Source organism: Leuresthes tenuis, unplaced genomic scaffold (assembly GCF_036924035.1).
Source record: "Leuresthes tenuis unplaced genomic scaffold, fLeuTen1.0.hap1 SCAF_17, whole genome shotgun sequence".
Classification (NCBI taxonomy): domain Eukaryota; kingdom Metazoa; phylum Chordata; class Actinopteri; order Atheriniformes; family Atherinopsidae; genus Leuresthes; species Leuresthes tenuis.
This window is the reverse complement of record NW_027325371.1, coordinates 2,246,045-2,370,150: the sequence shown is the minus strand read 5'-3', so window position 1 is coordinate 2,370,150 and position 124,106 is coordinate 2,246,045. Positions and strand designations below refer to the sequence as shown.

The 124,106-nt window shown below is 42.2% G+C and overlaps 9 protein-coding genes and 1 long non-coding RNA gene across 13 annotated transcripts; all 10 read left to right on the top strand.

The window, feature by feature from the left end:
- The first annotated feature begins 3,336 nt into the window (after positions 1-3,336).
- On the top strand, positions 3,337-10,167 carry LOC140273193 (tripartite motif-containing protein 16-like). The gene is made up of 6 exons (XM_072368707.1): positions 3,337-3,372; positions 3,717-3,784; positions 4,075-4,248; positions 4,390-4,563; positions 9,335-9,381; positions 9,499-10,167. Exons 1-6 carry the CDS (start codon positions 3,337-3,339, stop codon positions 10,065-10,067), a joined length of 1,068 nt encoding a protein of 355 aa, XP_072224808.1. The 3' UTR covers positions 10,068-10,167.
- Positions 10,168-19,687: 9,520 nt separating this feature from the next.
- LOC140272629 (NLR family CARD domain-containing protein 3-like) lies at positions 19,688-29,735 on the top strand. Its single transcript, XM_072368018.1, has 9 exons — positions 19,688-20,137; positions 20,222-20,338; positions 23,548-23,626; positions 23,789-23,996; positions 24,144-25,938; positions 26,230-26,403; positions 26,545-26,718; positions 28,619-28,665; positions 28,792-29,735. The coding sequence occupies exons 1-9, from the start codon at positions 20,070-20,072 to the stop codon at positions 29,316-29,318; spliced, it is 3,189 nt and encodes a 1,062-aa protein (XP_072224119.1). The 5' UTR covers positions 19,688-20,069; the 3' UTR covers positions 29,319-29,735.
- A 2,243-nt stretch (positions 29,736-31,978) lies between these two features.
- On the top strand, positions 31,979-33,953 carry LOC140272638 (uncharacterized). Its single transcript, XR_011907964.1, has 2 exons — positions 31,979-32,290; positions 33,464-33,953. It is a non-coding gene; the product is annotated as an uncharacterized lncRNA (long non-coding RNA).
- A 3,029-nt stretch (positions 33,954-36,982) lies between these two features.
- On the top strand, positions 36,983-44,450 carry LOC140272633 (NLR family CARD domain-containing protein 3-like). Its single transcript, XM_072368022.1, has 7 exons — positions 36,983-37,721; positions 37,806-37,922; positions 41,129-41,207; positions 41,370-41,577; positions 41,725-43,519; positions 43,811-43,984; positions 44,126-44,450. The coding sequence occupies exons 1-7, from the start codon at positions 37,654-37,656 to the stop codon at positions 44,409-44,411; spliced, it is 2,727 nt and encodes a 908-aa protein (XP_072224123.1). The 5' UTR covers positions 36,983-37,653; the 3' UTR covers positions 44,412-44,450.
- A 158-nt stretch (positions 44,451-44,608) lies between these two features.
- Positions 44,609-47,452, top strand: LOC140273190 (neoverrucotoxin subunit alpha-like). The gene is made up of 3 exons (XM_072368705.1): positions 44,609-44,646; positions 46,203-46,249; positions 46,376-47,452. Exons 1-3 carry the CDS (start codon positions 44,609-44,611, stop codon positions 46,900-46,902), a joined length of 612 nt encoding a protein of 203 aa, XP_072224806.1. The 3' UTR covers positions 46,903-47,452.
- A 5,940-nt stretch (positions 47,453-53,392) lies between these two features.
- Positions 53,393-63,158, top strand: LOC140272631 (NLR family CARD domain-containing protein 3-like). The gene is made up of 9 exons (XM_072368020.1): positions 53,393-53,664; positions 53,749-53,865; positions 55,863-55,941; positions 56,104-56,311; positions 56,459-58,274; positions 59,453-59,626; positions 59,768-59,941; positions 61,845-61,891; positions 62,018-63,158. Exons 1-9 carry the CDS (start codon positions 53,597-53,599, stop codon positions 62,545-62,547), a joined length of 3,213 nt encoding a protein of 1,070 aa, XP_072224121.1. The 5' UTR covers positions 53,393-53,596; the 3' UTR covers positions 62,548-63,158.
- Positions 63,159-68,100: 4,942 nt separating this feature from the next.
- On the top strand, positions 68,101-116,282 carry LOC140272626 (uncharacterized). 4 transcript variants are annotated; one of them, XM_072368014.1, is made up of 6 exons: positions 68,101-69,083; positions 71,028-71,138; positions 71,223-71,339; positions 71,618-71,779; positions 87,564-87,728; positions 116,105-116,282. In XM_072368014.1, the coding sequence occupies exons 2-6, from the start codon at positions 71,071-71,073 to the stop codon at positions 116,205-116,207; spliced, it is 615 nt and encodes a 204-aa protein (XP_072224115.1). In that variant the 5' UTR covers positions 68,101-69,083; positions 71,028-71,070; the 3' UTR covers positions 116,208-116,282. The 4 variants fall into 4 exon arrangements, 3 of the variants coding, with proteins under 3 accessions (XP_072224115.1, XP_072224117.1, XP_072224116.1); XM_072368016.1 differs by lacking the exons at positions 68,101-69,083; positions 71,028-71,138; positions 71,223-71,339; positions 71,618-71,779 and adding exons at positions 83,815-84,780; positions 86,970-87,080; positions 87,165-87,281 and having other exon boundaries at positions 87,561-87,728; XR_011907959.1 differs by lacking the exons at positions 68,101-69,083; positions 71,028-71,138; positions 71,223-71,339; positions 71,618-71,779 and adding exons at positions 86,318-87,080; positions 87,165-87,281.
- LOC140272632 (NLR family CARD domain-containing protein 3-like) lies at positions 72,576-78,637 on the top strand. The gene is made up of 8 exons (XM_072368021.1): positions 72,576-72,776; positions 72,924-74,221; positions 74,297-74,498; positions 74,550-74,871; positions 75,162-75,335; positions 75,477-75,650; positions 77,547-77,593; positions 77,720-78,637. Exons 1-8 carry the CDS (start codon positions 72,584-72,586, stop codon positions 78,250-78,252), a joined length of 2,943 nt encoding a protein of 980 aa, XP_072224122.1. The 5' UTR covers positions 72,576-72,583; the 3' UTR covers positions 78,253-78,637.
- Positions 90,181-93,504, top strand: LOC140273091 (NLR family CARD domain-containing protein 3-like). The gene is made up of 4 exons (XM_072368615.1): positions 90,181-90,874; positions 91,160-91,333; positions 92,777-92,909; positions 93,427-93,504. The coding sequence occupies exons 1-4, from the start codon at positions 90,303-90,305 to the stop codon at positions 93,502-93,504; spliced, it is 957 nt and encodes a 318-aa protein (XP_072224716.1). The 5' UTR covers positions 90,181-90,302.
- Positions 116,283-117,635: 1,353 nt separating the features above from the next.
- On the top strand, positions 117,636-123,746 carry LOC140273189 (protein NLRC3-like). Its single transcript, XM_072368704.1, has 5 exons — positions 117,636-119,626; positions 119,912-120,085; positions 121,529-121,657; positions 123,146-123,319; positions 123,461-123,746. The coding sequence occupies exons 1-5, from the start codon at positions 117,894-117,896 to the stop codon at positions 123,744-123,746; spliced, it is 2,496 nt and encodes an 831-aa protein (XP_072224805.1). The 5' UTR covers positions 117,636-117,893.
- The last annotated feature ends 360 nt before the right edge of the window (positions 123,747-124,106 follow it).

Here is a 124,106-nt window from a genome sequence, read left to right as displayed (position 1 = left end):
AGTTTTCTGTTGATTTATTCAAAATCAATCATTTTATTGATATGTCAGTGAGTGTGAGTGTGACTGTATTATTAATATTTTTTATTTAATATCACAACTTCATATAATTTTTACTTTTCAATGCAAACTGAATTTTACTGAACAATTTTTTTACTATTAACAATCAAGGTTAAAATCAGATTGGATCAGTTCATCACAGTTACTCAATCGGATCAGTTGGAGACTTCAACCTGAACCTGAACCCAGCTGTGTGTCCATGAGGAGCGACTCAATGGATGGTCGTGATATCAACTTTAAATCAGACCAACGTTCACGGTCTCTCAGGTGAGCTGAGTGTAAATGGTGTAACACTGTAAAATGTTCCAGAGTCAGTCTGAACAGTTCTTATTCCAACTTGTGTTTAATGTGAGCTTTTATTCACATCATTTCATGTTCACATGTGAAACTGTCAGAGTGGAAAGAATGGATGTTAAAACAGGTCTCTTTCAGTGAGGAAAATATTAAGAATGATATTTATTATAGAGGAGCTGTTTCTAAAAGAAATGTTCTGAACAATGTCAGCTGCTTTACAAACAGTCTCACATGAACAAAGTCACATGGATCAATAATAACTTTGATGGTAAAATGATGGTAAAAAATTCTTTATTAATTCCCTCATCGATTGCTGACCCAGTTTTATACGAGTCAGCAACCATCTGAAGTTTGGTGTCTTTGTGAGCTCCACACAGGATATTTACAGTCACAGATGATCTGTTCAGATGGTAAACATCATGGTTCTCAAATTCTGCTGTTTCAGCATCCAGCTCTGCATCAGTGCTCAGAGCTGATCTTTGGCTTCCTCCTTCCTCCAGCTTCAAATCTTCTGTCTGTTCACATAGTTCTGTGTTGCTGCATCAAATTCTACATTTGCTTCTGTTTTCTAAAAACAAAGAAGTTGGTCAGTGACGACTCTGAAAATCATTTCTTTGGACTCGTTTCTGTTCAATAAAACCAATGAAGTGATTCCAGATTGAAGCTCTTGTTGTATTTTAGAAACTACAGCTACAATCCAACCAACACGTCAGCTCGACTCCTCACAAACACACAAATCTTCTCTCTGTTCACACAGTTCTGTGTCCCTTCCTCCTCAAACTGCTTCATCTGACATCATCTTCCTCCCACTGTTAGAGACACACTGAGCTCTTATCTTCTGGAACACAGATGCTGCTGATGTGCAGCTTCAGAGTTAATCAGCTGCTTTATGGCTGCGTTCACTGTTCACATCCACACATCCCTCCATGGACCTTTACCTTGTGTTTGTCTCTGTGTGGACAGACACAATGTGAGCTCATTCTTCATCATTCCTCCACAGAGTGGACCAGCAGAGCTCAGAGGTTCCCAGTGGTCAGTCTGCCCAGCAGCATCAGACACAGCTGGACTCCATATTTATGGTCTGTACATGTACAACAACTACTTTTCCATCTATTGTGTTCACAGTCATCTCCAGGCTGCACTTTGCAGACCAGCGGATTGTCAGTGTGTCCAGCATGGATCTGATGTTTGGCTCCATGATTTCAGCCTGATTGGCTCATTCATATAGTATTCTGTTCCAGCTGCTGGAGGACAACATGCTCACTTTTGTGAAGGAGGAGCTGAAGAAGATCCAGAAGGTTCTGAGTCCAGATTACCCAGAATGCTTAGAGAGTCAGAGGGAGGGTGAGGATGAAGAGCAGAGGTGGAGCAGAGAGGCATTAGTGAAGATCACAGTTCACTTCCTGAGGAGAATGAAGCAGGAGGAGCTGGCTGAGCGTCTGCAGAGCAGTAAGAGGATTTCTCTAAAGATTTAACCTGCTGGATAAATGACACATTTACTGATGTCTCAGCACACAGAACAACACATATTCAAATACTCATTCTTTACAGGGTTGAAATGTCTGTTTACTGATGTTATTTCTTGTCTTCATTCAGAACTTTCTGCTGCAGTTTGTCGACGTAAAGTTAAATCTGCTCTGAAGGAGAAGTTCCAGCGTGTGTTTGAGGGGATTCCTAAAGCAGGAAACCCAACCCTTCTGAATCAGATCTACACAGAGCTCTACATCACAGAGGGAGGGACTGGAGAGGTCAATGATGAACATGAGGTCAGACAGATTGAAGCAGCATCCAGGAAAGCAGACACAGCAGAAACATCCATCAGACAAGAAGACATCTTTAAACTCCCACCTGGAAGAGATGAACCAATCAGAGCAGTGATGACAAAGGGAGTGGCTGGCATTGGGAAAACAGTCTTAACACAGAAGTTCACTCTGGACTGGGCTGAAGGCAAAGCCAACCAGGACATCCACTTCATGTTTCCATTCACTTTCAGAGAGCTGAATGTGCTGAAAGAGAAAAAGTTCAGCTTGGTGGAACTTGTTCATCACTTCTTTACTGAAACCAAAGCAGCAGGAATCTGCAGCTTTGAACAGTTCCAGGTTGTGTTCATCTTTGACGGTCTGGATGAGTGTCGACTTCCTCTGGACTTCCACAGCAAGGAGCCCCTGACTGATGCTACAGAGTCCACCTCAGTGGATGTGCTGCTGACAAACCTCATCAGGGGGAACCTGCTTCCCTCTGCTCGCCTCTGGATAACCACACGGCCTGCAGCAGCCAATCAGATCCCTCCTGGCTGTGTTGGCATGGTGACAGAGGTCAGAGGGTTCACTGACCCACAGAAGGAGGAGTACTTTAGGAAGAGATTCAGAGATAAGAAGCAGGCAAGCAGCGTCATCTCCCACATCCAGACATCACGAAGCCTCCACATCATGTGCCACATCCCAGTCTTCTGCTGGATCACTGCTACAGTTCTGGAGGATGTGTTGGAAACCAGAGAGGGAGGAGAGCTGCCCAAGACCCTGACTGAGATGTACATCCACTTCCTGGTGGTTCAGGTCAAAGTGAAGAAGGTCAAGTATGATGGAGGAGCTGAGACAGATCCACACTGGAGTCCAGAGAGCAGGAACATGATTGAGTCTCTGGGAAAACTGGCTTTTGAGCAGCTGCAGAAAGGAAACCTGATCTTCTATGAATCAGACCTGACAGAGTGTGGCATCGATATCTCAGCAGCCTCAGTGTACTCAGGAGTGTTCACACAGATCTTTAAAGAGGAGAGAGGGCTGTACCAGGAGAAGGTGTTCTGCTTCATCCATCTGAGTGTTCAGGAGTTTCTGGCTGCTCTTCATGTCCATCTGACCTTCATCAAGTCTGGAGTCAACCTGATGGAAGAACAACAAACAACCTCTGTCTGGTCAAAAATATTAAAAAAACCTAATCTAAAATTTCTCCATCAGAGTTCTGTGAACAAGGCCTTAAAGAGTCCAAATGGACACCTGGACCTGTTCCTCCGTTTCCTCCTGGGTCTCTCCCTGCAGACCAATCAGAGTCTCCTGCGAGGCCTGCTGACACAGACAGGAAGTAGCTCACAGACAGGAAGTAGCTCACAGACAGGAAGTAGCTCACAGACCAATCAGGAAACAGTTGATTACATCAAGAAGAAGATAATTGAGGATCTGTCTGCAGAGAGAAGCATCAATCTGTTCCACTGTCTGAATGAACTGAATGATCGTTCTCTGGTGGAGGAGATCCAACAGGCCCTGAGTTCAGGACATCTCTCCACAGATAAACTGTCTCCTGGTCAGTGGTCAGCTCTGGTCTTCATCTTACTGTCATCAGGAAAACATCTGGATGTGTTTGACCTGAAGAAATACTCAGCTTCAGAAGAGGCTCTTCTGAGGCTGCTGCCAGTGGTCAAAGCCTCCAACAAAGCTGTGTAAGTACAGAGATAAATATGTTTTAAATACTCTGTTTGCTTGTTAAAAGGAGAGAAAATAACTGAGTTATTTCTCAGATAATTTCAGTTTGTAGATAACACAGATTCACAGCAAACAGTTACATCAGATCAGTTTACATAAAGAGGAAAGAAACACGCTGCAAGAATGTGGCAACACTTTATAATATAGAATTAGGATAAATGTCATCATTATTTATTAATTCAACCATCTTTAATGTGGATGATTAATAATTACATAACTTAACTCTTTTCCTGTTATTCCTCCTCAGACTGAGTGACTGTAACCTCTCAGAGAGAAGCTGTGCAGCTCTGTCCTCAGCTCTCAGCTCCCAGTCCTCCAGTCTGACAGAACTGGACCTGAGTAACAACAACCTGCAGGATTCAGGGGTGAAGCAGCTGTCTGTTGGACTGCAGAGTCCAAACTGTAACCTGGAAGCTCTCAGGTCAGGATTCATTCAGCTGTTCAACTGCTGATCATTTTAATTCTGCTTTACAGTCATGGATGAACAGCTGACTTGTTCAGGATGGTGTCTGCTGTTGGTGTCTTTTCTCTCAGTATCTGCCATTTGTGTTGTTTTCTGCAGCCTGTCAGGCTGTCTGATCACAGAGGAAGGCTGTGCTTCTCTGATCTCAGCTCTGACCTCCAACCCCTCCCATCTGAGAGAGCTGGACCTGAGCTACAACCATCCAGGAGACTCAGGAGTGAAGCAGCTATCAGCTGGACTGGAGGATCCACAGTGGAGGCTGGACACTCTCAGGTATGGAGAGATCTGCTGCAGCATCACACAATGTCTGATGGAGGAGGAAGAGCTGGAAACATGTTCTCTGTCCTTCACTCAGCCCTGTCTTTTTGCTTCGTGCTGGTTCTGAGTTTTGTATGAACCTACATGTAGGGGCCTTTTTCCTTTGTTCACTCAAGCAGATCTTTACACAGAACATTTAACAGCTTTATGTTGGTCTGCAGCTCAAAAACATCACAGTTTCTACATAAAGGGTGAAAAACTGTGGAATGACTGTTTTCCTGACTTTTCCCTCTTCCAGAGACACAGCTTACATCTCACTATGTGATGATGTTCATGTTAAACGTCAGTCAGCTGACTCCCAGGTCAGAGTTCAGACCAACCTGACATGTTGTCCACAGTCCGTTCACTTTGTTAGTTCGTTCTCACTCACCAATGATCACAGTTAGGAGTTAAAAACACACAGTCAGGGTTTTAAATTAGAAATGGTTACAGATCACACATTTGACCTCTCAGTCCAGCTGCATCAGGTGAGCCGTGCAGTTTCACCACTTAATGACGTCCACATTTCTGGCCCTGATGGGCCTCTGCTGACTGGCTGCTGATGAACTGGTGCTGCTGCTGTTGACCTGCTCACATTGGCATTGGTTCAGCATCAAATTCATCCTGTTTTAAACTCACTGTCATACTCTGAATGGATGTAAATGTGATTTTCAGATTCAGAGAAATCTTCCTCGTCATTGTCTTCTTTCTCTTTGGGCTTTAACTGAGAACTTTAAACCAAGCTTTAAACCTAAGTTGTTCCAGAACCCTGTGTTTCTGTTTCCTTTGGAGAAGTTTCTTGGTGGAGTTACTGGAATGTTTTCTCTCATTGTCATGGAGCATGGTCCACCTCTGCTTCAGCAGCAGTTTTTGGACAGATGGTCTCACATTTTCCTCAAACAGCCTCTGAAATGGTGACGAATTCATGTCGGATTCTGTGATGGAGAGTTGACCGGGCCCTGCCTCAGACCCAAACCATTACATTTACAACTGTGCACAACATAAAGTAAGGGGTGGCGCCTGAAGCGTCAGCGGAAGCGTCAGCCATTCTCGTGTGAAGACATTCTTGGGTAAAGACTAGCGTGTCTACTTGCGCGTGTCCCCCGAGCTGAACAAGGCAATCCTGTCCTACTTGCCTCATCCATGTCACTCTGGCCTCACCACCTCCTTTAAAAACCCTTAAACCCATTCCTGTTGTCTCCGGCTCGCACAGAAGGTTTCACACAACCAAACGCCACCGCAACCTTAACAACCTCCGCTCTCTAAAGCCCACTTCACTCTGTGACACACCCTTGTCTGTGGGGTTGTGGAATTGCCAATCAGCGGTAAACAAAGCAGATTTCATTATGGCTTATGCCAACCACCTGTCTCTTGACATCCTGGCTTTCACTGAAACCTGGATTAAGCCTGAAAACACAGCTACCCCGGCTGCACTTTCAACCAACCACTCATTCTCCCACACCTCTCGTACATCTGGGAGAGGTGGTGGAACGGGCATGCTCATTTCCAACAAATGGAAATACACCCAACTGCTACCTGAAGCTAAATACAATACCTTTGAATACCACGCCATCTTGGTAACTGCACCGGTCAAAACCTATATGATTGTCGTATATCGCCCACCAGGACAACTCGGTGACTTTTTAAATGAACTCGACACCTTGCTCTCTTCTATCCTGGAGCATGACTGTCCCATTATTGTCCTTGGTGACATGAACATCCACCTTGACAGTCCTAACTCTTCTGATTTTCTGACACTAATGCACTCGTTTAAGCTACAACTCTTCAGCAGTCCTCCGACCCATAAAGCTGGCAAAGTGCTAGATCTCGTTTTCTCAAGAAACTGTGCCACAGAGGCCCTATCTGTCACACCTCTGCAGTTCTCTGACCACTATTTCATTCAGTTCAGAGTGAGTCTCCCGAGAAGACCATCTGCTTCTACCCCTATGGTTTCCTTCCGCCGCAATCTCCGCAACCTGTCGCCCACCCGCTTCTCCTCCGTTGTTGCCTCCGCTCTTCCAACCTCCAGCACATTCTCCTCCCTTCAGGTTAATGATGCCACGGAGTCCCTTTCCTCTACACTGAGCTTATCTCTGGATAGTCTGTGTCCTCTATCCACCAAACCCTCCCGATCCTCCCAGTCTCACCCCTGGCTTAATGATACTCTCCGAGCGTTGCGCACCAATCTCAGAGCTGCCGAAAGGTAATGGCAAAGATCAGTCAAAAGTCAAAAGATCCTGCAGATCTAGCTAAACTCCAGGCGCTACTGTCATCATTCGCATCCAGTGTTACTGATGCAAAAAAGTCTTTCTACATCAACAAGATTCATAGTACTACTGACACCCGGAAACTTTTTTCCACCTTCAAAACTCTACTAAATCTTCTGCCTCCGCCACCTGCTACCAATCTAACAGCAGACACCTTTGCCTCATTTTTTACTGACAAAGTGGCAGCTATAAGCAAACAGTTTACCGAACCTGGTACCACTGCATGCAGAATTCCTACTGCATCATTTTCCTCATTTACCCCTCTCGCTCAGAGCAGTGTGTCTGAACTTCTCACATGTAGCCGTCCTACTACATGCCCGCTGGACCCTGTCCCTACTAATCTTCTCCAATCAATTGCTCCTACTGTAACTGCAGCAGTCATGCATGTGAGTAATGCTTCACTGACATCGGGCACATTTCCTACCACATTCAAGCAAGCTCAGGTTACACCACTGCTCAAGAAACCTTCCCTCCCTCCAACTCATGTGGAGAATTATCAGCCGGTCTCTCTCCTCCCGTTTCTGTCTAAAACCATTGAAAAGGTCTTTAAGCAGGTCACCGATTACCTCTCACATAACAACCTCCTTGACCCAAACCAATCTGGGTTTAAAAGTGGACACTCCACCGAAACGGCTCTGTTAGCTGTGACAGAAGCCTTAAAAGAAGCCAGAGCGACAGCTAAGTCCTCTGTACTTATCCTGCTCGACTTATCAGCTGCATTTGACACTGTCAACCACAGTATCCTTTTGTCCATACTCTCTAGCTTGGGCATCACAGGGAGAGCACACTCCTGGTTTGAATCATGCCTCACTGGTTGGTCTTTAAAAGTATCCTGGCTCGGTCACACTTCTGCAGCGCACCACCTCGCCACAGGGGTCCCCCAAGGTTCAGTACTGGGACCTCTTCTCTTTGCCATATACACCAACGCACTAGGACAGATCATCCGATCACATGGCTTCTCATACCAATGTTATGCTGATGATACCCAGCTCTATCTGTCATTCCCACCTGACGACCACACGGTCTAAGCATGAATCTCAGACTGTCTCTCTGACATATCAACATGGATGAAAGCCCATCACCTCCAACTTAACCTCCCAAAAACTGAACTGCTGGTCTTCCCAGCCAAACCAACCATACACCACAGCATCTGCATCCAAACTGAATCCCTACCTCTTGCTCCATCAAAGGTTGCTAGAAACTTGGGTGTCATGATTGATGACCAACTAACCTTCAAAGAACACGTTACCTCGGTTGCTCGTTCGTGCCGCTTTGCGTTACTAAACATAAGAAAGATCAGACCATACCTAACCCAACATGCCACCCAACTCCTGGTGCAGGCCATGAAACCTCTGCAGATGTTCCAGAACGCAGCGGTGCGTCTGGTCTTGGATCAGCCTAAAAGAACACGTCACTCCTCTGTTCATTGAGCTCCACTGGGTACCCTTAGCTGCCCGCATCAAATTCAAGTCACTGATGTTAGCTACAAAGTGCTTAATGGAACGGCTCCATCTACTTGAATGCTCTTGCAAAGGCTTCTGTCCCAACTGGGTCCCTCCGTTGGTCCCAGGATTGTCGTCTAGCAGCTCCTACACCACGCCTAAGACAATCCAAACTCTGTTCATGTGTCGTCCCACGATGGTGGAATGACTTACCGAGCGCTACCAGAACAGGGGCGTCCCTGTCTATCTTCAAGAAGCTCCTGAAAACCCAGCTCTACAGAGAGCATCTCCTATCCTAGCACTTACCTTGTACTTACCTACCCCCTCTATCTTTGCACTTTATCTTTCTGCACTTCCTTCTATGCCTGCACCCTATCTCTACTCTGTCACCTCTGACAGAGTCAGACTCCTGGGTTTCTTCTATGTAGTTTATTGTTAGCTTTTTGTATAGCTTGTTATGTATTCATTTGTAAGTCGCTTTGGAAAAAGCTTTTGCTAAATACATAAACATAAACATAAAGAGCTTCAGGGTTCACTGTTGGTTTAAAGTTCCTCTCCTCAAATATTGCCTTTAGTTTACACCAAACAAGTTCCCTGTTACAGTGTCCAAATAATTCAGTTTTAGATCCATCCAGAATGATCCAAAGTCCAGGGACCAGATGCATAAATCCATTCATCCATTTTCTATAAATGCTTAGTTCAGTTCATGGTGGCAGGAACTGGAGCCTATCCCAGCAGCCACGGGGCGAGAGGCAGGTCCACCCTGGGTGGGTCTAGAGTCCATCTCACACACAAACCGCTCATACAGATGTTCCTGCATTAAATAAAGAGAATCTGCACACTTCACACATTCAGAGACTTTACTCATCCAGTTAAAGGGATATTTCTATTTCTTTTTTCCAAGTGGGGCTGTGTGAAGGACTCATGAGCAGTCAGCATCTTCCTCAGTGTAGAACAATGTGTGTGTGAGAGCCATGTAATGTCCATGTGTGCATGCTGAAAGAGACGGTGCTGCTCTGACCCCCCTCCTCCTTTCAGGGTGGAGCCTGCTGGAGAACGATGGCTGACACCAGGTCTGAGGAAGTGTAAGTGTGTTCTTCATCTGATTCATGACATCCAGCCATCTTCACACTGTCACATCACTCATTGAACAGATGATAGATCAATAACTGCAGCTGGATTGTGTTTGTTCTCTCCATCAGATTCCTGTCAACTCACAATCAACACAAACACAGTGAACTGGAGACTGAAACTGTCTGACAACAACAGGAAGGTGACATGTGTGAAGAAGGTTCAGTCATATCCTGATCATCCAGACAGATTTGATGACAGACCTCAGCTGCTGTGTAGAAATGTTCTGACTGGTCGCTGTTACTGGGAGGTCGAGTGGAGAGGAAGAGTTTATATATCAGTGAGTTACAGAAGAATCAGGAGGAGAGGAGACATAGACTGTGTGTTTGGATACAATTGTCAGTCCTGGAGTCTGAGCTGCTCTGATCATTCTGGTTACTCTGTCTGGCACAATGACAGAGAAACGCCCATCTCCTCCTCCTCCTCCTCCTCCTCCTCTTCCTCCTCCTCCTCCTCCTCTGTCTCTAACAGAGTAGCAGTGTATGTGGACCGTCCTGCTGGCACTCTGTCCTTCTACAGAGTCTCCTCTGACACACTGATCCACCTCCACACCTTCAACACCACATTCACTAAAGAACCTCTGCATCCTGGGTTTACAGTCTGGTTTGGGTCACCTGTTTCCTCAGTGTCTCTGTGTTGAGCATAAAGAGTTTCCTCCTGTCAGAGAATCACTGTTGAACAGATAGTTCAGTCTGTACATGTCTGCCTCTTTCTCTCAGAAACACCTTTTCAGATTCATGGATTCAGTCAGTTTCTTCTAAATGATTCCTTGGAAACTTCTTCCTCTTCCAGTCCTTTAAAGATGGAAGCTGCCATTCTTCCAGGATGTTGTTTTTCTGTGTTTCCAGTCAAAGCTTCACACTGAATATCAGTATGTTGTGTTTCTCTGCAGCTCACTTCAGCTGAGACCATTCAGTTGCAGTCAGCTGCAGTTAGTTTGCTGCACATGTGACAAACTGTGACATCAGAGAGGAATCACTGAGCTGCAATCAGCCAAGATGAATTTCCAACCTGCTGACAGATCTTCACTGATTCTGCTCCAATGAGCAGAAGTTTAGTGAGCAGCCAGGGTTCATCCTGATGATGTGCAATTATAGACTGAATTATTGATTTCGGATCGCAGACTTTTGATATTTTACATAATTATTTTTAACATTCGGTCTCACAATGTTTGACTTTGTATTTGAAATGTTGAATTTTTTAAATCTTCAATAAATATTTTAAATAATATTTTTTTATATTTTCTCTATTTTTATCTAACAACTTCACTTTATTGATGAAAATGTATCATTTTTAGAATTGGCAAATTTTTAGTTTGAAAAATACGAAAAAAGCCGGAACAAATTTTATTTTATTTTTTTTATTTTATAAATATTTTATTTCCACGTTTTCTGTTCTGCATTCTTCTTATGCACGTGTTCCTTTAAAATATATGTAGGATGATGTAAGGCATGGATTTTGTATATGATTTTGTATTATAAATACATAATAAGACACAGTAATTAAAACTTTTTTATTTTTATTTCGCAATTCCGAGCGGCGCAGGAGAGTGACGTCAGCGACCGTTCTTCTTCTGGGTTGGTTGGTCTCACCTGGTGAAGGAGCCGACAAGATGGCGGCGTGAGCAGTCTTAACCTTTCGAGCTCTCAGCACCAAACGTATTTTAAGGTTTTTTGACAGTCCGTCAACTTAAAACAGCTGGCATAATCCATCTGAGACCTTTTATAGCTATCCTGAGTGTGAAACGAAGGCTTACCCAACCAGGATGTCGAAGAAAACTGGACAAAGGCGTCATAACATGTCCAAGGAGGCTATCTCTAGCTTCTCAGCTAGCGACCACGACTATGAACACGGCGTGGTCTGCACCCTGCAGACGCACGATGAGGATGAATTCCCTCCCTTACCGGTAACTCCCTATAAACCCCCTCTCCCGATAAAACCGAACCTATTCCTCCGCATAAAGATTGAAAGAACCATCGGTTCTGATGATGCCGTTCGAACCCTGACTGACGTCATCAACAGCAGAAGCGACTCACTTGAAGAAATGATGGTGTCTGTTCAAGGTGAGATAAATGCATCGGATGAAAGAAAATTCAGGGATGCAGGCCGGAAAGCGGCCAAAAGCAGCTCATATCTCCAGTCTGAGGGCTGAGCTTCACAGAGGACTTAACTGAGGAGGACAGAGAGAACAGATCAAGCTGTGGCCTCTCATGAACAAAGCTGGAGATGAAGGGAAACTGCCTACTTTGTAGCAGGTGAAGGTTTTGTGAACGGCTCAGAAATTCTTCCTTCGGCTGTCAAAGTTAAAAAGGTTTGAATAAGTGCCTTCTTCTCAGTTCTTAATCACTCAGGGTTATTTGTGTGCCAAGGGCAACGTTACTTTTATTTGCCTTCCTGTTCTGTGGTAAAACAAATGGCTCTTTTACATATAAAGATATATATATATTTTCTATAAAGAGGTGACGCTGCACTCAGAAACTTGCCTTCCTTAAACTTCTCGGCTTAGTTCTGAAGCTAATATGGTGCTGATCTCGGCTGAAATATATTACTGAACAACACTATTTTGTAACATTTAACCGAGACACCTTTAAGCTTGGTTTTGTTCTTAATATTATATATATAGTTATTTTTGTTACGTAATAACATTAAGAGAAAAGCTTTATTTCTTTTCCCAGAACAGTTCAAATCAGACTTTTTTCTGTGAAGAATCTCTCTCTACTGTGGACGATACACATTTCTGCAGATGGCGATGGGGTGACAGTATTTGTCTCTCCCATGGAACAGAGCGCTCAGCTGGGGCAGCCACTTTAAAGGACAGATTTAAAGGAAATGTTCTGTTCACAGAATCCCATCCAAACGGCCAAGTTATCAAACATAAAGACTGAATCTCCATTATTTCCAATGTTTCTGGTTCCAACACAAGAAGAGAAAATGAAGCTCTGATGCTAGCCGTTGATCACATTAAGGATTGTTCTAAGTCATTCAATCCCAATCAAAGATGAAGCCGTCTGCTTCGGCATCACAATTACCAAGAACCAACAAACAGAACTTGTATGAACTTTAGTCCCATCATACAAAGAAGTGAAGAAATGTTCAACTTGTGGCTTTTCCGGGATCTTTCTCTTCGAGGTAGAGTTTTACTCACTGAGGCAGGAGGAATATCACGCTGAACATATGCATCTTTATCTCTGGATCTGGACAATAAAGTTATTGCTCAGACTGACGAGCTACTTCTCAACTTGTTGTGGAAAATAGAACTCCCCATGTGAGGAAACCTGTTTTAATGAATGACTGAAAATGTTGCTTAATTATCTAGATTTCTGCTCCCTAAACGACACGTTTAAGATAAACTGGCTGAAACAGTTTTTTAAAAAGCCAAATGCTATTTGGAATGTTTTTCCTTCCATATTCTGTCCAAACTGGGTGGATTAAACTTTTTCTTAATCTGTAATTATAATATTGATAAAATAGCGATAAAAATGTCAGCCTTCCACCGGCAGGCCTTCCTCTCTTGGTCCCTTATGTTCAGACATCATGTTTCAGCTCATAACTATCACATATGGAACAACAAGGACATTTAGTTGAAGCACAAATCCCTTTTTAATGAGTGCTGGTGTAATAATAACTTAGAACATGCAGCTCAACTGTTCAGCAGGGACGGTCTTCTCTGCTCTTATGACTTCTTATCTGAATATAATATCCCTGTATCACCTTTAGATTCTGCCACAGGTTTTGGAGTAATCCCATCCGCTGTTTGCATGTTATTTAGATCTCAACCAAGAGTGGAAACCCAACATTTGCCCCTGCTGTCCCTGTTAGATACCCCAGTGGGTAAAGCTTGTTTCTCTGGTAACCATGGTAACAACAACAAACGAATTAAACTCCTGTTAAAAAGTGATGTCACTGCAGTTCCACTCGTGGTCTCATATTGGAATAAATACATGGAACACACTGACTGGAAGAAGATCTGGCTCTTACCCAACCGATCCCTGTTAACCAATGAAGTGAGAGAAATTTCACTTCAAATAATTCACAGATTCTATCCTTCCAGTGACCGCATCCTTAAAAGATTCAAAGAAGACATTGATGTGAAATGCTCTTTCTGTTCTGGACGTATTGAAACAATTACTCATTTATTTTGGCCCCTTTGTCCAAAGTCTGGATGGATGTTTGGAACTTTATTGATGAAAATGTTTCCAAAGATTTGAAGTTGTTTTGGAGGGATGTTCTGTTTGGGCTCTTTGACTTCAACAAAAATAAAGAAAAATTCAACAAAACATTTATTATTAACCTCATCATACTGATGGCGAAATTTCACATTCATAAATGTAAATTTACTCAGAGAAAACCTTCTTTTGTTGCCTTTCACAGTGAGCTCAGGCAGTTTATTTTCTCCATTAAATTTTCTAACAACCATAAAGATAATATCTGAAAACAATTTCTTTAACAGTTCTTGGTGGGATGGCTCGGGAGTCTGCTGTATCTGTACAATGTTTTGTGTGCTGTGCTTTTTGCACATTTACGTAGAATAATATAAGAGATAATAATAATAAAGTTTCTTTAAAAGAATCCCAAGCGGCGCATGAGAATGACGTCAGTGACCGCTCTTCTTCTGCGTTTGTCGAGCCAACGTAGGGCGCTATGATTCATTTCAAAGAGCTGAGAACACCCGCACAGAGAATTAAACAATCGTACTGTAGCCCAAACTATTTCCCACCAAAATCCGTCTCATTCTTTTCTTTATCTTTTAACAATGTTTTAATGCGCGCGTGTCCTGACGCGATTCCACGAATCCTGTGAAGAAGCGGTGTCCAATAACACGCTGGAAGAAGTTTCCAGCCAAGAATGCGCTGAATGAATGCGGCTGTTCTCATCGTGGTGACGGGCTGACAAATCTACATGGTTGGAACTTTTAATGTTGGAGGGTTGAGATTCCCATCATGCTGTGTGAATGTCACAAGTTACAATATTTCTGTAGAAGTCACAGAGAGTTAAAAACATGTAAAAATCCGCTCTGCCACATACTGTGGGCTGGTTCAAACTGTCACAACTTGGAGGGTATAGTTCAGAAAGCTGAGAGTTATCTCCAGATTTCAGCCACATCTCATTTAAAAATATAAAATCAGGCTGAATATAAATGATAAAACCATCTGAAATCAAAGTGCTGTTGGAAAGAGCTTTTTTACATTAAAAAGAGTGAATTTAACCGAGAAAATAAAGAAGCTGAAGAACCTTTAATCAGTTCATATCAGTCAGTTATCTCTCTGCTGACTCTCATTATCAGACTGATGAACATTAGAGCCAGAATCCTGCAGTAAGAGGAGTAATGTTGGTGAGAACATCAGTATTACTGTATGTGAGGAGTTGTAGTTACTGACCGCGACCACTGGAGGGCAGTGATGATCGTAGTTTCTCTGTTACAGTCCACATGATGACAATGACGGCAGCAAGCAGCAGGGGAGTCACAATGCAACAGTTAAAGTAGTTTATACAAAACATTATGTTAGAATAAATAATGACAGAACAGCTGAAAATATATATTAAAAATATAGAACTTTATCTACAGAGTGTCCCAAGATTTAAAAGTTGTATAAATATGGCAGTGCAATAAAACTACTTATTAACAGTGGTGTCATTAGGCTGAAGCCCCCCTAAAATATAATTTTTTTTTATGAATAAATTAGAAATTTTAAAATAAAAAAATGCCGACATATTCAATATAAAATGGCCAGAATATGAGTAATAATAATATAACTTGTCATTATTCCCTTGAATATGATGATAAATCTGTCAGTTTCCCCTCACTTCATAGCGTAAGGTAGAGAGAGCCCCTTCAGGGCCTCGTTATCCAGCCCATTCCACCTGTTCATATGGAGAACTCCCACATCACTGAACATCCTGTCCACGTTTCCCTGTGACTTTGCTTGCAGTCGGTACCTGCAGCGCTGTACCTTTGAAGCACTCAGAGCCCAACAGAACAGCATCAGGAGAAGAACGGATGGATGAAGAATGGATAGAAGCAAGTTTTTCCAAAAAGTCCTTCTTCATCACTGCTGGTAGTAACAGTTAGTTAGCTCCATCCCCAGCTAACAGCAGAAAGTCTCATGGAGTCAGTCAACCAAATGCTCTGTGTTTGACAAATAAAAACCTGGCTTGCATCCTGTAGACAATCTGTGCACGTCTTTGGTGTTTTTTGCTCAGTAGTTATATCTCAGCTCTGAAAGAGACTTCAGACCTGGCAGAAGCTTTGATCTGTGAACAAGCAGTGTGTGACACTGTGATTTAGTCACGTCAGGCATCATGGAGTGGAGCCAAGGCCGTAACTACCATTGAGGCCTCAGAGGTCGTGTCCTCGGTATTCTTTATTCTTTATCCTTTTTAGGAGTTGTGACTCATGACCTCAGTATTTATTCTGCTTACGGCCCTGAGTGGAGCCACATAGTTTTTTGACCTCACTCTTTTTATTTGTATTTCTCATTTTTGTGGATGGTCATGCTGGACTGTTGCATCTTGCTTTATTTTATAAGTAAATGAAGGAAACTAACGAGAGGATCCTGTGGAGTTTTTCCTCTGAGTGTGAGGTGGATAACGAGGCTGAGAGCGTCCAGCTCATGGCTTCATTATTTAGGAACCTACACCAGAGATAACACAGCAATAAAGGCGACCTATGACCTCTGTTCAGTTTCTCTGACTGTGGGATTTAGCCACACCCATTCCTGAAGTCTCCATGATGGGCTCAGTTTTATGGAGTCACTCTGAGCTGCTCAGATAGATGAATTATTGACTCCTCAGGCTATCAAAGGTGGCTGCTGTGGGATGTGTTCTCTGCTGGTTATGGCCTGTAAAGTCTATCTGCCTGCAGAGGCCAGCAGCTGTGCTTCTGAATGTTTGTCTTTGTTGGTTTTATCCACCCTTTAAGAACATATTAAAAACCAAATCCAAGTGAAACACTTTTTCTGGATAAATCACTTGTTTCTGTGTTATTTCAACATGAATCTCCTCTGGGAGGGGAGGCGGGTGTCCTGATCGACTCCTGCCCTCCTGAACATTTACTGTCTGAGCTTCGGCCCTCAGAGGGCCCAGATTTTCATTATTTCTGCTCTTTATCCACCGTCTGAACCACCAAACATCTGAAAACCAAACAGAAAATTACAGGAAAGTGTTGTTTCCTTTAGCTTTTGTGAATCATTCCTTCCCCACATGACTGATCACATGATCAATCAGCTGTTTGAGGCAATAAACATGAGCAGCACTGATATAAAAGAAGAGTCCCTGCAGTTTAAAGGATTCCTGCAGATCTCTCTCCATGTTTCTCTGCTTTTTCTTGTGTTTTCTTCCTTCAGGTTTAGTTTCCAGTGAGCCACCGATACTCTGTTTATTTGGACAGCAGCCTTTAGCGCCCCCTGCTGACCGCAGCACGCACTACTTTATTCAGCCCAAACCAGCTGATGGAAACACAATTAGATCACAGGGGGTCAAGGAAGAGCTGAACCGCATCAGCAGCTTCAGGCTTTCTCAGCTCATCCTGCAGGCATCACTGTGGAGACACTTCTGAGTCTTTGAAGGGAACATTTCAGAATAAAAGAGCAGGAAAGTCTTTCTCTACAGTCAGCAGCATAAGAGCATAAATTCTGTCCACACCACACTACATTTGGGCTGTTTGAGGCAACAGCATGAAATATTCAGAAAGACAGCAGTGAAACACTCAAAGCTTGTTGTGGCTGAAGTGTTGATGATGAAGCTCTGAGGCTCACTGTGCTGCTGTTTAATGTTTAAATCCTGCTTCTGCTGGGAGAAACAGAGAAATACACCTTTAGTTTGAAGCTTTGACGCAGGACAAAAGCAGCAGTCAAACACACCTAAAACTCTGGGGAAATGTTCCACCCAGTTTGCTAAAAACACCTTTGTCTTAGACTTAAAATCCATCTTTTTTTATTCTACTGAGATCAAAACTGGTCATCAGCAGGAAAATCAGAGCAAAATATCGACTGAGATTAAAGCCTGACTCAAAGCCAACCCTGGATCCAGTTCAGCCCATCCTCTGCTCCCTGACTGCCAGGATGAGTGGTCTGTTCACCCAGAGTTCATTTCACTGTTGATCCTGAGCTGGTGAACATCAGTCACACCTGAACACACCTGTTCTGATGCAGAGACAGCCCTACAGGAAGCAGAGACATGTTCATGAGGGGAAGTTAGAGGCTGAATCTCAGAGAGAACTGCAGAACAAAGTTCAGAGTTTGTTGTTCAGGAGCTTGGAGGCGTGTTTTAACATGAACTCCACTGGTCAGACAGCTTCTATCTGTCCCGCCTCCATCACAGGTGGACTCTGCTCTGACTGGTTCCAGGAAGCAGCTCACCTGTGTCTCAGTCTGTCGAGTGGAGAGTCTTCTTCTTCTGCAGCTCTGAACAATCTGTGAGTTTCCTGTTTGTTTCTGCTCTGTAATGTTGGAGAACATGTTCGCTTCTTATTTCAGAACAAACTTTGATCACTTTGTGTTTGAAGACAAATCTACATGATGATCAGGTTATTGATGAACTGGAATCAATCAGCATGATGATCAGCTGATGTTTCTGTTTGTTTCCTTCTCAAACAAACTGCTTCGTGTTTTATTTCTGGAATCAAAGTGTCGTCTCCAGCTTTAAAGTCAGAAAGAGCAGCTTCCTGTGAAAAAAAACACCGTAACAGATATTTTACAGTTTTCCATTTTACAGACGCCTTGTCCTCCCCCAGCAGGCGAGTATCACATGTAATAAATGAGATTCTGCCTCCTCCAGAGATAACACAGGAATAAAGGCGACCTATGACCTCTGACACTGTTTAGTTTATCTGACTGTGGGACTTAGATCAGATTAGATTCAACTTTATTGTCATTGTGCAGAGTACAGGTACAGAGCCAAAGAAATGCAGTTAGCATCTAACCAGAAGGGCAAAATACAGAATTATTTACAGAAAGTGCAGTGGAAATCTTCTAGGAATAAATATCTATTATAAATATATGTACATTGTGAAGAGAGTGCATTCATATGAGGTGTGCACATTCAGTGAGTGGAGAGGGCAGCTTACATGTGCTAAGAGCTGCATGCAGACAGTGTTGTAGAATGAATAATATGTACAAAGGCGTGAGGCCTGAGTGAGACACATAAGCTGTGCAGAAGGTGCAAGGCTGCAGTGAAGTGACGATGGTAGAAGTTAAAGTGACGGTGCAGAACTCAGCAGGGTCACAGCCTCAGAAAGAAGCTCTTCCTGAGGCTCCTGTAACGTCTGCCAGATGGGAGAAGGGTGGAAAGACCGTGGCTGGGATGAGACACGTCCTTGATGATGTTCCTCACCCTGCCCAGGCAGCATCTGTGCTAAATGTCCTGGATGGAGGGTAACTGGGCGCCTGTGATGCGTTGGGCGGTCTTTACCACCCGCTGGAGTGCTCTGCGGTGTTATGAAATGCATCCCCTGCTGGTCCTGCTTTAAAGAGAGTCTGGGATGGAATGATGGGACTTCATCATAATCTGTTTACCTGATGAAGCATTAAAATAATCAGGTTTCACAGTTTTAGGTTCATTTTTAGATGATTTCATTGGGCTACACTGAGTAAAGATTGTTGATAGAAAATGTCTCCAGCCGTGTTTCGGGCTGACTGCAGAAGTGTTGCTCAGGGCCTTACTTTGGAGGATTTCTACAATAATATAATAACAGGTGAAACAGATGCTCTAAACTGTACAATTTTTGGATTAACATAAGTGTGCATGTATTATTCATCCATGAAGAAATGAGAAAAAAGATGAAGGAATGAAACACCGTTGTCAGCTCAGTGTTATCACTGTAACTTTATTGGATAAATGTAATAATCCACACCTGAACCGGCTCCCGCGCGCTCCCGCGAGCTTCCGCGCATATGGATGCATTTCTGTGCATAACAGCTGTCAGCTGCAGAGGAACTGCGGTACCTGGAATCAAAGTGTCGTCTCCAGCTTTAAAGTCAGAAAGAGCAGCTTCCTGTCAGACCTTTCAGAATAAAATGAGCTGAACGTCAGTGATGAAGCTGTGATGCAGCATATATTTAACTTGTTTAGTCTGATGATGATGAGGATGTTCAGAGTTCATTGTGCTTCAGTCAGACTTTACATTCAGACTAAAATAATTCTTTAACATCATCCTTTAGTTTCTGCTGTTGACCTGTTTCCTGTTTTCAAATGTTTCATTTGATCTAATTTCAGCTCCTTTTTCTCAGTATTTAGACTTTTGATCAGCTTTATTAAAGCCTCACACAGCTAAGATCTGACATCTGTCTCTGTTTGTATTTGCTGTTAAAAAGTCCTCTGAAAACTAAACTAAAGAATCCTTCATCATGGTCATCGGGATCATGAGGTGTGTGCTGGGCTGTAGCTCCATGCCTCCACCTAGTGGACAGGTAGTGGAAGTACAGCAGCTGATGGCAGCTTCCTCTGCCTCAACACTCCTGTCTGACTGCATTCAGAGACACTGATATGAAACAGAGAATCAGAGCCAATCAGTGGAGGAGCAGCTGATCTGTTTACAGCTCAGATGATGGAAAAGAGGATTTGAGTTGATGTGCAGATGAATGATCTGTGTTTCCTCTGCAGATGAAGGTAGAAAGTGTGTGTGAGCTGATGTGAATCCAGCAGCATGGATCAGTGTGAGGACACTAAAACCACTCTGTGTGGGGAACATGAGAGCCAGAGCAAAGCTCAGAGGTGAGACCACCATCTCTAACTGTCCATGACTCTTCTCCATGTCAGAGCTCAGCGCTCACATCACCAAACCACCTTTATTCACAGGAACCAAGCTGGATCTGCAGCTGAATCTGGACCTGAACCCAGCTGTGTGTCCTTTAAGAGCAACAGGTCCAAGGAAGATGTTATTAATTTCCAACATGATGTTCCATCAGACAAACAGTGAGTAGCTGTCAGTATTCAGTGGAGGCTGCATCATGGTTCAGATGAATTATTTCAGACTTGGATCAGTTCTTGATGTCTCTGATGAGATTAATCAGCTGCATTATGTGTGTAATGTGATGTTTACTTCAGTCTTTCTGCTGACCAGTCTATCGGGCTGGCTGCTGCGTGAATGGGGGCCTCTGAGTGAGTTGTGTTCATGTTGTCTTTTGTTGATAGATTAGATGAGTTTATTCCTTCTGCTGATAATCAGTTTGGTTGTAAAGCTCAGCATGGCGCTGATTTGTGCTCATATGCCCTTAAAGTAATTGTAAATAACTATAGAGGCGAGAGCTCGTCGGTTTTTATGTTCTATTGATGCTTCTCTGCTTTTGATTGTGTTAATAATAGAAAGTCATGAGTAAAGTTCAGTCAAAGAGGGAAACCTAAATATATTATCAGACTCTTGGCCAGCTGCTCTGCCCATCAGACGATGCAAAGGAGGGGCAGTAGAGTGGCTCTGCCCCATTTGAGGTTAGCACTGGTGTCAGACGGGGGGAGTTCATCCCTGGTTCTTTTTAGATGGACGATCTGTGCAGACCAATGAGAGCTTGTTAAACTGGGAGCCTGGTTGGTAATCTGCAGCTGAATCATATCATGTTTATAGATGATCTTGTGGTTTTCAGTCCGAGTAGCGCCGGCCTTCAGCTGCTTTGTTCTACTGGTTCTGCAAATGGAGTTGAACATCATATTAAATACAATGACTGAAAGAGGGTCGTCATGATTTCCAGAAGCAAAGAGGACAAAGTGTCTTAAAGTGTTTGTTTTTCTACTGGGATCCATCAGAGACTCAGAGCTGAACCTGAACCCAGCTGTGTGTCCACGAAGAGCGACGATTCAAAGAATTTTCTGATTCACTTTAAATCATCTGAACGTTCATCGTTTCAGAGTAAAAAACTATGTGAAATGTTTCACCATGTGTTTAATGTGAGCTCAGATCTGTTTCATCCATTTCTGTGTTCAACTGTGAAGGGTCAAAGTGGAAAAATGTTAAAACTGGTCTTTTTACTGAGTCAAAGTTAGTAGTTAATAATAATGATATAGTTTTAGAGAGGATCTGAAATAACTTCAGACTCAGAGTGTCTGAGTTCAGTGGCACAGATTAGGGATGGGAATCCATAAGAATGTCAGTTTTTATTGATGTGAGTAATTTAGTGCATCAAGTTCTTTATTTAATCTCACAGTTAAATATCTTAAAACCAAAACTGTCATTTTTACTTTTTAATCCAAACTGAATTTTATTTAACATGTAAATTTGACAAATGTTTGTTTTCCCTATCAGCAGCTTTCAGAGACCTGAACCTGAAACTGAACCTGAACCTGAACCGGAATCTGAATCTGAATATGAATCTGCATCTGAAACTGAACCTGAACCCAGCTGTGTGTCCATGAGGAGCGACAGGTCAAACCGTCGTCTTATTGACTTTAAATCAGTCCAACGTTCACGGTCTCTGAGGTGAGCTGAGTGTAAATGGTGTAACACTGTAAAATGTTCCAGAGTCAGTCTGAACAGTTCTTATTCCAACTTGTGTTTAATGTGAGCTTTTATTCACATCATTTCATGTTCACATGTGAAACTGTCAGAGTGGAAAGAATGGATGTTAAAACAGGTCTCTTTCAGTGAGGAAAATATTAAGAATGATATTTATTATAGAGGAGCTGTTTCTAAAATAAATGTTCTGAACAATGTCAGCTGCTTTACAAACAGTCTCACATGAACAGAGTCACATGGATCAATAATAACTTTGATTGTAAAATGTCTGAACAGATTTTCAAAGGTTTTCACAAAGAGGAAAGTTTTTAGAAGGATCTGAAATGATTTCAGACTCAGAGTTTGAGTTCAGGGGCACAGATTAGGGATGGGAATCCATAAGAACTGATCAATACAAAGTCATCATCGATGCTTCTTATGGATCCAGTTCTTCATGGATTCTATGAGGCAACAACTTCAGGTTTTCAGCATCAACACAACTGCTCACATCTGAAATAATGCTGATCATTCACCCGTTCATCACTCATCACTTTATCTTTAGCAGATGTGAAGGAAGCAGTTTTTCCCAGAAGCAGCTGAAACGTGGACTCATCTGCCCACAGAACACGTGTCCACTGTCTTTCTGTCCCTCTGAGATGAGCTGGAGTCCAGAGAACTGGGCCGTGGTTCTGCTCAGAGCTGATATATGGCTTCCTCCTGGTGTGATGCAGCTTCAGCTCACATTTCTGGATGCAGCCGTGGACTGTGTTGAGTGGAAATGCTTTTCCCAGCTCCTCCTGAGCCCATGTGGCTGTATGGATCATGGTGGCCTGACGGTTTCTCCTGCAGTGCTGCCTGAGGGCTCCGAGCTCATCCAACAGGGCTTTCTGTCCTTGGCCTTTCCACACTGAGGTTTCCCCAGACTCCCTGAATCTGTTCCCAATATTCTGCTCTGTAGATGCTGAAAGACCAAAGTTCTTTCCAGTCTGACTCTGAGGAATATTTCCTGAACTTATTGATGATTCTCTGATGGAGTTTGGCCCAAAGCGGTGAGCCACGACCCATCCTTGTTGGAGAGACTGAACCTTTGGTGGAAGCTGCTTTTATACCCAATCCTGACACCCTCACCTGTCAGCAGGTAACCTGCTGCTTGGAGAAGCTCCAGAAGCTGTTCCTTTAGATTCTATAAACCTCTTTGTCTTTCTTTGGCTCCAGAACAACTTTTACTGAGTGTTGCTGCATCAGATTCTACATTTGCTTCTTTTTTCTAAATATAAAGAAGTTGGTCAGTGAAGACTCTGAAAATAATTTCTTTGGACTCGTTTCTGTTCAATAAAACCAATGAAGTGATTCCAGATTGAAGCTCTTGTTGTATTCTAGAAACTACAGCTACAATCCAACCAACACGTCAGCTCGACTCCTCACAAACACACAAATCTTCTGTCTGTTCACACAGTTCTGTGTCCCTTCCTCCTCAAACTGCTTCATCTGACATCAGCTTCCTCCCACTGTTAGAGACACACTGAGCTCTTATCTTCTGGAACACAGATGCTGCTGATGTGCAGCTTCAGAGTTAATCAGCTGCTTTATGGCTGCGTTCACTGTTCACATCCACACATCCCTTCATGGACCTTTACCTTGTGTTTGTCTCTGTGTGGACAGACACAATGTGAGCTCATTCTTCATCATTCCTCCACAGAGTGGACCAGCAGAGCTCAGAGGTTCCCAGTGGTCAGTCTGCCCAGCAGCATCAGACACAGCTGGACTCCATATTTATGGTCTGTACATGTACAACAGCTACCTTTCCATCTATTGTGTTCACAGTCATCTCCAGGCTGCACTTTGCAGACCAGCGGATTGTCAGTGTGTCCAACATGGATCTGATGTTTGGCTCCATGATTTCAGCCTGATTGGCTCATTCTTATAGTATTCTGTTCCAGCTGCTGGAGGACAACATGCTCACTTTTGTGAAGGAGGAGCTGAAGAAGATCCAGAAGGTTCTGAGTCCAGATTACCCAGAATGCTTAGAGAGTCAGAGGGAGGGTGAGGATGAAGAGCAGAGGAGCAGCAGAGAGGCATTAGTGAAGATCACAGTTCACTTCCTGAGGAGAATGAAGCAGGAGGAGCTGGCTGAGCGTCTGCAGAGCAGTAAGAGGATTTCTCTAAAGATTTAACCTGCTGGATAAATGACACATTTACTGATGTCTCAGCTCACAGAACAACACATGTTCAAATACTCATTCTTTACAGGGTGGAAATGTCTGTTTACTGATGTTATTTCTTGTCTTCATTCAGAACTTTTTGCTCCAGTGTGTCGACGTAAACTTAAATCTGCTCTGAAGAAGAAGTTCCAGTGTGTGTTTGAGGGGATTCCTAAAGCAGGAAACCCAACCCTTCTGAATCAGATCTACACAGAGCTCTACATCACAGAGGGAGGGACTGGAGAGGTCAATGATGAACATGAGGTCAGACAGATTGAAGCAGCATCCAGGAAAGTAGGCAGACCAGAAACATCCATCAGACAAGAAGACATCTTTAAACTCCCACCTGGAAGAGACGAACCAATCAGAGCAGTGATGACAAAGGGAGTGGCTGGCATTGGGAAAACAGTCTTAACACAGAAGTTCACTCTGGACTGGGCTGAAGGCAAAGCCAACCAGGACATCCACTTCATGTTTCCATTCACTTTCAGAGAGCTGAATGTGCTGAAAGAGAAAAAGTTCAGCTTGGTGGAACTTGTTCATCACTTCTTTACTGAAACCAAAGAAGCAGGAATCTGCAGCTTTGAACTTTTCCAAATTGTGTTCATCTTTGACGGTCTGGATGAGTGTCGACTTCCTCTGGACTTCCACAGCAAGGAGCCCCTGACTGATGCTACAGAGTCCACCTCAGTGGATGTGCTGCTGACAAACCTCATCAGGGGGAACCTGCTTCCCTCTGCTCGCCTCTGGATAACCACACGGCCTGCAGCAGCCAGTCAGATCCCTCCTGGCTGTGTTGGCATGGTGACAGAGGTCAGAGGGTTCACTGACCCACAGAAGGAGGAGTACTTCAGGAAGAGATTCAGAGATGAGAAGCAGGCCAGCAGGATCATCTCCCACATCCAGACATCACGAAGCCTCCACATCATGTGCCACATCCCAGTCTTCTGCTGGATCACTGCTACAGTTCTGGAGGATGTGTTGGAAACCAGAGAGGGAGGAGAGCTGCCCAAGACCCTGACTGAGATGTACATCCACTTCCTGGTGGTTCAGGCCAAAGTGAAGAAGGTCAAGTATGATGGAGGAGCTGAGACAGATCCACACTGGAGTCCAGAGAGCAGGAACATGATTGAGTCTCTGGGAAAACTGGCTTTTGAGCAGCTGCAGAAAGGAAACCTGATCTTCTATGAATCAGACCTGACAGAGTGTGGCATCGATATCTCAGCAGCCTCAGTGTACTCAGGAGTGTTCACACAGATCTTTAAAGAGGAGAGAGGGCTGTACCAGGAGAAGGTGTTCTGCTTCATCCATCTGAGTGTTCAGGAGTTTCTGGCTGCTCTTCATGTCCATCTGACCTTCATCATCTCTGGAGTCAATCTGATGGGAGAACAACAAAAGACGTTTAAATCATTCAAAGACAAAAAGAAACTAAAATATCTCCATCAGAGTTCTGTGAACCAGGCCTTACAGAGTCCAAATGGACACCTGGACCTGTTCCTCCGCTTCCTCCTGGGTCTTTCCCTGCAGACCAATCAGAGGCTCCTACGAGGCCTGCTGACAAAGATAGGAAGTAGCTCACAGACCAATCAGGAAACAGTCGATTACATCAAGGAGAAGATCAGTGAGGATCTGACTGCAGAGAGAAGCATCAATCTGTTCCACTGTCTGAATGAACTGAATGATCGTTCTCTGGTGGAGGAGATCCAACAGGCCCTGAGTTCAGGACATCTCTCAACAGATGAACTGTCTCCTGCTCAGTGGTCAGCTCTGGTCTTCATCTTACTGTCATCAGGAAAACATCTGGATGTGTTTGACCTGAAGAAATACTCTGCTTCAGAGGAGGCTCTTCTGAGGCTGCTGCCAGTGGTCAAAGCCTCCAACAAAGGTGTGTAAGTACAGAGATAAATATGTTTTAAATACTCTGTTTACTTGTTAAAAGGAGAGAAAATAACTGAGTTATTTCTCAGATCATTTCAGTTTGTAAATAACACAGATTCACAGCAAACAGTTACATCAGATCAGTTCACATAAAGAGGAAAGAAAACCCGCTGCAAGAATGTGGCAACACTTTATAATATAGAATTAGGATAAATGTCATCATTATTTATTAATTCAACCATCTTTAATGTGGATAATTAATAATTACATAACTCAACTCTTTTCCTGTTATTCCTCCTCAGACTGAGTGGCTGTAACCTCTCAGAGAGAAGCTGTGCAGCTCTGTCCTCAGCTCTCAGCTCCCAGTCCTCCAGTCTGACAGAACTGGACCTGAGTAACAACAACCTGCAGGATTCAGGGGTGAAGCAGCTGTCTGTTGGACTGCAGAGTCCAAACTGTAACCTGGAAGCTCTCAGGTCAGGATTCATTCAGCTGTTGAACTGCTGATCATTTTAATTCTGTTTTACAGTCATGGATGAACGGCTGACCTGTTCAGGATGGTGTCTGCTGTTGGTGTCTTTTCTCTCAGTATCTGCCATTTGTGTTGTTTTCTGCAGCCTGTCAGGCTGTCTGATCACAGAGGAAGGCTGTGCTTCTCTGAGCTCAGCTCTGACCTCCAACCCCTCCCATCTGAGAGAGCTGGACCTGAGCTACAACCATCCAGGAGACTCAGGAGTGAAGCAGCTATCAGCTGGACTGGAGGATCCACAGTGGAGACTGGACACTCTCAGGTATGGAGAGGTCTGCTGCAGCATCACACAATGTCTGATGGAGGAGGAAGAGCTGGAAACATGTTCTCTGTCCTTCACTCAGCCCTGTCTTTTTGCTTCATGCTGGTTCTGAGTTTTATATGAACCTACATGTAGGAGCCTTTTTCCTTTGTTCACTCAAGCAGATCTTTACACAGAACATTTAACAGCTTTATGTTGGTCTGCAGCTCAAAAACATCACAGTTTCTACATAAATGGTGAAAAACTGTGGAATGACTGTTTTCCTGACTTTTCCCTCTTCCAGAGATACAGCTTACATCTCACTATGTGATGATGTTCATGTTAAACGTCAGTCAGCTGACTCCCAGGTCAGAGTTCAGACCAACCTGACATGTTGTCCACAGTCCGTTCACTTTGTTAGTTTGTTCTCACTCACCAATGATCACAGTTAGGAGTTAAAAACACACAGTCAGGGTTTTAAATTAGAAATGGTTACAGATCACACATTTGACCTCTCAGTCCAGCTGCATCAGGTGATCCGTGCAGTTTCACCACTTAATGACGTCCACATTTCTGGCCCTGATGGGCCTCTGCTGACTGGCTGCTGATGAACTGGTGCTGCTGCTGTTGACCTGCTCACTTTGGCATCGGTTCAGCATCAAATTCATCCTGTTTTAAACTCACTGTCATACTCTGAATGGACATAAATATGATTTTCAGATTCAGAGAAATCTTCCTCGTCATTTTCTTCCCAATCTTCTTTCTCTTTGGGCTTTGACTGAGCTGTTCCAGAACCCTGTGTTTCTGTTCCCTTTGGAGAAGTTTCTTGGTGGATTTACTGGAATGTTTTCTCTCATTGTCATGTAGCATGGTCCACCTCTGCTTCAGCTGCAGTTTCTGGACAGATGATCTCACATTTTCCTCAAACAGCCTCTGAAATGGTGACGAATTCATGTTGGATTCTGTGATGGAGAGTTGACCGGGCCCTGCCTCAGACCCAAACCATTACATTTACAGCTTCATGCTTTACTGTTGGTTTAAAGTTATTCTGCTCAAATATTGACTTTAGTTTACAACAAACAAGTTCCCTGTTACAGTGTCCAAATAATTCAGTTTTAGATCCATCCAGAATTATCCAAAGTCCAGGGACCAGATGCATAAATCCATTCATCCATTTTCTCTACCTGTTTAGTTCAGTTCATGGTGGCAGGAACTGGAGCCTATCCCAGCAGCCACAGGGCGAGAGGCAGGTCCACCCTGGGTGGGTCTAGAGTCCATCTCACACACAAACACACAAACCGCTCATACAGATGTTCCTGCATTAAATAAAGAGAATCTGCACACTTCACACATTCCTCAGACCGTGCGTACAGATGTTTTCAGTGTAATTTAAGTCTGATCCGAAGTGGAGATGAAACTTCTGAAACATCCCATACTGTCCTCATACTTTCATAACTTATTTCCATAACTTCAGACACAGTCGGCTCCTTTTCCTTTCACCGGCTCATGAGCTGGTTAGAAGTGATGAGGAGCAGCGAGGGAGGAGCAAACCTCTGTCAGGAGGAGGAGGAAATGTCTGCCAGCATTAGCCGGTGTCCCCTTAAAACAGCATGGATCTGTCAGAATGATGGAGGTTTATCAGGTCATTTCTGAGATAAATGGGCCACAAAGAAAACATACATACCAGCAATCATCTGCTGGTTAATGCACAGCCTGTAAGGAAACATATTCAGCAGATTCAGAGACTTTATTCATCCAGTTAAAGGGATATTTCTGTGTTTTCCAAGTGGGGCTGTGTGAAGGACTCATGAGCAGTCAGCATCTTCCTCAGTGTAGAACAATGTGTGTGTGAGAGCCATGTAATGTCCATGTGTGCATGCTGAAAGAGACGGTGCTGCTCTGACCCCCCTCCTCCTTTCAGGGTGGAGCCTGCTGGAGAACGATGGCTGACACCAGGTCTGAGGAAGTGTAAGTGTGTTCTTCATCTGATTCATGACATCCAGCCATCTTCACACTGTCACATCACTCACTGATCAAAGTGAACAGATGATAGATCAATAACTGCAGCTGGATTGTGTTTGTTCTCTCCATCAGATTCCTGTCGACTCACCATCGACACAAACACAGTGAACAGGAGACTGAAACTGTCTGACAACAACAGGAAGGTGACACAAGTGAAGGAGGTTCAGTCATATCCTGATCATCCAGACAGATTTAATATCTGTCCTCAGCTGCTGTGTAGAAATGTTCTGACTGGTCGCTGTTACTGGGAGGTCGAGTGGAGAGGAGAGGTTTATTTATCAGTGAGTTACAGAAGAATTAGCAGGAGAGGCAGAGACTGTGTGTTTGGATTCAACGATCAGTCCTGGAGTCTGTTCTGCTCTGATCATCGCTCTGGTTACTCTGTCTGGCACAATGACAGAGAAACACGCATCTCCTCCTCCTCTGTCTCTGACAGAGCAGCAGTGTATGTGGACCGTCCTGCTGGCACTCTGTCCTTCTACAGAGTCTCCTCTGACACACTGATCCACCTCCACACCTTCAACACCACATTCACTGAAGAACCTCTGCATCCTGGGTTTAGAGTCTGGTTTCCTGGTTCCTCAGTGTCTCTGTGTTGAGCATAAAGAGTTTCCTCCTGTCAGAGAATCACTGTTGAACAGATAGTTCAGTCTGTACATGTCTGTCTCTTTCACTCAGAAACACCTTTTCAGATTCAAGGATTCAGTCAGTTTCTGTTTGAAACTCTTTTAAATGATTCCTTGGAAACTTCTTCCTCTTCCAGTCCTTTAAAGATGGAAGCTGCCATTCTTCCAGGATGTTGTTTTTCTGTGTTTCCAGTCAAAGCTTCACACTGAATATCAGTATGTTGTGTTTCTCTGCAGCTCACTGCAGCTGAGACCATTCAGCTGCTGTCAGCTGCAGTTAGTTTGCTGCACATGTGACAAACTGTGACATCAGAGAGGAATCACTGAGCTGCAATCAGCCGAGATGAATTTCCAACCTGCTGACAGATCTTCTCTGGTTCTGCTCCAATGAGCAGAAGGTTGGTGAGCAGCCAGGGTTCATCCTGATGATGTGCAGTTATAGACTGAATTATTGATTTCTGATCGCAGACTTTTGATATTTTACATCATTTTACATCATTATTTTAACATTCAGTCTCACAATGTTTGACTTTGTGTTTGAAATGTTGAATTTTTAAAATCTTCAACAAATGTTTTCAAAAATAATTTTGATATTTTCTCTTTTACATTTTATTTGTATTTAGTATCTGAACATTTAGACTTTTTAATGATTTTAGACTTTTTGATAAAACGTTTAATTATTTAGCTAAAAACTTTACTTCATTGATGAAAATGTATAATTTTTACAAATAGCAGCTTTTTAGTTTGAAAGATACGAAAAAAGCCAGAGCAAATTTTATTTTATAAAGACTTTATTTCCACATTTTTCTGTTCTGCATTCTTCATACGCATGTTCCTTTAAAATATATGTAGGATGATGTAAGCATGACATTAATATGCATCTCTATTAATGTCCTCACTGCTTTAACACCTGTCATTTGTTCCAGTTACTGGAAACTTAACTGCTCTATGCTACAAAATAGTGAAACTAAAAAAGGATGCAAACAATGAAAACTCTTTTGGGACTAATTGGGAACTCCTTAAATATGAGTTGGGAACATTTTTAGGAAAGTGTGGAGATCAAGCTGTCAAAGCGAGAAAAGCAGAAGAGTTGAAGACTGTGTGGAGCAGAACTAACTTATCCAGCAAAAACCCGACTCCTCAACAGAGGAAGAAACAGAAGAACTCCTTCTCCTGCAAATCAAACTCCATGACTTATATTTCCAGAAAGCAAAGGGTGCCTTTATCAGGTCTCGCTCCAAATGGTGAGAAGAAGGAGAACAAAACACTCATTACTTCTTTAATCTTTAATGCCACCAACAATAATATTAGTAGGTTCAGTATTAACGGAGCTGTTACTGAAGATCATCGTAAAATAGCAGGTTTTTGTTCTCATTGTTCTAAAGACCTGTACAGTTCCAAATGTTGTCAATCGGCAGCTGATAGCTTTTAAATTCCCTGTCGGTTAAGACAACAGGTGAAGCAGATAAAGTATCCTGTGACAGGCCTTTATCTGCTGTAGAAGTGCAGCAAGCCATCAATCAGCTCAGAAACAATAAATCTCCAGGGTCTGATGGACTAACAGCTGAATTTTAGAAATCTTTCATTGCTGAACTGACTCCCTTTTTACACAAAGTCTTTATAGAATATAGAAATAACCAATGCTTCTCTCTCTCCCCCCCCCCCCCCCCCCCCCCCCCCACACACACACACACACACACACACCTTGACTCAAGTCTTAATTCCCAAAGCGAAAAAGGAAAATCTACTTTTAGACAATTGGCGAGCGACCTGCTACTAAAGAACGATTCCAACATATTAGCTCACTTATTGGCAACAAGATTCAGATCAGAGCTGGACTCTGTTACCATGGAAACACAGTCAGGCTTTATGAAGAAGAGGCATGTTGCAGATAATGTGAGGCTCGTCCGAGACATGTTGGATTATCCAGAAATGGTGGAGGATGATGGGTTCATTGTGTTTCTGGATTCCTACAAAGCCTTTGATACAGTCCAACATGCGTTCATTTTACAATCCCTTAAGAAATTTGGCTTTGGCAACTATTTTTTCTCAGCTGTCAAAAGTCTACATCACAGAAGTAACAGCTCAGTTAAACTAATGGGTGGAATGTCTCCTGGATTTAATGTCTCCAGAGGCATTAGACATCGGTGCCCTGCTTCACCTGTTCTTACTTGCAGCTCAGCTCAGAACATCAGAGGGATGTTCAGTTTGGGCTCTTTGACTTCAACGAAAATAAAGAAAAATTCAACCAAACATTTATTATTAACCTCATCATACTGATGGCGAAATTTCACATTCATAAATGTAAATTTACTCAGAGAAAACCTTCTTTTGTTGCCTTTCACAGTGAGCTCAGGCAGTTTATTTTCTCCATTAAATGTTCAAACAACCGTAAAGATAATATCTGAAAACAATTTCTTTAACAGTTCTTGGTGGGATGACTCGGGAGTCTGCTGAATCTGTCCAATGTTTTGTGTGCTTTGCTTTTTGCACATTTACGTAGAATAATATAAGTAAAAATAATAATAAAGTTTCTTTAAAAGAATCCCAAGCGGCGCAGGAGAGTGACGTCATCAACCGCTCTTCTTCTGCGTTTGTCGGGCTCACCTGCACACAACATGGCGCCCTCTGACACCGTCGCACAATCCTGGTGAGAATTCGCTTCCCATGTGGAGTTAAACACAGTTTCTGAGTCGGATTCCCGTGACAGATTTGAGCAGATTATAGAGAACTTGGCTGCATACTCTGCCGTCACAGATACGATGTCAGCGAAGCTGCCCGAGCTAACTGGCTCTCAGTCCTTCAGCGACTCGACGCCGCGGTGCCTGAGAGGGGACGACCGGTGTCGTGCCGAAGTAGTTCTCCCCGACAGAAGCTATAGGAGAGCTGGCTCCTCCTAACTATACCCGATTGCACCCATGTCCAGAGGAAAGAACAGTCTGCAGGTCCCTGAAGTTATTGTTTGATGGCTGCTGCTGTCAGTGAGGTTTTGCTAAGTCTCTCATTATTTGCAGCACAACACCTGCTTGGATTTGTCTGCAGCCAACGTAGGGCGCTATGATTCATTTCAAAGAGCTGAGAACACCCGCACAGAGAACTAAACAATCGTACTGTAGCCCAAACTATTTCCCACCAAAATCCGTCTCTTTCTTTTCTTTATCTTTTAACAATGTTTTAATGTGCGCGTGTCCTGACGCGATTCCACGAATACTGTGAAGAAGCGGTGTCCAATAACACGCTGGAAGAAGTTTCCAGCCAAGAATGCGCTGAATGAATGCGGCTGTTCTCATCGTGGTGACGGGCTGACAAATCTACATGGTTGGAACTTTTAATGTTGGAGGGTTGAGATTCCCATCATGCTGTGTGAATGTCACAAGTTACAATATTTCTGTAGAAGTCACAGAGTTAAAAACATGTAAAAATCCGCTCTGCCACATACTGTGGGCTGGTTCAAACTGTCACAACTTGGAGGGTATAGTTCAGAAAGCTGAGAATTATCTCCAGATTTCAGCCACATCTCATTTAAAAATATAAAATCGGGCTGAATATAAATGATAAAACCATCTGAAATCAAAGTGCTGTTGGAAAGAGCTTTTTTACATTAAAAAGAGTGAATTTAACCGAGAAAATAAAGCAGCTGAAGGGTGTAGAAGAACTTTGAATCAGTTCAGTGGCACAGCAGATCTTTCTGGCTTTGCTATCATGTTCCTGTAGATTATTTTCACCTGAATATGAGAAACTGAGGGTCAAAGTGCAGCGAAGCCGGCTCTGCTGTTTCAGACGACAGGAGATCAGTATCAGGGAGGAATCAGGTTTTGGTCGACTGGTTGTGAAGCTTTTAACAATAATATGGACGGCCGTCAGGTTTGGTGGAGCAGCAGTGATGAATGCCATGAAGTAAGTTTACAGGGAGAATTGAGAGCCTAGATTTGGGATCAAATAAGAGAAGAAGCTGAAGCATCTTTAGCTTTTAAATAGAGTTTAATTCAAGTGTCAGCGGCTCAAACCAAACTCCATTCAAATTTTGTCTAATTTAATGTTTCCTCAGTTTTCAGCTTGAACATTCACCTCAAACTGTGTGTGTGTGTGTTTCTGTGTGTGTGTGTGTGTGTGTGCAGCTGGGTTTCTTTAGGCGAACTCCACCCCCCCACTGATGATGATGATGATGATGAAGAGTAGCAACTGGCTGAGGAGAGTCTAATGACTGAATAACACAAAGTGACATGAGGCTAACCGTGACTGTTGTTTTCTTCCTGATATTTTCTGTTTGCTTGAAATAGCTGAATTATAAATAACTCAAACATCTGCAATGAGTGAAGAAGGAAGGAAAGATGAAGGGATAGAAAGAAGGATTAAAGGAGGGGAAAGGATGGAGAGAAGATAGGTGAACAGAAGGAAGAATCCACTGAAAGAAGGGAAGAAGGAAGGATTTGTTGTTCTGATGTTGTTAACATTCGTTTGCTTTATCAGAAAAAACTGTTGGATTGTGATTTGATTATTAATTGTTGTTCTTATTGATTATTGGACAGCTTTAGTAAACTTGTGCACTGCAACATGTTGTTTGACGATGACTTTAACATATTAAACATTTTGATGTCTAACTCTGAACAGCTGTTGTCTCAACTAACAGATGTTCTGAGTTCTTGGAACCACATCTGCATCTGAGTGTGATGTCAGACTTTTTCTCTCTGTCAGTTCATATCAGTCAGTTATCTCTCTGCTGACTCTCTCATTATCAGACTGATGAACATTAGAGCCAGAATGCTGCAGTAAGAGGAGTAATGTTGGTGAGAACATCAGTATTACTGTATATGAGGAGTTGTAGTTACTGACCGTGACCACTGGAGGGCAGTGATGATCGTAGTTTCTCTGTTACAGTCCACATGATGACAATGACGTCAGCAAGCAGCAGGGGAGTCACAATGCAACAGTTAAAGTAGTTTATACAAAACATTATGTTAGAATAAATAATGACAGAACAGCTGAAAATATAGATTAAAAATATAGAACTTTATCTACAGAGTGTCCCAAGATTTAAAAGTTGTATAAATATGGCAGTGCAATAAAACTACTTATTAACAGTGGCGTCATTAGGCTGAAGCCCCCCTAAAATATTAGTTTTTTAATAAAATAAATTATATTTTTTTAAATAAAAAAACGCCGACATATTCAATATAAAATGGCCATAATATGAGATTGAATAAATAATAATATAACTTGTCATTATTCCCTTGAATATGATGATAAATCTGTCAGTTTCCCCTCACTTCATAGCGTAAGGTAGAGAGAGCCCCTTCAGGGCCTCGTTATCCAGCCCATTCCACCTGTTCATATGGAGAACTCCCACATCACTGAACATCCTGTCCACGTTTCCCTGTGACTTTGCTTGCAGTCGGTACCTGCAGCGCTGTACCTTTGAAGCACTCAGAGCCCAACAGAACAGCATCGGGAGAAGAACGGATGGATGAAGAATGGATGCTGCTGTTTAATGTTTAAATCCTGCTTCTGCTGGGAGAAACAGAGAAATACACCTTTAGTTTGAAGCTTTGACGCAGGACAAAAGCAGCAGTCAAACACACCTAAAACTCTGGGGAAATGTTCCACCCAGTTTGCTAAAAACACCTTTGTCTTAGACTTAAAATCCATCTTTTTTTATTCTACTGAGATCAAAACTGGTCATCAGCAGGAAAATCAGAGCAAAATATCGACTGAGATTAAAGCCTGACTCAAAGCCAACCCTGGATCCAGTTCAGCCCATCCTCTGCTCCCTGACTGCCAGGATGAGTGGTCTGTTCACCCAGAGTTCATTTCACTGTTGATCCTGAGCTGGTGAACATCAGTCACACCTGAACACACCTGTTCTGATGCAGAGACAGCCCTACAGGAAGCAGAGACATGTTCATGAGGGGAAGTTAGAGGCTGAATCTCAGAGAGAACTGCAGAACAAAGTTCAGAGTTTGATGTTCAGGAGCTTGGAGGCGTGTTTTAACATGAACTCCACTGGTCAGACAGCTTCTATCTGTCCCGCCTCCATCACAGGTGGACTCTGCTCTGACTGGTTCCAGGAAGCAGCTCACCTGTGTCTCAGTCTGTCGAGTGGAGAGTCTTCTTCTTCTGCAGCTCTGAACAATCTGTGAGTTTCCTGTTTGTTTCTGCTCTGTAATGTTGGAGAACATGTTCGCTTCTTATTTCAGAACAAACTTTGATCACTTTGTGTTTGAAGACAAATCTACATGATGATCAGATTATTGATTAACTGGAATCAATCAGCATGATGATCAGCTGATGTTTCTGTTTGTTTCCTTCTCAAACAAACTGCTTCATGTTTTATTTCTGGAATCAAAGTGTCGTCTCCAGCTTTAAAGTCAGAAAGAGCAGCTTCCTGTGAAAAAAAACACCGTAACAGATATTTTACAGTTTTCCATTTTACAGACGCCTTGTCCTCCCCCAGCAGGCGAGTATCACATGTAATAAATGAGATTCTGCCTCCTCCAGAGATAACACAGGAATAAAGGCGACCTATGACCTCTGACAGCGTTTAGTTTATCTGACTGTGGGACTTAGATCAGATTAGATTCAACTTTATTGTCATTGTGCAGAGTACAGGTACAGAGCCAAAGAAATGCAGTTAGCATCTAACCAGAAGGGCAAAATACAGAATTATTTACAGAAAGTGCAGTGGAAATCTTCTAGGAATAAATATCTATTATAAATATATGTACATTGTGAAGAGAGTGCATACAGATGAGGTGTGCACATTCAGTGAGTGGAGAGGGCAGCTTACATGTGCTAAGAGCTGCATGCAGACAGTGTTGTAGAATGAATAATATGTACAAAGGCGTGAGGCCTGAGTGAGACACATAAGCTGTGCAGAAGGTGCAAGGCTGCAGTGAAGTGACGATGGTAGAAGTTAAAGTGACGGTGCAGAACTCAGCTGGGTCACAGCCTCAGAAAGAAGCTCTTCCTGAGGCTCCTGTAACGTCTGCCAGATGGGAGAAGGGTGGAAAGACCGTGGCTGGGATGAGACACGTCCTTGATGATGTTCCTCACCCTGCCCAGGCAGCATCTGTGCTAAATGTCCTGGATGGAGGGTAACTGGGCGCCTGTGATGCGTTGGGCGGTCTTTACCACCCGCTGGAGTGCTCTGCGGTGTTATGAAATGTATCCCCTGCTGGTCCTGCTTTAAAGAGAGTCTGGGATGGAATGATGGGACTTCATCATAATCTGTTTACCTGAAGAAGCATTAAAATAATCAGGTTTCACAGTTTTAGGTTCATTTTTAGATGATTTCATTGGGCTACACTGAGTAAAGATTGTTCATAGAAAATGTCTGCAGAAGTGTTGCTCAGGGCCTTACTTTGGAGGATTTCTACAATAATATAATAACAGGTGAAACAGATGCTCTAAACTGTACAATTGTTGGATTAACATAAGTGTGCATGTATTATTCATCCATGAAGAAATGAGAGAAAAGATGAAGGAATGAAACACTTACACTAACTTTATTGGATAAATGTAATAATCCACACCTGAAACGGCTCCCGCGCGCTCCCGCGCATATGGATGCATTTCTGTGCATAACAGCTGTCAGCTGCAGAGGAACTGCGGTCCCTGGAATCAAAGTGTCGTTTCCAGCTTTAAAGTCAGAAAGAGCAGCTTCCTGTCAGACCTTTCAGAATAAAATGAGCTGAACGTCAGTGATGAAGCTGTGATGCAGCATATATTTAACTTGTTTAGTCTGATGATGAGGATGTTCAGAGTTCATTGTGCTTCAGTCAGACTTTACATTCAGACTAAAATAATTCTTTAACATCATCCTTTAGTTTCTGCTGTTGACCTGTTTCCTGTTTTCAAATGTTTCATTTGATCTAATTTCAGCTCCTTTTTCTCAGTATTTAGACTTTTGATCAGCTTTATTAAAGCCTCACACAGCTAAGATCTAACATCTGTCTCTGTTTGTATTTGCTGTTAAAAAGTCCTCTGAAAACTAAACTAAAGAATCCTTCATCATGGTCATCGGGATCATGAGGTGTGTGCTGGGCTGTAGCTCCATGCCTCCACCTAGTGGACAGGTAGTGGAAGTACAGCAGCTGATGGCAGCTTCCTCTGCCTCAACACTCCTGTCTGACTGCATTCAGAGACACTGATATGAAACAGAGAATCAGAGCCAATCAGTGGAGGAGCAGCTGATCTGTTTACAGCTCAGATGATGGAAAAGAGGATTTGAGTTGATGTGCAGATGAATGATCTGTGTTTCCTCTGCAGATGAAGGTAGAAAGTGTGTGTGAGCTGATGGGAATCCAGCAGCATGGATCAGTGTGAGGACACTAAAACCACTCTGTGTGGGGAACATGAGAGCCAGAGCAAAGCTCAGAGGTGAGACCACCATCTCTAACTGTCCATGACTCTTCTCCATGTCAGAGCTCAGCGCTCACATCACCAAACCACCTTTATTCACAGGAACCAAGCTGGATCTGCAGCTGAATCTGGACCTGAACCCAGCTGTGTGTCCTTTAAGAGCAACAGGTCCAAGGAAGATGTTATTAATTTCCAACATGATGTTCCATCAGACAAACAGTGAGTAGCTGTCAGTATTCAGTGGAGGCTGCATCATGGTTCAGATGAATTATTTCAGACTTGGATCAGTTCTTGATGTCTCTGATGAGATTAATCAGCTGCATCATGTGTGTAATGTGATGTTTACTTCAGTCTTTCTGCTGACCAGTCTATCGGGCTGGCTGCTGCGTGAATGGGGGCCTCTGAGTGAGTTGTGTTCATGTTGTCTTTTGTTGATAGATTAGATGAGTTTATTCCTTCTGCTGATAATCAGTTTGGTTGTAAAGCTCAGCATGGCGCTGATTTGTGCTCATATGCCCTTAAAGTAATTGTAAATAACTATAGAGGCGAGAGCTCGTCGGTTTTTATGTTCTATTGATGCTTCTCTGCTTTTGATTGTTAATAATAGAAAGTCATGAGTAAAGTTCAGTCAAAGAGGGGAACCTAAATATATTATCAGACTCTTGGCCAGCTGCTCTGCCCATCAGACGATGCAAAGGAGGGGCAGTAGAGTGGCTCTGCCCCATTTGAGGTTAGCACTGGTGTCAGACGGGGGGAGTTCATCCCTGGTTCTTTTTAGATGGACGATCTGTGCAGACCAATGAGAGCTTGTTAAACTGGGAGCCTGGTTGGTAATCTGCAGCTGAATCATATCATGTTTATAGATGATCTTGTGGTTTTCAGTCCGAGTAGCGCCGGCCTTCAGCTGCTTTGTTCTACTGGTTCTGCAAATGGAGTTGAACATCATATTAAATACAATGACTGAAAGAGGGTCGTCATGATTTCCAGAAGCAAAGAGGACAAAGTGTCTTAAAGTGTTTGTTTTTCTACTGGGATCCATCAGAGACTCAGAGCTGAACCTGAACCCAGCTGTGTGTCCACGAAGAGCGACGATTCAAAGCATTTTCTGATTCACTTTAAATCATCTGAACGTTCATCGTTTCAGAGTAAAAAACTATGTGAAATGTTTCACCATGTGTTTAATGTGAGCTCAGATCTGTTTCATCCATTTCTGTGTTCAACTGTGAAGGGTCAAAGTGGAAAAATGTTAAAACTGGTCTTTTTACTGAGTCAAAGTTAGTAGTTAATAATAATGATATAGTTTTAGAGAGGATCTGAAATAACTTCAGACTCAGAGTGTCTGAGTTCAGTGGCACAGATTAGGGATGGGAATCCATAAGAATGTCAGTTTTTATTGATGTGAGTAATTTAGTGCATCAAGTTCTTTATTTAATCTCACAGTTAAATATCTTAAAACCAAAACTGTCATTTTTACTTTTTAATCCAAACTGAATTTTATTTAACATGTAAATTTGACAAGTGTTTTTTTTCCTATCAGCAGCTTTCAGAGACCTGAACCTGAACCTGAACCTGAACCTGAACCGGAATCTGAATCTGAATATGAATCTGCATCTGAAACTGAACCTGAACCCAGCTGTGTGTCCATGAGGAGCGACAGGTCAAACCATCGTCTTATTGACTTTAAATCAGTCCAACGTTCACGGTCTCTGAGGTGAGCTGAGTGTAAATGGTGTAACACTGTAAAATGTTCCAGAGTCAGTCTGAACAGTTCTTATTCCAACTTGTGTTTAATGTGAGCTCTTATTCACATCATTTCATGTTCACATGTGAAACTGTCAGAGTGGAAAGAATGGATGTTAAAACAGGTCTCTTTCAGTGAGGAAAATATTAAGAATGATATTTATTATAGAGGAGCTGTTTCTAAAATAAATGTTCTGAACAATGTCAGCTGCTTTACAAACAGTCTCACATGAACAGAGTCACATGGATCAATAATAACTTTGATTGTAAAATGTCTGAACAGATTTTCAAAGGTTTTCACAAAGAGGAAAGTTTTTAGAAGGATCTGAAATGATTTCAGACTCAGAGTTTGAGTTCAGGGGCACAGATTAGGGATGGGAATCCATAAGAACTGATCAATACAAAGTCATCATCGATGCTTCTTATGGATCCAGTTCTTCATGGATTCTATGAGGCAACAACTTCAGGTTTTCAGCATCAACACAACTGCTCACATCTGAAATGATGCTGATCATTCACCCGTTCATCACTCATCACTTTATCTTTAGCAGATGTGAAGGAAGCAGTTTTTCCCAGAAGCAGCTGAAACGTGGACTCATCTGCCCACAGAACACCTGTCCACTGTCTTTCTGTCCCTCTGAGATGAGCTGGAGTCCAGAGAACTGGGCCGTGGTTCTGCTCAGAGCTGATATATGGCTTCCTCCTGGTGTGATGCAGCTTCAGCTCACATTTCTGGATGCAGCCGTGGACTGTGTTGAGTGGAAATGCTTTTCCCAGCTCCTCCTGAGCCCATGTGGCTGTATGGATCATGGTGGCCTGACGGTTTCTCCTGCAGTGCTGCCTGAGGGCTCCGAGCTCATCCAACAGGGCTTTCTGTCCTTGGCCTTTCCACACTGAGGTTTCCCCAGACTCCCTGAATCTGTTCCCAATATTCTGCTCTGTAGATGCTGAAAGACCAAAGTTCTTTCCAGTCTGACTCTGAGGAATATTTCCTGAACTTATTGATGATTCTCTGATGGAGTTTGGCACAAAGCGGTGAGCCACGACCCATCCTTGTTGGAGAGGCTGAACCTTTGGTGGAAGCTGCTTTTATACCCAATCCTGACACCCTCACCTGTCAGCAGGTAACCTGCTGCTTGGAGAAGCTCCAGAAGCTGTTCCTTTAGATTCTATAAACCTCTTTGTCTTTCTTTGGCTCCAGAACAACTTTTACTGAGTGTTGCTGCATCAGATTCTACATTTGCTTCTTTTTTCTAAATATAAAGAAGTTGGTCAGTGAAGACTCTGAAAATAATTTCTTTGGACTCGTTTCTGTTCAATAAAACCAATGAAGTGATTCCAGATTGAAGCTCTTGTTGTATTCTAGAAACTACAGCTACAATCCAACCAACACGTCAGCTCGACTCCTCACAAACACACAAATCTTCTGTCTGTTCACACAGTTCTGTGTCCCTTCCTCCTCAAACTGCTTCATCTGACATCAGCTTCCTCCCACTGTTAGAGACACACTGAGCTCTTATCTTCTGGAACACAGATGCTGCTGATGTGCAGCTTCAGAGTTAATCAGCTGCTTTATGGCTGCGTTCACTGTTCACATCCACACATCCCTTCATGGACCTTTACCTTGTGTTTGTCTCTGTGTGGACAGACACAATGTGAGCTCATTCTTCATCATTCCTCCACAGAGTGGACCAGCAGAGCTCAGAGGTTCCCAGTGGTCAGTCTGCCCAGCAGCATCAGACACAGCTGGACTCCATATTTATGGTCTGTACATGTACAACAGCTACCTTTCCATCTATTGTGTTCACAGTCATCTCCAGGCTGCACTTTGCAGACCAGCGGATTGTCAGTGTGTCCAACATGGATCTGATGTTTGGCTCCATGATTTCAGCCTGATTGGCTCATTCATATAGTATTCTGTTCCAGCTGCTGGAGGACAACATGCTCACTTTTGTGAAGGAGGAGCTGAAGAAGATCCAGAAGGTTCTGAGTCCAGATTACCCAGAATGCTTAGAGAGTCAGAGGGAGGGTGAGGATGAAGAGCAGAGGAGCAGCAGAGAGGCATTAGTGAAGATCACAGTTCACTTCCTGAGGAGAATGAAGCAGGAGGAGCTGGCTGAGCGTCTGCAGAGCAGTAAGAGGATTTCTCTAAAGATTTAACCTGCTGGATAAATGACACATTTACTGATGTCTCAGCTCACAGAACAACACATGTTCAAATACTCATTCTTTACAGGGTGGAAATGTCTGTTTACTGATGTTATTTCTTGTCTTCATTCAGAACTTTTTGCTCCAGTGTGTCGACGTAAACTTAAATCTGCTCTGAAGAAGAAGTTCCAGTGTGTGTTTGAGGGGATTCCTAAAGCAGGAAACCCAACCCTTCTGAATCAGATCTACACAGAGCTCTACATCACAGAGGGAGGGACTGGAGAGGTCAATGATGAACATGAGGTCAGACAGATTGAAGCAGCATCCAGGAAAGCAGACAGAGCAGAAACATCCATCAGACAAGAAGACATCTTTAAACTCCCACCTGGAAGAGACGAATCAATCAGAGCAGTGATGACAAAGGGAGTGGCTGGCATTGGGAAAACAGTCTTAACACAGAAGTTCACTCTGGACTGGGCTGAAGGCAAAGCCAACCAGGACATCCACTTCATGTTTCCATTCACTTTCAGAGAGCTGAATGTGCTGAAAGAGAAAAAGTTCAGCTTGGTGGAACTTGTTCATCACTTCTTTACTGAAACCAAAGAAGCAGGAATCTGCAGCTTTGAACTTTTCCAAATTGTGTTCATCTTTGACGGTCTGGATGAGTGTCGACTTCCTCTGGACTTCCACAGCAAGGAGCCCCTGACTGATGCTACAGAGTCCACCTCAGTGGATGTGCTGCTGACAAACCTCATCAGGGGGAACCTGCTTCCCTCTGCTCGCCTCTGGATAACCACACGGCCTGCAGCAGCCAATCAGATCCCTCCTGGCTGTGTTGGCATGGTGACAGAGGTCAGAGGGTTCACTGACCCACAGAAGGAGGAGTACTTCAGGAAGAGATTCAGAGATGATGAGCAGGCCAGCAGGATCATCTCCCACATCCAGACATCACGAAGCCTCCACATCATGTGCCACATCCCAGTCTTCTGCTGGATCACTGCTACAGTTCTGGAGGATGTGTTGGAAACCAGAGAGGGAGGAGAGCTGCCCAAGACCCTGACTGAGATGTACATCCACTTCCTGGTGGTTCAGGCCAAAGTGAAGAAGGTCAAGTATGATGGAGGAGCTGAGACAGATCCACACTGGAGTCCAGAGAGCAGGAACATGATTGAGTCTCTGGGAAAACTGGCTTTTGAGCAGCTGCAGAAAGGAAACCTGATCTTCTATGAATCAGACCTGACAGAGTGTGGCATCGATATCTCAGCAGCCTCAGTGTACTCAGGAGTGTTCACACAGATCTTTAAAGAGGAGAGAGGGCTGTACCAGGAGAAGGTGTTCTGCTTCATCCATCTGAGTGTTCAGGAGTTTCTGGCTGCTCTTCATGTCCATCTGACCTTCATCATCTCTGGAGTCAATCTGATGGGAGAACAACAAAAGACGTTTAAATCATTCAAAGACAAAAAGAAACTAAAATATCTCCATCAGAGTTCTGTGAACCAGGCCTTACAGAGTCCAAATGGACACCTGGACCTGTTCCTCCGCTTCCTCCTGGGTCTTTCCCTGCAGACCAATCAGAGGCTCCTACGAGGCCTGCTGACAAAGACAGGAAGTAGCTCACAGACCAATCAGGAAACAGTCGATTACATCAAGGAGAAGATCAGTGAGGATCTGACTGCAGAGAGAAGCATCAATCTGTTCCACTGTCTGAATGAACTGAATGATCGTTCTCTGGTGGAGGAGATCCAACAGGCCCTGAGTTCAGGACGTCTCTCCACAGATAAACTGTCTCCTGCTCAGTGGTCAGCTCTGGTCTTCATCTTACTGTCATCAGGAAAACATCTGGATGTGTTTGACCTGAAGAAATACTCTGCTTCAGAGGAGGCTCTTCTGAGGCTGCTGCCAGTGGTCAAAGCCTCCAACAAAGGTGTGTAAGTACAGAGATAAATATGTTTTAAATACTCTGTTTACTTGTTAAAAGGAGAGAAAATAACTGAGTTATTTCTCAGATCATTTCAGTTTGTAAATAACACAGATTCACAGCAAACAGTTACATCAGATCAGTTCACATAAAGAGGAAAGAAAACCCGCTGCAAGAATGTGGCAACACTTTATAATATAGAATTAGGATAAATGTCATCATTATTTATTAATTCAACCATCTTTAATGTGGATAATTAATAATTACATAACTCAACTCTTTTCCTGTTATTCCTCCTCAGACTGAGTGGCTGTAACCTCTCAGAGAGAAGCTGTGCAGCTCTGTCCTCAGCTCTCAGCTCCCAGTCCTGCAGTCTGACAGAACTGGACCTGAGTAACAACAACCTGCAGGATTCAGGGGTGAAGCAGCTGTCTGTTGGACTGCAGAGTCCAAACTGTAACCTGGAAGCTCTCAGGTCAGGATTCATTCAGCTGTTGAACTGCTGATCATTTTAATTCTGTTTTACAGTCATGGATGAACGGCTGACCTGTTCAGGATGGTGTCTGCTGTTGGTGTCTTTTCTCTCAGTATCTGCCATTTGTGTTGTTTTCTGCAGCCTGTCAGGCTGTCTGATCACAGAGGAAGGCTGTGCTTCTCTGAGCTCAGCTCTGACCTCCAACCCCTCCCATCTGAGAGAGCTGGACCTGAGCTACAACCATCCAGGAGACTCAGGAGTGAAGCAGCTATCAGCTGGACTGGAGGATCCACAGTGGAGACTGGACACTCTCAGGTATGGAGAGGTCTGCTGCAGCATCACACAATGTCTGATGGAGGAGGAAGAGCTGGAAACATGTTCTCTGTCCTTCACTCAGCCCTGTCTTTTTGCTTCATGCTGGTTCTGAGTTTTATATGAACCTACATGTAGGAGCCTTTTTCCTTTGTTCACTCAAGCAGATCTTTACACAGAACATTTAACAGCTTTATGTTGGTCTGCAGCTCAAAAACATCACAGTTTCTACATAAATGGTGAAAAACTGTGGAATGACTGTTTTCCTGACTTTTCCCTCTTCCAGAGATACAGCTTACATCTCACTATGTGATGATGTTCATGTTAAACGTCAGTCAGCTGACTCCCAGGTCAGAGTTCAGACCAACCTGACATGTTGTCCACAGTCCGTTCACTTTGTTAGTTTGTTCTCACTCACCAATGATCACAGTTAGGAGTTAAAAACACACAGTCAGGGTTTTAAATTAGAAATGGTTACAGATCACACATTTGACCTCTCAGTCCAGCTGCATCAGGTGATCCGTGCAGTTTCACCACTTAATGACGTCCACATTTCTGGCCCTGATGGGCCTCTGCTGACTGGCTGCTGATGAACTGGTGCTGCTGCTGTTGACCTGCTCACTTTGGCATCGGTTCAGCATCAAATTCATCCTGTTTTAAACTCACTGTCATACTCTGAATGGACATAAATATGATTTTCAGATTCAGAGAAATCTTCCTCGTCATTTTCTTCCCAATCTTCTTTCTCTTTGGGCTTTGACTGAGCTGTTCCAGAACCCTGTGTTTCTGTTCCCTTTGGAGAAGTTTCTTGGTGGATTTACTGGAATGTTTTCTCTCATTGTCATGTAGCATGGTCCACCTCTGCTTCAGCTGCAGTTTCTGGACAGATGATCTCACATTTTCCTCAAACAGCCTCTGAAATGGTGACGAATTCATGTTGGATTCTGTGATGGAGAGTTGACCGGGCCCTGCCTCAGACCCAAACCATTACATTTACAGCTTCATGCTTTACTGTTGGTTTAAAGTTATTCTGCTCAAATATTGACTTTAGTTTACAACAAACAAGTTCCCTGTTACAGTGTCCAAATAATTCAGTTTTAGATCCATCCAGAATTATCCAAAGTCCAGGGACCAGATGCATAAATCCATTCATCCATTTTCTCTACCTGTTTAGTTCAGTTCATGGTGGCAGGAACTGGAGCCTATCCCAGCAGCCACAGGGCGAGAGGCAGGTCCACCCTGGGTGGGTCTAGAGTCCATCTCACACACAAACACACAAACCGCTCATACAGATGTTCCTGCATTAAATAAAGAGAATCTGCACACTTCACACATTCCTCAGACCGTGCGTACAGATGTTTTCAGTGTAATTTAAGTCTGATCCGAAGTGGAGATGAAACTTCTGAAACATCCCATACTGTCCTCATACTTTCATAACTTATTTCCATAACTTCAGACACAGTCGGCTCCTTTTCCTTTCACCGGCTCATGAGCTGGTTAGAAGTGATGAGGAGCAGCGAGGGAGGAGCAAACCTCTGTCAGGAGGAGGAGGAGGAAATGTCTGCCAGCATTAGCCGGTGTCCCCTTAAAACAGCATGGATCTGTCAGAATGATGGAGGTTTATCAGGTCATTTCTGAGATAAATGGGCCACAAAGAAAACATACATACCAGCAATCATCTGCTGGTTAATGCACAGCCTGTAAGGAAACATATTCAGCAGATTCAGAGACTTTATTCATCCAGTTAAAGGGATATTTCTGTGTTTTCCAAGTGGGGCTGTGTGAAGGACTCATGAGCAGTCAGCATCTTCCTCGGTGTAGAACAATGTGTGTGTGAGAGCCATGTAATGTCCATGTGTGCATGCTGAAAGAGACGGTGCTGCTCTGACCCCCCTCCTCCTTTCAGGGTGGAGCCTGCTGGAGAACGATGGCTGACACCAGGTCTGAGGAAGTGTAAGTGTGTTCTTCATCTGAGTCATGACATCCAGCCATCTTCACACTGTCACATCACTCACTGATCAAAGTGAACAGATGATAGATCAATAACTGCAGCTGGATTGTGTTTGTTCTCTCCATCAGATTCCTGTCGACTCACCATCGACACAAACACAGTGAACAGGAGACTGAAACTGTCTGACAACAACAGGAAGGTGACACAAGTGAAGGAGGTTCAGTCATATCCTGATCATCCAGACAGATTTAATATCTGTCCTCAGCTGCTGTGTAGAAATGTTCTGACTGGTCGCTGTTACTGGGAGGTCGAGTGGAGAGGAGAGGTTTATTTATCAGTGAGTTACAGAAGAATTAGCAGGAGAGGCAGAGACTGTGTGTTTGGATTCAACGATCAGTCCTGGAGTCTGTTCTGCTCTGATCATCGCTCTGGTTACTCTGTCTGGCACAATGACAGAGAAACACGCATCTCCTCCTCCTCTGTCTCTAACAGAGCAGCAGTGTATGTGGACCGTCCTGCTGGCACTCTGTCCTTCTACAGAGTCTCCTCTGACACACTGATCCACCTCCACACCTTCAACACCACATTCACTGAAGAACCTCTGCATCCTGGGTTTAGAGTCTGGTTTCCTGGTTCCTCAGTGTCTCTGTGTTGAGCACAAAGAGTTTCCTTCTGTCAGAGAATCACTGTTGAACAGATAGTTCAGTCTGTACATGTCTGTCTCTTTCACTCAGAAACACCTTTTCAGATTCATGGATTCAGTCAGTTTCTGTTTGAAACTCTTTTAAATGATTCCTTGGAAACTTCTTCCTCTTCCAGTCCTTTAAAGATGGAAGCTGCCATTCTTCCAGGATGTTGTTTTTCTGTGTTTCCAGTCAAAGCTTCACACTGAATATCAGTATGTTGTGTTTCTCTGCAGCTCACTGCAGCTGAGACCATTCAGTTGCTGTCAGCTGCAGTTAGTTTGCTGCACATGTGACAAACTGTGACATCAGAGAGGAATCACTGAGCTGCAATCAGCCCAGATGAATTTCCAACCTGCTGACAGATCTTCACTGGTTCTGCTCCAATGAGCAGAAGGTTGGTGAGCAGCCAGGGTTCATCCTGATGATGTGCAGTTATAGACTGAATTATTGATTTCTGATCGCAGACGTTTGATATTTTACATAATTTTACATCATTATTTTTAACATTCAGTCTCACAATGTTTGACTTTGTGTTTGAAATGTTGAATTTTTAAAATCTTCAACAAATGTTTTCAAAAATAATTTTGATATTTTCTCTTTTACATTAAATTTGTATTTAGTATCTGAACATTTAGACTTTTTAATGATTTTAGACTTTTTGATAAAACGTTTAATTATTTATCTAAAAACTTTACTTCATCGATGAAAATGTATAATTTTTACAAACTGCAGCTTTTTAGTTTGAAAGATACGAAAAAAGCCAGAACAAATTTTATTTTATAAAGATTTTATTTCCACATTTTTCTGTTCTGCATTCTTCATATGCGTTTTCCTTTCAAATGTATGTAGGATGATGTAAGCATGACATTAATATGCATCTCTATTAATGTCCTCACTGCTTTAACACCTGTCGTTTGTTCCAGTTACTGGAAACTTAACTGCTCTATGCTACAAAATAGTGAAACTAAAAAAGGATGAGGGATATGATCTCATTTTATTGCTCCAAAGCAAACAATGAAAACTCTTTTGGGACTAATTGGGAACTCCTTAAATATGAGTTGGGAACATTTTTAGGAAAGTGTGGAGCTCAAGCTGTCAAAGCGAGAAAAGCAGAAGAGTTGAAGCCTGTGTGGAGCAGAACTAACTTATCCAGCAAAAACCCGACTCCTCAACAGAGGAAGAAACAGAAGAACTCCTTCTCCTGCAAATATAGCTCCATGACTTATATTTCCAGAAAGCAAAGGGTGCCTTTATCAGGTCTCGCTCCAAATGGTGAGAAGAAGGAGAACAAAACACTCATTACTTCTTTAATCTTTAATTCCGCCAACAATAATATTAGTAGGTTCAGTATTAACGGAGCTGTTACTGAAGATCATCGTAAAATAGCAGGTTTTTGTTCTCATTGTTCTAAAGACCTGTACAGTTCCAAATGTTGTCAATCGGCAGCTGATAGTTTTTAAATTCCCTGTGGGTTAAGACAACAGGTGAAGCAGATAAAGTATCCTGTGACAGGCCTTTATCTGCTGTAGAAGTGCAGCAAGCCATCAATCAGCTCAGAAACAATAAATCTCCAGGGTCTGATGGACTAACAGCTGAATTTTAGAAATCTTTCATTGCTGAACTGACTCCCTTTTTACAGAAAGTCTTTATAGAATATAGAATTAACCAATGCCCCCACGCACTTTGACTCAAGTCTTAATTCCCAAAGCAAAAAAGGAAAATCTACTTTTAGACAATTGGCGAGCGACCTGCTACTAAAGAACGATTCCAACATATTAGCTCACTTATTGGCAACAAGATTCAGATCAGAGCTGGACTCTGTTACCGAGGAAACACAGTCAGGCTTTATGAAGAAGAGGCATGTTGCAGATAATGTGAGGCTCGTCCGAGACATGTTGGATTATCCAGAAATGGTGGAGGATGATGGGTTCATTGTGTTTCTGGATTCCTACAAAGCCTTTGATACAGTCCAACATCAGTTCATTTTACAATCCCTTAAGAAATTTGGCTTTGGCAACTATTTTTTCTCAGCTGTCAAAAGTCTACATCACAGAAGTAACAGCTCAGTTAAACTAATGGGTGGAATGTCTCCTGGATTTAAGGTCTCCAGAGGCATTAGACATCGGTGCCCTGCTTCACCTGTTCTTACTTGCAGCTCAGCTCAGAACATCAGAGGGATGTTCTGTTTGGGCTCTTTGACTTCAACAAAAATAAAGAAAAATTCAACAAAACATTTATTATTAACCTCATCATACTGATGGCGAAATTTCACATTCCTAAATGTAAATTTACTCAGAGAAAACCTTCTTTTGTTGCCTTTCACAGTGAGCTCAGGCAGTTTATTTTCTCCATTAAATTTTCTAACAACCGTAAAGATAATATCTGAAAACAATTTCTTTAACAGTTCTTGGTGGGATGGCTCGGGAGTCTGCTGTATCTGTACAATGTTTTGTGTGCTTTGCTTTTTGCACATTTACGTAGAATAATATAAGTAATAATAATAATATAGTTTCTTTCAAAGAATTCCAAGCGGCGCAGGAGAGTGACGTCATCAACCGCTCTTCTTCTGCGTTTGTCGGGCTCAGCTGCACACAACATGGCGCCTTCTGACACCGTCGCACAATCCTGGTGAAAATTCGCTTCCCATGTGGAGTTAAACACAGTTTCTGAGTCGGATTCCCGTGACAGACTTGAGCAGATTATAGAGAACTTGGCTGCATACTCTGCCGTCACAGATACGATGTCAGCGAAGCTGCCCGAGCTAACTGGCTCTCAGTCCTTCAGCGACTCGACGCCGCGGTGCTTGAGAGGGGACGACCGGTGTCGTGCCGAAGTAGTTCTCCCCGACAGAAGCTGTAGGAGAGCTGGCTCTGTGTTGAGATTCCCATCATGCTGTGTGAATGTCACAAGTTACAATATTTCTGTAGAAGTCACAGAGAGTTAAAAACATGTAAAAATCCGCTCTGCCACATACTGTGGGCTGGTTCAAACTGTCACAACTTGGAGGGTATAGTTCAGAAAGCTGAGAATTATCTCCAGATTTCAGCCACATCTCATTTAAAAATATAAAATCAGGCTGAATATAAATGATAAAACCATCTGAAATCAAAGTGCTGTTGGAAAGAGCTTTTTTACATTAAAAAGAGTGAATTTAACCGAGAAAATAAAGAAGCTGAAGAACCTTTAATCAGTTCATATCAGTCAGTTATCTCTCTGCTGACTCTCATTATCAGACTGATGAACATTAGAGCCAGAATCCTGCAGTAAGAGGAGTAATGTTGGTCAGAACATCAGTATTACTGTATGTGGCCATTTTCCTGTGAAATTGAGACAGAATCTGATGGTTAATGATGTTGAAGTGTTATGGCTGCAGGTAGAACTCCTTAAAACGAATACTTGTTGGCTGTTGTTACAGGCCACCAAGTGCCAGGATAGATTATTTAAATATATGCTATAATATGTTGGACAAAGCGACAGGAAAACAGAGAGCTATACCGGCTGGGAGATTTAAATATTGATTGGCTGTCTGAGAACTGTCCTCTGAAGAATAAGCTTAAATCTATTACTGACACCTGTGGTTTGTCTGAATTAATGCATCAACCTACAAGAATTTCTCCTCACAGTAAAGGATCTTTAACATCAAAATGTATTGATCACATTTACTGTAGTATTCCTGATATGTGCTCTACACCTGTTTCTGTACCAGTTGGCTTCAGAAATCATGACTGTGTTGCTTTTTCCAGGAAAACAAAGCCATCTACAGCCTGTCCCAAAATTATAATGAAAAGAACTGATAGAACATTTAATGTGGAGAATTTTCTCAGTGAACATTCAATGGGGTGATAAACCGTTAATGATGTGGATACCTCTTAATTTATTTATGGATATTTGGATTAAAATTGTTAACAAAATTTTAAAGAAATTTACAGTTAAAGCCACAAGTGCTCCTTGGACTGATACTGAATTAAAGAGTTTGATGTTTAAAAGGGATGAGGCTAAAAAGGCTGCTGTGCTTTCTGCTTCTACTGTAGACAGAAAACTTTATTGTACGCTAAAGAAACAAGTGACAAAATATATTAACAAAAGAGAATCTCAGACAGTGGTGAGGATGGTAAAAAAAGATGGAATGGATGTGGAATCATGTGGAAAACATCGACCTGTAGCGCTTTTATCGAATTGAATAATTAATTGCTTTGAGTTGAGCTCTTTCTGTTCAGCGGTTGACTCTAAACCTGATTAGATATTATATGTTTAGTTCATGGTTTCATGTGGTTATCAACTGTCATTATTACAACTTTAATAACTACACTGAAGTATTTAAGTGTTTAAAAACACATAATTTAATCTGTTCATTGAACTGACATCATGAGGTTCATCTTTTCACCACCAGAGGGAGATAAATCCAGATCAATGAAGAGTCCACTTTGTTCATCAGAGCTTCAACAGCCAAACAGTGAAACATGGAAACAGAAACAGAGTGTTTGTTTGTTCCCTCTGAGCATCATGAGAAGGGTTAATGTCTTCAGGCGTCAGCATCTGACTTTAACCGAGTCTGACCGGTCCGACGACATATTTTCACCTTGAAGAGATGAAGGTGTGGCTGTCTGAAATATCTCATAGTTGGATAAACTATGTTTCCTCTATTTCCTGTTAAATGAAACTAGCTGCTGAATTCCAGCTCAAACTAACCTATAAGGCAGATTAGCTGAAAGCTCTCAGCATGACATCATGTAATGATGTGATGCTGATCAGATCAACTCCAGCTGTAACATTAACTAATGAAAATGAATCAGCCTGCTTTCTTTTTGGCCTTTTTTTCTCACACTGAAACCAAACTTGACTCTGTTAGTTTCTTCATCTCTTTACTCTTATTTTCTAATGAACACACATGATTTTTTCAGTTTACCTACATCTGGTGCATCTGCAGCAGCACTAAAACTACAGAGCTGCTGCACAGAACAGATCCCAGTTCAAAGCCTGGTTTTAATGTTTCTGACGGCGATTCTGGAGAATCTCAGAGAACATTCAGAGAGAACGGCTGAATAAATGTTTTCAGATCAGAGTTTGTTGTTCAGGAACTTGGAGGCGTGTTTTAACATGAACTCCACTGGTCAGACAGCTTCTATCTGTCCCGCCTCCATCACAGGTGGACTCTGCTCTGACTGGTTCCAGGAAGCAGCTCACCTGTGTCTCAGTCTGTCGAGTGGAGAGTCTTCTTCTTCTGCAGCTCTGAACAATCTGTGAGTTTCCTGTTTGTTTCTGCTCTGTAATGTTGGAGAACATGTTCGCTTCTTATTTCAGAACAAACTTTGATCACTTTGTGTTTGAAGACAAATCTACATGATGATCAGGTTATTGATTAACTGGAATCAATCAACATGATGATCAGCTGATGTTTCTGTTTGTTTCCTTCACAAACAAACTGTTTTATTTTATTTAAGTTAAAATCTATTTATTATAATACATTCATGACCAGAAAAATAGCCGTAAAATCTCAAACACCCCTGAGGTGGATCGTACCATTTTCTAACAGGTTTGGTGATTATTATATTAAAGGAGATGCGTCGTGTACAGACATGTTGGGTTATAGTCATACTGTAATGGGAGCAGACAAGTCTGATCTTATCTAATTAATGCAGCTGTATGTATGACATACAGAGAACTGAAATAGCGTTCCATCTTATCTGGTGCAAACAGCAATAAACATTAAATAAAATATAAAGTAGAAGAGAAAAACTATATTAAATATACATAAATATTAAAAATATATATACAAGCTAAAAGATATGAGAAAAGGCCAACTTGTATAAATATGACACATGAGGGGAAGGGGGGGGGGGGTTCTGGGCTCCCAGTAACCTGTGGACTTCCCTCGTCAGCCATGGTCTCGGTGTCCGTTACATCATCAATGCATTTCCTGATGTAACAGTTTATGATGAATACTTCTGGATGTGGATCTGGTTGTAGGCTTAAACATGTCCCAGCCTGTGGTGTTAAAGCAGCCCTGAGTGATGTCGTTGAAGTGCTGAAGAGACACTCATCTGTATCTTTCCACCTTTAAAGTCAGAAAGAGCAGCTTCCTGTCTGACCTTTCCAAATAAAATGAGCTTAAATGACCTTCCGTTCTGAAGCTGTGATGCAGTGTATGTATGAGGAAGTTCAGTGTTCATTGTGGTTCAGTCTCTTCACTTCCTGCATTGTGCTGCAGGATCCAGTTGGACGATTCAGAACCTGCAGTGTGGGATTCTGTTGCTCTTTCAGTCAGACTTCACATTCAGACTGAAATCATTCTTTAACATCATCCTTCAGTTTCTGTTGTTGATATTTATTCATTACATTCAGAGTACAGATGCTGAGGTTTTTCAGCTGTCAGCAGGAAAAGAAACTCTGAAGTGTCTAAAAGTTAATTTAGAGGAGATGTTAAAGATCGGGGGCTGCATTCATAAAAACTCTGTAAAGAGCTGCTCCTGCTGATGAAAATCTAACCAGATTCTTAGAATGGTTGAGAATGAAAGAGTAGATCCTACTAAAGATAAAAGTTATTCAGCAACATGTTAACCCTTAAAAGGAAGGAGGATTTGAGTTGATGTGCAGATGAATGATCTGTGTTTCCTCTGCAGATGAAGGTAGAAAGTGTGTGTGAGCTGATGTGAATCCAGCAGCATGGATCAGTGTGAGGACACTAAAACCACTCTGTGTGGGGAACATGAGAGCCAGAGCAAAGCTCAGAGGTGAGACCACCATCTCTAACTGTCCATGACTCTTCTCCATGTCAGAGCTCAGCGCTCACATCACCAAACCACCTTTATTCACAGGAACCAAGCTGGATCTGCAGCTGAATCTGGACCTGAACCCAGCTGTGTGTCCTTTAAGAGCGACATGTCCAAGGATCAGTTTATTGTTTTCCAACATGATGTTCCATCAGACAAACAGTGAGTAGCTGTCAGTATTCAGTGGAGGCTGCATCATGGTTCAGATGAATTATTTCAGACTTGGATCAGTTCTTGATGTCTCTGATGAGATTAATCAGCTGCATCATGTGTGTAATGTGATGTTTACTTTAGTCTTTCTGCTCTTTATTAAAACAAAGTGAAGTTTTCTGTTGATTTATTCAAAATGTATATTTTTTTGATATGTCAGTGAGTAATAATTTGTCTGTAATAATAATAATATTTTTTATTTAATATCACAGCTTCATATCATTTTTACTTTTCAATGCAAGCTGAATTTTACTGAACATTTCAATTTAAAATGTCTTCTTTTTTATTAACAATCAAAGTTAAAATCACATCCGATTAGGCAGTTACTCAATCGGATCAAAAGGCGGAGATGCACACTTCAAGCAGAACCTGAACCTGAACCTGAACCCAGCTGTGTGTCCATGAGGAGCGACTGGTCAAAGGGTCGTCTTATTGACTTTAAATCAGTCCAACGTTCACGGTCTCAGAGGTGAGCTGAGTGTAAATGGTGTAACACTGTAAAATGTTCCAGAGTCAGTCTGAACAGTTCTTATTCCAACTTGTGTTTAATGTGAGCTCTTATTCACATCATTTCATGTTCACATGTGAAACTGTCAGAGTGGAAAGAATGGATGTTAAAACAGGTCTCTTTCAGTGAGGAAAATATTAAGAATGATATGAGGGCTGCACGGTGGTGGTTAGCACCGTCACCTCACAGCAAGAGGGTTCCAGGTTCGAGCCTGGGCCCTTTCTGTGTGGAGAATTGGTGTCTCTAAATTGTCCATAGGAGTGAGTGTGTCTCATTTGTCTCTATGTGGCAACCTGTCCAGGGTGTACCCCGCCTTTCGCCCCAATGACTGCTGGGATAGGCTCCAGCCCACCCGCTACCTGATTAACGGACTGTCGGTATAGAAAATGGATGGATGGATATTTATTATAGAGGAGCTTTTTCTAAAATAAATGTTCTGAACAATGTCAGCTGCTTTACAAACAGTCTCACATGAACAAAGTCACATGGATCAATAATAACTTTGATGGTAAAATGTCTGAACAGATTTTCAAAGGTTTTCACAAAGAATAAAGTTTTTAGAAGGATCTGAAATGATTTCAGACTCAGAGAGTTTGAGTTCAGGGGCACAGATTAGGGATGGGAATCCATAAGAACTGATCAATATAAAGTCATTATCGATGCTTCTTATGGATCCAGTTCTTTCTGATGCTTTTCCAAGCTCCTCCTGAGCTGTATCCATCATGGTTATTACTGATTATTATTATTATAACTTATTGATGATTCTCTGATGGAGTTTGGCACAAAGCGCTGAGCCACGACCCATCCTTGTTGGAGAGACTGAACCTTTGGTGGAAGCTGCTTTTATACCCAATCCTGACACCCTCACCTGTCAGCAGGTAACCTGCTGGTTGGAGAAGCTCCAGAAGCTGTTGCTGTAGATTCTATAAACTTTCTAAAGTCTTTCTTTGACTCCAGAACAGCTTTTACTGAGTGTTTCTGCATCAGATTCTACATTTGCTTCTGTTTTCTAAAGACAAAGAAGTTGGTCAGTGAAGACTCTGAAAATCATTTCTTTGGACTCGTTTCTGTTCAATAAAACCAATGACCTGATTCCAGATTGAAGCTCTTGTTGTATTTTAGAAACTACAGCTACAATCCAACCAACACGTCAGCTCGACTCCTCACAAACACACAAATCTTCTGTCTGTTCACACAGTTCTGTGTCCCTTCCTCCTCAAACTGCTTCATCTGACATCAGCTTCCTCCCACTGTTAGAGACACACTGAGCTCTTATCTTCTGGAACACAGATGCTGCTGATGTGCAGCTTCAGAGTTAATCAGCTGCTTTATGGCTGCGTTCACTGTTCACATCCACACATCCCTTCATGGACCTTTACCTTGTGTTTGTCTCTGTGTGGACAGACACAATGTGAGCTCATTCTTCATCATTCCTCCACAGAGTGGACCAGCAGAGCTCAGAGGTTCCCAGTGGTCAGTCTGCCCAGCAGCATCAGACACAGCTGGACTCCATATTTATGGTCTGTACATGTACAACAGCTACTTTTCCATCTATTGTGTTCACAGTCATCTCCAGGCTGCACTTTGCAGACCAGCGGATTGTCAGTGTGTCCAACATGGATCTGATGTTTGGCTCCATGATTTCAGCCTGATTGGCTCATTCATATAGTATTCTGTTCCAGCTGCTGGAGGACAACATGCTCACTTTTGTGAAGGAGGAGCTGAAGAAGATCCAGAAGGCTCTGAGCCCAGATTACCCAGAATGCTTAGAGAGTCAGAGGGAGGGTGAGGATGAAGAGCAGAGGTGGAGCAGAGAGGCATTAGTGAAGATCACGGTTCACTTCCTGAGGAGAATGAAGCAGGAGGAGCTGGCTGAGCGTCTGCAGAGCAGTAAGAGGATTTCTCTAAAGATTTAACCTGCTGGATAAATGACACATTTACTGATGTCTCAGCTCACAGAACAACACATGTTCAAATACTCATTCTTTACAGGGTGGAAATGTCTGTTTACTGATGTTATTTCTTGTCTTCATTCAGAACTTTTTGCTGCAGTTTGTGGAGGTAAAGTTAAATCTGCTCTGAAGAAGAAGTTCCAGTGTGTGTTTGAGGGGATTCCTAAAGCAGGAAACCCAACCCTTCTGAATCAGATCTACACAGAGCTCTACATCACAGAGGGGGGGACTGGAGAGGTCAATGATGAACATGAGGTCAGACAGATTGAAGCAGCATCCAGGAAAGCAGGCAGAGCAGAAACATCCATCAGACAAGAAGACATCTTTAAACTCCCACCTGGAAGAGACGAACCAATCAGAGCAGTGATGACAAAGGGAGTGGCTGGCATTGGGAAAACAGTCTTAACACAGAAGTTCACTCTGGACTGGGCTGAAGGCAAAGCCAACCAGGACATACAGTTCATGTTTCCATTCACTTTCAGAGAGCTGAATGTGCTGAAAGAGAAAAAGTTCAGCTTGGTGGAACTTGTTCATCACTTCTTTACTGAAACCAAAGCAGCAGGAATCTGCAGCTTTGAACAGTTCCAGGTTGTGTTCATCTTTGACGGTCTGGATGAGTGTCGACTTCCTCTGGACTTCCACAGCAAGGAGCCCCTGACTGATGCTACAGAGTCCACCTCAGTGGATGTGCTGCTGACAAACCTCATCAGGGGGAACCTGCTTCCCTCTGCTCGCCTCTGGATAACCACACGGCCTGCAGCAGCCAATCAGATCCCTCCTGGCTGTGTTGGCATGGTGACAGAGGTCAGAGGGTTCACTGACCCACAGAAGGAGGAGTACTTCAGGAAGAGATTCAGAGATGATGAGCAGGCCAGCAGCATCATCTCCCACATCCAGACATCACGAAGCCTCCACATCATGTGCCACATCCCAGTCTTCTGCTGGATCACTGCTACAGTTCTGGAGGATGTGTTGGAAACCAGAGAGGGAGGAGAGCTGCCCAAGACCCTGACTGAGATGTACATCCACTTCCTGGTGGTTCAGGCCAAAGTGAAGAAGGTCAAGTATGATGGAGGAGCTGAGACAGATCCACACTGGAGTCCAGAGAGCAGGAAGATGATTGAGTCTCTGGGAAAACTGGCTTTTGAGCAGCTGCAGAAAGGAAACCTGATCTTCTATGAATCAGACCTGACAGAGTGTGGCATCGATATCTCAGCAGCCTCAGTGTGCTCAGGAGTGTTCACACAGATCTTTAAAGAGGAGAGAGGGCTGTACCAGGAGAAGGTGTTCTGCTTCATCCATCTGAGTGTTCAGGAGTTTCTGGCTGCTCTTCATGTCCATCTGACCTTCATCAACTCTGGAGTTAATCTGATGGAACAACAAACAACTTCTGTGTGGTCAAAAATATTTTACAAACCTAATCTAAAATATCTCCATCAGAGTTCTGTGGACAAGGCCTTAAAGAGTCCAAATGGACACCTGGACCTGTTCCTCCGCTTCCTCCTGGGTCTTTCCCTGCAGACCAATCAGAGGCTCCTACGAGGCCTGCTGACACAGACAGGAAGTAGCTCACAGACAGGAAGTAGCTCACAGACCAATCACGAAACAGTTGATTACATCAAGAAGAAGATCAGTGAGGATCTGTCTGCAGAGAGAAGCATCAATCTGTTCCACTGTCTGAATGAACTGAATGATCGTTCTCTGGTGGAGGAGATCCAACAGGCCCTGAGTTCAGGACGTCTCTCCACAGATGAACTGTCTCCTGCTCAGTGGTCAGCTCTGGTCTTCATCTTACTGTCATCAGGAAAACATCTGGATGTGTTTGACCTGAAGAAATACTCTGCTTCAGAGGAGGCTCTTCTGAGGCTGCTGCCAGTGGTCAAAGCCTCCAACAAAGCTATGTAAGTACAGAGATAAATATGTTTTAAATACTCTTTTTACTTGTTAACAGGAGAGAAAATAACTGAGTTATTTCTCAGATAATTTCAGTTTGTAGATAACACAGATTCACAGCAAACAGTTACATCAGATCAGTTCACAAAAAGAGGAAAGAAACACGCTGCAAGAATGTGGCAACACTTTATAATGTAGAATTAGGATAAATTTCATCATTATTTATTAATTCAACCATCTTTAATGTGGATCATTAATAATTATATAACTTAACTCTTTTCCTGTTATTCCTCCTCAGACTGAGTGGTTGTAATATCTCAGAGAGAAGCTGTGCAGCACTGTCCTCAGCTCTCAGCTCCCAGTCCTCCAGTCTGACAGAACTGGACCTGAGTAACAACAACCTGCAGGATTCAGGGGTGAAGCAGCTGTCTGTTGGACTGCAGAGTCCAAACTGTAACCTGGAAGCTCTCAGGTCAGGATTCATTCAACTGTTCAACTGCTAATCATTTTAATTCTGCTTTACAGTCATGGATGAACAGCTGATCTGTTCAGGATGGTGTCTGCTGTTGGCGTCTTTTCTCTTTTCTTCACAGAATCTGTGACCAAAGTTCACCAGAAGCACCAGAAGCAGATCTCACCACATTCCAACATTTCTTGGGATCATTTAGATTTTTGGAGGTTTCAGATTAATAAAATTCAGATTTATTCTTCTTAATTAAGGAGGAACACTCTTTGCAGAGGATGAAAATGATCCAATCAGCCTCTAATTTGGGTTTTCGTGCCTTGGTCCAGGCAGGATCTCTTTCTTTATGGAGGTTTCCAGTTTCAGTGGAAAATAAGGGATTATTTCACTCTTTTATCCTAAATTTATGCGAGGGAGCATGTTTATTGATAAGCTTCAAGAGTTCATCATGAAGGAATTTCCAGGCCAACTCAACATCATCAAGGAGGGAGACTCGTTTCCACTCAAAATTAGACAGATGGAGCAAGAAAGCCTGCTCATGAGAATGTTTCAAATCTCTTCTGAGGAGAATTTGTGGATTAGTTTTGGGGAGTTTGGCATTTCTGACCACTGCAATGGCACAATGGTCACTCAGATGGTTCCAGAAACAACCAGTTTAACCATCTTTAATGTGAATAATTAATAATTACATAACTTAACTCTTTTCCTGTTATTCCTCCTCAGACTGAGTGACTGTAACCTCTCAGAGAGAAGCTGTGCAACTCTGTCCTCAGCTCTCAGCTCCCAGTCCTCCACTCTGACAGAACTGGACCTGAGTAACAACAACCTGCAGGATTCAGGGGTGAAGCAGCTGTCTGTTGGACTGCAGAGTCCAAACTGTAACCTGGAAGCTCTCAGGTCAGGATTCATTCAGCTGTTCAACTGCTGATCATTATAATTCTGCTTTACAGTCATGGATGAACAGCTGATCTGTTCAGGATGGTGTCTGCTGTTGGTGTCTTTTCTCTCAGTATCTGCCATTTGTGTTGTTTTCTTCAGCCTGTCAGGCTGTCTGATCACAGAGGAAGGCTGTGCTTCTCTCATCTCAGCTCTGACCTCCAACCCCTCCCATCTGAGAGAGCTGGACCTGAGCTACAACCATCCAGGAGACTCAGGAGTGAAGCAGCTATCAGCTGGACTGGAGGATCCACAGTGGAGGCTGGACACTCTCAGGTATGGAGAGGTCTGCTGCAGCATCACACAATGTCTGATGGAGGAGGAAGAGCTGGAAACGTGTTCTCTGTCCTTCACTCAGCCCTGTCTTTTTGCTTCATGCTGGTTCTGAGTTTTATATGAACCTACATGTAGGAGCCTTTTTCCTTTGTTCACTCAAGCAGATCTTTACACAGAACATTTAACAGCTTTATGTTGGTCTGCAGCTCAAAAACATCACAGTTTCTACATAAAGGGTGAAAAACTGTGGAATGACTGTTTTCCTGACTTTTCCCTCTTCCAGAGACACAGCTTACATCTCACTATGTGATCATGTTCATGTTAAACGTCAGTCAGCTGACTCCCAGGTCAGAGTTCAGACCAACCTGACATGTTGTCCACAGTCCGTTCACTTTGTTAGTTCGTTCTCACTCACCAATGATCACAGTTAGGAGTTAAAAACACACAGTCAGGGTTTTAAATTAGAAATGGTCACAGATCACACATTTGACCTCTCAGTCCAGCTGCATCAGGTGATCTGTGCAGTTTCACCACTTAATGACGTCCACATTTCTGGCCCTGATGGGCCTCTGCTGACTGGCTGCTGATGAACTGGTGCTGCTGCTGTTGACCTGCTCACTTTGGCATTGGTTCAGCATAAAATTCATCCTGTTTTAAACTCACTGTCATACTCTGAATGGACGTAAATGTGATTTTCAGATTCAGAGAAATCTTCCTCGTCATTGTCTTCCCAATCTTCATTGTCTTTGGGCTTTGACTGAGCTGTTCCAGAACCCTGTGTTTCTGTTTCCTTTGGAGAAGGTTCTTGGTGGATTTACTCAAATTTTTTCTCTCATTATCATGTTGCATGGTCCACCTCTGCTTCAGCTGCAGTTTCTGGACAGATGGTCTCACATTTTCCTCAAACAGCCTCTGAAATGGTGAAGAATTCATGTTGGATTCTGTGATGGAGAGTTGACCGGGCCCTGCCTCAGACCCAAACCATTACATTTACAGCTTCAGGCTTCACTGTTGGTTTAAAGTTCTTCTGCTCAAATATTGTCTTTAGTTCACACCAAACAAGTTCCCTGTTACAGTGTCCAAATAATTCAGTTTTAGATCCATCCAAAATGATCCAAAGTCCAGGGACCAGATGCATAAATCCATTCATCCATTTTCTCTACCTACTTAATTCAGTTCATGGTGGCAGGAACTGGAGCCTATCCCAGCAGCCACAGGGCGAGAGGCAGGTCCACCCTGGGTGGGTCTAGAGTCCATCTCACACACAAACACACAAACCGCTCATACAGATGTTCCTGCATTAAATAAAGAGAATCTGCACACTTCACACATTCCTCAGACTGTGCGTACAGATGTTTTCAGTGTAATTTTAGTCTGATCTGAAGTGGAGATGAAACTTCTGAAACATCCCATACTGTCCACGTACTTTCATTATTTCTTATTTCCATAACTTCAGACACAGTCCGCTCCTTTTCCTTTCACCGGCTCATGAGCTGGTTAGAAGTGATGAGGAGCAGCGAGGGAGGAGCAAACCTCTGTCAGGAGGAGGAGGAAATGTCTGCCAGCATTAGCCGGTGTTCCCTTAAAAAAGCATGGATCTGTCAGAATGATGGATGTTTATCAGGTCATTTCTGAGATAAATGGGCCACAAAGAAAACATACATAGCAGCAATCATCTGCTGGTTAATGCACAGCCTGTAAGGAAACATATTCAGCAGATTCAGAGGCTTTATTCATCCAGTTAAAGGGATATTTCTGTGTTTTTCAAGTGGGGCTGTGTGAAGGAGTCATGAGCAGTCAGCATCTTCCTCGGTGTAGAACAATGTGTGTGTGAGAGCCATGTAATGTCCATGTGTGCATGCTGAAAGAGACGGTGCTGCTCTGACCCCCCTCCTCCTTTCAGGGTGGAACCTGCTGGAGAACGATGGCTGACACCAGGTCTGAGGAAGTGTAAGTGTGTTCTTCATCTGATTCATGACATCCAGCCATCTTCACACTGTCACATCACTCACTGATCAAAGTGAACAGATGATAGATCAATAACTGCAGCTGGATTGTGTTTGTTCTCTCCATCAGATTCCTGTCGACTCACCATCGACACAAACACAGTGAACAGATACCTGAAACTGTCTGACAACAACAGGAAGGTGACACGTGTGGAGGAGGTTCAGTCATATCCTGATCATCCTGACAGATTTGATCGCTGGCCTCAGCTGCTGTGTAGAAATGTTCTGACTGGTCGCTGTTTCTGGGAGGTCGAGTGGAGAGGAGAGGTTTATATATCAGTGAGTTACAGAAGAATCAGCAGGAGAGGATACAGAGACTGTTTGTTTGGATACAACGATCAGTCCTGGAGTCTGAGCTGCTCTGATGGTTCTGGTTACTCTGTCTGGCACAATAACAGACAAACACAGATCTCCTCCTCCTCCTCTGTCTCTAACAGAGCCACAGTGTATGTGGACCGTCCTGCTGGCACTCTGTCCTTCTACAGAGTCTCCTCTGACACACTGATCCACCTCCACACCTTCAACACCACATTCACTGAAGAACCTCTGATTCCTGGGTTTGGGTTCGGGTCACCTGGTTCCTCAGTGTCTCTGTGTTGAGCACAAAGAGTTTCCTCCTGTCAGAGAATCACTGTTGAACAGATAGTTCAGTCTGTACATGTCTGTCTCTTTCACTCAGAAACACCTTTTCAGATTCATGGATTCAGTCAGTTTCTGGTTGAAACTCTTCTGAATGATTCCTTGGAAACTTCTTCCTCTTCCAGTCCTTTAAAGATGGAAGCTGCCATTCTTCCAGGATGTTGTTTTTCTGTGTTTCCAGTCAAAGCTTCACACTGAATATCAGTATGTTGTGTTTCTCTGCAGCTCACTGCAGCTGAGACCATTCAGTTGCTGTCAGCTGCAGTTAGTTTGCTGCACATGTGACAAACTGTGACATCAGAGAGGAATCACTGAGCTGCAATCAGCCCAGATGAATTTCCAACCTGCTGACAGATCTTCACTGGTTCTGCTCCAATGAGCAGAAGGTTGGTGAGCAGCCAGGGTTCATCCTGATGATGTGCAATTATAGACTGAATTATTGATTTCTGATCGCAGACGTTTGATATTTTACATAATTTTACATCATTATTTTTAACATTCAGTCTCACAATGTTTGACTTTGTGTTTGAAATGTTGAATTTTTAAAATCTTCAACAAATGTTTTCAAAAATAATTTTGATATTTTCTCTTTTACATTAAATTTGTATTTAGTATCTGAACATTTAGACTTTTTAATGATTTTAGACTTTTTGATAAAAAATTATCAAAATTATTTATCTAAAAACTTTACTTCATTGATGAAAATTAATCATTTTTACAAATTGCAGTTTTTTAGTTTGAAAAATACGAAAAACGCCGGAGCAAATTTTATTTTATAGAGATTTTATTTCCACATTTTTCTGTTCTGCATTCTTCATATGCGTGTTCCTTTAAAATATTTGTAGGATTATGTAAGCATGACATTAATATGCATCTCTATTAATGTCCTCACTGCTTTAACACCTGTCATTTGTTCCAGTTACTGGAAACTTAACTGCTCTATGCTACAAAATAGTGAAACTAAAAAAGGATGAGGGATATGATCTCATTTTACGGCTCCAAAGCAAACAATGAAAACTCTTTTGGGACTAATTGGGAACTCCTTAAATATGAGTTGGGAACATTTTTAGGAAAGTGTGGAGCTCAAGCTGTCAAAGCGAGAAAAGCAGAAGAGTTGAAGCCTGTGTGGAGCAGAACTAACTTATCCAGCAAAAACCCGACTCCTCAACAGAGGAAGAAACAGAAGAACTCCTTCTCCTGCAAATCAAACTCCATGACTTATATTTCCAGAAAGCAAAGGGTGCCTTTATCAGGTCTCGCTCCAAATGGTGAGAAGAAGGAGAACAAAACACTCATTACTTCTTTAATCTTTAATGCCGCCAACAATAATATTAGTAGGTTTCACCTTTAGATTCTGCCACAGGTTTTGGAGCAATCCCATCCGCTGTTTGCATGTTATTTAGATCTCAACCAAGAGTGGAAACCCAACATTTGCCCCTGCTGTCCCTGTTAGATACCCCAGTGGGTAAAGCTTGTTTCTCTGGTAACCATGGTAACAACAACAAACAAATTAAACTCCTGTTAAAAAGTGATGTCACTGCAGCTCCACTCGTGGTCTCATATTGGAATAAATACATGGAACACACTGACTGGAAGAAGATCTGGCTCTTACCCAACCGATCCCTATTAACCAATGAAGTGAGAGAAATTTCACTTCAAGTAATTCACAGATTCTATCCTTCCAGTGACCGCATCCTTAAAAGATTCAAAGAAGACATTGATGTGAAATGCTCTTTCTGCTCTGGACGTATTGAATCAATTACTCATTTATTTTGGCCCCTTTGTCCAAAGTCTGGATGGATGTTTGGAACTTTATTGATGAAAATGTTTCCAAAGATTTGAAGTTGTTTTGGAGGGATGTTCTGTTTGGGCTCTTTGACTTCAACAAAAATAAAGAAAAATTCAACAAAACATTTATTATTAACCTCATCATACTGATGGCGAAATTTCACATTCATAAATGTAAATTTACTCAGAGAAAACCTTCTTTTGTTGCCTTTCACAGTGAGCTCAGGCAGTTTATTTTCTCCATTAAATTTTCTAACAACCGTAAAGATAATATCTGAAAACAATTTATTTCACAGTTCTTGGTGGGATGGCTCGGGAGTCTGCTGTATCTGTACAATGTTTTGTGTGCTGTGCTTTTTGCACATTTACGTAGAATAATATAAGTAATAATAATAATATAGTTTCTTTAAAAGAATCCCAAGCGGCGCAGGAGAGTGACGTCAGTGACAGCTCTTCTTCTGCGTTTGTCGGGCTCAGCTGCACACAACATGGCGCCCTCTGACACCGTCGCACAATCCTGGTGAGAATTAGCTTCCCATGTGGAGTTAAACACAGTTTCTGAGTCGGATTCCCGTGACAGACTTGAGCAGATTATAGAGAACTTGGCTGCATACTCTGCCGTCACAGATACGATGTCAGCGAAGCTGCCCGAGCTAACTGGCTCTCAGTCCTTCAGCGACTCGACGCCGCGGTGCCTGAGAGGGGACGACCGGTGTCGTGCCGAAGTAGTTCTCCCCGACAGAAGCTGTAGGAGAGCTGGCTCCTCCTAACTATACCCGATTGCACCCATGTCCAGAGGAAAGAACAGTCTGCAGGTCCCTGAAGTTATTGTTTGATGGCTGCTGCTGTCAGTGAGGTTTTGCTAAGTCTCTCATTATTTGCAGCACAACACCTGCTTGGATTTGTCTGCAGCCAACGTAGGGCGCTATGATTCATTTCAAAGAGCTGAGAACACCCGCACAGAGAACTAAACAATCGTACTGTAGCCCAAACTATTTCCCACCAAAATCCGTCTCATTCTTTTCTTTATCTTTTAACAATGTTTTAATGCGCGCGTGTCCTGACGCGATTCCACGAATAATGTGAAGAAGCGGTGTCCAATAACACGCTGGAAGAAGTTTCCAGCCAAGAATGCGCTGAATGAATGCGGCTGTTCTCATCGTGGTGACGGGCTGACAAATCTACATGGTTGGAACTTTTAATGTTGGAGGGTTGAGATTCCCATCATGCTGTGTGAATGTCACAAGTTACAATATTTCTGTAGAAGTCACAGAGAGTTAAAAACATGTAAAAATCCGCTCTGCCGCATACTGTGGGCTGGTTCAAACTGTCACAACTTGGAGGGTATCTCCCAGATTTCAGCCACATCTCATTTAAAAATATAAAATCAGGCTGAATATAAATGATAAAACCATCTGAAATCAAAGTGCTGTTGGAAAGAGCTTTTTTACATTAAAAAGAGTGAATTTAACCGAGAAAATAAAGAAGCTGAAGAACCTTTAATCAGTTCATATCAGTCAGTTATCTCTCTGCTGACTCTCTCATTATCAGACTGATGAACATTAGAGCCAGAATCCTGCAGTAAGAGGAGTAATGTTGGTGAGAACATCAGTATTACTGTATGTGAGGAGTTGTAGTTACTGACCGTGACCACTGGAGGGCAGTGATGATCGTAGTTTCTCTGTTACAGTCCACATGATGACAATGACGGCAGCAAGCAGCAGGGAGTCACAATGCAACAGTTAAAGTAGTTTATACAAAACATTATGTTAGAATAACCAATAAGAATAAATAATGACAGAACAGCTGAAAATATATATTAAAAATATAGAACTTTATCTACAGACTGTCCCAAGATTTAAAAGTTGTATAAATATGGCAGTGCAATAAAACTACTTATTAACAGTGGCGTCATTAGGCTGAAGCCCCCCTAAAATATTAGTTTTTTAATGAAATAAATTATAATAATTTTTTTTAGATAATAATTAGACATATTCAATATAAAATATCCAGAATATGAGTTTGAATAAATAATGATATAACTTGTTTGTATTCCCTTGAATATGATGATAAATCTGTCAGTTTCCCCTCACTTCATAGCGTAAGGTAGAGAGAGCCCCTTCAGGGCCTCGTTATCCAGCCCATTCCACCTGTTCATATGGAGAACTCCCACATCACTGAACATCCTGTCCACGTTTCCCTGTGACTTTGCTTGCAGTCGGTACCTGCAGCGCTGTACCTTTGAAGCACTCAGAGCCCAACAGAACAGCATCAGGAGAAGAACGGATGGATGAAGAATGGATAGAAGCAAGTTCTTCCAAAAAGTCCTTCTTCATCACTGCTGGTAGTAACAGTTAGTTAGCTCCATCCCCAGCTAACAGCAGAAAGTCTCATGGAGTCAGTAAACCAAATGCTCTGTGTTTGACAAATAAAAACCTGGCTTGCATCCTGTAGACAATCTGTGCCCGTCTTTGGTGTTTTTTGCTCAGTAGTTATATCTCAGCTCTGAAAGAGACTTCAGACCTGGCAGAAGCTTTGATCTGTGAACAAGCAGTGTGTGACACTGTGATTTAGTCACGTCAGGCATCATGGAGTGGAGCCAAGGCCGTAACTACCATTGAGGCCTCAGAGGTCGTGTCCTCGATATTCTTTATTCTTTATCCTTTTTAGGAGTTGTGACTCATGACCTCAGTATTTATTCTGCTTACGGCCCTGAGTGGAGCCACACAGTTTTTTGACCTCACTCTTTTTATTTGTATTTCTCATTTTTGTGGATGGTCATGCTGGACTGTTGCATCTTGCTTTATTTTATAAGTAAATGAAGGAAACTAACGAGAGGATCCTGTGGAGTTTTTCCTTTGAGTGTGAGGTGGATAACGAGGCTGAGAGCGTCCAGCTCATGGCTTCATTATTTAGGAACCTACACCAGAGATAACACAGGAATAAAGGCGACCTATGACCTCTGTTCAGTTTCTCTGACTGTGGGATTTAGCCACACCCATTCCTGAAGTCTCCATGATGGGCTCAGTTTTATGGAGTCACTCTGAGCTGCTCAGATAGATGAATTATTGACTCCTCAGGCTATCAAAGGTGGCTGCTGTGGGATGTGTTCTCTGCTGGTTATGGCCTGTAAAGTCTATCTGCCTGCAGAGGCCAGCAGCTGTGCTTCTGAATGTTTGTCTTTGTTGGTTTTATCCACCCTTTAAGAACATATTAAAAACCAAATCCAAGTGAAACACTTTTTCTGGATAAATCACTTGTTTCTGTGTTATTTCAACATGAATCTCCTCTGGGAGAGGAGGCGGGTGTCCTGATCGACTCCTGCCCTCCTGAACATTTACTGTCTGAGCTTCGGCCCTCAGAGGGCCCAGATTTTCATTATTTCTGCTCTTTATCCACCGTCTGAACCACCAAACATCTGAAAACCAAACAGAAAATTACAGGAAAGTGTTGTTTCCTTTAGCTTTTGTGAATCATTCCTAAACACCTTCCCCACATGACTGATCACATGATCAATCAGCTGTTTGAGGCAATAAACATGAGCAGCACTGATATAAAAGAAGAGTCCCAGCAGTTTAAAGGATTCCTGCAGATCTCTCTCCATGTTTCTCTGCTTTTTCTTGTGTTTTCTTCCTTCAGGTTTAGTTTCCAGTGAGCCACCGATACTCTGTTTATTTGGACAGCAGCCTTTAGCGCCCCCTGCTGACCGCAGCACGCACTACTTTATTCAGCCCAAACCAGCTGATGGAAACACAATTAGATCACAGGGGGTCAAGGAAGAGCTGAACCGCATCAGCAGCTTCAGGCTTTCTCAGCTCATCCTGCAGGCATCACTGTGGAGACACTTCTGAGTCTTTGAAGGGAACATTTCAGAATAAAAGAGCAGGAAAGTCTTTCTCTACAGTCAGCAGCATAAGAGCATAAATTCTGTCCACACCACACTACATTTGGGCTGTTTGAGGCAACAGCATGAAATATTCAGAAAGACAGAAGTGAAACACTCAAAGCTTGTTGTGGCTGAAGTGTTGATGATGAAGCTCTGAGGCTCACTGTGCTGCTGTTTAATGTTTAAATCCTGCTTCTGCTGGGAGAAACAGAGAAATACACCTTTAGTTTGAAGCTTTGACGCAGGACAAAAGCAGCAGTCAAACACACCTAAAACTCTGGGGAAATGTTCCACCCAGTTTGCTAAAAACACCTTTGTCTTAGACTTAAAATCCATCTTTTTTTATTCTACTGAGATCAAAACTGGTCATCAGCAGGAAAATCAGAGCAAAATATCGACTGAGATTAAAGCCTGACTCAAAGCCAACCCTGGATCCAGTTCAGCCCATCCTCTGCTCCCTGACTGCCAGGATGAGTGGTCTGTTCACCCAGAGTTCATTTCACTGTTGATCCTGAGCTGGTGAACATCAGTCACACCTGAACACACCTGTTCTGATGCAGAGACAGCCCTACAGGAAGCAGAGACATGTTCATGAGGGGAAGTTAGAGGCTGAATCTCAGAGAGAACTGCAGAACAAAGTTCAGAGTTTGTTGTTCAGGAGCTTGGAGGCGTGTTTTAACATGAACTCCACTGGTCAGACAGCTTCTATCTGTCCCGCCTCCATCACAGGTGGACTCTGCTCTGACTGGTTCCAGGAAGCAGCTCACCTGTGTCTCAGTCTGTCGAGTGGAGAGTCTTCTTCTTCTGCAGCTCTGAACAATCTGTGAGTTTCCTGTTTGTTTCTGCTCTGTAATGTTGGAGAACATGTTCGCTTCTTATTTCAGAACAAACTTTGATCACTTTGTGTTTGAAGACAAATCTACATGATGTTCAGGTTATTGATGAACTGGAATCAATCAGCATGATGATCAGCTGATGTTTCTGTTTGTTTCCTTCTCAAACAAACTGCTTTGTGTTTTATTTCTGGAATCAAAGTGTCGTCTCCAGCTTTAAAGTCAGAAAGAGCAGCTTCCTGTGAAAAAAAACACCGTAACAGATATTTTACAGTTTTCCATTTTACAGACGCCTTGTCCTCCCCCAGCAGGCGAGTATCACATGTAATAAATGAGATTCTGCCTCCTCCAGAGATAACACAGGAATAAAGGCGACCTATGACCTCTGACACTGTTTAGTTTATCTGACTGTGGGACTTAGATTAGATTAGATTCAACTTTATTGTCATTGTGCAGAGTACAGGTACAGAGCCAAAGAAATGCAGTTAGCATCTAACCAGAAGTGCAAAATACAGAATTATTTACAGAAAGTGCAGTGGAAATCTTCTAGGAATAAATATCTATTATAAATATATGTACATTGTGAAGAGAGTGCATACTAAGATCTGAGATCTTGGTAATAGCTGAATGTCTTGTGACCCGTTTAAAGTTTGAATGGTGTCTCTAACTGGAAGTATGCAGAAGTATGGGTTGAAAAGAGGATGAAGGGTTTGAAGCGTTTCCAACTCATTTAAAAGACGGGAAAATTCATATAAAAGTTTAATATTTTGAAAAGTATAAAAGCTAGAAATACCAAAAGTCACAGCAGCCATCTCCTGTACCTGCTGAACGTTTTGAGACCAAATTTGTTGAAATCAGTGAAAGTATACAGGAGTAGTTAAGTGACAGAAGAACTGGGAATATGGAGAAAAAAAACAGGAACACTGTAGTGAGAATGCTTAATCAGCATTCTCACAACTAACCAACACACCGTCACATGGTTCATGCAGCCCTGAACAGTGCTGTAAAAGCAGAGAGGCGACACTCCCTCAGACTTCTACAGAAAGAAAGTAATGCAGAAGTCATGTGGATCATGGAGCTGCACATAGTTCCAAACCGCAGCAGTTCCACCATTGAACGCTGTTTATTTTTGGTGTTTCTAAAGTATTTTCTCTGGTAAGTTGATGAAATTACAAGATTCTTTGGCATTGGGAGGTATTAGCTGACTGCTCTTTAACTAATTAAGTCAACAGCGTTATTTCATGTAGCCAGTTTTAGTTAATTAATTATTGTTATTATTAAATATCTGTAGGTCTTTTTACACCAATCTGAGTCTGTCGAGTGGAGAGTCTTCTTCTTTCAGAATAAAATGAGCTGAATGTCAGTGATGAAGCTGTGATGCAGCATATATTTAACTTGTTTAGTCTGATGATGATGAGGATGTTCAGAGTTCATTGTGCTTCAGTCAGACTTTACATTCAGACTAAAATAATTCTTTAACATCATCCTTTAGTTTCTGCTGTTGACCTGTTTCCTGTTTTCAAATGTTTCATTTGATCTAATTTCAGCTCCTTTTTCTCAGTATTTAGACTTTTGATCAGCTTTATTAAAGCCTCACACAGCTAAGATCTAACATCTGTCTCTGTTTGTATTTGCTGTTAAAAAGTCCTCTGAAAACTAAACTAAAGAATCCTTCATCATGGTCATCGGGATCATGAGGTGTGTGCTGGGCTGTAGCTCCATGCCTCCACCTAGTGGACAGGTAGTGGAAGTACAGCAGCTGATGGCAGCTTCCTCTGCCTCAACACTCCTGTCTGACTGCATTCAGAGACACTGATATGAAACAGAGAATCAGAGCCAATCAGTGGAGGAGCAGCTGATCTGTTTACAGCTCAGATGATGGAAAAGAGGATTTGAGTTGATGTGCAGATGAATGATCTGTGTTTCCTCTGCAGATGAAGGTAGAAAGTGTGTGTGAGCTGATGTGAATCCAGCAGCATGGATCAGTGTGAGGACACTAAAACCACTCTGTGTGGGGAACATGAGAGCCAGAGCAAAGCTCAGAGGTGAGACCACCATCTCTAACTGTCCATGACTCTTCTCCATGTCAGAGCTCAGCGCTCACATCACCAAACCACCTTTATTCACAGGAACCAAGCTGGATCTGCAGCTGAATCTGGACCTGAACCCAGCTGTGTGTCCTTTAAGAGCAACAGGTCCAAGGATCGGTTCATTCATTTCCAACATGATGTTCCATCAGACAAACAGTGAGTATCTGTCAGTATTCAGTGGAGGCTGCATCATGGTTCAGATGAATTATTTCAGACTTGGATCAGTTCTTGATGTCTCTGATGAGATTAATCAGCTGCATCATGTGTGTAATGTGATGTTTGCTTTAGTCTTTCTGCTCTTTATTAAAACAAAGTGAAGTTTTCTGTTGATTTATTCAAAATCAATCATTTTCTGTCACATTTTTACTTTTAATCCAAACTGAATTTTACTGAACATGTAAATTTAAATTAAACAAGTGTTTTTTTCCTATCAGCAGCTTTCAGAGACCTGAATCTGAACCTGAACCTGAATCTGAATCTGAATATGAATCTGCATCTGAAACTGAACCTGAACCCAGCTGTGTGTCCATGAGGAGCGACAGGTCAAAAGGTCATTTAATCAACTTTAAATCAGACCAACGTTCACGGTCTCTGAGGTGAGCTGAGTGTAAATGGTGTAACACTGTAAAATGTTCCAGAGTCAGTCTGAACAGTTCTTATTCCAACTTGTGTTTAATGTGAGCTCTTATTCACATCATTTCATGTTCACATGTGAAACTGTCAGAGTGGAAAGAATGGATGTTAAAACAGGTCTCTTTCAGTGAGGAAAATATTAAGAATGATATTTATTATAGAGGAGCTGTTTCTAAAAGAAATGTTCTGAACAATGTCAGCTGCTTTACAAACAGTCTCACATGAACAAAGTCACATGGATCAATAATATGAAGCTGAACCTCAGTATATAGGAACTAACTAACCCTCAAACTGCTTCATCTGACATCAGCTTCCTCCCACTGTTAGAGACACACTGAGCTCTTATCTTCTGGAACACAGATGCTGCTGATGTGCAGCTTCAGAGTTAATCAGCTGCTTTATGGCTGCGTTCACTGTTCACATCCACACATCCCTTCATGGACCTTTACCTTGTGTTTGTCTCTGTGTGGACAGACACAATGTGAGCTCATTCTTCATCATTCCTCCACAGAGTGGACCAGCAGAGCTCAGAGGTTCCCAGTGGTCAGTCTGCTCAGCAGCATCAGACACAGCTGGACTCCATATTTATGGTCTGTACATGTACAACAGCTACTTTTCCATCTATTGTGTTCACAGTCATCTCCAGGCTGCACTTTGCAGACCAGCGGATTGTCAGTGTGTCCAACATGGATCTGATGTTTGGCTCCATGATTTCAGCCTGATTGGCTCATTCATATAGTATTCTGTTCCAGCTGCTGGAGGACAACATGCTCACTTTTGTGAAGGAGGAGCTGAAGAAGATCCAGAAGGGTCTGAGTCCAGATTACCCAGAATGCTTAGAGAGTCAGAGGGAGGGTGAGGATGAAGAGCAGAGGAGCAGCAGAGAGGCATTAGGGAAGATCACAGTTCACTTCCTGAGGAGAATGAAGCAGGAGGAGCTGGCTGAGCGTCTGCAGAGCAGTAAGAGGATTTCTCTAAAGATTTAACCTGCTGGATAAATGACACATTTACTGATGTCTCAGCTCACAGAACAACACATGTTCAAATACTCATTCTTTACAGGGTGGAAATGTCTGTTTACTGATGTTATTTCTTGTCTTCATTCAGAACTTTGTGTACGTAAAGTTAAATCTGCTCTGAAGAAGAAGTTCCAGTGTGTGTTTGAGGGGATTCCTAAAGCAGGAAACCCAACCCTTCTGAATCAGATCTACACAGAGCTCTACATCACAGAGGGGGGGACTGGAGAGGTCAATGATGAACATGAGGTCAGACAGATTGAAGCAGCATCCAGGAAAGCAGGCAGAGCAGAAACATCCATCAGACAAGAAGACATCTTTAAACTCCCACCTGGAAGAGATGAACCAATCAGAGCAGTGATGACAAAGGGAGTGGCTGGCATTGGGAAAACAGTCTTAACACAGAAGTTCACTCTGGACTGGGCTGAAGGCAAAGCCAACCAGGACATCCACTTCATGTTTCCATTCACTTTCAGAGAGCTGAATGTGCTGAAAGAGAAAAAGTTCAGCTTGGTGGAACTTGTTCATCACTTCTTTACTGAAACCAAAGCAGCAGGAATCTGCAGCTTTGAAGAGTTCCAGGTTGTGTTCATCTTTGACGGTCTGGATGAGTGTCGACTTCCTCTGGACTTCCACAGCAAGGAGCCCCTGACTGATGCTACAGAGTCCACCTCAGTGGATGTGCTGCTGACAAACCTCATCAGGGGGAACCTGCTTCCCTCGGCTCGCCTCTGGATAACCACACGGCCTGCAGCAGCCAATCAGATCCCTCCTGGCTGTGTTGGCATGGTGACAGAGGTCAGAGGGTTCACTGACCCACAGAAGGAGGAGTACTTCAGGAAGAGATTCAGAGATGAGGAGCAGGCCAGCAGCATCATCTCCCACATCCAGACATCACGAAGCCTCCACATCATGTGCCACATCCCAGTCTTCTGCTGGATCACTGCTACAGTTCTGGAGGATGTGTTGGAAACCAGAGAGGGAGGAGAGCTGCCCAAGACCCTGACTGAGATGTACATCCACTTCCTGGTGGTTCAGGCCAAAGTGAAGAAGGTCAAGTATGATGGAGGAGCTGAGACAGATCCACACTGGAGTCCAGAGAGCAGGAAGATGATTGAGTCTCTGGGAAAACTGGCTTTTGAGCAGCTGCAGAAAGGAAACCTGATCTTCTATGAATCAGACCTGACAGAGTGTGGCATCGATATCTCAGCAGCCTCAGTGTACTCAGGAGTGTTCACACAGATCTTTAAAGAGGAGAGAGGGCTGTACCAGGAGAAGGTGTTCTGCTTCATCCATCTGAGTGTTCAGGAGTTTCTGGCTGCTCTTCATGTCCATCTGACCTTCATCAGCTCTGGAGTTAATCTGATGGGAGAACAACAATCATCATCAGCTCCTATCGGGGCTCAAACATCTCTTTTTTTGTCTTTTATAAATATGTTCGGTTTTCGCTCTGGTGTCAATCAGCAGAAAGAACAACAAACATCCTCCAAGATGAAAACAACTGAAGATCAATCTGCAGATTCTCTTCGACTCTTCCATCAGAGTTCTGTGAACAAGGCCTTACAGAGTCCAAATGGACACCTGGACCTGTTCCTCCGCTTCCTCCTGGGTCTTTCCCTGCAAACCAATCAGAGGCTCCTACGAGGCCTGCTGACACAGACAGGAAGTAGCTCACAGACAGGAAGTAGCTCACAGACAGGAAGTAGCTCACAGACAGGAAGTAGCTCACAGACCAATCAGGAAACAGTTGATTACATCAAGGAGAAGATCAGTGAGGATCTGTCTGCAGAGAGAGGCATCAATCTGTTCCACTGTCTGAATGAACTGAATGATCGTTCTCTGGTGGAGGAGATCCAACAGGCCCTGAGTTCAGGACGTCTCTCCACAGATAAACTGTCTCCTGCTCAGTGGTCAGCTCTGGGCTTCATCTTACTGTCATCAGGAAAACATCTGGATGTGTTTGACCTGAAGAAATACTCTGCTTCAGAGGAGGCTCTTCTGAGGCTGCTGCCAGTGGTCAAAGCCTCCAACAAAGCTGTGTAAGTACAGGGATAAATATGTTTTAAATACTCTGTTTACTTGTTAAAAGGAGAGAAAATAACGGAGTTATTTCTCAGATAATTTCAGTTTGTAGATAACACAGATTCACAGCAAACAGTTCCATCAGATCAGTTCACATAAAGAGGAAAGAAACACGCTGCAAGAATGTGGCAACACTTTATAATATAGAATTAGGATAAATGTCATCATTATTTATTAATTCAACCATCTTTAATGTGAATAATTAATAATTACATAACTTAACTCTTTTCCTGTTATTCCTCCTCAGACTGAGTGGCTGTAACCTCTCAGAGAGAAGCTGTGCAGCTCTGTCCTCAGCTCTCAGCTCCCAGTCCTCCAGTCTGACAGAACTGGACCTGAGTAACAACAACCTGCAGGATTCAGGGGTGAAGCAGCTGTCTGTTGGACTGCAGAGTCCAAACTGTAACCTGGAAGCTCTCAGGTCAGGATTCATTCAGCTGTTCAACTCCTGATCATTATAATTCTGCTTTACAGTCATGGATGAACAGCTGACCTGTTCAGGATGGTGTCTGCTGTTGGTGTCTTTTCTCTCAGTATCTGCCATTTGTGTTGTTTTCTGCAGCCTGTCAGGCTGTCTGATCACAGAGGAAGGCTGTGCTTCTCTGATCTCAGCTCTGACCTCCAACCCCTCCCATCTGAGAGAGCTGGACCTGAGCTACAACCATCCAGGAGACTCAGGAGTGAAGCAGCTATCAGCTGGACTGGAGGATCCACAGTGGAGGCTGGGCACTCTCAGGTATGGAGAGGTCTGCTGCAGCATCACACAATGTCTGATGGAGGAGGAAGAGCTGGAAACATGTTCTCTGTCCTTCACTCAGCCCTGTCTTTTTGCTTCATGCTGGTTCTGAGTTTTATATGAACCTACATGTAGGAGCCTTTTTCCTTTGTTCACTCAAGCAGATCTTTACACAGAACATTTAACAGCTTTATGTTGGTCTGCAGCTCAAAAACATCACAGTTTCTACATAAAGGCTGAAAAACTGTGGAATGACTGTGTTCCTGACTTTTCCCTCCTCCAGAGATACAGCTTACATCTCACTATGTGATGATGTTCATGTTAAACGTCAGTCAGCTGACTCCCAGGTCAGAGTTCAGACCAACCTGACATGTTGTCCACAGTCCGTTCACTTTGTTAGTTCGTTCTCACTCACCAATGATCACAGTTAGGAGTTAAAAACACACAGTCAGGGTTTAAATTAGAAATGGTTACAGATCACACATTTGACCTCTCAGTCCAGCTGCATCAGGTGATCCGTGCAGTTTCACCACTTAATGACGTCCACATTTCTGGCCCTGATGGGCCTCTGCTGACTGGCTGCTGATGAGCTGGTGCTGCTGTTGACCTGCTCACTTTGGCATCGGTTCAGCATCAAATTCATCCTGTTTAAAACTCACTGTCATACTCTGAATGGACGTAAATGTGATTTTCAGATTCAGAGAAACCTTCCTCGTCATTGTCTTCCCAATCTTCTTTGTCTTTGGGCTTTGACTGAGCTGTTCCAGAACCCTGTGTTTCTGTTTCCTTTGGAGAAGTTTCTTGGTGGATTTACTGGAATGTTTTCTCTCATTATCATGTAGCATGGTCCACCTCTGCTTCAGCTGCAGTTTCTGGACAGATGGTTTCACATTTTCCTCAAACAGCCTCTGAAATGGTGAAGAATTCATGTTGGATTCTGTGATGGAGAGTTGACCGGGCCCTGCCTCAGACCCAAACCATTACATTTACAGCTTCAGGCTTCACTGTTGGTTTAAAGTTCTTCTGCTCAAATATTGCCTTTAGTTTACACCAAACAAGTTCCCTGTTACAGTGTCCAAATAATTCAGTTTTAGATCCATCCAAAATGATCCAAAGTCCAGGGACCAGATGCATAAATCCATTCATCCATTTTCTCTACCTGCTTAATTCAGTTCATGGTGGCAGGAACTGGAGCCTATCCCAGCAGCCACAGGGCGAGAGGCAGGTCCACCCTGGGTGGGTCTAGAGTCCATCTCACACACAAACACACAAACCGCTCATACAGATGTTCCTGCATTAAATAAAGAGAATCTGCACACTTCACACATTCCTCAGACCGTGCGTACAGATGTTTTCAGTGTAATTTAAGTCTGATCCGAAGTGGAGATGAAACTTCTGAAACATCCCATACTGTCCACGTACTTTCATAACTTATTTCCATAACTTCAGACACAGTCGGTTCCTTTTCCTTTCACAGGCTCATGAGCTGGTTAGAAGTGATGAGGAGCAGCGAGGGAGGAGCAAACCTCTGTCAGGAGGAGGAGGAAATGTCTGCCAGCATTAGCCGGTGTCCCCTTAAAACAGCATGGATCTGTCAGAATGATGGAGGTTTATCAGGTCATTTCTGAGATAAATGGGCCACAAAGAAAACATACATACCAGCAATCATCTGCTGGTTAATGCACAGCCTGTAAGGAAACATATTCAGCAGATTCAGAGACTTTACTCATCCAGTTAAAGGGATATTTCTGTGTTTTCCAAGTGGGGCTGTGTGAAGGACTCATGAGCAGTCAGCATCTTCCTCGGTGTAGAACAATGTGTGTGTGAGAGCCATGTAATGTCCATGTGTGCATGCTGAAAGAGACGGTGCTGCTCTGACCCCCCTCCTCCTTTCAGGGTGGAGCCTGCTGGAGAACGATGGCTGACACCAGGTCTGAGGAAGTGTAAGTGTGTTCTTCATCTGATTCATGACATCCAGCCATCTTCACACTGTCACATCACTCACTGATCAAAGTGAACAGATGATAGATCAATAACTGCAGCTGGATTGTGTTTGTTCTCTCCATCAGATTCCTGTCGACTCACCATCGACACAAACACAGTGAACAGGAGACTGAAACTGTCTGACAACAACAGGAAGGTGACACATGTGGAGGAGGTTCAGTCATATCCTGATCATCCACACAGATTTGATGTCTGGCCTCAGCTGCTGTGTAGAAATGTTCTGACTGGTCGCTGTTTCTGGGAGGTCGAGTGGAGCGGAGAGGTTTCTATATCAGTGAGTTACAGAAGAATCAGCAGGAGTGGATACATAGACTGTTTGTTTGGATACAACGATCAGTCCTGGAGTCTGAGATGCTCTGATGGTTCTGGTTACTCTGTCAGGCACAATAACAGAGAAACATCCATCTCCTCCTCCTCTGTCTCTAACAGAGCAGCAGTGTATGTGGACCGTCCTGCTGGCACTCTGTCCTTCTACAGAGTCTCCTCTGACACACTGATCCACCTCCACACCTTCAACACCACATTCACTGAAGAACCTCTGCATCCTGGGTTTGGGTTCTGGTTCAGTTCACCTGGTTCCTCAGTGTCTCTGTGTTGAGCATAAAGAGTTTCCTCCTGTCAGAGAATCACTGTTGAACAGATAGTTCAGTCTGTACATGTCTGTCTCTTTCACTCAGAAACACCTTTTCAGATTCATGGATTCAGTCAGTTTCTGGTTGAAACTCTTCTAAATGATTCCTTGGAAACTTCTTCCTCTTCCAGTCCTTTAAAGATGGAAGCTGCCATTCTTCCAGGATGTTGTTTTTCTGTGTTTCCAGTCAAAGCTTCACACTGAATATCAGTATGTTGTGTTTCTCTGCAGCTCACTGCAGCTGAGACCATTCAGTTGCTGTCAGCTGCAGTTAGTTTGCTGCACATGTGACAAACTGTGACATCAGAGAGGAATCACTGAGCTGCAATCAGCCCAGATGAATTTCCAACCTGCTGACAGATCTTCTCTGGTTCTGCTCCAATGAGCAGAAGGTTGGTGAGCAGCCAGGGTTCATCCTGATGATGTGCAATTATAGACTGAATTATTGAGTTCTGATCGCAGACTTTTGATATTTTACATCATTTTACATCATTATTTTTAACATTCAGTCTCACAATGTTTGACTTTGTGTTTGAAATGTTGAATTTTTAAAATCTTCAACAAATGTTTTCAAAAATCATTTTGATATTTTCTCTTTTACATTAAATTTGTTTTTAGTATCTGAACATTTAGACTTTTTAATGATTTTAGACTTTTTGATAAAACGTTTAATTATTTATCTAAAAACTTTACTTCATCGATGAAAATGTATCATTTTTACAAACTGTAAAAAGGATGATGTAAGCATGACATTAATATGCATCTCTATTAATGTCCTCACTGCTTTAACACCTGTCATTTGTTCCAGTTACTGGAAACTTAACTGCTCTATGCTACAAAATAGTGAAACTAAAAAATTATGAGGGATATGATCTCATTTTACTGGTCCAAAGCAAACAATGAAAACTCTTTTGGGACTAATTGGGAACTCCTTAAATATGAGTTGGGAACATTTTTAGGAAAGTGTGGAGCTCAAGCTGTCAAAGCGAGAAAAGCAGAAGAGTTGAAGCCTGTGTGGAGCAGAACTAACTTATCCAGCAAAAACCCGACTCCTCAACAGAGGAAGAAACAGAAGAACTCCTTCTCCTGCAAATCAAACTCCATGACTTATATTTCCAGAAAGCAAAGGGTGCCTTTATCAGGTCTCGCTCCAAATGGTGAGAAGAAGGAGAACAAAACACTCATTACTTCTTTAATCTTTAATGCCGCCAACAATAATGTTAGTAGGTTCAGTATTAACGGAGCTGTTACTGAAGATCATCGTAAAATAGCAGGTTTTTGTTCTCATTGTTCTAAAGACCTGTACAGTTCCAAATGTTGTCAATCGGCAGCTGATAGTTTTTAAATTCCCTGTGGGTTAAGACAACAGGTGAAGCAGATAAAGTATCCTGTGACAGGCCTTTATCTGCTGTAGAAGTGCAGCAAGCCATCAATCAGCTCAGAAACAATAAATCTCCAGGGTCTGATGGACTAACAGCTGAATTTTAGAAATCTTTCATTGCTGAACTGACTCCCTTTTTACAGAAAGTCTTTATAGAATATAGAAATAACCAATGCCCCCCCAACACATTTACTCTCACTCTTAATTCCCAAAGCGAAAAAGGAAAATCTACTTTTAGACAATAGGCGAGCGACCTGCTACTAAAGAACGATTCCAACATATTAGCTCACTTATTAGCAACAAGATTCAGATCAGAGCTGGACTCTGTTACCATGGAAACACAGTCAGGCTTTATGAAGAAGAGGCATGTTGCAGATAATGTGAGACTCGTCCGAGACATGTTGGATTATCCAGAAATGGTGGAGGATGATGGGTTCATTGTGTTTCTGGATTCCTACAAAGCCTTTGATACAGTCCAACATCCGTTCATTTTACGATCCCTTAAGAAATTTGGCTTTGGCAACTATTTTTTCTCAGCTGTCAAAAGTCTACATCACAGAAGTAACAGCTCAGTTAAACTAATGGGTGGAATGTCTCCTGGATTTAATGTCTCCAGAGGCATTAGGCATCGGTGCCCTGCTTCACCTGTTCTTACTTGCAGCTCAGCTCAGAACATCAGAGGGAACTTTAACAGTTCTTGGTGGGATGGCTCGGGAGTCTGCTGTATCTGTACAATGTTTTGTGTGCTGTGCTTTTTGCACATTCACGTAGAATAATATAAGTAATAATAATAATAAAGTTTCTTTAAAAGAATCCCAAGCGGCGCATGAGAGTGACGTCATGAACCGCTCTTCTTCTGCGTTTGTCGGGCTCAGCTGCACACAACATGGCGCTCTCTGACACCATCGCACAATCCCGGTGAGAATTCGCTTCCCATGTGGAGTTAAACACAGTTTCTGAGTCGGATTCCCGTGACAGACTTGAGCAGATTATAGAGAACTTGGCTGCATACTCTGCCGTCACAGATACGATGTCAGCGAAGCTGCCCGAGCTAACTGGCTCTCAGTCCTTCAGCGACTCGACGCCGCGGTGCCTGAGAGGGGACGACCGGTGTCGTGCCGAAGTAGTTCTCCCCGACAGAAGCTGTAGGAGAGCTGGCTCCTCCTAACTATACCCGATTGCACCCATGTCCAGAGGAAAGAACAGTCTGCAGGTCCCTGAAGTTATTGTTTGATGGCTGCTGCTGTCAGTGAGGTTTAGCTAATTCTCTCATTATTTGCAGCACAACACCTGCTTGGATTTGTCTGCAGCCAACGTAGGGCGCTATGATTCATTTCAAAGAGCTGAGAACACCCGCACAGAGAACTAAATAATCGCACTGTAGCCCAAACTATTTCCCACCAAAATCCGTCTCATTCTTTTCTTTATCTTTTAACAATGTTTTAATGCGCGCGTGTCCTGACGCGAGTCCACGAATCCTGTGAAGAAGCGGTGTCCAATAACACGCTGGAAGAAGTTTCCAGCCAAGAATGCGCTGAATGAATGCGGCTGTTCTCATCGTGGTGACGGGCTGACAAATCTACATGGTTGGAACTTTTAATGTTGGAGGGTTGAGATTCCCATCATGCTGTGTGAATGTCACAAGTTACAATATTTCTGTAGAAGTCACAGAGAGTTAAAAACATGTAAAAATCCGCTCTGCCGCATACTGTGGGCTGGTTCAAACTGTCACAACTTGGAGGGTATAGTTCAGAAAGCTGAGAATTATCTCCAGATTTCAGCCACATCTCATTTAAAAATATAAAATCAGGCTGAATATAAATGATAAAACCATCTGAAATCAAAGTGCTGTTGGAAAGAGCTTTTTTTTACTTTAAAAAGAGTGAATTTAACCGAGAAAATAAAGAAGCTGAAGAACCTTTAATCAGTTCATATCAGTCAGTTATCTCTCTGCTGACTCTCTCATTATCAGACTGATGAACATTAGAGCCAGAATCCTGCAGTAAGAGGAGTAATGTTGGTGAGAACATCAGTATTACTGTATGTGAGGAGTTGTAGTTACTGACCGTGACCACTGGAGGGCAGTGATGATCGTAGTTTCTCTGTTACAGTCCACATGATGACAATGACGGCAGCAAGCAGCAGGGAGTCACAATGCAACAGTTAAAATAGTTTATACAAAACATTATGTTAGAATAAATAATGACAGAACAGCTGAAAATATATATTAAAAATATAGAACTTTATCTACAGAGTGTCCCAAGATTTAAAAGTTGTATAAATATGGCAGTGCAATAAAACTACTTATTAACAGTGGCATCATTAGGCTGAAGCCCCCCTAAAATATTATTTTTTAAATAAAATTAATTATAATCATATTTTTTTAAATAAAAAAATGCCGACATATTCAATATAAAATGGCCAGAATATGAGTAATAATAATATAACTTGTCATTATTCCCTTGAATATGATGATAAATCTGTCAGTTTCCCCTCACTTCATAGCGTAAGGTAGAGAGAGCCCCTTCAGGGCCTCGTTATCCAGCCCATTCCACCTGTTCATATGGAGAACTCCCACATCACTGAACATCCTGTCCACGTTTCCCTGTGACTTTGCTTGCAGTCGGTACCTGCAGCGCTGTACCTTTGAAGCACTCAGAGCCCAACAGAACAGCATCAGGAGAAGAACGGATGGATGAAGAATGGATAGAAGCACGTTCTTCCAAAAAGTCCTTCTTCATCACTGCTGGTAGTAACAGTTAGTTAGCTCCATCCCCAGCTAACAGCAGAAAGTCTCATGGAGTCAGTAAACCAAATGCTCTGTGTTTGACAAATAAAAACCTGGCTTGCATCCTGTAGACAATCTGTGCACGTCTTTGGTGTTTTTTGCTCAGTAGTTATATCTCAGCTCTGAAAGAGACTTCAGACCTGGCAGAAGCTTTGATCTGTGAACAAGCAGTGTGTGACACTGTGATTTAGTCACGTCAGGCATCATGGAGTGGAGCCAAGGCCGTAACTACCATTGAGGCCTCAGAGGTCGTGTCCTCGGTATTCTTTATTCTTTATCCTTTTTAGGAGTTGTGACTCATGACCTCAGTATTTATTCTGCTTACGGCCCTGAGTGGAGCCACATAGTTTTTTGACCTCACTCTTTTTATTTGTATTTCTCATTTTTGTGGATGGTCATGCTGGACTGTTGCATCTTGCTTTATTTTATAAGTAAATGAAGGAAACTAACGAGAGGATCCTGTGGAGTTTTTCCTTTGAGTGTGAGGTGGATAACGAGGCTGAGAGCGTCCAGCTCATGGCTTCATTATTTAGGAACCTACACCAGAGATAACACAGGAATAAAGGCGACCTATGACCTCTGTTCAGTTTCTCTGACTGTGGGATTTAGCCACACCCATTCCTGAAGTCTCCATGATGGGCTCAGTTTTATGGAGTCACTCTGAGCTGCTCGGATAGATGAATTATTGACTCCTCAGGCTATCAAAGGTGGCTGCTGTGGGATGTGTTCTCTGCTGGTTATGGCCTGTAAAGTCTATCTGCCTGCAGAGGCCAGCAGCTGTGCTTCTGAATGTTTGTCTTTGTTGGTTTTATCCACCCTTTAAGAACATATTAAAAACCAAATCCAAGTGAAACACTTTTTCTGGATAAATCCCTTGTTTCTGTGTTATTTCAACATGAATCTCCTCTGGGAGGGGAGGCGGGTGTCCTGATCGACTCCTGCCCTCCTGAACATTTACTGTCTGAGCTTCGGCCCTCAGAGGGCCCAGATTTTCATTATTTCTGCTCTTTATCCACCGTCTGAACCACCAAAGATCTGAAAACCAAACAGAAAATTACAGGAAAGTGTTGTTTCCTTTAGCTTTTGTGAATCATTCCTAAACACCTTCCCCACATGACTGATCACATGATCAATCAGCTGTTTGAGGCAATAAACATGAGCAGCACTGATATAAAAGAAGAATCCCAGCAGTTTAAAGGATTCTTGCAGATCTCTCTCCATGTTTCTCTGCTTTTTCTTGTGTTTTCTTCCTTCAGGTTTAGTTTCCAGTGAGCCACCGATACTCTGTTTATTTGGACAGCAGCCTTTAGCGCCCCCTGCTGACCGCAGCACGCACTACTTTATTCAGCCCAAACCAGCTGATGGAAACACAATTAGATCACAGGGGGTCAAGGAAGAGCTGAACCGCATCAGCAGCTTCAGGCTTTCTCAGCTCATCCTGCAGGCATCACTGTGGAGACACTTCTGAGTCTTTGAAGGGAACATTTCAGAATAAAAGAGCAGGAAAGTCTTTCTCTACAGTCAGCAGCATAAGAGCATAAATTCTGTCCACACCACACTACATTTGGGCTGTTTGAGGCAACAGCATGAAATATTCAGAAAGACAGAAGTGAAACACTCAAAGCTTGTTGTGGCTGAAGTGTTGATGATGAAGCTCTGAGGCTCACTGTGCTGCTGTTTAATGTTTAAATCCTGCTTCTGCTGGGAGAAACAGAGAAATACACCTTTAGTTTGAAGCTTTGACGCAGGACAAAAGCAGCAGTCAAACACACCTAAAACTCTGGGGAAATGTTCCACCCAGTTTGCTAAAAACACCTTTGTCTTAGACTTAAAATCCATCTTTTTTTATTCTACTGAGATCAAAACTGGTCATCAGCAGGAAAATCAGAGCAAAATATCGACTGAGATTAAAGCCTGACTCAAAGCCAACCCTGGATCCAGTTCAGCCCATCCTCTGCTCCCTGACTGCCAGGATGAGTGGTCTGTTCACCCAGAGTTCATTTCACTGTTGATCCTGAGCTGGTGAACATCAGTCACACCTGAACACACCTGTTCTGATGCAGAGACAGCCCTACAGGAAGCAGAGACATGTTCATGAGGGGAAGTTAGAGGCTGAATCTCAGAGAGAACTGCAGAACAAAGTTCAGAGTTTGTTGTTCAGGAGCTTGGAGGCGTGTTTTAACATGAACTCCACTGGTCAGACAGCTTCTATCTGTCCCGCCTCCATCACAGGTGGACTCTGCTCTGACTGGTTCCAGGAAGCAGCTCACCTGTGTCTCAGTCTGTCGAGTGGAGAGTCTTCTTCTTCTGCAGCTCTGAACAATCTGTGAGTTTCCTGTTTGTTTCTGCTCTGTAATGTTGGAGAACATGTTCGCTTCTTATTTCAGAACAAACTTTGATCACTTTGTGTTTGAAGACAAATCTACATGATGATCAGGTTATTGATTAACTGGAATCAATCAGCATGATGATCAGCTGATGTTTCTGTTTGTTTCCTTCTCAAACAAACTGCTTTGTGTTTTATTTCTGGAATCAAAGTGTCGTCTCCAGCTTTAAAGTCAGAAAGAGCAGCTTCCTGTGAAAAAAAACACCGTAACAGATATTTTACAGTTTTCCATTTTACAGACGCCTTGTCCTCCCCCAGCAGGCGAGTATCACATGTAATAAATGAGATTCTGCCTCCTCCAGAGATAACACAGGAATAAAGGCGACCTATGACCTCTGACAGCGTTTAGTTTATCTGACTGTGGGACTTAGATCAGATTAGATTCAACTTTATTGTCATTGTGCAGAGTACAGGTACAGAGCCAAAGAAATGCAGTTAGCATCTAACCAGAAGGGCAAAATACAGAATTATTTACAGAAAGTGCAGTGGAAATCTTCTAGGAATAAATATCTATTATAAATATATGTACATTGTGAAGAGAGTGCATACATATGAGGTGTGCACATTCAGTGAGTGGAGAGGGCAGCTTACTGTGCTAAGAGCTGCATGCAGACAGTGTTGTAGAATGAATAATATGTACAAAGGCGTGAGGCCTGAGTGAGACACATAAGCTGTGCAGAAGGTGCAAGGCTGCAGTGAAGTGACGATGGTAGAAGTTAAAGTGACGGTGCAGAACTCAGCAGGGTCACAGCCTCAGAAAGAAGCTCTTCCTGAGGCTCCTGTAACGTCTGCCAGATGGGAGAAGGGTGGAAAGACCGTGGCTGGGATGAGACACGTCCTTGATGATGTTCCTCACCCTGCCCAGGCAGCATCTGTGCTAAATGTCCTGGATGGAGGGTAACTGGGCGCCTGTGATGCGTTGGGCGGTCTTTACCACCCGCTGGAGTGCTCTGCGGTGTTATGAAATGCATCCCCTGCTGGTCCTGCTTTAAAGAGAGTCTGGGATGGAATGATGGGACTTCATCATAATCTGTTTACCTGAAGAAGCATTAAAATAATCAGGTTTCACAGTTTTAGGTTAATTTTTAGATGATTTCATTGGGCTACACTGAGTAAAGATTGTTGATAGAAAATGTCTCCAGCCGTGTTTCGGGCTGACTGCAGAAGTGTTGCTCAGGGCCTTACTTTGGAGGATTTCTACAATAATATAATAACAGGTGAAACAGATGCTCTAAACTGTACAATTGATGGATTAACATAAGTGTGCATGTATTATTCATCCATGAAGAAATGAGAAAAAAGATGAAGGAATGAAACACCGTTGTCAGCTCAGTGTTATCACTGTAACTTTATTGGATAAATGTAATAATCCACACCTGAAACGGCTCCCGCGAGCGAGCTCCCGCGCGCTCCCGCGCATATGGATGCATTTCTGTGCATAACAGCTGTCAGCTGCAGAGGAACTGCGGTCCCTGGAATCAAAGTGTCGTCTCCAGCTTTAAAGTCAGAAAGAGCAGCTTCCTGTCAGACCTTTCAGAATAAAATGAGCTGAATGTCAGTGATGAAGCTGTGATGCAGCATATATTTAACTTGTTTAGTCTGATGATGAGGAGGATGTTCAGAGTTCATTGTGCTTCAGTCAGACTTTACATTCAGACTAAAATAATTCTTTAACATCATCCTTTAGTTTCTGCTGTTGACCTGTTTCCTGTTTTCAAATGTTTCATTTGATCTAATTTCAGCTCCTTTTTCTCAGTATTTAGACTTTTGATCAGCTTTATTAAAGCCTCACACAGCTAAGATCTAACATCTGTCTCTGTTTGTATTTGCTGTTAAAAAGTCCTCTGAAAACTAAACTAAAGAATCCTTCATCATGGTCATCGGGATCATGAGGTGTGTGCTGGGCTGTAGCTCCATGCCTCCACCTAGTGGACAGGTAGTGGAAGTACAGCAGCTGATGGCAGCTTCCTCTGCCTCAACACTCCTGTCTGACTGCATTCAGAGACACTGATATGAAACAGAGAATCAGAGCCAATCAGTGGAGGAGCAGCTGATCTGTTTACAGCTCAGATGATGGAAAAGAGGATTTGAGTTGATGTGCAGATGAATGATCTGTGTTTCCTCTGCAGATGAAGGTAGAAAGTGTGTGTGAGCTGATGTGAATCCAGCAGCATGGATCAGTGTGAGGACACTAAAACCACTCTGTGTGGGGAACATGAGAGCCAGAGCAAAGCTCAGAGGTGAGACCACCATCTCTAACTGTCCATGACTCTTCTCCATGTCAGAGCTCAGCGCTCACATCACCAAACCACCTTTATTCACAGGAACCAAGCTGGATCTGCAGCTGAATCTGGACCTGAACCCAGCTGTGTGTCCTTTAAGAGCAACAGGTCCAAGGATCAGTTCATTCATTTCCAACATGATGTTCCATCAGACAAACAGTGAGTAGCTGTCAGTATTCAGTGGAGGCTGCATCATGGTTCAGATGAATTATTTCAGACTTGGATCAGTTCTTGATGTCTCTGATGAGATGAATCAGCTGCATCATGTGTGTAATGTGATGTTTGCTTTAGTCTTTCTGCTCTTTATTAAAACAAAGTGAAGTTTTCTGTTGATTTATTCAAAATCAATCATTTTCTGTCACATTTTTACTTTTTAATCCAAACTGAATTTTACTGAACATGTAAATTTAAATTAAACACGTGTTTTTTTCCTATCAGCAGCTTTCAGAGACCTGAACCTGAACCTGAACCTGAACCTGAATCTGAATCTGAATATGAATCTGCATCTGAACCTGAACCTGAACCCAGCTGTGTGTCCATGAGGAGCGACAGGTCAAAAGGTCATTTAATCAACTTTAAATCAGACCAACGTTCACAGTCTCTGAGGTGAGCTGAGTGTAAATGGTGTAACACTGTAAAATGTTCCAGAGTCAGTCTGAACAGTTCTTATTCCAACTTGTGTTTAATGTGAGCTCTTATTCACATCATTTCATGTTCACATGTGAAACTGTCAGAGTGGAAAGAATGGATGTTAAAACAGGTCTCTTTCAGTGAGGAAAATATTAAGAATGATATTTATTATAGAGGAGCTGTTTCTAAAAGAAATGTTCTGAACAATGTCAGCTGCTTTACAAACAGTCTCACATGAACAGAGTCACATGGATCAATAATATGAAGCTGAACCTCAGTATATAGGAACTAACTAACCCTCAAACTGCTTCATCTGACATCAGCTTCCTCCCACTGTTAGAGACACACTGAGCTCTTATCTTCTGGAACACAGATGCTGCTGATGTGCAGCTTCAGAATTAATCAGCTGCTTTATGGCTGCGTTCACTATTCACATCCACACATCCCTTCATGGACCTTTACCTTGTGTTTGTCTCTGTGTGGACAGACACAATATGAGCTCATTCTTCATCATTCCTCCACAGAGTGGACCAGCAGAGCCCAGAGGTTCCCAGTGGTCAGTCTGCCCAGCAGCATCAGACACAGCTGGACTCCATATTTATGGTCTGTACATGTACAACAGCTACTTTTCCATCTATTGTGTTCACAGTCATCTCCAGGCTGCACTTTGCAGACCAGCGGATTGTCAGTGTGTCCAACATGGATCTGATGTTTGGCTCCATGATTTCAGCCTGATTGGCTCATTCATATAGTATTCTGTTCCAGCTGCTGGAGGACAACATGCTCACTTTTGTGAAGGAGGAGCTGAAGAAGATCCAGAAGGTTCTGAGCCCAGATTACCCAGAATGCTTAGAGAGTCAGAGGGAGGGTGAGGCTGAAGAGCAGAGGAGCAGCAGAGAGGCATTAGTGAAGATCACAGTTCACTTCCTGAGGAGAATGAAGCAGGAGGAGCTGGCTGAGCGTCTGCAGAGCAGTAAGAGGATTTCTCTAAAGATTTAACCTGCTGGATAAATGACACATTTACTGATGTCTCAGCTCACAGAACAACACATGTTCAAATACTCATTCTTTACAGGGTGGAAATGTCTGTTTACTGATGTTATTTCTTGTCTTCATTCAGAACTTTGTGTACGTAAAGTTAAATCTGCTCTGAAGAAGAAGTTCCAGTGTGTGTTTGAGGGGATTCCTAAAGCAGGAAACCCAACCCTTCTGAATCAGATCTACACAGAGCTCTACATCACAGAGGGGGGGACTGGAGAGGTCAATGATGAACATGAGGTCAGACAGATTGAAGCAGCATCCAGGAAAGCAGGCAGAGCAGAAACATCCATCAGACAAGAAGACATCTTTAAACTCCCACCTGGAAGAGATGAACCAATCAGAGCAGTGATGACAAAGGGAGTGGCTGGCATTGGGAAAACAGTCTTAACACAGAAGTTCACTCTGGACTGGGCTGAAGGCAAAGCCAACCAGGACATCCACTTCATGTTTCCATTCACTTTCAGAGAGCTGAATGTGCTGAAAGAGAAAAAGTTCAGCTTGGTGGAACTTGTTCATCACTTCTTTACTGAAATCAAAGCAGCAGGAATCTGCAGCTTTGAACAGTTCCAGGTTGTGTTCATCTTTGACGGTCTGGATGAGTGTCGACTTCCTCTGGACTTCCACAGCAAGGAGCCCCTGACTGATGCTACAGAGTCCACCTCAGTGGATGTGCTGCTGACAAACCTCATCAGGGGGAACCTGCTTCCCTCTGCTCGCCTCTGGATAACCACACGGCCTGCAGCAGCCAGTCAGATCCCTCCTGGCTGTGTTGGCATGGTGACAGAGGTCAGAGGGTTCACTGACCCACAGAAGGAGGAGTACTTCAGGAAGAGATTCAGAGATTCAGAGCAGGCCAGCAGCATCATCTCCCACATCCAGACATCACAAAGCCTCCGCATCATGTGCCACATCCCAGTCTTCTGCTGGATCACTGCTACAGTTCTGGAGGATGTGTTGGAAACCAGAGAGGGAGGAGAGCTGCCCAAGACCCTGACTGAGATGTACATCCACTTCCTGGTGGTCCAGGCCAAAGTGAAGAAGGTCAAGTATGATGGAGGAGCTGAGACAGATCCACACTGGAGTCCAGAGAGCAGGAAGATGATTGAGTCTCTGGGAAAACTGGCTTTTGAGCAGCTGCAGAAAGGAAACCTGATCTTCTATGAATCAGACCTGACAGAGTGTGGCATCGATATCTCAGCAGCCTCAGTGTACTCAGGAGTGTTCACACAGATCTTTAAAGAGGAGAGAGGGCTGTACCAGGAGAAGGTGTTCTGCTTCATCCATCTGAGTGTTCAGGAGTTTCTGGCTGCTCTTCATGTCCATCTGACCTTCATCAGCTCTGGAGTTAATCTGATGGAAGAACAACCATCATCATCATCATCATCATTATCCCAGATACCTAAAGATTCAAAAAAGAGTCTTGAGAGAAGTTACAGTCAAACAGAAATAAGTGCACAAGCTCCTATCGCAAAGGCACAAATATCTTTTCCTTTAAAGTCTTTGAGAAAAATGTTCGGTTTTCGCTCTGGTGTCAATCAGCAGAATGAACAACAAACATCCTCCCAGACATCTGAAACAACAGAAGATCAATCTGCAGATTCTCTTCGACTCTTCCATCAGAGTTCTGTGAACAAGGCCTTACAGAGTCCAAATGGACACCTGGACCTGTTCCTCCGCTTCCTCCTGGGTCTTTCCCTGCAGACCAATCAGAGTCTCCTACGAGGCCTGCTGACACAGACAGGAAGTAGCTCACAGACAGGAAGTAGCTCACAGACCAATCAGGAAACAGTTGATTACATCAAGAAGAAGATCAGTGAGAATCTGTCTGCAGAGAGAAGCATCAATCTGTTCCACTGTCTGAATGAACTGAATGATCGTTCTCTGGTGGAGGAGATCCAACAGGCCCTGAGTTCAGGAAGTCTCTCCACAGATGAACTGTCTCCTGCTCAGTGGTCAGCTCTGGTCTTCATCTTACTGTCATCAGGAAAACATCTGGATGTGTTTGACCTGAAGAAATACTCTGCTTCAGAGGAGGCTCTTCTGAGGCTGCTGCCAGTGGTCAAAGCCTCCAACAAAGCTGTGTAAGTACAGAGATAAATATGTTTTAAATACTCTGTTTGCTTGTTAAAAGGAGAGAAAATAACAGTTATTTCTCAGATAATTTCAGTTTGTAGATAACACAGATTCACAGCAAACAGTTACATCAGATCAGTTCACATAAAGAGGAAAGAAACACACTGCAAGAATGTGGCAACACTTTATAATATAGAATTAAGATAAATGTCATTATTTATTAATTCAGCCATCTTTAATGTGAATAATTAATAATTACATAACTTAACTCTTTTCCGGTTATTCCTCCTCAGACTGAGTGGCTGTAAGCTCTCAGAGAGAAGCTGTGCAGCTCTGTCCTCAGCTCTCAGCTCCCAGTCCTCCAGTCTGACAGAACTGGACCTGAGTAACAACAACCTGCAGGATTCAGGGGTGAAGCAGCTGTCTGTTGGACTGCAGAGTCCAAACTGTAACCTGGAAGCTCTCAGGTCAGGATTCATTCAGCTGTTCAACTGCTGATCATTTTAATTCTGCTTTACAGTGATGGATGAACAGCTGACCTGTTCAGGATGGTTTTATTATTTATATTTTTATTAAACCTTTATTTAAACAGATAAAAGAACAATTGAGATCAAGACCTCTTTAACAAGGGTGACCTGGCCAAGAAAGGCAGCAGCACACATCATGGTGAACAAGACAGATGGACAACAATTACATCCACAAACATTAAAGATATAAACCTGTTTTTAATCCAATGCCTCAAACACATCATTAAAGCTTTTAGGGCAGCAGTAGCAGTGCTGTGCTGCTTCCTAAAACCTGACTGAAAGGGCTTTAGATTGTTGTTTGACTCTAAAAACTCCTTCAGTTGGTCACAGACCAGTTTTTCAAATACTTTCACCAGAGAGCATCTTTTTGAGATCGGCCTGTAATCATTCACCGTTGAGCTTTCGCCTCCTTTTAGCAGCGGAAGGACAAATGTGGAGTTCCAAACTTTGGGAAGTTTGTTTGTGCTGAGGCTTAGATTAAAGATACAAGCTAAAGGCTCAGCAATTAAGTCAGCAGACAGCTTCAGGAAAAATGGGTCCAAACTATCAGGACCAGCTGATTCTTTGGAGTCCAACTTTTTTAGCGCACTACGGAGCACAGAAACAGACTCAGGTTCAAAATGAAAAGAACAGTCAACAGGGGACAGTTTACAGCAGCAGGCTCATTATTTAAAGAGAGTTTTTAAAGTTACTGTTAAAGGAGTCAAACAAGTGCCCTGCTGTGATGAAACGTTCATTAAAATAGTTTAACAGCACATTTATCAGCCAAGTTCACAGAATCTGTGACCAAAGTTCACCAGAAGCACCAGAAGCAGATCTCACCACATTCCAACATTTCTTGGGATCATTTAGATTTTTGGTGGTTTCAGATGAATAAAATTCAGATTTATTCTTCTTAATTAAGGAGGAACACTTGTTGCAGAGGACGAAAATGATCCAATCAGCCTCTAATTTGGGTTTTCGTGCCTTGGTCCAGGCAGGATCTCTTTCTTTAAGGAGGTTTCCAGTTTCAGTGGAAAATCAGGGATTATTTCACTCTTTTATCCTAAATGTATGCAAGGGAGCATGTTTATTGATAAGCTTCAAGAGTTCATCATGAAGGAATTTCCAGGCCAACTCAACATCATCAAGGAGGGAGATTTGTTTCCACTCAAAATTAGTTATTTCTCAGATAATTTCAGTTTGTAGATAACACAGATTCACAGCAAACAGTTACATCAGATCAGTTCACATAAAGAGGAAAGAAACATGCTGCAAGAATGTGGCAACACTTTATAATGTAGAATTAGGATAAATGTCATCATTATTTATTAATCCAACCATCTTTAATGTGAATAATTAATAATTACATAACTTAACTCTTTTCCTGTTATTCCTCCTCAGACTGAGTGGCTGTAACCTCTCAGAGAGAAGCTGTGCAGCTCTGTCCTCAGCTCTCAGCTCCCAGTCCTCCAGTCTGACAGAACTGAACCTGAGTAACAACAACCTGCAGGATTCAGGGGTGAAGCAGCTGTCTGTTGGACTGCAGAGTCCAAACTGTAACCTGGAAGCTCTCAGGTCAGGATTCATTCAGCTGTTCAACTGCTGATCATTTTAATTCTGCTTTACAGTCATGGATGAACAGCTGACCTGTTCAGGATGGTTTTATTATTTATATTTTTATTAAACCTTTATTTAACCAGATAAAAGAACAATTGAGATCAAGACCTCTTTAACAAGGGTGACCTGGCCAAGAAAGGCAGCAGCACACGTCATGGTGGACAAGACAGATGGACAACAATTACATCCACAAACATTAAAGATATAAACCTGTTTTTAATCCAATGCCTCAAACACATCATTAAAGCTTTTAGGGCAGCAGTAGCAGTGCTGTGCTGCTTCCTAAAACCTGGCCGAAAGGGCTTTAGATTGTTGTTTGATTCTAAAAACTCCTTCAGTTGGTCACAGGCCAGTTTTTCAAATACTTTCACCAGAGAGCATCATTTTGAGATCTGCCTGTAATTATTCACCGTTGAGCTTTCGCCTCCTTTTAGCAGCGGAAGGACAAATGTGGAGTTCCAAACTTTGGGAAGTTTGTTTGTGCTGAGGCTGAGATTAAAGATACAAGCTAAAGGCTCAGCAATTAAGTCAGCAGCCAGCTTCAGGAAAAATGGGTCCAAACTATCAGGACCAGCTGATCCTTTGGAGTCCAACTTTTTTAGCGCACTACGGAGCACAGAAACAGACTCAGGTTCAAAATGAAAAGAACAGTCAACAGGGGACAGTTTACAGCAGCAGGCTCATTATTTAAAGAGAGTTTTTAAAGTTACTGTTAAAGGAGTCAAACAAGTGCCCTGCTGTGATGAAAAGTTCATTAAAATAGTTTAACAGCACATTTATCAGCCAAGTTCACAGAATCTGTGACCAAAGTTCACCAGAAGCACCAGAAGCAGATCTCACCACATTCCAACATTTCTTGGGATCATTTAGATTTTTGGTGGTTTCAGATGAATAAAATTCAGATTTATTCTTCTTAATTAAGGAGGAACACTTGTTGCAGAGGACGAAAATGATCCAATCAGCCTCTAATTTGGGTTTTCGTGCCTTGGTCCAGGCAGGATCTCTTTTTTTAAGGAGGTTTCCAGTTTCAGTGGAAAATCAGGGATTATTTCACTCTTTTATCCTAAATGTATGCAAGGGAGCATGTTTATTGATAAGCTTCAAGAGTTCATCATGAAGGAATTTCCAGGCCAACTCAACATCATCAAGGAGGGAGATTTGTTTCCACTCAAAATTAGTTATTTCTCAGATAATTTCAGTTTGTAGATAACACAGATTCACAGCAAACAGTTACATCAGATCAGTTCACATAAAGAGGAAAGAAACATGCTGCAAGAATGTGGCAACACTTTATAATGTAGAATTAGGATAAATGTCATCATTATTTATTAATCCAACCATCTTTAATGTGAATAATTAATAATTACATAACTTAACTCTTTTCCTGTTATTCCTCCTCAGACTGAGTGGCTGTAACCTCTCAGAGAGAAGCTGTGCAGCTCTGTCCTCAGCTCTCAGCTCCCAGTCCTCCAGTCTGACAGAACTGGACCTGAGTAACAACAACCTGCAGGATTCAGGGGTGAAGCAGCTGTCTGTTGGACTGCAGAGTCCAAACTGTAACCTGGAAGCTCTCAGGTCAGGATTCATTCAGCTGTTCAACTGCTGATCATTTTAATTCTGCTTTACAGTCATGGATGAACAGCTGACCTGTTCAGGATGGTGTCTGCTGTTGGTGTCTTTTCTCTCAGTATCTGCCATTTGTGTTGTTTTCTGCAGCCTGTCAGGCTGTCTGATCACAGAGGAAGGCTGTGCTTCTCTGATCTCAGCTCTGACCTCCAACCCCTCCCATCTGAGAGAGCTGGACCTGAGCTACAACCATCCAGGAGACTCAGGAGTGAAGCAGCTATCAGCTGGACTGGATGATCCACAGTGGAGGCTGGACACTCTCAGGTATGGAGAGGTCTGCTGCAGCATCACACAATGTCTGATGGAGGAGGAAGAGCTGGAAACATGTTCTCTGTCCTTCACTCAGCCCTGTCTTTTTGCTTCATGCTGGTTCTGAGTTTTATATGAACCTACATTGTTAGAAAAATTCTCTGTAAAATTAGGCTCAGAGTCGCTGGATACGATTAATTAACACAAAACATTTATTTCTTGCAAGAAAGAGACAAGTCCGCACAAATCCACACAACCTGTCGGGAAGACCGCTCAGAGTTGTCTCCCGACCAAATGGTGCTCCAGCTATTTATGTTGTTTATGCTTGCTGATCACACAATGTTATGAGAAAAGGCGCTTTTCTCACCATTCATTATTATGGGAAGGAATATTCAATGTTATGGGGAAAGGTGCTTCTCTCCCCATTCCTTGTTATGGGAAGGAACATAAGAGGTGCTTCTCACCAGTTAATATTATGGGAAAGACTAGTACCAGAGTCAAAACTCTTTTGCTTGAATCATAGAAGGTGAACAGATGGAGGGACTCTTCTGTCATAGTATAACTATATAATTTTTCCAACATTCCCTCCTGTTTATGCTATGAAGTATTAAAACTGTACAATTAACATTGAATGTATTTCTATCGTTCGCAGTGCATAGGAGCGAAAAACCCATTTGCTTTATTTACGGGAAAATTCTCCTATGGCCCCATTCTCTCCTTGGCGACCGACCGCTTAGTCACTTTCTCAGTATCAAAGGTCGCACTCCGAACCGTTAATTTCAATGAATGGTGATGGACCTCGGTGTGACCAGCAAACACAAAACGGATACAACCAAAAATACATGGAAATAAGGACAAAAATCAATAAAACTATGACTAAATGATTAATGGACAAAATTAATACAATGGAATAATAAAAATGGAAATATGACACAAACAAAAATTAATGAAATGAAAATAATAAAATAAATGAAAATATGATTATATGCAATTAATAAATAATATGAAATTGATATTAAATGGAAAAATTAATAAAATGAAAAATAATAATAAATGAAAATCAAGAACAGTCAAACAATAATAATAATAATAATACAATGCAGTTTATTCAGTCCACTCTGCAATCGTCTGCTTCTGGCCGAACATCAGTCCGGCTGGGTCTGGAACTGCTAAGCTATCTTGGAAGGAGAGGTTACTAGCACTTCACTTCCCGGAAGAGGTCTTTACCACCTCTTATTCCCTAACTAATCCTCTTTTAGGACACTTCAGGATATAATTCAGCCATACAGTGGTTGGAGGCTGTAAATTGTTAGACGTTACTTGGTGGAATGAACTCTTCAAATCAGCTTTTCATTCAGTTGGGGTGGAGCGCTTAGCTTCACCGTCCACCCTTTTGTACACATGTGGATAAAAATTTGTGATTGTTCCGCCATCATCTTGGCATGATGGGAATTCCAGAAACCTGTTCAGTTACCTGACTTTGAGTCCTGTAGTGGTTCTGCTGCTGATGCAGTTAATTTAACCTGTGGACAAATGTTAGCAGGAAGAAGCAACATATCATCTTTACAATGCTCTACATTCAGGAATTGCCTTTTATTAGGTCCAATTCCCATGTTCATTGGTCTTTCATATGAACGCAAAAATAATCATTAAAGAAATCATTTAGAATTCACTCGGGGTCATTCAAAGTACTTTGAACTTTAAAGGTTATCATCGTCTCCATCGTCCACGTGTAGCTCGTTGTCATCATCTCCCTCTATCTGTTGATACATTATGCAGGTAAGGGTGGTTTCAATCAGTCTTTGGGACAGTCCTCTCAAGCATGTGATACAACATCAAGCACAGGTGGCTACTATGGCTGTTACAACAGACAGAGACCAAACCACTTCTCCATCATGTCAGTGAAGGGGTCGTTGATTTTCTATCAGCTCTGCAGAGAGTGAGGCGAGTCCCTCTTTGTGATTCTGCCATCTGAGGAAGTATTGTTAGGAATAAAGGAGCAGGATAAAGTTCCAAACATTTTAATTGTTCAGCAATGCCTCGTAGATGTAATTTATCCAATAAACATTTTTATTTATTGTTGCCCACCAGAAAAGAAAAGATTCAAAGTCTGTAGTTACTTGATTTCTAGCTTTAAATTCATCTGGGACTCAGAACTCCAATGCTATCCAGGTACACTCTGTTGTCAAATGAACCTCCAGACGCAGTTGAACGCTTGAGACATTGCAGCTTCTCACCCAAGGCCTTAAAGTCCCCCACAGGGAACAGATGGAGAGGCATCAGTAGTTGGGCTATTGTGCAGCTGCCAGTTAGGCAGAAGGACGGACCTCAGTTTCATATCCCCACACAGCCACCAGAGGTCTGTTCTCATGGAAGTTTGGTTCCGAAACCAAGATGCTGAGTAGTTACCTGCATCCTGAGTGACATTGATGGATTTTTTACAATAATCTGACATGAGTGTACCCACATTCTTACCTGTACCCCTGTGGATGAAACATATATAATTACCCTTATAAGCCAACGCTGAGGGCAGTACATCTCTTTTCTTAACTGCTGGGAACAACAAAGAGAGAGTTTTACATTGCTCTGTGTTAGGTACAAAAGATTCATTATGCAATTGTAATGCCATTGTAATGCTTCATTTCTAGATTTATATTCTGGCTTTAGCACATTCAATACAATTAGATTGGTTATTTTGTCATGCTGTATACATTCTAACAAAATTCCAACTGATACACTGATGATTCTTCAGAAATCTTGTATTAACATACGTTTCACATATGTACTTTTCAGAATACACATGGGCTTTTTGGTTGTCTTTACATAAAATAATTGAGCATAAGTCAATGTCAGCCACCCCATATATTCCTGCAACATAAAATAGGTTGACAAGTTGTCTGTTGGACCTGAGGGACCTCCTATCTCTGTGGTCAGTCTGGGTCTGAGGGTGATTCATTGTAGTGCATTATCTTTTAGTTTTTTATTAATCTGTGCTTAATCCCATAGAATTAGCAATACGATAATAAGAATAATGATTAACAATACACAGCTGGTTCCTTTTAACCTACAAAATCCTGGTAATCTGAATGGATGCCACGGCTGCTGTCTGTCTATCCCTGTCTTATTTTAGCCACACCCTATGTTCTCATTTTAGCCGTCGTTTTCTTCACTGAGGTTGAGACGAACCCCCTCCTGTTGAGAGAATTCCCCTTTGTAGTCAGACTTATGCCTCAGAGAACGGTGGTGGGTAACTAATCTTTCCCTACTTCTGCAGGTCGTGGCCTTACTGGTTTATAGTGTGATGAGGATCCAGGATATATTAGTTTAGCTGCTGTGGGTGCTGTAAGCAGTACCTGCTATGAACCTTCCCACCTTGGGCTGGAGCAGTTATCTTTCTTTATCACTTTGATGAGGATCCAGTCTCCAGGTTTTAGAGATTCCTCCACAGGGTCACCTGGAACAGACACTAGACAGAATAGATCTCTCTACTTGTTAACATTTTAACCATGTATCCTGCTAAGGTTTCTTCTCTTTCTTCATCATGTCTGGTGAATAGTTCTGTGGTAGTAAAAATGGTCATACATTTTACATCCTCTCAAATAGAGTTAATTCTGTGCTAGTTAGAGTAATATGTATGTTTAGGACTACTAGTGGTAAACAGTAACCCAATTCTTCCCAGTTTCTTCAGTCTTGCACAGTGGTTTCTGAGATCCTTTTTTGTTTTAAAGTTCTTCGCCATTTGTTTACAAAGTGCGTCCCTGTTATCACTGTAGATTTTTTCAGGAATTCCAAATCTAGGTACTATTTAATTCACCAGTGTTGAGGGTACATCTGCCTGTGCATCTGGAAATACTTCACTTCATTTGGTAAAACATCCCTAATCACCAGGGAGACACCTTTATTTAATTCAATGAAATCCATACAAACGTGTTGAAAAAGGTCCTCCGGCCTCGGGAACTGTCCTCGTCCCGGTCCTAGGCCATATGTATGGATCATATTTTGCACATATTTGACATGTTAGACAAAAATTCTTTATTATCATATTATGATATTATGATTTTTAATTAAAACCATACACTGCAAAAACCTTGTTCATTGTTGCTACCAGCCCTCCTGTAGAGACATGCCGTGCTCCATGGCTCGATACTGAAGCATATTTAAACAAACTCTTTGGCAGTATAAGTTCTACATTTCATAGTAAATGGCACCTTTATTCTTCCATATCTGTCCTTGTAAGTGTACATTTGGTTTTGCATGTGTGGTCCAATTTAATGGACTAGTATATGCATCCAGTTTCCCAGAATACTCTATTCCTGGCTCCACCTTCTCCCAATCTGAGGCTTCTTCACATGCAGTCCCAAACACACCTAAACGCCTCCAGTGGTCATCTGTGGGTTTGGAGAGTGACACATGAGGCGCATTCCATGATCTTAAAAACTTTCTCATGCTGTGGGAGAGTGAGCAGCTGACTGCACAACAACCCTCTTTATTCCAGTATAAGTGTTCTAACTTTAACATGTTTTAACTTTCTCATTTGTTTAAAAAATAAAATATGTCCTCCCCTTGAGTATATTTGTAATACACAGTACAGTGTACTTCATGTGGTGACCTGAGGGTGAGCTTTCCTGAGGCGTGTTCTTTTGCCTTCTGAAGGAGAGGAAGCGTGATAGAGCTGGGGCCTGTAGACACAAGATCCAAACTATACCAGTATGAAGGTGGTCTCGCGTCATGCTGAATCATTGTTTGAGCGGACTTCATTCAAACTACAGTTAACCCTTTTTCTTCTGGAACTATTCTTAGCTGGAATAAATGGAGTAAATCCCTTCCCAGTAAATTACAGGGACACAGAGTGGACAAGACAACCTGACAATCAGCACTTACCCCACTCCGTGTATCAGTTACTGTCAAGAGTTTTGATAAACGCTCAGGATGGCTCTTACCATTTGCTGATTTGACCCAAATAATTTCTTTGGATTCCTCAACTCCCGGTATGTCATCAGGATGGATTACAGTTCGTGTTGCACCTGTGTCGCATAGAAAAGTTACCTCCGTCCCGGAAACATTCAATGTAATCTCAGGTTTGATGTCATACTATAAGATAAGTTCAATTCCCTCTAAGTTTAACACTTTTTCTGGCTTTTCTGCTTCTATCCTGGTTACAGCTCCTGTTTTTTTTTTCTTATCTAGTCATAACTGACTCCCAAACTCTTCCTCTATCTTACTCTTGCTCCTGCAGTCCCTCGCCCAATGCCCCCTCCTTCCACACAGCCTCCTGCTCTGTCTCTCCTTCTCTGTCACTGCTCCTGTTGTGATCTGTGTTTTTGCTTTCCCTCATCACCTAAATAGTTGCTTCTCTCCCTTCCAACAAAAAGTTTAGTCCTTTCTTCCTTTTCTTTTTGTTGTCAGAGTGCTCCTCTGCATGTCCTCTTTATTCCATTGCTGTGCAAACACATTAAGATGACTGTTTATTGTCATGTTACAAGTCACACAAAATTACTCTCTGCATTTGACCCATCTAGTTTGGCACCTGTTGAACACACATGCACACACCTTTCTGTTTAATTTAATTAATATTTATCTGCAGGCTTAGAAACTGCTTATAGTATTAATATATTACTCCATATATTACGCTGATTTATTGCAGCTGTCTTTAAATTTCTCTTTAAGAAAACTATTGTTTGATATTTGACTCACATAGCATATTTCATTGCTGTGTTGGTTTTTTTAAAAATATATTTTATATATAAAATATATAAATATATTTATATATCTATATATATATACTAATACTCACTTTAACCCATTCTGTGAGATAAATGCTTTAATCTCTGATGAATATGATGTCAGTTCATAAGTTTTAGGGAAGTTAGTCAATCAGAAGTAATGAAGCATTACTTAACTTAACATCAATATGTTAAATTCTCTATTTCCGGCTCATGTTTCTGATACACTTATAATTTTGTCTAAGAAAAGCTAATCTCAAATTTAGAAAATGTTTCAGTTTGGCTTGAAAACCATCTGCACCTGAAAGGTTTGACTGTCTGGTCTCAGACCTGCTTCAGGTGGAAAGTATTTCATTTTTAATGCCTTGAAATTTGTCAACTTCATTACCCTTATATGTAGAAATGAGTTCTAAATGCAACCTGGAGGGTTTGTTAATCTGTTTACTGTAGCAAGCAAGACATGAGAGTTGTTACTGCAGTTTTTTTTATGATTTCAGAAAATAACTCTCTCTTCATCTATGCAAAGTCACACACTGAGTTAGACCAAACATTTCAAAGACAGCAGTGAGTTCTTTAGCTTGCTTATTATGGGCTACATCTATGTGCACCTTCAAGTCCCCTGTTATGATTAAACAGTCAACAGCAGTGCACACAATTTAAAGAAATTCCAGTAAAATCATCAATAAAATCATTCTGCGGTGAGACAAAGTATTTAAGATAATTTTATCTCCCTTTTTAAATGACACATGCTCGAATTAAAGACAAAAATAAATGTTTTATCTTGTGAGTGGGTATATTGGCCCTGAATATGGCACAAAGACCCTCTCCACTCTCGGTCTTGTTGTTTCATCTCTCAGTTAAACACATAAAATCAAGACTGTGAGAGGAAAGTATCAAAAGCATTGTTAGACAGGAAAAAGTCAGAAAGCTGTTGGTATACAACTTTTTCTAGGACTTTGCCTAAGAATGGCAGGTTTGATATGGAAATGATAAAAATCACAGGTTGTAAAACATCTTTTGCTCAGATAGTTTTTCCTGTGAAAGGAGTAATGATTTGAAATGATCTGTTTGTTTGTCTGAGATCTTCTGAACTTTAACTATTTAAGAGAGCTGCTAAATCTTAATACACAAACTTGTACAAATGTCTAGCTCTAATCCTTGTTGTTCTTTTTTTTTTTTTTTTTTGTGTTTTTTTAAACTAGATTTACTTTGTACATTACTTTTGTCTTCCCCTTCTCTAGGATTGGACAATTTTACCATGTTCAATTCTCCCTCAAACCCAAATTTATTTTCTCATCTCTCTAAGTATTCAATATTATCGGGTTTTTTCTGAAACATGATTTTAGCACTCCCACTTAACTCCCGGTTAGCTTTAAAACAGGTATTTCCCATACTGTCCTTTTGCAGCTAATCAATTTTCAGTGGAGTTATTTTGAGTACTACCGAATGAAACACTACTTCTGTCGTTATGTCACGAGCAACAACCAGATTCCAATGTTCACTTCAACTCAATTAGTCAGTAATACATTTTTTCTGTCGTCACCATCAACAACATCACACACCAGCAGCTGTTTCACTCTTATACATACATAGCAAATAAACCAACACTGTAGCAAAGAAGGAAAAAATCACAATTTAACAAACAAATAATTCAGCAACCAGCCCTTTTAGCAAACCAACAATTCTATCACAAAGCAACAGTTCAACAATGACCTATACCTTCAGCAACAATACACACACACACACACACAGCTGTTTTACTCCCATACATGCATAGCAAATAAAACAACACTGCAGCAAAGACTTTAACAAACAATTCGACAAACAAACAATTTAACAACCAGCCCCTTTTTACAAACAAGCAAATTAATTTCACAAACTAACGATTCAACAATCAGGCCATTTAACAAACAAACGATTAGACGTATAACACTAACAAAAACTAACATGGATTTAAAACTTGCGACCTTTCATCGCAAACTCTCTTAAGAAAGATTCTGTTTCTAACGCGCGGTGCGGAGTTATTTATTCCTGTAGTCTTCTCACACAGACTATGGACTAACCTTTTCTGACTGCATTTTTGTTGTCCTTGGTTAATCCCACCACTACACACGGTTACCAGTTAAAAGGTTGACCTTTTCTGATCGTTTCATATGTGGGTTAATCCAACACAACATACAGTTACCAGTTAAAAGGCTTTTTTCCTTTGCCTCACCTTTTCTGACTGCTATTATGTTTTCATGGGTTAATCCTATACACAGTTACCAGTTAAAAAGCTGACCTTTTCTGACTGCTTCTTTTATGGCTAATCCAACACAACCTACACACAGTTACCAGTTAAAAGGCTGACCTTTTCTGACTGCTATTATGTTTTCATGGGTTAATCCTATACACAGTTACCAGTTAAAAAGCTGACCTTTTCTGACTGCTTCTTTTATGGCTAATCCAACACAACCTACACACAGTTACCAGTTAAAAGGCTGACCTTTTCTGACTGCTATTAGGTTTTCATGGGTTAATCCTATACACAGTTACCAGTTAAAAGGCTGACCTTTTCTGACTGCTATTAGGTTTTCATGGGTTAATCCTATACACAGTTACCAGTTAAAAGGCTGACCTTTTCTGACTGCTATTATGTTTTCATGGGTTAATCCTATACACAGTTACCAGTTAAAAAGCTGACCTTTTCTGACTGCTTCTTTTATGGCTAATCCAACACAACCTACACACAGTTACCAGTTAAAAGGCTGACCTTTTCTGACTGCTATTAGGTTTTCATGGGTTAATCCTATACACAGTTACCAGTTAAAAGGCTGACCTTTTCTGACTGCTATTATGTTTTCATGGGTTAATCCTATACACAGTTACCAGTTAAAAAGCTGACCTTTTCTGACTGCTTCTTTTATGGCTAATCCAACACAACCTACACACAGTTACCAGTTAAAAGGCTGACCTTTTCTGACTGCTATTATGTTTTCATGGGTTAATCCTATACACAGTTACCAGTTAAAAGGCTGACCTTTTCTGACTGCTATTAGGTTTTCATGGGTTAATCCTATACACAGTTACCAGTTAAAAAGCTGACTTTTTCTGACTGCTTCTTTTATGGGTTAATCCAGCACAATTTACACACAGTTACCAGTTAAAAAGATGACCTTTTCTGACCGCTAATTAGGTTTTTATGGGTTAATCCTATACACAGTTACCAGTTAAAAGGATGACCTTTTCTGACTGCTTCTTTTATGGGTTAATCCAACACAACCTACATACGGTTACCAGTTAAAAGGCTTACTTTTTCTGACTGCTTCATTTGTGAGTGATCCAACATAACTTTTACACAGTTACCAGTTAAAAGGCTTCTTTACTAGGTTGCATTCGAAATAGTAATATTCTTAGGAAAATAGCAACGACTCAATCTATTTAAAAGCCTCCAGTTACCATCAATTGCTAGTTAATTAATCAAAATTTTCCCTAATAATCACACTATTTCCAACCAACAATAGTAACACAAAGGGTTCCTTACCATAAATCCACTGGTAAGTTAAACAACGAAGAATCCAGCGAGTCTGTCCACTGATTCAAAAATAGATTCTGTCACCTTTCCTCCAGCCAGTGGCAGCCGGCCTCTATCAGAAACTGTGCTGAGAGGACTTCAGTTAGGAATCCTGGACTCCCCCGTGCACGGTTTCAGCTCCGATTCTGGAAGGTGGAAAGGACTTAGAATCCGGCTCGAAGGACCATTATGTTAGAAAAATTCTCTGTAAAATTAGGCTCAGAGTCGCTGGATACGATTAATTAACACAAAACATTTATTTCTTGCAAGAAAGAGACAAGTCCGCACAAATCCACACAACCTGTCGGGAAGACCGCTCAGAGTTGTCTCCCGACCAAATGGTGCTCCAGCTATTTATGTTGTTTATGCTTGCTGATCACACAATGTTATGAGAAAAGGCGCTTTTCTCACCATTCATTATTATGGGAAGGAATATTCAATGTTATGGGGAAAGGTGCTTCTCTCCCTATTCCTTGTTATGGGAAGGAACATAAGAGGTGCTTCTCACCAGTTAATATTATGGGAAAGACTAGTACCAGAGTCAAAACTCTTTTGCTTGAATCATAGAAGGTGAACAGATGGAGGGACTCTTCTGTCATAGTATAACTATATAATTTTTCCAACATACATGTAGGAGCCTTTTTCCTTTGTTCACTCAAGCAGATCTTTACACAGAACATTTAACAGCTTTATGTTGGTCTGCAGCTCAAAAACATCACAGTTTCTACATAAAGGGTGAAAAACTGTGGAATAACTGTTTTCCTGACTTTTCCCTCTTCCAGAGATACAGCTTACATCTCACAATGTGATGATGTTCATGTTAAACGTCAGTCAGCTGACTCCCAGGTCAGAGTTCAGACCAACCTGACATGTTGTCCACAGTCTGTTCACTTTGTTAGTTCGTTCTCACTCACCAATGATCACAGTTAGGAGTTAAAAACACACAGTCAGGGTTTTAAATTAGAAATGGTTACAGATCACACATTTGACCTCTCAGTCCAGCTGCATCAGGTGATCCGTGCAGTTTCACCACTTAATGACGTCCACATTTCTGGCCCTGATGGGCCTCTGCTGACTGGCTGCTGATGAACTGGTGCTGCTGCTGTTGACCTGCTCACATTGGCATCGGTTCAGCATCAAATTCATCCTGTTTTAAACTCACTGTCATACTCTGAATGGACGTAAATGTGATTTTCAGATTCAGAGAAGCCTTCCTCATCATTGTCTTCCAAATCTTCTTTGTCTTTGGGCTTTGACTGAGCTGTTCCAGAACCCTGTGTTTCTGTTTCCTTTGGAGACGTTTCTTGGTGGATTTACTGGAATGTTTTCTCTCATTGTCATGTAGCATGGTCCACCTCTGCTTCAGCTGCAGTTTCTGGACAGATGATCTCACATTTTCCTCAAACAGCCTCTGAAATGGTGAAGAATTCATGTTGGATTCTGTGATGGAGAGTTGACCGGGCCCTGCCTCAGACCCAAACCATTACATTTACAGCTTCAGGCTTCACTGTTGGTTTAAAGTTCTTCTGCTCAAATATTGCCTTTAGTTTACACCAAACAAGTTCCCTGTTACAGTGTCCAAATAATTCAGTTTTAGATCCATCCAAAATGATCCAAAGTCCAGGGACCAGATGCATAAATCCATTCATCCATTTTCTCTACCTGCTTAGTTCAGTTCATGGTGGCAGGAACTGGAGCCTATCCCAGTAGCCACAGGGCGAGAGGCAGGTCCACCCTGGGTGGGTCTAGAGTCCATCTCACACACAAACACACAAACCGCTCATACAGATGTTCCTGCATTAAATAAAGAGAATCTGCACACTTCACACATTCCTCAGACCGTGCGTACAGATGTTTTCAGTGTAATTTAAGTCTGATCCGAAGTGGAGATGAAACTTCTGAAACATCCCATACTGTCCACGTACTTTCATAACTTATTTCCATAACTTCAGACACAGTCGGCTCCTTTTCCTTTCACCGGCTCATGAGCTGGTTAGAAGTGATGAGGAGCAGCGAGGGAGGAGCAAACCTCTGTCAGGAGGAGGAGGAAATGTCTGCCAGCATTAGCCGGTGTCCCCTTAAAACAGCGTGGATCTGTCAGAATGATGGAGGTTTATCAGGTCATTTCTGAGATAAATGGGCCACAAAGAAAACATACATACCAGCAATCATCTGCTGGTTAATGCACAGCCTGTAAGGGAACATATTCAGCAGATTCAGAGACTTTATTCATCCAGTTAAAGGGATATTTCTGTGTTTTTCAAGTGGGGCTGTGTGAAGGACTCATGAGCAGTCAGCATCTTCCTCGGTGTAGAACAATGTGTGTGTGAGAGCCATGTAATGTCCATGTGTGCATGCTGAAAGAGACGGTGCTGCTCTGACCCCCCCCCCTCCTTTCAGGGTGGAGCCTGCTGGAGAACGATGGCTGACACCAGGTCTGAGGAAGTGTAAGTGTGTTCTTCATCTGATTCATGACATCCAGCCATCTTCACACTGTCACATCACTCACTGATCAAAGTGAACAGATGATAGATCAATAACTGCAGCTGGATTGTGTTTGTTCTCTCCATCAGATTCCTGTCGACTCACCATCGACACAAACACAGTGAACAGAGAACTGAAACTGTCTGACAACAACAGGAAGGTGACACGTGTGAAGAAGGTTCAGTCATATCCTGAGCATCCAGACAGATTTGATTTCTGGCCTCAGCTGCTGTGTAGAAATGTTCTGACTGGTCGCTGTTACTGGGAGGTCGAGTGGAGAGGAACAGTTTATATATCAGTGAGTTACAGAAGAATCAGCAGGAGAGGAGACAGAGACTGTTTGTTTGGATACAACGATCAGTCCTGGAGTCTGTTCTGCTGTTCTGATCATCGCTCTGGTTACTCTGTCTGGCACAATAACACAAAAACATCCATCTCCTCCTCTGTCTCTAACAGAGCAGCAGTGTATGTGGACCGTCCTGCTGGCACTCTGTCCTTCTACAGAGTCTCCTCTGACACACTGATCCACCTCCACACCTTCAACACCACATTCACTGAAGAACCTCTGCATCCTGGGTTTGGGTTCTGGTTTCCTGGTTCCTCAGTGTCTCTGTGTTGAGCATAAAGAGTTTCCTCCTGTCAGAGAATCACTGTTGAACAGATAGTTCAGTCTGTACATGTCTGTCTCTTTCACTCAGAAACACCTTTTCAGATTCATGGATTCAGTCAGTTTTTGGTTGAAACTCTTCTGAATGATTCCTTGGAAACTTCTTCCTCTTCCAGTCCTTTAAAGATGGAAGCTGCCATTCTTCCAGGATGTTGTTTTTCTGTGTTTCCAGTCAAAGCTTCACACTGAATATCAGTATGTTGTGTTTCTCTGCAGCTCACTGCAGCTGAGACCATTCAGTTGCTGTCAGCTGCAGTTAGTTTGCTGCACATGTGACAAACTGTGACATCAGAGAGGAATCACTGAGCTGCAATCAGCCCAGATGAATTTCCAACCTGCTGACAGATCTTCTCTGGTTCTGCTCCAATGAGCAGAAGGTTGGTGAGCAGCCAGGGTTCATCCTGATGATGTGCAATTATAGACTGAATTATTGATTTCTGATCGCAGACTTTTGATATTTTACATAATTATTTTTAACATTCAGTCTCACAATGTTTGACTTTGTGTTTGAAATGTTGAATTTTTAAAATCTTCAACAAATGTTTTCAAAAATAATTTTGATATTTTCTCTTTTACATTAAATTTGTATTTATTATCTGAACATTTAGACTTTTTAATGATTTTAGACTTTTTGATAAAACGTTTAATTATTTATCTAAAAACTTTATTTCATCGATGAAAATGTATAATTTTTACAAATTGCAGCTTTTTAGTCTGAAAAATAAAAAAAAAACGGAGCTTTTTTTATTTTATAAAGATTTTATTTCCACATTTTTCTGTTCTGCATTCTTCATATGCGTTTTCCTTTCAAATGTATGTAGGATGATGTAAGCATGACATTAATATGCATCTCTATTAATGTCCTCACTGCTTTAACACCTGTCATTTGTTCCAGTTACTGGAAACTTAACTGCTCTATGCTACAAAATAGTGAAACTAAAAAAGGATGCAAACAATGAAAACTAATTGGGAACTCCTTAAATATGAGTTGGGAACATTTTTAGGAAAGTGTGGAGCTCAAGCTGTCAAAGCGAGAAAAGCAGAAGAGTTGAAGCCTGTGTGGAGCAGAACTAACTTATCCAGCAAAAACCCGACTCCTCAACAGAGGAAGAAACAGAAGAACTCCTTCTCCTGCAAATCAAACTCCATGACTTATATTTCCAGAAAGCAAAGGGTGCCTTTATCAGGTCTCGCTCCAAATGGTGAGAAGAAGGAGAACAAAACACTCATTACTTCTTTAATCTTTAATGCCGCCAACAATAATGTTAGTAGGTTCAGTATTAACGGAGCTGTTACTGAAGATCATCGTAAAATAGCAGGTTTTTGTTCTCATTGTTCTAAAGACCTGTACAGTTCCAAATGTTGTCAATCGGCAGCTGATAGTTTTTAAATTCCCTGTGGGTTAAGACAACAGGTGAAGCAGATAAAGTATCCTGTGACAGGCCTTTATCTGCTGTAGAAGTGCAGCAAGCCATCAATCAGCTCAGAAACAATAAATCTCCAGGGTCTGATGGACTAACAGCTGAATTTTAGAAATCTTTCATTGCTGAACTGACTCCCTTTTTACAGAAAGTCTTTATAGAATATAGAAATAACCAATGCCCCCCCCCAACACATTTACTCTCACTCTTAATTCCCAAAGCGAAAAAGGAAAATCTACTTTTAGACAATAGGCGAGCGACCTGCTACTAAAGAACGATTCCAACATATTAGCTCACTTATTGGCAACAAGAGTCAGATCAGAGCTGGACTCTGTTACCATGGAAACACAGTCAGGCTTTATGAAGAAGAGGCATGTTGCAGATAATGTGAGGCTCGTCCGAGACATGTTGGATTATCCAGAAATGGTGGAGGATGATGGGTTCATTGTGTTTCTGGATTCCTACAAAGCCTTTGATACAGTCCAACATCCGTTCATTTTACAATCCCTTAAGAAATTTGGCTTTGGCAACTATTTTTTCTCAGCTGTCAAAAGTCTACATCTAGAAAATCTACATCACAGAAGTAACAGCTCAGTTAAACTAATGGGTGGAATGTCTCCTGGATTTAAGGTCTCCAGAGGCATTAGACATCGGTGCCCTGCTTCACCTGTTCTTACTTGCAGCTCAGCTCAGAACATCAGAGGGATGTTCTGTTTGGGCTCTTTGACTTCAACAAAAATAAAGAAAAATTCAACAAAACATTTATTATTAACCTCATCATACTGATGGCGAAATTTCACATTCATAAATGTAAATTTACTCAGAGAAAACCTTCTTTTGTTGCCTTTCACAGTGAGCTCAGGCAGTTTATTTTCTCCATTAAATTTTCTAACAACCGTAAAGATAATATCTGAAAACAATTTAATTTACAGTTCTTGGTGGGATGGCTCGGGAGTCTGCTGTATCTGTACAATGTTTTGTGTGCTGTGCTTTTTGCACATTTACGTAGAACAATAGAGTTTCTTTAAAAGAATACCAAGCGGCGCAGGAGAGTGACGTCATCAACCGCTCTTCTTCTGCGTTTGTCGGGCTCAGCTGCACACAACATGGCGCCCTCTGACACCGTCGCACAATCCCGGTTAGAATTCGCTTCCCATGTGTAGTTACACACAGTTTCTGAGTCGGATTCCCGTGACAGACTTGAGCAGATTATAGAGAACTTGGCTGCATACTCTGCCGTCACAGATACGATGTCAGCGAAGCTGCCCGAGCTAACTGGCTCTCAGTCCTTCAGCGACTCGACGCCGCGGTGCCTGAGAGGGGACGACCGGTGTCGTGCCGAAGTAGTTCTCCCCGACAGAAGCTGTAGGAGAGCTGGCTCCTCCTAACTATGCCCGATTGCACCCATGTCCAGAGGAAAGAACAGTCTGCAGGTCCCTGGAGTTATTGTTTGATGGCTGCTGCTGTCAGTGAGGTTTTGCTAAGTCTCTCATTATTTGCAGCACAACACCTGCTTGGATTTGTCTGCAGCCAACGTAGGGCGCTATGATTCATTTCAAAGAGCTGAGAACACCCGCACAGAGAACTAAACAATCGTACTGTAGCCCAAACTATTTCCCACCAAAATCCGTCTCTTTCTTTTCTTTATCTTTTAACAATGTTTTAATGCGCGCGTGTCCTGACGCGATTCCACGAATCCTGTGAAGAAGCGGTGTCCAATAACACGCTGGAAGAAGTTTCCAGCCAAGAATGCGCTGAATGAATGCGGCTGTTCTCATCGTGGTGACGGGCTGACAAATCTACATGGTTGGAACTTTTAATGTTGGAGGGTTGAGATTCCCATCATGCTGTGTGAATGTCACAAGTTACAATATTTCTGTAGAAGTCACAGAGAGTTAAAAACATGTAAAAATCCGCTCTGCCACATACTGTGGGCTGGTTCAAACTGTCACAACTTGGAGGGTATAGTTCAGAAAGCTGAGAATTATCTCCAGATTTCAGCCACATCTCATTTAAAAATATAAAATCGGGCTGAATATAAATGATAAAACCATCTGAAATCAAAGTGCTGTTGGAAAGAGCTTTTTTACATTAAAAAGAGTGAATTTAACCGAGAAAATAAAGAAGCTGAAGAACCTTTAATCAGTTCATATCAGTCAGTTATCTCTCTGCTGACTCTCTCATTATCAGACTGATGAACATTAGAGCCAGAATCCTGCAGTAAGAGGAGTAATGTTGGTGAGAACATCAGTATTACTGTATGTGAGGAGTTGTAGTTACTGACTGTGACCACTGGAGGGCAGTGATGATCGTAGTTTCTCTGTTACAGTCCACATGATGACAATGACGGCAGCAAGCAGCAGGGGAGTCACAATGCAACAGTTAAAGTAGTTTATACAGAACATTATGTTAGAATAACCAATAATAGCTTTTTTTAAATTAAAAAGAGTGAATTTAACCGATAAAATAAAGAAGCTGAAGAACCTTTAATCAGTTCATATCAGTCAGTTATCTCTCTGCTGACTCTCTCATTATCAGACTGATGAACATTAGAGCCAGAATCCTGCAGTAAGAGGAGTAATGTTGGTCAGAACATCAGTATTACTGTATGTGGCCATTTTCCTGTGAAATTGAGACAGAATCTGATGGTTAATGATGTTGAAGTGTTATGGCTGCAGGTAGAACTCCTTAAAACGAATACTTGTTGGCTGTTGTTACAGGCCACCAAGTGCCAGGATAGATTATTTAAATGTATGCTATAATATGTTGGACAAAGCGACAGGAAAACAGAGAGCTATACCGGCTGGGAGATTTAAATATTGACTGGCTGTCTGAGAACTGTCCTCTGAAGAATAAGCTTAAATCTATTACTGACACCTGTGGTTTGTCTGAATTAATGCATCAACCTACAAGAATTTCTCCTCACAGTAAAGGATCTTTAACATCAAAATGTATTGATCACATTTACTGTAGTATTCCTGATATGTGCTCTACACCTGTTTCTGTACCAGTTGGCTTCAGAAATCATAACTGTGTTGCTTTTTCCAGGAAAACAAAGCCATCTACAGCCTGTCCCAAAATTATAATGAAAAGAACTGATAGAACGTTTAATGTGGAGAATTTTCTCAGTGAACATTCAATGGGGTGATATATAAACTGTTAATGATGTGGATACCTCTTAATTTATTTATGGATATTTGGATTAAAATTGTTAACAATCATGACCCGTTAAAGAAATTTACAGTTAAAGCCAAAAGTGCTCCTTGGACTGATACTGAATTAAAGAGTTTGATGTTTAAAAGGGATGAGGCTAAAAAGGCTGCTGTGCTTTCTGCTTCTACTGTAGACAGAAAACTTTATTCTACGCTAAAGAAACAAGTGACAAAATATATTAACAAAAGAGAATCTCAGACAGTGGTAAGGATGGTAAAAAAAGATGGAATGGATGTGGAATCATGTGGAAAACATCGACCTGTAGCGCTTTTATCGAATTGAATAATTCATTGCTTTGAGTTGAGCTCTTTCTGTTCAATGACTCTAAACCTGATTAGATATTATATGTTTAGTTCATGGTTTCATGTGGTTATCAACAGTCATTATTACAACTTTAATAACTACACTGAAGTATTTAAGTGTTTAAAAACACATAATTTAATCTGTTCATTGAACTGACATCATGAGGTTCATCTTTTCACCACCAGAGGGAGATAAATCCAGATCAATGAAGAGTCCACTTTGTTCATCAGAGCTTCAACAGCCAAACAGTGACACATGGAAACAGTAACAGAGTGTTTGTTTGTTCCCTCTGAGCATCATGAGAAGGGTTAATGTCTTCAGGCGTCAGCATCTGACTTTAACCGAGTCTGACCGGTCCGACGACATATTTTCACGCTGAAGAGATGAAGGTGTGGCTGTCTGAAAGATCTCACAGTTGGAGAAACAATGTTTCCTCTATTTCCTGTTAAATGAAACTAGCTGCTGAATTCCATCTCAAACTAACCTATAAGGCAGATTAGCTGAAAGCTCTCAGCATGACATCATGTAATGATGTGATGCTGATCAGATCAACTCCAGCTGTAACATTAACTAATGAAAATGAATCAGCCTGCTTTCTTTTTGGCCTTTTTTCTCACACTGAAACCAAACTTGACTCTGTTAGTTTCTTCATCTCTTTACTCTTATTTTCTAATGAACACACAGGATGTTTCCCTTTAAATGTTGAAGGTTCAGAGCTGCAGGTGAAATATCTGAACAAAGAAAAGGAAACTGAAAAGTCCTGGAAAGGTTTGATCCAGTTTGTAGGAGATAAATCAGCTCCAGTTTACTGTAAATCTGAAAAACTGTGGTATTCGTGTCTCATCCCATCATCAGCATTACAGCACCGCTGTTGGAGCTGATGCAGATACACAGGAGAGAGGACTTTAACATTTTATTAGCATCAGTTTTAAACACAGACAGCTGGATCCAGGATGGCTCTGATTGGTCTGCAGACCAGAGAGATGTCACCTTGATGTGTTCACAGTTTGTCACATGATGACAGATGTTTTCAGTCTAGCTGCACACATCTGGTGCATCTGCAGCAGCACTAAAACTACAGAGCTGCTGCACAGAACAGATCCCAGTTCAAAGCCTGGTTTTAATGTTTCTGACGGCGATTCTGGAGAATCTCAGAGAACATTCAGAGAGAACGGCTGAATAAATGTTTTCAGATCAGAGTTTGATGTTCAGGAGCTTGGAGGCGTGTTTTAACATGAACTCCACTGGTCAGACAGCTTCTATCTGTCCCGCCTCCATCACAGGTGGACTCTGCTCTGACTGGTTCCAGGAAGCAGCTCACCTGTGTCTCAGTCTGTCGAGTGGAGAGTCTTCTTCTTCTGCAGCTCTGAACAATCTGTGAGTTTCCTGTTTGTTTCTGCTCTGTAATGTTGGAGAACATGTTCGCTTCTTATTTCAGAACAAACTTTGATCACTTTGTGTTTGAAGACAAATCTACATGATGATCAGGTTATTGATGAACTGGAATCAATCAACATGATGATCAGCTGATGTTTCTGTTTGTTTCCTTCTCAAACAAACTGCTTCATGTTTTATTTTATTTAAGTTAAATATATTTATCACATTCAGAGATGTGTCGTGTACAGACATGTAAGGCTGTCAGTCATACTGTAATGGAGCAGACAGACACTCAGCGGCTGGCGTAAACAAGGCAGCCATCTTGGCCCTTATAAGGAGCAGCAGCAGATTAGTTGCTATGGAGACAGCTGTGTGTCATAGCAGAGGAGCACAGGGTTTGTGTCCTTACACCCAATTTGAAAGTCATTGCGATTGGTTTTACATTTTTACTATAAATGTGAGCTGTGACTCATCCTGCTGCCGTGAGAAAGAATCAAGAAAACGAGTTCAAATTGAAGTCTCATAACTCCAAATCTCTCTCCAAATACGGCTATTTTTGTCCCATTATACATGACTTTGAATGCATTTACAATGAGTTTTCCCAGCTTTTACCAATTTTCACGTTATGTTTGAAGACATGATACTGACAAGTTATATAAATATATTTATCACATTCATGATCAGAAAAATACTCAAACACCCCTGAGGTGGATCGTACCATTTTCTAACAGGTTTGATTTAATTTCAGCTCCTTTTTCTCAGTATTTAGACTTTTGACACACAGCTAAGATGTAACATCTGTCTCTGTTTGTATTTGCTGTTAAAAAGTCCTCTGAAAACTAAACTAAAGAATCCTTCATCATGGTCATCGGGATCATGAGGTGTGTGCTGGGCTGTAGCTCCATGCCTCCACCTAGTGGACAGGTAGTGGAAGTACAGCAGCTGATGGCAGCTTCCTCTGCCTCAACACTCCTGTCTGACTGCATTCAGAGACACTGATATGAAACAGAGAATCAGAGCCAATCAGTGGAGGAGCAGCTGATCTGTTTACAGCTCAGATGATGGAAAAGAGGATTTGAGTTGATGTGCAGATGAATGATCTGTGTTTCCTCTGCAGATGAAGGTAGAAAGTGTGTGTGAGCTGATGTGAATCCAGCAGCATGGATCAGTGTGAGGACACTAAAACCACTCTGTGTGGGGAACATGAGAGCCAGAGCAAAGCTCAGAGGTGAGACCACCATCTCTAACTGTCCATGACTCTTCTCCATGTCAGAGCTCAGCGCTCACATCACCAAACCACCTTTATTCACAGGAACCAAGCTGGATCTGCAGCTGAATCTGGACCTGAACCCAGCTGTGTGTCCTTTAAGAGCAACAGGTCCAAGGATCAGATCATTCATTTCCAACATGATGTTCCATCAGACAAACAGTGAGTAGCTGTCAGTATTCAGTGGAGGCTGCATCATGGTTCAGATGAATTATTTCAGACTTGGATCAGTTCTTGATGTCTCTGATGAGATTAATCAGCTGCATCATGTGTGTAATGTGATGTTTACTTTAGTCTTTCTGCTCTTTATTAAAACAAAGTGAAGTTTTCTGTTGATTTATTCAAAATCAATCATTTTCTGTCACATTTTTACTTTTTAATCCAAACTGAATTTTACTGAACATGTAAATTTAAATTAAACAAGTGTTTTTTTCCTATTAGCAGCTTTCAGAGACCTGAACCTGAACCTGAACCTGAACCTGAACCTGAACCTGAACCTGAATCTGAACCTGAACCTGAACCTGAACCTGAACCTGAACCTGAACCTGAACCTGAATCTGAACCTGAACCTGAACCTGAATCTGAACCTGAACCTGAACCTGAACCTGAACCTGAATCTGAACCTGAACCTGAACCTGAACCTGAACCTGAACCCAGCTGTGTGTCCATGAGGAGCGACTGGTCAAAGGGTCGTCTTATTGACTTTAAATCAGTCCAACGTTCACGGTCTCTGAGGTGAGCTGAGTGTAAATGGTGTAAAACTGTAAAATGTTCCAGAGTCAGTCTGAACAGTTCTTATTCCAACTTGTGTTTAATGTGAGCTTTTATTCACATTATTTCATGTTCACATGTGAAACTGTCAGAGTGGAAAGAATGGATGTTAAAACAGGTCTCTTTCAGTGAGGAAAATATTAAGAATGATATTTATTATAGAGGAGCTGTTTCTAAAATAAATGTTCTGAACAATGTCAGCTGCTTCACAAACAGTCTCACATGAACAAAGTCACATGGATCAATAATAACTTTGATGGTAAAAAACAGATTTTCAAAGGTTTTCACGAAGAAGAAAGTTTTTAGAAGGATCTGAAATGATTTCAGACTCAGAGAGTTTGAGTTCAGGGGCACAGATTAGGGATGGGAATCCATAAGAACTGATCAATACAAAGTCATTATCGATGCTTCTTATGGATCCAGTTCTTTATTAATTCCCTCATCGATTGCTGACCCAGTTTTATACGAGTCAGCAACCATCTGAAATCCCAAAGACATGAAGTTTGGGTTTGGTGTCTTTGTGAGCTCCACACAGATAATGTGAATAAAATACTAACATGATTAAAATATCAACCAATAACTTTAACTTCTAAATAACTTCAGCTTTCAGTCTCAGATAAGGACTTTTTTAGGTCTAATATTTTTCTAACAGACGATAAAAGACTGTCACCTGAGCTTCCTGAGATGTGGATCTGCTGCAGAGAAAGGGTCCAATCAGGCTTTCACAGCTCATTCTGTGACAGAATGATGATCATTCACCCATTCATCACTCATCACTTTATGTTAGCTGCAGCATCAGTTTCTCTGTCAACATGTGAAAAGCAGGAAAGGAGATAATATCATTTCATTTAGGCTGAGTCAGAGAAAAACGTGTTAATTATGGAGCTAGTTTAATGTAACAGTCCCAGATGATCTGTTCTGTTCAGCATCCAGCTCTGCATCAGTGGTACCTAAATATAAAGAAGTTGGTCAGTGAAGACTCTGAAAATCATTTCTTTGGACTCGTTTCTGTTCAATAAAACCAATGAAGTGATTCCAGATTGAAGCTCTTGTTGTATTTTAGAAACTACAGCTACAATCCAACCAACACGTCAGCTCGACTCCTCACAAACACACAAATCTTCTGTCTGTTCACACAGTTCTGTGTCCCTTCCTCCTCAAACTGCTTCATCTGACACCAGCTTCCTCCCACTGTTAGAGACACACTGAGCTCTTATCTTCTGGAACACAGATGCTGCTGATGTGCAGCTTCAGAGTTAATCAGCTGCTTTATGGCTGCGTTCACTGTTCACATCCACACATCCCTTCATGGACCTTTACCTTGTGTTTGTCTCTGTGTGGACAGACACAATGTGAGCTCATTCTTCATCATTCCTCCACAGAGTGGACCAGCAGAGCCCAGAGGTTCCCAGTGGTCAGTCTGCCCAGCAGCATCAGACACAGCTGGACTCCATATTTATGGTCTGTACATGTACAACAGCTACTTTTCCATCTATTGTGTTCACAGTCATCTCCAGGCTGCACTTTGCAGACCAGCGGATTGTCAGTGTGTCCAACATGGATCTGATGTTTGGCTCCATGATTTCAGCCTGATTGGCTCATTCATATAGTATTCTGTTCCAGCTGCTGGAGGACAACATGCTCACTTTTGTGAAGGAGGAGCTGAAGAAGATCCAGAAGGTTCTGAGCCCAGATTACCCAGAATGCTTAGAGAGTCAGAGGGAGGGTGAGGATGAAGAGCAGAGGAGCAGCAGAGAGGCATTAGTGAAGATCACAGTTCACTTCCTGAGGAGAATGAAGCAGGAGGAGCTGGCTGAGCGTCTGCAGAGCAGTAAGAGGATTTCTCTAAAGATTTAACCTGCTGGATAAATGACACATTTACTGATGTCTCAGCTCACAGAACAACACATGTTCAAATACTCATTCTTTACAGGGTGGAAATGTCTGTTTACTGATGTTATTTCTTGTCTTCATTCAGAACTATGTGGACGTAAAGTTAAATCTGCTCTGAAGAAGAAGTTCCAGTGTGTGTTTGAGGGGATTCCTAAAGCAGGAAACCCAACCCTTCTGAATCAGATCTACACAGAGCTCTACATCACAGAGGGGGGGACTGGAGAGGTCAATGATGAACATGAGGTCAGACAGATTGAAGCAGCATCCAGGAAAGCAGGCAGAGCAGAAACATCCATCAGACAAGAAGACATCTTTAAACTCCCACCTGGAAGAGATGAACCAATCAGAGCAGTGATGACAAAGGGAGTGGCTGGCATTGGGAAAACAGTCTTAACACAGAAGTTCACTCTGGACTGGGCTGAAGGCAAAGCCAACCAGGACATCCACTTCATGTTTCCATTCACTTTCAGAGAGCTGAATGTGCTGAAAGAGAAAAAGTTCAGCTTGGTGGAACTTGTTCATCACTTCTTTACTGAAATCAAAGCAGCAGGAATCTGCAGCTTTGAACAGTTCCAGGTTGTGTTCATCTTTGACGGTCTGGATGAGTGTCGACTTCCTCTGGACTTCCACAGCAAGGAGCCCCTGACTGATGCTACAGAGTCCACCTCAGTGGATGTGCTGCTGACAAACCTCATCAGGGGGAACCTGCTTCCCTCGGCTCGCCTCTGGATAACCACACGGCCTGCAGCAGCCAGTCAGATCCCTCCTGGCTGTGTTGGCATGGTGACAGAGGTCAGAGGGTTCACTGACCCACAGAAGGAGGAGTACTTCAGGAAGAGATTCAGAGATTCAGAGCAGGCCAGCAGCATCATCTCCCACATCCAGACATCACGAAGCCTCCACATCATGTGCCACATCCCAGTCTTCTGCTGGATCACTGCTACAGTTCTGGAGGATGTGTTGGAAACCAGAGAGGGAGGAGAGCTGCCCAAGACCCTGACTGAGATGTACATCCACTTCCTGGTGGTTCAGGCCAAAGTGAAGAAGGTCAAGTATGATGGAGGAGCTGAGACAGATCCACACTGGAGTCCAGAGAGCAGGAAGATGATTGAGTCTCTGGGAAAACTGGCTTTTGAGCAGCTGCAGAAAGGAAACCTGATCTTCTATGAATCAGACCTGACAGAGTGTGGCATCGATATCTCAGCAGCCTCAGTGTACTCAGGAGTGTTCACACAGATCTTTAAAGAGGAGAGAGGGCTGTACCAGGAGAAGGTGTTCTGCTTCATCCATCTGAGTGTTCAGGAGTTTCTGGCTGCTCTTCATGTCCATCTGACCTTCATCAAGTCTGGAGTTAATCTGATGGAAGAACAACCATCATCATCATCATCATCATTATCCCAGATACCTAAAGATTCAAAAAAGAGTCTTGAGAGAAGTTACAGTCAAACAGAAATAAGTGCACAAGCTCCTATCGCAAAGGCACAAATATCTTTTCCTTTAAAGTCTTTGAGAAAAATGTTCGGTTTTCGCTCTGGTGTCAATCAGCAGAATGAACAACAAACATCCTCCCAGACATCTGAAACAACAGAAGATCAATCTGCAGATTCTCTTCGACTCTTCCATCAGAGTTCTGTGAACAAGGCCTTACAGAGTCCAAATGGACACCTGGACCTGTTCCTCCGCTTCCTCCTGGGTCTTTCCCTGCAGACCAATCAGAGTCTCCTACGAGGCCTGCTGACACAGACAGGAAGTAGCTCACAGACAGGAAGTAGCTCACAGACCAATCAGGAAACAGTTGATTACATCAAGAAGAAGATCAGTGAGAATCTGTCTGCAGAGAGAAGCATCAATCTGTTCCACTGTCTGAATGAACTGAATGATCGTTCTCTGGTGGAGGAGATCCAACAGGCCCTGAGTTCAGGAAGTCTCTCCACAGATAAACTGTCTCCTGCTCAGTGGTCAGCTCTGGGCTTCATCTTACTGTCATCAGGAAAACATCTGGATGTGTTTGACCTGAAGAAATACTCTGCTTCAGAGGAGGCTCTTCTGAGGCTGCTGCCAGTGGTCAAAGCCTCCAACAAAGCTGTGTAAGTACAGAGATAAATATGTTTTAAATACTCTGTTTGCTTGTTAAAAGGAGAGAAAATAACAGTTATTTCTCAGATAATTTCAGTTTGTAGATAACACAGATTCACAGCAAACAGTTACATCAGATCAGTTCACATAAAGAGGAAAGAAACACACTGCAAGAATGTGGCAACACTTTATAATATAGAATTAAGATAAATGTCATTATTTATTAATTCAGCCATCTTTAATGTGAATAATTAATAATTACATAACTTAACTCTTTTCCGGTTATTCCTCCTCAGACTGAGTGGCTGTAACCTCTCAGAGAGAAGCTGTGCAGCTCTGTCCTCAGCTCTCAGCTCCCAGTCCTCCAATCTGACAGAACTGGACCTGAGTAACAACAACCTGCAGGATTCAGGGGTGAAGCAGCTGTCTGTTGGACTGCAGAGTCCAAACTGTAACCTGGAAGCTCTCAGGTCAGGATTCATTCAGCTGTTCAACTGCTGATCATTTTAATTCTGCTTTACAGTGATGGATGAACAGCTGACCTGTTCAGGATGGTTTTATTATTTATATTTTTATTAAACCTTTATTTAAACAGATAAAAGAACAATTGAGATCAAGACCTCTTTAACAAGGGTGACCTGGCCAAGAAAGGCAGCAGCACACGTCATGGTGGACAAGACAGATGGACAACAATTACATCCACAAACATTAAAGATATAAACCTGTTTTTAATCCAATGCCTCAAACACATCATTAAAGCTTTTAGGGCAGCAGTAGCAGTGCTGTGCTGCTTCCTAAAACCTGACTGAAAGGGCTTTAGATTGTTGTTTGACTCTAAAAACTCCTTCAGTTGGTCACAGACCAGTTTTTCAAATACTTTCACCAGAGAGCATCTTTTTGAGATCGGCCTGTAATCATTCACCGTTGAGCTTTCGCCTCCTTTTAGCAGCGGAAGGACAAATGTGGAGTTCCAAACTTTGGGAAGTTTGTTTGTGCTGAGGCTTAGATTAAAGATACAAGCTAAAGGCTCAGCAATTAAGTCAGCAGACAGCTTCAGGAAAAATGGGTCCAAACTATCAGGACCAGCTGATTCTTTGGAGTCCAACTTTTTTAGCGCACTACGGAGCACAGAAACAGACTCAGGTTCAAAATGAAAAGAACAGTCAACAGGGGACAGTTTACAGCAGCAGGCTCATTATTTAAAGAGAGTTTTTAAAGTTACTGTTAAAGGAGTCAAACAAGTGCCCTGCTGTGATGAAAAGTTCATTAAAATAGTTTAACAGCACATTTATCAGCCAAGTTCACAGAATCTGTGACCAAAGTTCACCAGAAGCACCAGAAGCAGATCTCACCACATTCCAACATTTCTTGGGATCATTTAGATTTTTGGTGGTTTCAGATGAATAAAATTCAGATTTATTCTTCTTAATTAAGGAGGAACACTTGTTGCAGAGGACGAAAATGATCCAATCAGCCTCTAATTTGGGTTTTCGTGCCTTGGTCCAGGCAGGATCTCTTTCTTTAAGGAGGTTTCCAGTTTCAGTGGAAAATCAGGGATTATTTCACTCTTTTATCCTAAATGTATGCAAGGGAGCATGTTTATTGATAAGCTTCAAGAGTTCATCATGAAGGAATTTCCAGGCCAACTCAACATCATCAAGGAGGGAGATTTGTTTCCACTCAAAATTAGTTATTTCTCAGATAATTTCAATTTGTAGATAACACAGATTCACAGCAAACAGTTACATCAGATCAGTTCACATAAAGAGGAAAGAAACATGCTGCAAGAATGTGGCAACACTTTATAATGTAGAATTAGGATAAATGTCATCATTATTTATTAATCCAACCATCTTTAATGTGAATAATTAATAATTACATAACTTAACTCTTTTCCTGTTATTCCTCCTCAGACTGAGTGGCTGTAACCTCTCAGAGAGAAGCTGTGCAGCTCTGTCCTCAGCTCTCAGCTCCCAGTCCTCCAGTCTGACAGAACTGAACCTGAGTAACAACAACCTGCAGGATTCAGGGGTGAAGCAGCTGTCTGTTGGACTGCAGAGTCCAAACTGTAACCTGGAAGCTCTCAGGTCAGGATTCATTCAGCTGTTCAACTGCTGATCATTTTAATTCTGCTTTACAGTCATGGATGAACAGCTGACCTGTTCAGGATGGTTTTATTATTTATATTTTTATTAAACCTTTATTTAACCAGATAAAAGAACAATTGAGATCAAGACCTCTTTAACAAGGGTGACCTGGCCAAGAAAGGCAGCAGCACACGTCATGGTGGACAAGACAGATGGACAACAATTACATCCACAAACATTAAAGATATAAACCTGTTTTTAATCCAATGCCTCAAACACATCATTAAAGCTTTTAGGGCAGCAGTAGCAGTGCTGTGCTGCTTCCTAAAACCTGGCCGAAAGGGCTTTAGATTGTTGTTTGATTCTAAAAACTCCTTCAGTTGGTCACAGGCCAGTTTTTCAAATACTTTCACCAGAGAGCATCATTTTGAGATCTGCCTGTAATTATTCACCGTTGAGCTTTCGCCTCCTTTTAGCAGCGGAAGGACAAATGTGGAGTTCCAAACTTTGGGAAGTTTGTTTGTGCTGAGGCTGAGATTAAAGATACAAGCTAAAGGCTCAGCAATTAAGTCAGCAGCCAGCTTCAGGAAAAATGGGTCCAAACTATCAGGACCAGCTGATCCTTTGGAGTCCAACTTTTTTAGCGCACTACGGACCTCAGAAACAGACTCAGGTTCAAAATGAAAAGAACAGTCAACAGGGGACAGTTTACAGCAGCAGGCTCATTATTTAAAGAGAGTTTTTAAAGTTACTGTTAAAGGAGTCAAACAAGTGCCCTGCTGTGATGAAAAGTTCATTAAAATAGTTTAACAGCACATTTATCAGCCAAGTTCTCAGAATCTGTGACCAAAGTTCACCAGAAGCACCAGAAGCAGATCTCACCACATTCCAACATTTCTTGGGATCATTTAGATTTTTGGTGGTTTCAGATGAATAAAATTCAGATTTATTCTTCTTAATTAAGGAGGAACACTTGTTGCAGAGGACGAAAATGATCCAATCAGCCTCTAATTTGGGTTTTCGTGCCTTGGTCCAGGCAGGATCTCTTTTTTTAAGGAGGTTTCCAGTTTCAGTGGAAAATCAGGGATTATTTCACTCTTTTATCCTAAATGTATGCAAGGGAGCATGTTTATTGATAAGCTTCAAGAGTTCATCATGAAGGAATTTCCAGGCCAACTCAACATCATCAAGGAGGGAGATTTGTTTCCACTCAAAATTAGTTATTTCTCAGATAATTTCAGTTTGTAGATAACACAGATTCACAGCAAACAGTTACATCAGATCAGTTCACATAAAGAGGAAAGAAACATGCTGCAAGAATGTGGCAACACTTTATAATGTAGAATTAGGATAAATGTCATCATTATTTATTAATCCAACCATCTTTAATGTGAATAATTAATAATTACATAACTTAACTCTTTTCCTGTTATTCCTCCTCAGACTGAGTGACTGTAACCTCTCAGAGAGAAGCTGTGCAGCTCTGTCCTCAGCTCTCAGCTCCCAGTCCTCCAGTCTGACAGAACTGAACCTGAGTAACAACAACCTGCAGGATTCAGGGGTGAAGCAGCTGTCTGTTGGACTGCAGAGTCCAAACTGTAACCTGGAAGCTCTCAGGTCAGGATTCATTCAGCTGTTCAACTGCTGATCATTTTAATTCTGCTTTACAGTCATGGATGAACAGCTGACCTGTTCAGGATGGTGTCTGCTGTTGGTGTCTTTTCTCTCAGTATCTGCCATTTGTGTTGTTTTCTGCAGCCTGTCAGGCTGTCTGATCACAGAGGAAGGCTGTGCTTCTCTGATCTCAGCTCTGACCTCCAACCCCTCCCATCTGAGAGAGCTGGACCTGAGCTACAACCATCCAGGAGACTCAGGAGTGAAGCAGCTATCAGCTGGACTGGATGATCCACAGTGGAGGCTGGACACTCTCAGGTATGGAGAGGTCTGCTGCAGCATCACACAATGTCTGATGGAGGAGGAAGAGCTGGAAACATGTTCTCTGTCCTTCACTCAGCCCTGTCTTTTTGCTTCATGCTGGTTCTGAGTTTTATATGAACCTACATTGTTAGAAAAATTCTCTGTAAAATTAGGCTCAGAGTCGCTGGATACGATTAATTAACACAAAACATTTATTTCTTGCAAGAAAGAGACAAGTCCGCACAAATCCACACAACCTGTCGGGAAGACCGCTCAGAGTTGTCTCCCGACCAAATGGTGCTCCAGCTATTTATGTTGTTTATGCTTGCTGATCACACAATGTTATGAGAAAAGGCGCTTTTCTCACCATTCATTATTATGGGAAGGAATATTCAATGTTATGGGGAAAGGTGCTTCTCTCCCCATTCCTTGTTATGGGAAGGAACATAAGAGGTGCTTCTCACCAGTTAATATTATGGGAAAGACT

Bases quoted from the DNA above. Each gene is read 5' to 3' on its own strand.
- LOC140273193 (XM_072368707.1), top strand. From the start codon at position 3,337: ATGGACACCTGGACCTGTTCCTCCGTTTCCTCCTGG. The intron at 4,249-4,389 runs GTCAGGATTCAT...TGTTTTCTGCAG, and splicing joins TGTAACCTGGAAGCTCTCAG to CCTGTCAGGCTGTCTGATCA. The intron at 9,382-9,498 runs GTAAGTGTGTTC...TCTCTCCATCAG, and splicing joins GACACCAGGTCTGAGGAAGT to ATTCCTGTCAACTCACAATC.
- LOC140272629 (XM_072368018.1), top strand. From the start codon at position 20,070: ATGGATCAGTGTGAGGACACTAAAACCACTCTGTGTGGGGAACATGAG. The intron at 20,339-23,547 runs GTGAGTAGCTGT...ATTCCTCCACAG, and splicing joins GATGTTCCATCAGACAAACA to AGTGGACCAGCAGAGCTCAG. The intron at 23,627-23,788 runs GTCTGTACATGT...ATTCTGTTCCAG, and splicing joins AGCTGGACTCCATATTTATG to CTGCTGGAGGACAACATGCT.
- LOC140272633 (XM_072368022.1), top strand. From the start codon at position 37,654: ATGGATCAGTGTGAGGACACTAAAACCACTCTGTGTGGGGAACATGAG. The intron at 41,208-41,369 runs GTCTGTACATGT...ATTCTGTTCCAG, and splicing joins AGCTGGACTCCATATTTATG to CTGCTGGAGGACAACATGCT. The intron at 43,985-44,125 runs GTCAGGATTCAT...TGTTTTCTGCAG, and splicing joins TGTAACCTGGAAGCTCTCAG to CCTGTCAGGCTGTCTGATCA.
- LOC140273190 (XM_072368705.1), top strand. From the start codon at position 44,609: ATGATGTTCATGTTAAACGTCAGTCAGCTGACTCCCAG. The intron at 44,647-46,202 runs GTCAGAGTTCAG...TCCTCCTTTCAG, and splicing joins GTCAGTCAGCTGACTCCCAG to GGTGGAGCCTGCTGGAGAAC. The intron at 46,250-46,375 runs GTAAGTGTGTTC...TCTCTCCATCAG, and splicing joins GACACCAGGTCTGAGGAAGT to ATTCCTGTCGACTCACCATC.
- LOC140272631 (XM_072368020.1), top strand. From the start codon at position 53,597: ATGGATCAGTGTGAGGACACTAAAACCACTCTGTGTGGGGAACATGAG. The intron at 53,866-55,862 runs GTGAGTAGCTGT...ATTCCTCCACAG, and splicing joins GATGTTCCATCAGACAAACA to AGTGGACCAGCAGAGCTCAG. The intron at 59,627-59,767 runs GTCAGGATTCAT...TGTTTTCTTCAG, and splicing joins TGTAACCTGGAAGCTCTCAG to CCTGTCAGGCTGTCTGATCA.
- LOC140272626 (XM_072368014.1), top strand. From the start codon at position 71,071: ATGGATCAGTGTGAGGACACTAAAACCACTCTGTGTGGGGAACATGAG. The intron at 71,139-71,222 runs GTGAGACCACCA...CTTTATTCACAG, and splicing joins AGCCAGAGCAAAGCTCAGAG to GAACCAAGCTGGATCTGCAG. The intron at 87,729-116,104 runs GTGAGCTGAGTG...TTGCTGACCCAG, and splicing joins CAACGTTCACAGTCTCTGAG to TTTTATACGAGTCAGCAACC.
- LOC140272632 (XM_072368021.1), top strand. From the start codon at position 72,584: ATGCTCACTTTTGTGAAGGAGGAGCTGAAGAAGATCCAGAAGGGTCTG. The intron at 74,222-74,296 runs GCTCCTATCGGG...GGTGTCAATCAG, and splicing joins GAGAACAACAATCATCATCA to CAGAAAGAACAACAAACATC. The intron at 74,499-74,549 runs GTAGCTCACAGA...GCTCACAGACAG, and splicing joins CCTGCTGACACAGACAGGAA to GAAGTAGCTCACAGACCAAT.
- LOC140273091 (XM_072368615.1), top strand. From the start codon at position 90,303: ATGTTCGGTTTTCGCTCTGGTGTCAATCAGCAGAATGAACAACAAACA. The intron at 90,875-91,159 runs GTAAGTACAGAG...ATTCCTCCTCAG, and splicing joins AAAGCCTCCAACAAAGCTGT to ACTGAGTGGCTGTAAGCTCT. The intron at 91,334-92,776 runs GTCAGGATTCAT...ATTCCTCCTCAG, and splicing joins TGTAACCTGGAAGCTCTCAG to ACTGAGTGGCTGTAACCTCT.
- LOC140273189 (XM_072368704.1), top strand. From the start codon at position 117,894: ATGACAAAGGGAGTGGCTGGCATTGGGAAAACAGTCTTAACACAGAAG. The intron at 121,658-123,145 runs GTCTGTTGGACT...ATTCCTCCTCAG, and splicing joins GATTCAGGGGTGAAGCAGCT to ACTGAGTGACTGTAACCTCT. The intron at 123,320-123,460 runs GTCAGGATTCAT...TGTTTTCTGCAG, and splicing joins TGTAACCTGGAAGCTCTCAG to CCTGTCAGGCTGTCTGATCA.